Source organism: Manacus candei, unplaced genomic scaffold, assembly GCF_025592945.1.
Source record: "Manacus candei isolate 608988 ecotype Guabito, Panama unplaced genomic scaffold, ASM2559294v1 h1tg000070l, whole genome shotgun sequence".
Lineage (NCBI taxonomy): Eukaryota > Metazoa > Chordata > Aves > Passeriformes > Pipridae > Manacus > Manacus candei.
In genome coordinates, this window is record NW_026138118.1 from 2,380,175 (window position 1) to 2,519,585 (window position 139,411).

At 52.0% G+C, this 139,411-nt stretch overlaps 3 protein-coding genes and 1 long non-coding RNA gene across 50 annotated transcripts; 2 read left to right on the forward strand and 2 right to left on the reverse strand.

Moving 5' to 3' along the window:
- Nucleotides 1-2,568: 2,568 nt before the first annotated feature.
- LOC127479798 (CCN family member 2-like) lies at nucleotides 2,569-14,882 on the forward strand. Its single transcript, XM_051807216.1, has 5 exons — nucleotides 2,569-2,710; nucleotides 7,891-8,104; nucleotides 11,468-11,716; nucleotides 12,576-12,784; nucleotides 12,971-14,882. Exons 1-5 carry the CDS (start codon nucleotides 2,648-2,650, stop codon nucleotides 13,280-13,282), a joined length of 1,047 nt encoding a protein of 348 aa, XP_051663176.1. The 5' UTR covers nucleotides 2,569-2,647; the 3' UTR covers nucleotides 13,283-14,882.
- A 1,478-nt stretch (nucleotides 14,883-16,360) lies between these two features.
- EPB41 (erythrocyte membrane protein band 4.1) lies at nucleotides 16,361-111,606 on the forward strand. Of its 47 annotated transcripts, none has more exons than XM_051807086.1 (24): nucleotides 16,362-16,440; nucleotides 60,130-60,572; nucleotides 63,200-63,430; nucleotides 65,763-65,867; nucleotides 68,759-68,801; nucleotides 70,866-70,941; nucleotides 71,399-71,617; nucleotides 74,005-74,092; nucleotides 74,592-74,744; nucleotides 75,432-75,529; nucleotides 76,281-76,453; nucleotides 78,034-78,150; nucleotides 79,424-79,552; nucleotides 82,203-82,411; nucleotides 84,138-84,194; nucleotides 84,314-84,358; nucleotides 85,154-85,216; nucleotides 88,088-88,267; nucleotides 101,317-101,790; nucleotides 102,940-103,068; nucleotides 104,647-104,748; nucleotides 105,187-105,267; nucleotides 107,243-107,350; nucleotides 108,273-111,606. In XM_051807086.1, exons 3-23 carry the CDS (start codon nucleotides 63,377-63,379, stop codon nucleotides 107,339-107,341), a joined length of 2,694 nt encoding a protein of 897 aa, XP_051663046.1. In that variant the 5' UTR covers nucleotides 16,362-16,440; nucleotides 60,130-60,572; nucleotides 63,200-63,376; the 3' UTR covers nucleotides 107,342-107,350; nucleotides 108,273-111,606. The 47 variants fall into 47 exon arrangements, with proteins under 47 accessions (XP_051663074.1, XP_051663076.1, XP_051663088.1 ...); XM_051807087.1 differs by having other exon boundaries at nucleotides 84,317-84,358; XM_051807088.1 differs by having other exon boundaries at nucleotides 82,206-82,411.
- On the reverse strand, nucleotides 28,448-35,465 carry LOC127479817 (uncharacterized). Its single transcript, XR_007907673.1, has 3 exons — nucleotides 35,284-35,465; nucleotides 30,409-34,997; nucleotides 28,448-29,156 (listed from the first exon to the last, which is right to left on the reverse strand). It is a non-coding gene; the product is annotated as an uncharacterized LOC127479817 (long non-coding RNA).
- Nucleotides 111,607-117,456: 5,850 nt separating the features above from the next.
- Nucleotides 117,457-127,441, reverse strand: TMEM200B (transmembrane protein 200B). Its single transcript, XM_051807166.1, has 2 exons — nucleotides 127,211-127,441; nucleotides 117,457-119,466 (listed from the first exon to the last, which is right to left on the reverse strand). Exon 2 carries the CDS (start codon nucleotides 119,438-119,440, stop codon nucleotides 118,115-118,117), a length of 1,326 nt encoding a protein of 441 aa, XP_051663126.1. The 5' UTR covers nucleotides 119,441-119,466; nucleotides 127,211-127,441; the 3' UTR covers nucleotides 117,457-118,114.
- Between the last annotated feature and the right edge of the window lie 11,970 nt (nucleotides 127,442-139,411).

A 139,411-nucleotide genomic window follows, 5' to 3' on the forward strand; every position in this document is an offset into this window, starting at 1 on the left:
ATGATGAGTGGCTTGGAAAGGATGTTTTATAATCAAATTATTCTTTACTTCTGTTGCAGGTTGAAAACCCAATCAGCCATCAAAATGCTAGCTTAGTGCTGAATGTTCCCAACAGAACTCCTGACAGGTGGGTGAGCCTTAGGACTGTGATTGAACAGTTCATCCCAGGTCACACAGCAGGTTTGTGTTAAAGCACAGTTTGGAAGCTCATGGTTCAAAGTGCAGCTGCTGCTTCTTATGGAATCATGGAATCATGGAATTGTCTGGGTGTGAAGGGAACTTAAAGCCAATCCAGTTCCACCCCCTGCCATGGGCAGGGACACCTTCCACTAGCCCAGGTGGCTCCAAGCTCCATCCAACCTGGCCTTGGGCACTTCCAGGGATCCAGGGGCAGCCACAGCTGCTCTGGGAAACCTGTGCCAGGGCCTCTCCACCCTCCCAGGGAACAATTCCTTCCCAATATCCCATCTAACCCTGCCCTCTTTCTGCTGAAGCCATTCCCCCTTGTCCTATCACTGGAGAAAGGGGAATGTCTTATTCTTGGACAAGGAGTGATGGATTGAGCCACACATCACACAGGGTGATGATCCTTCTAGAAGACCACAAATGTGTCATCTCCAGATGCCCTGGAGGGCTCAGGATTCAGCTGGGGTTTATATTCCTGCAGTGTGAGAGGATGAGGACAGAGGTGGTGCAGCACTTCATCCCTGTCTTATTTACGAGCAGTGGGAGAATGTCCTGGGAAATGTGAGCAGCTAATTTTAGGTGACAACATAGTTCAGGGTGCCAAGCCCTCCAAGAGGGGAAGGAATGTATGCCCGGAGCTCCAAGCTGCCTGAGGGCACTGGGTGTTTGTGCCACCTCCAGAACATGAATGTGTGCAGACATAATCCTCTGCTGGGACACGGGCAGAGGTGGCTGTTATGGAAGTGATTGTGAAATCCCTCTCATGGAAGGGGAGAAGAAGGTGCATCTGGGGTGGTTTGCACTGTGCTAATGCTCTCCAGCCCTGAATACCAAGGGGCTTTCCAAGTGCTAATTAGTTAAGAGTCGGAATTGTCAGTTTGGACACACAGGGAGTGTGGAGGCTGATCTTGTTGCACAGGGACCTGACAGGACCTGGATGAAATTCAGGGCTTGATTCCCAGCTAAACTGCCCTACCCTTGGAGGCAGACAGGAAGGAGGCTGAATGTAAATGATGGCATGAATTAAAATTTAAATTGAGTTAAAGCAATTTAAATTAACGGCATGAAGCTGAGTCAGGGGAGGTTTAAGCTGGATATCAGGAAAAGGTTTTCCATCCAAAGGGTGGTTGAGCACTGGGAACAGGCTCCCCAATGGTCACAGTACCAAGCCTGTCTGAGTTCAAAAAGCATTTGGACAATGTTTTCACAGACAGGGTGGGATTGTTGGGGTGTCTGTGCAGGGCCAGGAGTGGGATTGGATGATCCTGATGGGTCCCTTCCGGCTCAGGAGACCTGTCACTCTGTGATTTTATGACCTACTACACTCCCTCATTTTCTGCCCTGCTTCCCAGCACTGAGCTGGGATGTGCTGGGCTCTGTGGGACAGTGCCTGAGCTCCAGCCCCTGCTTTCTCCTGGCCCCAAATAAGTACCAGACCTTGCACCACTTCTCCCCGGGAAAGCTCCCTGACTAAGGCACAGCTCCACCTTTCTCAGGCCACTCCATGTGCAGCACATTCTGTCCGGTACCCGAGCTGCTCTGTCCCACCCCCGGCCAGCGAGGGCTAAGAGTGCCCTCTGCTGCACTCCTCCTCCTCCTCCTCCTCCTCCTCCTCCTCCTCCCACGGCAGCGCTCCGCCTCCTCTTCGGGAATAAACAAAACGACTCTTTAATACACAAAACAACTCTCTCATATTCCAAAGGTCTGTTGTGCCGGCTGTACAGAAGCCTGGCGCTGGATTTCAGCGGCAAATAGAAAGGATACTGCCCCAAAGTAAAGATGCGTGAGATCCTGCATCAATCCCGAGGCACAAAACAAAGCACTTTAGGGAAGAGCCGTCCTTAATCAAAATTCTTCATCCTGGAGCTACTCGTTGCCTTGTAAAACACGCGGGAGTTTTACAAACGCTCCTCGCGCAGGAGTTCCAGTGATGAAACTTTAATTTCTGGGAGCTGGAAGCACAAGCGATGCAGGGACAGAGGTGACACCTGACAGCTCCAAACTTCCCATCCCTCCCTCCTGCTCCAACGCAAAGCTCCGCTTATTCACCCCTGAGCTCCTGCAGCCAAACCGGAGCGGCTGCAGGCAGGGAAAGGGGGGCTCTGGCAGCAAAGCTGTGCCAGGATTCCTACTCCGGGAGCTGGAAGGAGGTAAAAATCAAACCCTAGCAATCCTGCTTTTCCTGGGGTTTGATTCACCCGCCTGGAAGGTAACCAGGCTGCGGGCAGCAGTGGCAGCCCCATAACCGCGGGGGCCGCAGGAATCCGCTCGCGTTCCCTGGAATTCGGGCAGTTTTTGTTGCACCCCTTTGGGCTCGGTTCCAGCCCGGCGCTCAGCGCGGGGCCCGCCCCCTCCGGAGGATATTTAAGGAGAAGCTGATGTACGACTTGCTCCAAAGAGACGAGAAACTCCGAAGGAGCGGGAGTCAGTCGGCAGCCTGGATCCCTTCCCAGGGCTCGGGATGTCTGGAAACTTGGGGACAGTGACCCGGACCCTGCTCCTGCTGCTCCTCGCCCCTGGCTGGGTACGTACAGCTCCGCCTGGGCTCGGCAGCTTCTTGCTTGGATGCATGAGAGGGCTTTGGGCTGGGAAACCCTTCCCACCTGCTCCCGAGTTTCCCAGGGAAGCTGGGCTGGGAGCAGGGAGACACAAACGTGCTGTGTAATTAAACCAGGCTCGGAGCTGCCCTGTGTAATGCCGGTCATCCACGGATCTCAGAGCTCCTGGCACACGGGAATGGGGTTTGTTTCATCCCCCTCCTGGGAGTCAAAGGCCAGTCCTGGTTTACAAGGGGAAGAAGAGAACAGAGAGAGGGAAAGTCAGTCACTGAGTTTGTGTCACTGCAAGGAATAACAGTCTCATATCCCAGTTCCTTACCGTCCCCATCCTTCCCCAGCTGCCACTGAAGCCACCCATGTGCTCCCCAAACCAGTGATCCCGAGGGGAAAATTAGACTGCAGAGTTTCCAGAGCAGGATTTGTGCCTGTTTTCCTGTTAACACAAGTGCTTGACAGAGCAGCTGATTCCTCTTAGGATGTTTGTGTGCTGTTCCCGTGCCAGGACTGGCAGGAAGGTCCCTGCAGTCACTAATGGCTCTAAATTGTTGGAAGTGCCTTTTGGATACATCAGGAAATCGGGTTCACAGAAGCACTTGCAGGGTTTGTTGTGCTGAGAGAGGCAATAAACTCCTGGTTGGTGAGGTCTGTTGGATGCTCCTGGCAGCACTTGGAGTGTGCCAGCCCCTCTCCTGCCAGGAATGTGCCCTGGGATATGATCTGAGGGTAACTGCTGCCATTCAGGTTGGCATCTTGGTTCTAGCACCAGCTCAGCTTTGGCAGCCTCGTGTTTGTCATAGAAACAATAACAGTGAATCCCACTGCTGTGACCCTCAAATATCACTCTGAGATGTGTCATTTTCCCTAAACCTGCCTCAGAAATGAAAATTTTACCTCTGAGCGTTAGGTTTGACTCAATGATCATAAAGGTCTTTTCCAGTCTAAATGAATCTGTGATTTATTTACCTTTTGTGGATCAAGGCAGGAAATGAGAGCTGTTACTCCTGAATCTGCCTGTGGTGGTGTTCAGAGGTGAGAGTAGTTCCAGGATTTCTGGGAGTCATGTTTAGGCTCAGCCTGGGCAGGTCTCTGTGTCCCCACTGTCTGGGAATGGGATCACTGGTTCTTGTCTCCCCTAATAGCTTGTTGTACAAAGTGCTGCAACAGCCTTGGGAAGGTGCCTTGAGAGCCTGTGACAGAGGGAGAGCAGGGATTATCCACACCTATCTGGTGTTTGGAGGATGAATAGCTGTGTTTTGGCTGCTTTATCTACTGCCAGTCTTGGAACACAAGGAGAACCAGTTGGATGTTTATTATCTCACCTCCACCTTGCAGCATTAACCCCTGGCTCAGTTCAGAACTCTCCTTTCCCAGCCCTCTGAGTGCAGTGATGAGCCCAAATAAACTTTAGAAGTCCTCTTTGGTTTGGCTCCCTTAGCTGGTTCCCTGGGCTCCCATGAACCTTGATCAGGAATGAGAAATCCCGAGGGTGCCACAGACCTGGTGAGATCTCATGTCCCCAACTTGTGCCCTCCTGAGGTGAGGAAGAGGTTTTACGTGAATATGAAGCAGGAAGAAGGTTCTCACTCTTTCCTACCCCCAGGTAGCTGGGTTTGGTGCTGGCAGTTGGGAGGGAGCTTGTTCTGGCTTGTCAGCTGGGATGGGACCTGGGAGTAAGAGGCAGGGGAATCTTCTATCCGAGTGTTGGCACTCCCACAGTGGCTTGGCCATCCCTCAGGAGTCCTGGGAGTCCCACAGCTTCTCACACAGTGTTTGTGACAGATGCAAGAGCTGCCAGCAAAGCCAGGAGCAGGGAGAGCTGATATTCCAGGCTTTAGAACCTCCTTGACTCCACGGCCTTGATCCCTGAGACTGGTTGTGTTCTGCTGCTCTCAGAGTTCACAGAAGTGCTCTGCCAACCCCAACAGAAACAAGGGCAAGGCTGTAGTGACCCTGAAATCAGGATCCTGCTCAGTGAAAGTAAAAGTGAGTTTTGGGGCAGCCCCTTCTGCAGAGGGAAGAAAATGAAATGTTCCCTGAGTTGAATCCCTCTGGACCCAGGTCAGTGGCAGTTTATGTGGAAATGCTGGGCTTTGTGTTACATTTGGGTCTGCAGCAAAGCCCCTAATTCCAGTCCTGGCAGTTCCTGGGGACAGGATGGGAAGTTCTTTGGGGCAGTCTTGGGGCAGTTTCCACTCTGTGTTGAAACAACTCCTAGAAGCAGTCCTGGGAAAGAATGCAGGTGGAAGGTGCTCCTTGCAAATCCAGTATAATCCACTGTTCAGCCTATCTGAAGGAAAACTGAGTAACAGAGGACTCAGGAGGTTGGTTCAGGATTGACTTTGTCCCAGCTGTTCCCAGCTCCAGAGGTTCCCCTGGCCAGGCAGTTTTTCAGTGCTCAGTATCGGGGTGGGGGTGAGCCAAACCCAATTCCAGCTCATTCCCTCCTCTCCTGGACCTGGGAGAGCAGCAGGAATTATAAATAGCATGGGCTGACTTTGCTCTGTGATAAAACCAGCAAACAGGAGCTCCAACACCCTCTGGGTGATGGAGGGAGGCATGTCTGAGCTGACTGGTGGGAATTGGAGTATTGGAATATTGGAAAGTATTGGAAAGAGTATTGGAAAGAGCCCTGAAAACCAGGATGGACTGGGGGTTTGAGCTGAGGGAAATGAGGCACAGCTGAGGTGGGTGCAGGGTCACCCAGCAGGTCTCTGACATGCCAGAGATCTGAATCCAGATGCTGTGCTCTGAAAGCAGAAGGTAAAACCAGGTGAGGTGGTTTGTGTGGGTGAGTTATCAAGGAAATCACCAGAGCCAGCAAGGATTAGTGAGAGCAAGGAAGAGAACTCATAGAATCATGGAACGGTTTGGGCCAGAAGGGAACTGAAAAACCATTTTGTCCAACCCCCTGCCATGGGCAGGGACACCTTCCACCATCCCAGGTTGCTTCAAGCCCCGTCCAACCTGTCCTTGAACACTTCCAGGGATGAGTTTAATTCCACTGTGTTCTGTCATCCCGCAAGAGGTTGTTTTGGTTTGGATTTCAGCAGGAGAGCTATTTTGAGAGTGTTTTTTTCTATGGCCTGTGGCTGACACTGCACTGGAAAATGCTTGTTGCCATTATTTTTTTCTGAAGTGCATGGATTGCATCTCCACAGAGATCCCGTGTCAGGGAATGCTCTGCCCCTTGGGTGAGCTCACATACCCCCCACCCACCCACCCGGGGCTGGAGAACACATCCCTTGGCAGCTCCAGCAGTTGCCTGCACGAAAAAAAACAGTAGGGAAGATTTCTGTATTTTTAGTTCTTTTAATGCACTTCGGTGGTTGGGAATTGATCCCTGTGACGTGCCAGCTCCTGGTGAGCTGCTCCAGCACTGCCGGCTGGGAACAGCTGGGCTGCAGGGAGGAGGGGCTTGGCTCCAAAACACTCTGGGCTAGGACGGATCCAGGAGAATGAGGCTGATTCCTGCTGAGCAGGGAGATTCTGGGAGGACTCAGCCCTTGGGAGCACCCTAGGGAATGGCTAGATTTGTGCCTGAGGAGGTTTGGATTGGATTTTAGGGAAAGGTTCTTCCCCCAGAGGCTGGTTGGGCACTGCCCAGGCTCCCCAGGGCAGTGGGCACAGCCCCAAGGCTGCCAGAGCTGCAGGAGGGTTTGGACAACGCTCTGAGGGTCAGGGTGGGATTGTTGGGGTGTCTGTGCAGGGCCAGGATTTGGATTCCATAATCCCTGTGGGTCCCTTCCAGCTCAGCATATTCTATGATTCTATAGTTCCATGACTTTGAGGGAAGGTTTAGCCCGCTCCCAGTCCTGCCCTGGGCTGTGCTGGGTGTTCCAGCTGTACAAAGCAGTTGGCACCTTCCTACCCCGCATGAGATCAAGTCAGAGCAACAGTCAAAACAGCTGGAAAAGTTTTCCTGCTGTTGTGGGTGACAAACACAATATCCAAGGAGGCTGTTTCCCAAGGGAGGGCTGGGTGGGATGTGACAAGTCCAAACAGAGCTGTAAAAAAAGAAAGATTTATTCTCTGCCCTCTGTCCTGGGTGTGTGTCCCTCACCTCTTCCCAGCTTGGCTGCCCCTCTCCCGGGTTTGCCAGTGGAGCTGTGAGGGGCTTGTCCAGTTGGGTGCTTCCCTCTCCACCCAGATCACAGCAGGACAGGATCCCAGAGTGTTTTGGTGGCATCATCCCTGTGCAAAGGTCGTGTCAGCCCCGGGTGGGAGCTGAGCCGTGTCCAGCAGTGCCTGAGCAGGTTGGAGTGGTGATGGAGCAGGGCAAGGGAGGACTTGAGTGGGCAGGAACAGAAAACCAGGCTGGAGCTGGCACTGAGGAGGTTTCAGAGGATCTTTAGGTGTCACTTCAGGGTGTCGCATCTCCCAGACTCGGGCAGATCCAGAGCTGAGCTGCTGTAGCTGCTCCAGGCAGATGCAGGACAAAGGTGGCACAGACTCAGTGATTGGGGTGTTGGACACATCCTGGGTTTTCCAGAGCAGGAACCCCCCCTTCAGCCACAGTCTGGTCTCTGTTGAGTGTCTGAAGTGGCATAAATCCACGGGTGGGTTTCAAGGGGTGGCCAGTGAAATGCTGCCCATGGGGGCAGCTCTGGAGTCACAAAGTCCCAAGGAAGGTTGGTTGTGCTGTGTTCCTTGGAAAGGGGAGAGGAGAGGGCACATCTCTGGGAATAACGAAGGAAGTGTGAGATCCAGGGCACAAAATGGGAGCCTTTGGGTCAGTTTTTAGCGCTGCTCCAATCCCTCTGCCTGACTTTGGGCAAGTTCTGTACCTGTGCACGTCCTTTTCCAGCTCCAGCTGGGTCTGATTCTGCTGCTGCTGCAGAGGCTTTGATGTTTGTCCTGTGTAAGAGCTGGAATTGCTTGCTGTTAATAATTACCACTTTATTGCTTCCAGGGAGGCGGAGGGTGAGCTGTGCAGGGGACTCCGAGCTACTGCTTGTCCTGTTTGTTTTGGCTTTGCTTCCCAGAGGCATCTTTTTTCCCCTGGAGCTCCAGAGGAATGAGGGATGAGAAAAGCCCTGCGAGTCCCTGGGCTCTCCCTCCTCTCTCTGGGGTGTCTGTGCTCGTGGCAGAGCCGTGTTTTCTCTTTCCCTGCCCGGACTCATCCTCTCCGTGGGTTTTTGCCCTGCAGGGAGAAGCACAGGCCTGCACCTTCCCGTGCCAGTGTCCCTCCCAGCCTCTGCAGTGCCCTGCTGGCACCAGCCACGTGTTGGATGCCTGTGGCTGCTGCAAGGTGTGTGCCAGGCAGCTGGGAGAGCTCTGCTCCCTGCACAGGCCCTGTGACCACCACAAGGGACTCTACTGCGACTTCTCCAAAATCCACAGAGGCAGCGGGATCTGCTTAGGTGAGACCTGCATGTTCTGTTCTTGGGTGGCTTTTCCGTGGCACCTCCCAGAACACCCAGCAGAATTCCCTGGGAGCCAACAAATCCACTGACACACACACAGCTCCTTCCCTCAGCTCCAAAGGCGTGAGTGGGGCTGTGGATCTCTCCAGTGTCCTGGGACACCCTTAGGACACATCCTCTGTCCCTGTGGGTGAATATCAGCAGTCTGGGCTCTTACTGAAAGGACTTTTTCCTGGAAAATCCCACCCCAAATCCCCCTGCCTTGCACTGCATATGGGTGTTCTGCACTTGGCTGCTCCCAAAGTGTGTTTCTGGCTGGAATGTGTGGGTGGGAAGAGCTGAACAGCTCCTTCACTGCATTGTGTCTGTGCAGAACATGAGAATTCCTGAGCCAGGTAAACACAAAGGCAAGAAACTGTTTTCTCTCCTCGTGCCTTTTTTCTGCCAGAAAAGAAATTTTTTTTTTTGATTTTATGTTTTTATTTGGTGGTTCTTTTTAAAACAGGCAAAAATTACTTTGGTCAAGAGAGAAAAAAAAAAAAGGCAAGTATTTCCTCAATCTCCTGTTCTTTGCTTGAAAATGAGACTCCTCTGCCACATCTCTGCCAGGAGCTTCAGGCCCTTGTCCAAACGAATCTAACTTGTAGAAGCTGGGTTTTTTTTTATTATTTTATTTTGAAAAGTTTATATAAGTTGTTTCATTTCCCTCACTCAGTTTTTTGGGATCTTTAGGAGCCATGGGAGCTCCTGGTACTTTCTGTAGGCATTGACACCTGAGAGCTGAGGACTGAAGTTTAATAAGGTGAACTTAGGTGTGATAACACCCAGCAAAGTGTGAGCTGCAGGCTGCATCATTCCCACTGGGAATGAGGGATGGGTTTGTGGAGGAAAGGCAGTGAAATCACGGGAATGATTTCCTCTCAAGTCTCCCCACAAAGCCTGGACATCCTTCTGACAAAGGTGCTTTGTGTTCACCGTGACACATCAGGTTTGATCCGAACATTTCGGAGTAAGAGTCCCAAATTTGTGCTGGGGAGGAAATCAGACTTGCCAACACAACTATCCTTCCTGCTTTTGAGTGAGGAATTAAGCTTTCCATGGCAAAACTCCCAGTGAACCCAGACCAGGATATCTCCCTGAAATGAGCTGAGGATTTGAGCAGTAAGGTCCTTGGGTGATATTTTTGTGGTGTCCACATGGATCTGTTGGAAGAAGGGGGGGGTTGGAGGCAGGAAAGGAAGGTGGAGTGGTGAATCAGAGAAGGGGAAGGATCAATGTGACTTACATTTCTCCAAGAAAGACAGATGTTCTGGGAGCAGAAAGGAGCTGAGGTGTTCCAGTGTCACGGGAAAGGCATCTCAGCTGGGACCAGCCCGAGGGCCATATCAGCAGAGATGGGAAGGGAACCCTCAGAAGGAAAATTATTGTGTATTTGCTTAATGTTATCACATTCCACACGATGCAGAGGAATCCTTCTCTTCCTGCAGAGACCTTGGAGTATCAGAAAGGTAGAGACAACCCTGTAGTAACTCTAGAGTAGGGTTCCTACCGGTGGTAGAGTGGCCTGGGGGGGTGTTGGGACCTGGCAGAGGAGCTGGAGAGGCTCCTTGAGCCCTGACATACTCCCTGTGGAAAAGGGCAAAAGTCTCCTTGGCTGGAGTTGGTGTTTGGGGTCGGGCACTGCCAGGGAATAAAGAACCACCTCTCTCTGCGGGCGCCGTCGTTTCGGTGCCTTAATTGGATCAGGTCGTTGGGAAAGGGAGGTCAGGGAGGGTAATGAAGGGCACGACAGAACCACTGAGTTTGGAAAACATAATCAGCCCCTGGAGTGAGCTGCCATTCCTTGGGTGGGGAGGGAGGAGAGGGAACAGCACGATCCGTTCAGCGGGACGGGAGAGCGCTCGGGCTGAAAAACAGGGAGAGAGGGTTTAAAAATAAGTCTGAATGGCTGTGTGGAGGGAGGGTGGATGGATGGCTTCCACTCTGATGGAAAAAGTGAGGATTTTGAAACTTCTAAGTTGGAGCACAGGAGTATTTTTATCCCAGTGGCATTGAAAAGGGTTGCAAGTCGAGATCCAGCTCCGGTTTGGAACAGTCCGGAAGGATTTGTGTCCCCTCAAGGGATGGGGTGGAAAGAGGCTCTCACTCCTTGTTTAGTCCAACCACTTTCTGCCTGACACAGTGTCCCCTGGGTGAGCAGGACTAAGGACAAAATAGATCAGGTTTCCTGGGAAGCCTCCACGAGCAGCCAAGAATCCTTCATTTTGGTAACTTCCCAATAGAGGTTTGCATGGGTTTTTTGCAGGAAGCAGCAGCTGCTGAGAACTGCCCAAAATCAGGATTTCTGTCCCGTGAACAACTCTGAGATTTCAACATTTCATTTCAGGCTGATAGAAAAAAAAATATAAAAAATACATCTAAATATCTATATATTTAAAAAAAACCCTCAATTTTTTTCATTATTTATTTAGAATACTCGTTTGGCTGTGTCAAAACTTTCTGCTTCCATTTTATCAGAATATTTAATCTTGATCTTTTATAGTGCCTAAAATAATTACCAGAGCAAAACACTTCCCCCTATGGACACTGTCCCACAAGTATTTTGGTTGAGCACAAAGGAAATCTTTGATATCAAAATGAAATGCTTCGGTTGATTCCTATTGAAACCATTCCTGATCTCAATCAAATAAGAGATTTCTGCTGGAAAACTTCCACTGGGAAAGTTTTTGGTTAAGCCAGATATAAGAGCTGGGGAGCAGAGTGAAGGTTTTGCTGTTCTGTGTCAGACATTGTTGTGTTTCCTTTTATGCCCAAGTTTTATTAGGAGGGAGGGAAAGACTGGTAGGAGGGCTGGAGATGAGAGACACGGAGATCAGAAGAGGGAGAACTAGAAAAAATTGGAGCTGGAAGGAAGAAGAGATTTGTGCATCACAGAGGGGCCAGAAAGGTCACCAGCCCAAAGTGTCATTTCCTTTGTAGGTGCCATCAGCCATGTGGGAACCAGCTGCTCTTGGGAGAACGTTGCCTTTTGGTCTGCCAGGAGTACTGAGGAGCAAAGTCGCTGCTCATGTGCCATGTCAGGGATGTGACACCACTGACTGGGCACTGACTGGGGAAGGGGCTGTAAAGACAAGTATCACACTTGGTAGCTCACCCAAACGGAGGAGAAATTTTTCTGGAGAGCTTTGGGAGGGTTGGTGGTTCCAAAAAAATCGATGCCAGGAGCAGCCTTGAATCCAGGGAGGCAAACATTGCACAATCCAGCACCGAGGTGGCAGAGCAGGGCAGGGTGGGCTCTGTCCCTCCTCCTGAGGCAGAACTTCAGCTCTGCTCTTCCCCCTCCTCCTCCTCCCCCCACAGCTCACGAGGGTGCGACGTGTGACCTGCTGGGCAAGATCTACCTGAACGGGGAGAGCTTCCAGCCCACGTGCAAACTGCAGTGCATCTGCCTGGACGGCGCCGTCGGCTGCATCCCCCTCTGCTCCGAGGACCTGCGCCTGCCGTCCCCCGACTGCCCCCAGCCCCGCAGGGTCCGGGCCCACAACAAGTGCTGTGAGGAGTGGGTGTGTGAGGAGGGCAGCGACAACGACCTGGGCACGGCCATGGCGGGTGAGCGGGGCGGGTGGGATGGGAACGGGAGCTGTCGGCTGGGGAATGGGGATGGATCCAAACTGCCGGTGGGCTGGGGCATGGGGAATGGGGCCAGGAGCTGTTTCCTGGATCCAAACCACCTGTGGGTTGGGGTACGTGGGATCCAAGCTACCTATGGAATTGTGGTGTGTGGGGTGGGGCCAGGAACTGTTTGTTGGGGAAGAGAGAGGGATCCAAACTACTCGTGGATTGGGGCATGTGAGACAGAGCTGTTTCCTGGGGAAGAGAAGTGGATCCAAAGTACCTCTGAATTGGGGCACGTGGGATGGAGCCAGGAGCTGTTTGCTAGGGAATAAGGGTGGATCCAAACTACCTGTGGATTGGGGCTCATGGATGGGGCCAAGAGGTGTTTGCTGGGGAATAGGAGAGGATCCTATTTCCTAGGGAATAAGGATCCTGTTTGCTAGGGAATAAGGGTGGATCCAAACTACCTGTGGATTGGGGCTCATGGATGGGGCCAAGAGCTGTTTGCTGGGGAATAGGAGAGGATCCAAACTACCTGTGCGTTGGGTCATTGACTGGTTTGGAACTGGTCGTGGTTTTGTACACTGGCATGTGGGTACCAGAGCCGCTGATGGGAGAGCTCAGTGGTGTTGTGTGGACCCTGTGGTGTCACAGCAGAGCTGGCTGGAGCTGTGCTGTGGTAGGAAATGCTTCCCTGCATCCTCCCCCTGCTGAGAGGCCGAGCAGCTCACGGGATGGGCCAGACCTTTGCTGCTGTTCTCGCAGCGTTAGCCCAGGTTGGGAGCAGCCGTGGAGCTGCCATGCTTTGTCCCGAGCCCTGAGCCTCACCTTGTGTCTCTTCCCCATGGCTCAGTGTTCAGGGAGGACCCAGCCCAGAAGCCTGAGCTGAACAACCTGCAGGAGAACTGCCTGGTGCAGACCACGGCGTGGAGTGCGTGCTCCCGGAGCTGCGGGATGGGCATCTCCGCCCGCGTCACCAACGACAACCCCCAGTGCCGCCTGGAGAAGGAGACCCGGCTCTGCATGGTCCGGCCCTGCGACTTCCCCATGGAGAAAACCAAGGTGGGGGCTTGGGGAGAGGGGGACACAGCTCCCCAAATGCCAGGGGAGACCTTGGGAATGGTGCTGGCTCAGGGGCTTCGCTCTGTGGTTCCGCTGTCTCCGTGCCCCGTTGTGCAGTGACGGGGATGGAGCAGAGGCCTTGGTGCGCCTTTCCTGTCTGTGTTAATCCATCCACTCTCTCCCCAGAAAGGGAAGAAGTGCGTGAGGACCCCAAGGCCACGCCAGAGCCTCCACTTTGAGTTCTCGGGGTGCACCAGCACCCGCTCGTACCGGCCGCGGTTCTGCGGGAGCTGCTCGGACGGGCGGTGCTGCACCCCCGACCTGACCAGCACCGCCGACGTGGAGTTCCGCTGCCCCGAGGGGGACTCCTTCCACAGGAAGATGATGTTCATCAAGGTGTGCTCCTGCCACTATGACTGCCCCCGGGACAACGACATCTTCCTGGCCACCTACCACAGGCGGATGATCGGGGACCACGTCAGGAGCGAGCGGCAGTAGCCCCGCCCGGGCCGGATCCGAGGCGTCGGGAGGGATCTGAGGGGCTTTGGTGACTGTGTCGCAGGACAATGCAGCCTCTGCCCCTCTGTGAGGGGCTGTGCTCTCCAGAGCAGCACTGTTCACACCAGTGGTCCCAGTGAGCTGAGGTCTGGGGGGGAACAGCCCCAGCTGCTCCAGCCCTCTGACCCCCACCCGTGGTGCCGCAGAGGTCAGCGAAGGAACCAGACACAGGCTCGAGCTGCAAACTTGATCCCTGTTCCCACTGGCCAGAGGGGAGAGTGGATCAAAGCCACGTGGCTCCAGCCTGTCTCCAGCCCAGAGCACAGCAGGCACAGTTCCTGATTCAGACTCCAGGAGCTCCTGCAGCATGAACTGGGGTTGGGCCAGGCTGCCAGACCAAAACTGTCCCCTGTGGGTGCTGCTCTGGGCAGCTTTTAGTGCCTTGATGAGCATTTCAAAGAACCATGGAGTGGTTTGGGTTGGGAGGGACCTTAATGCTCATCTTGTTCTAACCCCCTGCCATGGGTAGGGACACCTTCCACTAGCCCAGGTTGCTCCAAGCCCCGTCCAACCTGGCCTTGGACACTTCCAGGGATCCAGGGGCAGCCACAGCTTCTCTGGGCAACCTGTGCCAGGGCCTCCCCACCCTCACAGGGACGAATTTCTTCCTGATCTCTTGAGAAATGGCTCTGGGGTGGGAGAGAGGCTGGACCCCACCAGCTCACACATCCACAGAGGGGCTGAAGCTGTGTTTTGGCTCCAGAGTCTTAGCTCTGGATGTTTGTGAGTAGGAGGAGCACTGTTCAGCTCAGGCCTCCCTGGGGAGTTTAAGGCACTGGCAAGAAAACTTCTTGTATTTGTAAATGGAGCAGATCCCCTCTGGAGTTACTCAGACAGTGACACAGAGAGCTATTGACACTGAGGTCTCCAGTAGGATTCCCACCTCGTCACAGCCCTGACAGAGTCTCTGCCATTAAAGACATCCCGCTGCCAGCCCATAGCTCCAGGAGAGGACACCAGCCCAGGAAGGTGCTGGTGGTGTGTCCAGCAGCAGCACAGCCCCTGCAGCTCCACAGCTCCATGGAACTGCTGAGCTCTTGTGTGAAAACCTCTGCTGATCTTTAGCAGAGACATCCAGGCACAGGGCCTGATCCTGTTCATCACAGCCCGTGTGCAAATCCCAATGAATTCCTGTTCCAGCAGGAGCAGCAGGCCCAAGGCTTCACCCCACTACATCTCCCCCCAGAGCAGAGCCTGATGCCAGGGGACAGTCCCAGCTGCCCCCAACTGCTGCCTCAAACTCCCCTGACATACCAGCTCAGGGCCTATGTCCCATCCCACTCCCTCTTCTTGCTCTCCCAGTCTGCAGCAGGTCCTGAGCCTTCAGCCTCCTGAATCGATTTGAACTGTAAATAATTTATCTGGTGTTGTTTATCTGTTTTTAAGGCCCTTGTACAGTTCCTGTATCCCATTGGCACAGCCCTGCTCGTGCCATTCCCTCTCTCTGAGCTTCTCTCCTGCCGTTCCCTCGGCTGCTGAGCCTCCAACCACGCTGAGGTTGCACTTTACTCAACGCTAATAAATATCTCTTTATTTTTTATATATTTTATACATTTATTTGTTTGTTTATATATTTATCTTTCATATCCCCTGTGAGGCTCCTGCCTGGTTCCCCCTCCAGCCTTTCCCCAGCGCTCCCAGCCTGCAGAGACCAGTGCTGGGACCCTCTGCAGAGCTGATGGCTGCGTGTGGAGGGGATGGGGGTCCCAGAAGGTCCCTTTCCCCCCACCCAAATAGCAGCGGGGCCGGTGTTGGTGCCTCAGAGACCCCGCAAATCACAGCTCCTGCTTGGGGGGGGGGACAAGCAGAGCCCCTGCTCTGCCTGCTGAAGGACCCAGAAGTCCTTAATACCCGATTAAAAATAACCCCGGGAGCAGATGTGAGCAGAAGTCGGTGATAGCGGGGCCAGAACGCGAGGGGCTTTGCAGCGGCTTAACAGCTTATGGATTCATCCCCCTCTCATCACATTAGCCAGGGGCTCCCTCCCCTCCCACCGGGGCGGAGGTGAGAGGCTCTTCCTCCCCCCAAATCTTCCTCCTCCCCGGGGAAGGCTCAGGGCTCCCAGGGAGGGGCAGGGGATAGGGGGACAAGCCCCCATTGAACTTGAGCTGCGGGGTGTTGAGGCTCCGAGCCCGGGGCAGGATCCATCCCGTGGCTCTCTTGGGGGGCTGGAAAGGCCTTGGTGGAGGCAGAGGGGGGGACACGCGGTGACGGACACACGGCGACAGTCCCCGCCGGTGTCCCCAGGGCGGTGGCCATTAGGTGGCACCAGGGACCGTCCCCAGGGGGACACCCTGACCTGGGGCAAGGTGCGATGGGGCGCAGGGCCTTGGCTGGCCCTGGGGGGGCTGGGGGTGACCCTGGGGCAGCACCCACCGCTCCAGCCCAGCCCCGGCATCCAGTGCCACCGCAGGGCCAGGACAGCAGAACGGGCCGGGACTGGGACCGAATTCTAGCCCGCCGCCCCCTCCACGGCTGTCCCGGTCCCGCAGGAGCCGCTGTCCCCCTTTATCTCCGCAGTCGCCGCCTGCGCGGCCCCGATAGCCCGGGCGTGGCCCCGGGGCTGGGGCTGGGTTCGGGGCACCTCAGGGACCCCGAAGCCCTTTATCAGAGCCGGCCACGCCGCAGCCGCTCGGGGTGGGCGCAGGACGGGGAACCCCCGGCTGGCCCGGCCCCCGCGGGGAAGGGGTTTCCCTAAGAAAAAGTTAAGAAAGTGGGTGAAAACGAGCAAAAAAAAAATCCCCCAAGGCATCGATCCTTTTTTTTGGGGGTGGGGGGATATTGGGGCTCTCCCGGCCCAGCCCGGGGTCCCCCCGCGGCCCGCGGGGATCCCCCGGGGGCTCCTTCTCCTTATACGGGCCGGTGACGTCACGGGGGCGTTGGGAGGGGGGATCCCTGGCCACGCCCCTTCACCTGCGGGCCCCGCCTACTGCAGCGGCGCGCGGGTGGCCACGCCCCTCTCCGGCGCGCGCTTGACGGGCGGCGACGGCAGCCAATGGGCGCGGCCGCCCGAGCGGTGGGGCGGGGCCGGCGCGGTGACGTCAGAGGGGGCGGGGCCGGCGGTGCAGGTGGAGGCAGCGCGGAGCGGAGCGGCCCCGGTGAGTGGGGAGGGGACGGGGGGACATGGGGGGATTTGGGGGTCCCTGGGGGGATCAGGACGGTTGTGGGGTGCTGGAGGGATATAGGCGGGCCTGGGGGGGCTGTAGAGGTCAAGCAAATTTTGGGGTGCGGGGGGTGCGGGGGTCTTGGGGAGCTCTGGGAGGGGGGTACAGGGGTCAGGCTGGTTACGGGGGATTTGGGGGTCCCTGGAGGAGCCCGTGGTAAGTCAGTCTGGTCCTGGGGTGCGGCGTCATAGGAGGACTTGGGGTGGTCTTGGGGCGCATAGGGGGGTGGTTGTGGGGTTGGGGGCTTGCAGCGGGACACGGGGTGCTGTGGGGTGTGGGGTCCGCAGTGGGGTCAGGCTGGGTGTGGGGTGGTGACCTGGGGCTGGGGCAGCCAGGGGCACCCGTAGAGGTCAAGCTGGGTATGAGGTGCTTTAGGGTGTTCAGAGTTTTGTGGGGGGTCAGGCTGGGTGTGGGGGACCCGCAGTGAGTGAGGTGTGGGGTGGGGGCGTTGTGGGGAAATTAGGCGTGTCCAGGGGCTGGGGGAGGCCGGGGAGGCACCTGCAGTGCTGTCAGTAAATGTGCAGGGCAGGAGGGAAGTGGAGTAGGGGGGTCCCCAGTGGGGTCAGGCTGGGTGTGGGGGGAATGGGGTGCACTGGGGCTGTCCCAGGGACTCTGAGTGGGGCTGACGGGGAGGATGTGGGGTGGCAGGGCTGGGGGGACAGCAGCGGGGCCCACAGTGGGCTCAGACTCAGGACGCAACTGGGGCCTTGTCCAATGGTGGGTGCCAACCCCAGGACCGGGGGGTTTCCCCCCGTGGTGTTGTTCCCACCAGAGCAGTGGGGGGGACAGGCGGGTGCAGACCCGGGGAGTGAGGTGCCCCCGCCCCCCCCCATGTCCCGCCCTGGGAGGTGGCCGCTCCCGCTCTGGCACCCGGGTCCGGCTCTTGGTCCTGGTTTGGTGCTGCCGGGGCTGTGCCCGGGGTGCAGCAGCTCCACCTGAGCTTCGAGAGAGCTCTGTCCCCTCTCCCCCAGACCCGTCTGTGCCCACCGAGACGGTTCCCAAAGCCGACCTGGGAGTGCCAGGGCCCTGCTCCTGCTGTCCATCCCTGTCCCGGGGGCTTCTCCTGCCGTCGGTCCCTGTCCTGGCTCACCCGGGCAGTGCTAAAATCTTCCCATCGACTCTCCTGCGGTCCAGAGGCGGGGGGGAGGTGGGGTGGGTGATGTCGCCGCGTCCCCTCCTCGACGGGGACATTTTGCGGTGATGTTACAGCCCAGAGGCTTGTGTGGCGTCCCCGGCGGTTCCTGCAATCCCTCTTTCCCTTCCCGAATTTCTCCCTCCTGGCAGCTGTGGTTGGTGGGTGGGACGAGGGGCTGGTGTAAACCTGGTTTGAACCCGATGGCAGGTCGCTGCCATGTGCTGTGCCGGTGGCGTTTGCCTTCCCCGGTGCCCGGCGGGATCCAAGCGGCCGGCGGGGTGGCAGGGGGACAGCGACAACCTTTAGGGCTATCTTTAGGGCTGTGTTGCAATGGAGGGGTGTGCCTTGGCTCGGCGCTGCCGGCAGCCGCCTCCTCGCCCGGGGATTGATTTACGCCGAGGCTCCTGCTCGGGGAAAACCAGCGTTTGCTCCGCGGTTTGTGCGAGCCGCGGTGGGAATGTGGGGCTGAGCCGAGCTCACGTCGGCGACACAAGGTTCGGGGAGCACCGTCGGCCCCGGACACTGTCGCACCTCACACGTGCTCTGTCACCGGCCCGGCAGCGGGACCGGCCGAGCCGGAGCGAACGGCCGGGACGGGGAAGGCGGACGGTGCGGGGAATCTCTGCTCCTCATGGGAGAGGAGCCGCCCCGGGGCGCGGGAGCAAGTTGGGTTCTTACGAGGTGCACCTCGGAACTTCCCCGTGTCCCTGCTCCTCCCTTCCCAAGGCTCTAAGGCGGGCACGGATGTGGCTCTGGGAGAGCCGGGGTCAGTCCCCTCCGCGTCCTCTTCGTGCCGGAGTGACCCGGTCAGTCCGCGAGAGTAACCGGCGCCTGCACCAGAGCTGAGGTGACACGGGACCCAAGTTCCGTGTTTGGCTTAATCCTTCTTAATGCCACTGCCCTGCTCATGCCCACTGTGCCCGCGGCGATGCAGCTGCACCGTGGCTGTCCCTGAGAGGAGGCAGCCGAAACTCCTGGAGCAGTTTGCATCCCCCCAGCTGCGGGGCCCGTGTAGGTGTGAATCTCCCCCAGCTCTTGGCGCTGGCAGCCCCTCAGCTTCTCTCCCGCAGTGAGGCACACGCCGCTTCTGCCTGGGGTGATGGTAACGGCGAGTCAGCGGCAGCCAAAAGTTGATCCGTGCCCCGAACCTCTTCCCACGGTGCTGCTCAGCCCGTTCTGCGGGCGCGGGGCTCCCCCGTCCCTTCACTTGTCTTTCCCTCGCTCTTAAGAGAAACTTCAGGCCTTCCCGAGAGGGTTTGGAACCTGCCGAGGAGAGAAAGTGCCTTCTCATCCGCGGCGGTGCTGCTGGAATGAGGTTCCCTGTTCCCGGCGCGCAGCCTGGCAGCTGCTGGAATTGCCTGCAGCCGCATCGCTCCGCACCGCGCGTCCCCCCGGGCGGGCACGGGCCTTTCGGAGCCCGCAGAGGGTGAGGATCGCTTGGAAGAAAGGCAAAACATCAGCTCTTCCCCGAGCGGGGCACCCTGAAGTTATGTCACGATTTAATACATAACAAGCTTTTCCCGAGCTCCCTCCCCAGATACGTCCTGGAGGGCAGGGCAGGCTGCAGGTGGTCCCTGCCCTGGAGGGGCAGGAATAGTCCTTTCTCTGCTGAGCAGTGTTTTAGCTGCAGGAAGAGGCTCAAGGTGGCTGGAAGTTTGGGGTGATAATTGGCTCTTGGCCACGCTGGATGAAGGTGTGGGAGCTGAGGTGTGATTTGGGGAGGGGAGCTCACCGTCAGCCCGGAGACCTCTGTCAGTGAGCTACCTGGGAAGGAGGAGGATGTGTCCCTTGTCCCTTTTATGCAGTGATTTGTGCGAGTCTCTGAGTTGGGATTCACGGGGAGGGGCTGTAACCGGTTCTCCCTGCTAAGCCCGGGACCAGCACCCGGTGCGGGGGGACGAGCAGTGTCACGCCCTGGACATTCCACCGGGGCTGTGGTCCTTCGGAGCCTCGGGGCTGTCCCATGCTATCCCCTTCTGAGCTGGTGGGGACAGCCAGGGTGTGGTGGGGGCAGCCGGGGTGGGTTGACTGTGGCTCTGGGGTCCGGCCGAAGCGGCCGCCCCCGCTGCCCGCCTCTCCCCACTAGAGGCTGCTGATGACCAGAGCATTTTCCCTCCCTGCTCTGAGAGAGCAGCGGGGTTTGGAATTCGCAGGGCTGAGCATCCCAGCCCGAGCTTTTCCTGCTGATTCACCCTGGAGACAGCAGTGCGCTTTCCCCGGGTTCAGGGGGCACATCTGCTCCCCCTGCCAGGCCCACAATAGATCTCCCCACTTCATTAAGTCTTAATTAGGTAAATGCAGCGGGACCATGTGCGAGGCCACTGCCAGGGGACACGGATCGTGCGTGGAGCGGGGTACCAGGGATGCCGGCTCCCATCCCGCCTGCCTCAGGGGTGCCGGCGGGGTTTTTCCAGCTGGGCGCTGAATGTGGAATGAATTCAGCCTTCCGTATTGTTTTCCCGGAGGATGTGTGCGCAGCGATAAGCGCTTCAGCCCTCCGGCATGGCCCAACTGGCAGAAAAGCCAAGGATTAGTTAAGCCACGGAAGGGATCCCTCACCGCTGGGCACAGCCGCGGTAAAACCGCCCTGTAGACACAAAGGAGACTCTTTGTCCAGGGCACCAAATGCCTGGGCAGGATGGGCTGGAAAACAAACCTGGACCCTGGGAAGATGATTAATCACGTAACAATTAGGCGTAAAACGAAAGGCAGTGGCTGCTGCAGTGGAAGGTGCCTCGGAGGGAGTTTGTGGTGTTGCACAAGCCCCGCTGCCTTTGCTGGGTACAGGCAGTGCCGGGCGGGCAGCGAGGTGCCAGCTGGCTCCGGCACCGGGCACGGCTTCCCCGACAATGGCAGAGCGGCGCTTTACATAATCTGGGACTTGCCAAACAAGCTTGAAGGTCTGGAAAATCCTCCTGCTATTGTTCGTGCTCAAAGTTTGCTAAATTTCCTGGTTTGATCTGCCGGGCTGGGTTTTGTTGTGGGACCGCAGTGCCGGGGAAAATGCACTTTGCACGGAGGGAAGAAAAGGGCGTTTGTGGCGTTTAATCCACGCCCGCTCCTTGGATGAAACTATTTTTTGTGGTTCACAAGAGGTTCTGAGCAGCTGCTGGCAGCTTTGTAGGGCTGCAGGACTCTGCGTCTATCCAATTAGTGTGGTTTGTGTCTAGTCCTCTCCTGATGCCCCCCGAGGAAATCCTGCACTACCAGACGAGGACGGGGCGCCGTGGGCAGGGCTCACACAGGCACCATCTGGGCTTCTGCACTGAGGGTCTGTGCTGGGACAGAAGTGCAGGGTCAGAACAGCTTTGTGCTGTCTGAGCCCCCTCGAGTCGGACCCTGTGGCTCTGGGAAGGCTCCAAAGCTGCTGCTCTTTGGCAGATTTTAGGAGAAGAGGCTGGAAGGGAGCTTGGGGTGCCTTGCTGTGCCGTGTCTCCCAGGCTGGAGGTCACTCCCTGCAGCCTGGTGATTTGGGGCAGCCGGGAACCCCCCAGGAGGATGCTGAGGCTGTGGGAGCCACTCCATCCCCATCCTGGCCTGTGGACGGCCATGGGCTCAACAACAGTGTATTTTCTGGCCCTTGGGAGGTGTTTTGGGGTGTAGGGCCTGCCCTTGCTCCTCCATTGGCTCACCCCAAAGCTCTTTACCAACACAAATAAAGCCGTTAATTCAGTTAAATGGACAAACCCTGTTAAAATGTTCTCTGCTCCTGTTCTTGCCTGTTCTTGTTCTCTGCTCCTACTCCTGCCATTCCTGGGAAAGCCAGGTTTGGTAGCAAGGGATGAGGTGAAGTTCTTGCTGGTCCACTTAATGTGAGGCAGGTTTTGGCACCCTGGTAAGCAGCAGAAGAGGAGGAACAACCCCAGCCTGACGGCACAAATACATCCTCTTATTGGATGGCTAAATTGGCAGCTTCAAGTGCCTTTCATGTAGGTAATTACACCTGGCCACAGTTGACCTGAGTGGGATTTAAGGAGGGGGTGTGAGGCTTGACGTGTGCTGGGAGCCTTCAGAGCTGACTGCAGTGGCACTCCAGCAGTCCTGTAAGTGTTGCAGACGAGGCAGTGGTGGGGAAGCTCTGAGCTGGTTTACAGCCTGGAGAAAACCCGGTGTGAGGAGCTGGGGTGGGCTGATGCCTCAAAGCATCACCAGGGCATTAGGGCAGCGGGTGTGTTCCAGGCTGCATCTCACTGTTCGTGACCTCTGTGAGCTGATCCCTCTGAGTGCCACGGTGGTTTAGGTGCTTGCCAGGCACCACCAGCCTTTAAGTGCTTGTATTTCTATATCCACTCCCCAAAACCCCTTGGAGATGGGGCAAGATGGGTGCTTCAGACCCGGGGGGGAGCTCTTTCTCTGCGCTGAGGGCGTGTGTCAGACAGGGCAGCACCGAGTCACCTCCCTGCCCCGGGGTGAACTCGAGCGATGAGGAGGGAGGGCAGATGTTGGCCCGGCCCAGGGCCACGTTGAGCTGTAACGTGACTTTGTGCGTGTGTTGTTGCTGTTGTGCTGGAGGTGCCGTGGCTGACGTGGAGGTGAACCTCTGCCGTATGGCCAAGCCGGGGCTGGCAGATGGGGTCAGCGCTGCTCGGGGATTTCCTCAGGTGCACAGTGCGGGCTTTTAATAGCAAACGGGGTCATCTGCATCGTGGCATGGCCTGAAACCCAGCCCTAAGGATCCCCACTGGCAGCTGAGAGGTGGCTGAGCAAGACATCCGCTCCTGTTGGAATTTTATTCCACGGTTTTGAGTAAAAGTAAAATAAGACTTAATGTTGCTGGCGGGTTTGGGGTGAAGCTCCTCCCTAGAGGCAGCCTGGAGAAGCCCTGCCTTTCTCAGGACGGTCATGTGGCCCCTTTCCTGTCCATCCAGGTGGATCCTGTGCCTCAGCCGGGTGCCAAGACTTCATCCTTCTAGGAAAGGCAGCGGGGGCTGCTGTGGGTTTTCCTCCCTCCCTGCTGGCAGCCCCCGGGTGCCTGGTGCCCTGTGAGCAGTGTCTGGGGTCTCAGGTGGCTCTCATCGGGGTGACAGCGCTGTTTGCTCCATCTCAGCTGCCTTTCAGTGGGAATACACGGGATATCCGAGTGCAGAATTGATCCCTGCTGCTGGCCAGCCTTGTTCCCGGTGCCGCTGCTTTTCCTTGTGCTGCGGCAGGAGGAGAACGTGGTCTCTGGCAGTTTGCATCCTGCTTTCCCTACAAACTGCCTTCATCCTGCTGGGCCCCCTGGCCCCTGCCCTGCTCGATCTGAGGCTGTTATGGGAGCTCAGCAAACCGTGATGATCAGATCCAAGCGCTGGACCTGGAACCACCTGGCAGTGCTGGGCTGGGTGAGGAAGCTCATTTGCACGGGGTGGTTAATTCTCTGCATGTTTTAATCTCCGTGACCATCTGTGTTCTTGCCTGGGCTGGGGAGATGGGAGCTCTTGGGATTTGTCCCGGGAGGTGAACAAGGAGAACGCTGCTTACTCTGTGTGTGCCGAAAACTGCCCCGGGTCAGAGCGGGATGACCTCATTAGCTGTGGGAAGAGTCATTCCTGCATCTGTGGGCAAGGAGGCCTCGACCACAGTGTGTCAGCTCTATCCCAGAGGCACATCCCAAGGATCTGCAGGGAGGAGATGGGGGCAAAGGCACTTGCCAAAATTGGAAACCTCTGCAAATGCTTTCTACCATCCAACCCCAAGCATGGAGGGTCTGTGACCAGCTTGGCTGGCACCCTGGAAGGCTGAGGTCCCGAGGGCAGTGTTGGTCTGGGCTAAAGCACCTCCTGGTCACCCCAAAAGCCCTGCCCAGGTTGTGGCAGCTTCTGGGGTGTGGCTCTGCCCCACCAGCAGCCACTGCTGCCTCTGCCCTGGTGAACTGCTCAATTTGACCTCCAGAAGCTGCTGCTGAGACTGGGGTGCTCACACACAGTACCGAAATTGGGGGACCAGCACCTCTGGGTGGGCTGCAGTAGCATCCCCTGTGTAGAGACGTTGCTGGCAGATGAGGTTTTCACAAGCAACACCCAAATTCTTCCTCACTTTGGGTTCTCACATTTGGAGCCTGAGGCTCTGCAGCCCCTCCAGAGCCCCAGCTGGGATCCTGCTGACCACGGGCTCTGCATGTGCCACGGGCAGAGGTGGCACTGGCTGCGGGGGCTGTCGAGGAGCGCCTGTCCCGTGGGCAGCGCGGCCCCGCCGAGGCTCCCGCTGGCATCCAAACCCAGAGGGAACCATCCCTGCCCTGTAATTAAGCTCTTCTGCTCCTGTTCACCACACTAATGAGCAGTCTCATGGATGTGCTCCTCGCAGCTGCTCTGGATCCTCTGCATGGCTCCAGAGTTAGAGGTGACTTTCCAAGAGAGCCACCTGCAAAAGGCAGGATCTCCATCCCTGTCCCATTGGGGTGAGATGTGTGGGCTGGGAACCTTTGACTGCAAAGGATTTTCCTTGACTTCACCCTGCCAAGATGTAAATTCCTCTGCCAATACGCACCCTGGCTCCTTGGTGAGGAGAACCCTTCCTGCTGTTCGTGCTGGCTGGGCTGGGTGAGGTGATGTTCTCCCAGCCTTTGGCTGAGGGACTGAGGCTGCCTCTGGAAAGGAGATCTGCCCTTTGCTTGCACCCAGGCCCTTGGCATCAGTGGATAATAACACTTGAAAAACAACTGGTGCTGCAGCTACAATCCCTGTTCAGCAGTTTGGGGGTTCAGTCTCGATGGAGGTGATGGCACTGGGACTGTTGGCATCGTGGTGCATCCCAAAGGATGGGTGTGAGCTTGTGCCCATCTCTCCACCTGGTCTAGGTTCGATTAGATATTGGGAAGAAATTCTTCCCTGTGAGGGTGGGGAGGCCCTGGCACAGGTTGCCCAGAGAAGCTGTGGTTGCCCCTGGATCCCTGGAAGTGTCCAAGGCCAGGTTGGACGGGGCTTGGAGCAACCTGGGCTAGTGGAAGGTGTCCCTGCCCATGGCAGGGGCTGGGCAAGAGATGGGCTTTAAGGTCCTTTCCAACCCAAACCATTCCATGATTCTGTGATTCTCTGCTGTGGCAGGGGGATTCTTGAGGACTCCAGCATCATGCCACATGTCAAGCAGGTCCCTGGACCCTTGGTGGGGCTGTGGCGTGGGCTGAGGATCCCGCTGGATTTCGGGTCCCGGCGTGTGCCCACCGGAGCACAGAGCCGGCCCTGCCTCGGCTGGGAGCACCGCTGCTCTCTTGAATCTCTTCATTTAGTTAATGATCCTTTTGTTGAGAGGATTAGGGTTTAGAGGCCTCTGGCAGAGTGTTAATTAAATTAAGTCTCCGGGTGTTTCGCGGAGTTTTTGAAGCCCCACTAGAGGGCTCAGGCAGCCCTTACAGCCGGGGCCGGCGGCGCTGGGCTGTGCCCATCCCTCCAGAAAGTTTGCACGAGAACTTATGTAAGGCCAGGGGACTGGACGGGCGCAGAGAAGTGCTCAGGGCCAGTGCGGAGCCCTCACGGAGCTCTCTGCTCCTCCAGCCCGGCTCTGCCCGGCCCTCGGCAGTGCCCTGTGCCCCGGCTCGGGGGGCTCTACTGCCTGGAGTCCGTACTCCCTGGAGTCCGTACTCCCCGGAGTCTGTACTCCCTGGAGTCCGTACTCACTGCAGGCTGGCAGGCTGCGTCACCACCCGCCGTGTTATCAGCGTTAGGTAATGCCGGGCTGATGTTTTTGGGGCTTTTTTTTTTTTTTTTTTCCTTCCCCACTCGGTGTTTACTTTTCTAAGAAGTGGCTGAACGTGAACGTCCGGTTCCACCTTCAGCCCTGGGGAGAGTCAGACACTGAACTTCGCTGGGTTGTTGCCGGGCTCATGTGGATCCGAGTGTGAGCACTTGACTTTGTGGCTCCTGGTGGGTGAGGGTGGGGGGGGTTTCGTGTTTGGCTGAAACTGCTTATTAACCAGTGTCTCTTCTCCCTTCTCTTCAATATCTGCTGCCCCGTGATGGATTTTGGTGCCTCGCCTGCGTGGTTGGCCCGGCTGTCTCATCTCTGGGTAAGTACCTGCTTTGTCAGATGGAAATGCCTGAATTTTAAATTTTAAGTTGCTTGGACTTAAATAATGAACTGACCTGTTTATTCTGTCTTAAACTCTGGAGCATGGGTTGTTATCAAACAGCAGGATTTATCGTGTGTGTTTGTGTGTCTGTGTGTGTGTGAAGATTTTGGATATTGAAAAGCACTTCCTTGGCCTGGAAATTGTTGTGGTTTATAATATGAAGAAGCCCCCAGTGGGAGTTTTTATTGCCAGCCTGGGCTGTGGAGCACTGACCTGGGGATAAAAGCTCACTAAGTGCCAGCAAGTGAGCAAATGGAAGTGAAAATGTTTTTAGGAGTGGAAGGCAATGGCCCCTGTTCCTCCCCAGACGCCTCCTGCCAGCTGTTGGTGGCAGGTCAGTGCTGTGGTTGTGTAAGGGGCTCTCTGAGGGCACTGAGCCACCTTCCCCTTTGCAATCCTGCAGATATTTGGGGCTTTGCAGGGCAGGGAGAGGAGCCTGAGGCCCTTCTGGCAGGAGAGGAGGGGAAATGCATGTCGAGTTTGGAGAAGTGCACCAGGCACTGATGTTTTCAGTTTGTGTTCAAGGAGATCCAGCTTTGCATGGGGGAAAAATCGCCCTGATGGGGTGGATTCTGGTGGTTTCCCTGCAGGGTTTTGGTGTCTGCTCTGAACCTGTGAGGTGCACTTTGTGTGTTAAAGCCTCTCAGGATAAGGTGTGTGTGCTCGGGGTGGAGGGAAGGAAGGGGTATCTGCTGGGTGAAGCTGTTTCTCTGGATTCACTGGTGCCTTTGCACCGAGGTTGTGACCTCTGGAAACTTCATAAGTTTCAAATTTACTTTCTTTCTTTTTCTAAAATTCAGAGGGTCCTGCTGTACATCACCTTCCCTCCCCAGTAACATCCTCTCCTCTCCTAGTAGTGGAAAGGACTGAGCATATTTAGAGCAGCTCTGCTCCATGCCTGAGCATTCCATGTGCTGCTGGTCACTGATGAAAGGCTTGAAGGGAAAGCAGAGGAAGCTGCTGGGAACAGATTGCTTTATTCTTAAACTCAACATCATTATACGATGCCTCACGGGGGGGACAGGAGAGATGAATCAAAACCAAGCACAAACCTGTTGTTCCTACCCAGAACTGAGTGCAGGACTATATTTGGAAGCTGTGCTGCTGCCTCCTGATCTGAATGAGCTGCTCTTTGCTGCCACATCTCTAAAAGCAGGATTGTTAATTAACTAGAGGACCTGCCTTGATCAGAGGTGCTGAGCCCCAACCCCATCAAACACCCAGCAGTCATTTGAAAGCAGAATAAAACTCCTCTGCATGGAAAGTCCTGCGAGCTCTGATGTGGAGCAAAGCACTTGTGTGAGAGTCAGGGTGGGTCAGTGAGAGGCAAACCTGTACCAGCACAGTGGCTGTAGCTGTGCCAGCATGGTCTGGAGCAGGTTTTCATCCTCGATGCCTGAGCAGACCCCCAGGACAGTGGCCCATCTGGTTATGGCTGTGTGACAAGTCTCTGCTCACGGGTGAATTTCTTCCTTGGGGAATGCTTATAACCTGGACAATCCCTGGTTTGCTCTCCCCAGAGCAGTCTCACTGTGACTTTTGTTGTCTTCCACATGCCACACAGAGGGCAGAGAGCTGCATTTTGATGCTCCTCCTTGTTACAGGCTTTGGGGGTTTTGACCCTGCTACGAGATGAGATTTGCTGCTTGCTGAAGGCCTGGTGTGAATCTTGGTCAGAGGACCAGAAAGCCAAGTGGTACCTTGTTAGTGGTGACAAAGATCAAGGTGGTGTGGTACAGTTTCACTGGCTCAGGGACAGTCCTGACCTTCACCCAGCAGCAAAAACAGCAGGCTCAGATTGCTTCTCCATCTTTAAGCCTGGCTCATCTCATAGGTAAACATAAAATGCACAGGAGCTGTAGTAACAGAATCTCTCCTCCTGACCTGATAAGTGTTGGGCATCAGTCCTGAGAGTACCACACCAGCAGCTTCCCCCAAGGGAAGCTGTGAGTAGCTGCAGGGCAGCAACCGTGAAGGAAAATGCTGAAGATGCAGGAAGAGCCTCTGTTGGGGGTTTTGCTCTTGACCTTCAAGCTGAGGTTCACATATGTTGCCATTATTTAAAGCCTGTCAAGAAATCCAAGCCTGTCTGTGGTGGTGAGTGCAGTGTGTGCATTCATGGGCTGTGGCTGGGATATGTCTTTCCATACGTTGGCACTGGTGACTGGGAGACACGTGTTATGATCTTAAAGTTCACCTGTACACGAAGTTGTTTCTTTCTATCCTGTAACTCCTGTGTCACCTGGAGAATGGCATTGCTTCATGGAGCCCTTGAGCAGCTTGTTGTTGTGTTGTGAACTTGGGTCTCCCCTTAATTCTTGTTTACACGTGACTCAGGGAGGAAGAACAAATGAGATCTCCTGCTTTTGCGCCTCTCAGTGAGATTTTCTGCTTCGACCTCTCCCGATGGTCAGCAGCAGCTGAACATGAGCCCAGGTGGCCAAGGAGGCCAAGGGCACCTGGCTTGTACCAGCCATGGTGTGGCCACAGGACCAGAGCAGTGACTGTCCCCCTGTGCTGGGCACTGCTGAGGCCAAACCCTGAAACCTGGGGTCAGTTCTGGGCCCCTCATGAGAAGGAAGACACTGAGGGGCTGGAGGTGTCCAGGGAAGGGAATGGAGCTGGGGAAGGGGCTGGAGCAGCAGGAGCAGCTGGGGGGGCTCAGCCTGGAGGAAAGGAGGCTCAGGCGGGACCTTCTGGCTCTGCAACCCCCTGACAGGAGGGGGGAGCTGGGGGGGGGTCGGGCTCTGCTCCCAGGGAACAAGGGATGGGACAAGTGGAAACGGCCTCAAGTTGTGCCAGGGGAGGTTCAAGTTGGATACTGGGAAAATTTTTCATGGAAAGGGATGTCCAGCCCTGGCACAGCTGCCCAGGGCAATGGTGGAGTCCCCACCCCTGGAGGGATTTAAAAGCCATGTGGATGTGGCACTTGGGGACATGGGTTCGTGGTGGCCTTGGCAGTGCTGGGGGAATGGTTGGACTCCATGATCTTGGAGGGCTTTTCCAACCTAAATGAGTCTATAGAAATGCGGCAGCAGGGTGTCCCTTTCACTTGTCCCACCCCCTCAGAAGAGACCATCAGACTCCCAATGCGGTGTCAAGTTCTAGGGCCGGCTTAGCTCAGTGTTTTCACTTTGTTGCTTTGTAAGGCAGCGAAACAGTTCTCATTGTGGGGTTCAGAATAGCGGTGCTGCCCTCGGAATTACCATCTAATTAAATGAAAGCAAAAACCCCAAAGCAAGTGAGCTTTCTATTGCATAAGAAAGGCTGTTTTAGTTGACCTAAAAACCGACATTGAAAACCAGCCCAAACAGAGATGCTTTCCCTCCCAGCTCCGTGGGCACTGCGGAGCAGTTGCTACTGTTCTTGGAGAGCCATTCATGCCGTGGCAGCTGCGAGCCCGCTTCAAAACAGTTACTCCTTTGAGACTTGCTTCCCTTTTGCTTGATGGTTGAAGAAACCCTGCTGTGGAGACAAATAATTAGAAATAAAAGATGGCAGCTTAATGATTATTAGCTTTGTTTCTGACGCAGTCTGCGCCGAGTGCAGGGTAAGATCAGCATCTCCAAGCTGCTGCTGCATCTCCTGCTCCAAGGATTTACTGTTGTGCAGCCTCAGTGGACCTGCAGAACCCCCTAAACTAGCAGAGTTATTATTTATTTCGGTAACAGACCTTTTTTCAGAGTCTTGGAAATTAGCTGTGACAATGGCAGCAGGACTCCTGCCCTTGCCTTCCCATTGCTCCATCCATACCCACAGCTCTCCTTGGCAACTTCTCATTCCCCTTGCCCTCCTCCAGTACTTGGATTCTGTCTATAAATATATTCTTTATAGAATAGGATAGAAAGATAAAGAAATAAATAAAGCTAAAAATGCCTTATTTTTGGCTCCAGAAAAACCAGCAGCAATGGGATGCTATCCTCTGGGATTTTGTCCTATTGATATTAATCTTTTTGAAGCTGGTATCCATGACTGCCAGTTTCAAAGGTTAATATGCTGCATTTCAAGCAAGCTGAGGTCTTTTTCTTCTTTTTTTTTTTTTTTTTTTTTTTTTGTAATTTGTGATATGGAAATGTGCACCAGTTAATCACTGTGCACCTGCAGAAATGCCTCTGGGCAGACTGGCACAGACTCTGGGCTGTGCCTATAAGGTTTTGGGATCATCCCTAGGCAGGGACACCTTGGGGTGACAAGTCTGATCCAGTTGAGTAGCTCAAGACAAACCCTGCAAGGTCCAAAGAGGGGTCAGGCAGGGGAGGCAGAGCTGAAGAAGGTGGTTCAGAGCTTCAGCTCATATTTGTGGAAGAAATAAGGGAGCTCTGCTTAAAAGTTGTATTTGGGTCAAGTTTTAATTAAATAAGTGTTAGGTCTTGCCAGGTGTCCCTTGCTGATGTGCAGGTCTAGCCCTCAATGACAAACTGCTGTCTGTTGACTAATGCTGGGTCCATGGCTTGGGTGAATTTGGATTACATGGGATGTGTTAGTGCAAACCCAAGGGCTCTCTGCCAAGTATCCACTTCTGACTTACTGCTAGGTACACACTGGTCCTAAATAAACCCTGATCTAGAAAATGCCCTTCCCTAAACCAAAGAGCTCTGAGTATTTTGAAGCCAAGGGATGCACTGTGCCCACACAACAGCACAACAATATGGAGTCAAATCTCCTTCACTGAACTGGTGCCTTTCTGGGGAGAAGCTGCTGTTCAAAACTCACCCACCTGGGGTTATGTCAGTGGTCCAGAGCCTCTCCTGGCTGCAGTTTGACTCCTCGTCCATGCAAGGAGGAAATCAGCCTCGACACGGTCTGTCTGTGTGGCTCAGCTGCCTCCCTGCCGAGCGCTGGTCCCTAGGTGGCACTCACTGTCATTTTTGGGTTCATTTCAACAAAGGCTGCATAGCCGAGCTTGTCCCCCGCCGAAGGGACAGCTGCCTCTCTGGCCAGCCTGCCTGGTCCTGCTTGGTTTAGGAAGCTGGTGCAAGGGCTTCAACTTCCTCCCGCTGCCCAAACACAGGGAATTCCCACAGCATCTCCTGGAATTCCTTAGTGAGGGGGAGGCAGTCAAACCCTCTCCTCTGGTTTTAGTTGTGTCATCTTTCCACTGAGACAGCAGGGGATGAAATCCTAGTAAGCTAATGGAAGCAGGGTGAGCTCTCAAGGTGGTGGAGGTCGGTGTGCTGTGGGACAGGCTGTGGCTTCTGCAGTGGCTCTTTCCATGGTTCAGTCCATTCCTGGGGTTGTTTCTGGAGCTCAGGCTTGTGCCACACTGATTCTGCCTTTCCCTGAGCCTGCACTACCTGCATTCACAGCATCACCTGTCATTTACTCTCCAGGATTTTTTAAGCCCTTTCTCGATCCGTTAGGTGCAGCCACTTGCACGTTTGACACTTCCTACCCATGCTTGAGAGGAAAAGTATTTCTCTGCCAGTGTAGAAATATTCTCCATGTGAACAATGGCTCCTGCAGGCTGCAGCTGACCTCCCCCTCTAATCTACAGTGGTGCATCTTGGCAGAAATGTGCTTTACACACTGACTCTAAGCCCTGGAACAAAGCTGACTTTCCAGGGAGCTGTTCTTCCCTGCACTGGCACACAGCCTGCAGAGAGCTGAAGCTCCTCTTCATCTGCTTTATTCCTCTTTCTTCTTGGAGCTCGTCTGCTGTGCTGCAAGACACTGATTCAGGTGAACATCAACTCCATGCAAACTGGTGAAACCCACGGTGGGAGCTTTTTGCATCAATTTACCAGATTTTGGGTGGGATGGGAATTCCTGGGTGGGCAGACTTAGTTCCCTGCCATACCCTCTGCTTTCCCCATCTTCCCAAAAGGGATCCCCGTGAGCCAGCCCAGTACCAAAAAGACCTAATGGCCCAAAAAATGGATTCTTCTGCCCGCAGGGGAGGATGCAGAGTTTTAGTTTAGCATCAGTGGCCTTCAAAGGACACGAATTACAGCCAACAAAGGAAAACTCTCCAGTAGAAAACCACACTGAAAAGGATGGAAAAGGCAGCTTGGATTTAGCAAAACTTGAGGCAGACTGCCCTGATGCCAAGTGTGATTCCAATGCCCAAATCACTCATTCTCTTTAACTACAGAGGGTGCTGCTTGGCTCTTTAATAACTCCTCAACAATGAATCGATTCTTGGTTTTGGAGAGTGTTGTATCAGGCTGGACTAGATTTAATCTTTGATTAAGAGTTGATACAGAGCCAGGTGAGTGTGGATGTTCCAGGTTGGCTTCACTGTGCAAGCACATGTTGTAGCAAAGCAGTGCAGAGCGTTCTAGTCCTTTGTGAAAACTCCACGAGTTTGCAGTTCAGAGGTGTTTTCAGGAGTGAATTCTGTGCTGGAGAGAGGGGTGGACACAGGAGAAATGCAGCATTAGCTGAGGCATCCCTTCCTTCTAGGTGAATCATTTACCTGGAATATCTTAGTTCTAGATCACTGTGTCAAAGGGACACAAAGCCTGAGAAGTCCAAGGGCAGTTTCCTTTCCTCCTCATCCTGGCCTTCTGCTCCCGGCCAGATCAGCACTGCTGACGGTGACAGCAAAACTGGGAAGAGGAGCCAGGGGCAGAGGGCCAGGAGCTGGCAAAACTGAGCCACCTGCTCTCCTCCCACCTTGTTTGCTCTTGTGAAATGGCTGCTGCTGCGCTGGGGACTGTCACTTGTGTGCAAAGTGCGTGAACGTGGCACAGGAACGGAGTGTGCCTGTTGTGTGTTCACACACGTGTGCATCACACAGCCCCAGCCAGCTCATGGGGAGCAGGAGTGGATAAAGGATTTGCCTGACCAGCTTAATTCCTTTGTTTTCCTAGAATTTGGCATAATCCCGAGTATTCCTCTTCACTTTAAATCCTGCTTGCTCTGGGGGAGGGAGCACCGTGATGCACAGTTGCTTTGTTTAGACTGGGGATTCCTCGCTGGAGAAGCGAGGAGAGCTCTGTGCCTTTGATTGTTGTGCCAGTAATGCCCCTGGCACGGCGTTCCCTGGCACTGGGGTAAACTGGGAGCCCTGCTTTACAACAAATCCTACCAGTAGGGCATCCTGCGGCACCTGCAGAGCGCTGGATCACCTCTCAGAGGATTTGTTCTCTGAAGAACTTACTTGGGCTGGATTTAATCTACTGTCTGGATGCTCTTAGGATGCTCCAGTGTGTCCTGCTGAGCTGCTTGTGAGTGCCTGCACGTGAACCAGGCAGAGGGCAGGGTTTGGCATCGTCCTCCCTGACCCAGTTGACTTGCACTGACCGAATCCCTCAGGATCTGAGCGCTCCCAGTGGCCTCTCAGCTTGCAAGGACCAACCTCTGCCTCAGCGACCCCAAACACGTGCCTAAAATGGATGTAATTCCTCTCCTTATTCCTATATCCAGCAGCAGAATACCACGAAATCCTGATTTACTAAAATAATTCCCAGTCTCTAAATGACTCCTGTAAAGCAACTTAAACCAGCTGTAACTGGGAGAGTTCTTTAAATATTTGCAATCCAGGCTTGGCATGGGGCAAACTGTTCTTATAGGGAAGAATTTAAGACATTTCCATTACTTCCTATGGGATTTCAGAGGTCAGTTTGGGGCTGTGTAGGAGGGAAAAGGTTAGAAGCTAAGTCAGTGGCTTACAGAAGTGTGGTGGTGATGGGTGTATTTCCCTGTGCACAATAATGGTGGTTTTGGGTTTTTTTTTCCCTCCTTTTTATCCTTATTGTCTGCTTCCTACAAAAGGAGCTTTGGCTTAAATCCCCCTGCCCCAACAGAGCATTTTCCAGGTGCTCTCAAGGCACAGACCAAGTTCCTCTTTTCATACCTGATAGCCCAACTTTTTAGTTTCTCTTTCTTTAGCTTTGAAGCTCCTCCTTCCACTCGAGCTCTCAGCCATTTGTTTGGGGCCTGGAGAGGTGTCAGCAGCATCCTTTGCCCTCGTGCACAGCGTGTCTGTAGCTTGCACTAGTGTGCTCCCTGTGGATAAATGCTTCACCTGGGAAATAATGGCTCAGAATGCTGCTGCTCTCTGGTCTCAGCTGCTGGCAGATGGAGTTGGGGATCATCTGGTGATCCCAGTGCAGTGGATGATGCGCTGTGTGGTGTTAAATCACTGCTTTGATGCGAAGTTTTTGTTGCCCTGGTCTCTCCTCCACTTAATCTGCAACCAGCTGATGATGAAGTGATGTGGGTTTGTTTGCTTGTTTTTTTCTTAATTGCAAGAAGTTGCTGCCATCCAAAAATTGTGTTTTCTTGGCTGGGTGGTTTTCTCCTCCAAGCCCTTTGGGCTCGTGTTTCTCATCTGTTTTCAGCCCACCCCTGGGTGAGCAGCAGCAGTTGTGGTGGGTCAGCACCAAACATCAGAGGCTCCTCCTGTGCACAGCCCAGGCTATTAAAACGTGTTAATTTATTGCTGTGGGGAGTGAAGTCAGCTTCAGGGCACGTTTCAAGGGAACTGCCTCTCCCCAGTGTAGGAGCAGCAACTTGCAGCCGCCAGACCTTTCCCAGCTTGTGTCTTTTAATCAGATGTGCTCAGCTGGGTCCAAGGAAACCACCAGATAGTCCAGATTTGAGGCGAAAACACCTGTCTTCCCTCTCATTTAAGGAGCTTTTTTCCAAGCAGTCTCAACACTGAGGCAAAGGGGAGCTGCCCCATTCTTTTTGAGTTGAGTGTCCTAGACATATAAAGGAGAAGGGGTAAACAGCTGCAAGGAGCATGTCAATTTTTCAGAAAATTGAGGGGTTTTAGCTCCCATTTAGCACAAGTGCCCTCAGTGTGAGTGGTCCTTGCTAGGTCAGTACCAGTGAGGGCTCAGCATGAGGATGGAGCTGTCCCAGCCAGGGTGTGCATCAGCCCGGGGTATTATCTGCTGATGAAGAGGCAGGGCGGTTGCTCTTAATCCAAGCAGAATAATGTGCCTGAGAGCTTAATTCTCTTCGGGAAACAAACAGAGATGCCTCGGTGCCAAGCGTCCTTTGGGACTGTGCAAATGTTTGAGGGGGGTTTGGCCCCCCGAGCTGGGCAGGATGGCAGCAGCCCACGGGAGTGCTGATGGTGCTGGGCAGCGTTTTGCTCTGATGTACGTAGCAGGGAGAGCTGGACAGCTCTGGTTGAGAAAAATAACCGATTACAATTTGGCTGTGGGTGGGGAAAAGCCAGTCCTTGCCATAGGTGCGGGATTGCAGAGCAGGGGCAGGTCTGGCTCCTCGGCGGGGCTGTGCCGGGCTCCTGGGGGGGGATTTCTTGTTGACCAAGTGCTCCCCATTTCAATTATCGCTATTTTTTTTTGGCTCGCCATCCACGGACTGAGGCAGTACCTGAATGGCCTTATGCTTAAAAAAAAAAAAAAGAAAGGATTAAAGAATATAGTAATAGCCTAAAGAACACCCCAACGCCCCCGCTCATTTCTTCATCCCGCCCCCCCCCTTCGTTCGTCTCCCCCGGGTCTCCCTGCAGAGCTGGGCTACAACTTTCTCTGGGAGACAGCGAACTGTATTTAAAATCTAGGTCAGGCAGGGAGGGGGAGTGGTACCGGCGGGCAGGGCCCCTCCTTGCCCCGTTCCTACCGGTGCCGTGCGGCGCCAAACCATCGCCCCCCCCCCTCCACCATCGGTTTACCGGGGGGGGGGTGTCGTCGGCATCATTTCAGCCTCCCCTCGCAGGGGTGCGTTTGTGGCGGGGCTGAGCGAGGCGGGACCGGGCGGTCCCTCAGGGCCGCCCGCGGGAGGGAAACGTGAAGGGAAGGAGGGGGGAACCATGAGGGGGCGCGCGCCCGCTCCCCCCGTCCGCCCCGCCGGCCGCGGGTTCCCCTCGGCCAATGGCGAGGCGGCGCCGGCGCCCCGCCCACCGCCCCGGACCAATGAGAACTTACTACAGTGTTGTGGGGGGGGAGAGGCGGGGCCGCGCGGGGCTGGGGGGGCAGAGCCGCGGGCGGGCGGCGGCGGGCGCAGAGCGGCGGAGCCGGACGGGGAGCGCGGCGAGAGGAGAAGAGAAGCGGCGGGGCTGGGCTGGGCACGGCACGGCACGGCACGGCACGGCACGGCCCCCGGGGTGAGGGGCCCGGCACCGCAGCGCGGGGCTCTGCGGGGCCCGGCGTGAGAGAGGGGCGGCGGGCGCCGCGCGCGCCCGCGCGGGGGCGGCCGGGTAAGTGCTGCGCGGGAGCGCGCGCGGCCTTGGCGCGGCGGGTCCGTGTGTCTGTCGGCGTGTCCGCCTGTCCGCCGGCGGCGGGGCGGTGCGGGGCGGCCCCCTGCGCGGGTGGGCACGTGTGCGTGCGCGTGTGCGGTTGTGCGCGGGGTGCGAGTGCGAGAGGTGCGTCTGTGTCCGCACCGGGTGCGTGTGTCTGTGCGCGTGTCTGTGCGTGTGTGTGTGTGTCTGTGTGTCTGTGTGTGTGTGTGTGTGTGTCTGTGTGTCTGTGTGTGTGTGTGTGTGTCTGTGTGTCTGTGTGTCTGTGTGTCTGTGTTCGCACTGTCTGAGCTCCGAGCCCCTGTGCGGGTAAAGGATGCGGTGCGTGGGGTGCTGGAGGATGCACGCGTGGTCTGCACGGGCACCGCGCGTGTGTGTGTTGGGCACGGGGGGTGTGCGGCGCGGCTGCTGCGGGCTCTGTGTGTGTGTGTGTGTGTGTGCCTGGTGTGTTTGCACCAGGTGGGTGTTCGCACGGTGTATCTGTGTTTGCATGGCATGTTTGCACTACACGCGTGTGTACTGTGTGTGTGTGTGCACACCGGGTGTTTGCGCGGTGTATGTGTGTCTTTGCGTGGTGTATCTGTGTTTGCACGGCGGGTTTGCGCTCTGTGTGTGTGCACGGTGTGTCTGTGCGTGGTGTATGTTTGCACTGTGTGTGTGCACCGCGTATCCGTGTTTGCACTCTGTGTGTGTGTGCACGGCTCATGTGTGAGCGCTTCCCTCCGTGTGTCATGGAGAACTGGAAGCCGAAAGGCTGAGGCTCAGCCCGAGGCAGATCCCGCAGGAGCCAAGAGACAGGGATAGCAGGATGGGGACAGCGCAGGGGAGCCGGCACCCACTCACTGGGGCAGGGGGTGCCTGGGGGCTGCCGTGGCCGAGCCGGAGTCCCCAGCTCTGCCCGGAGTCCATTGTCCAGGAGGAGGAGGAGGAGGAGGAAGGAGACATGGCGGGGAAGGGCTGGCGGGGAATTGCTCTGGGCTCTGTGAACCCTGCTCACGCACCCGTGGGACAAATGTGGGTGCCGTGGTCTGGCACCACCAGCCAGGTGAAGGCTCTTTCCCGGCCGTGCATCCCACTTCCCTCTGAATTCCAGCTCAGGAAAACACCTCAGCCGGCTGGGAAGCGACACTCTCCAGCTAACGGGATTTTCCGCCAAGGCATATTTTTATTTTCCCATCTCCAGAGGGGCACCGTTCGCAATGAAAACAGCTCCAAAGGGTCTGGAATGAGTTAAAATTCACCTCGACCACCTCTGTGAGTGCCGTGGCTGCAAGTGTCCCAGGCCCTCTCTTCTGTGTTTCTTGGGGAAGCGGAACTTGCTCCCCCTTTGTGTGCCCAGAGGGCTGTGTGTGGTTTGGAGGGGGTGGTTTTGGGCAGGGGCCGACGGCCCTCCCTGCTGGGGGTGTGTAAATGGTTATTCAAGAATTGCATGCTTGGCAGCAAAGAGAAAATGTCTTAGAGATGGTCCAAATCCTGGGGCAGGTGTTGTGCTGGTTCGGTTATATTTCTGTGTGTTATAATTTAATTAAGGTAGTGGAGAAGCAAAGCAAAATAGGTCCCTTCCAACGCAAACTATTCCATGAAAATCTTATTTCTGAGAAGCACCACAAGCTCAATTTTTGCCTTACCTCGCTCTTTCTATTTAGTATCTTAAGCCTTCAAAACACGCTGGGTTTCATTTGCCTTGGTTTGGTAGATCTGGAGGGATGGTCTTTGAATTAGTGATTGTTCTTACTCGCAGTAGAGTTGCTGAATGTAAAAATAATCTCTGTAAGGTCTCAGGGGGTGGAGGACACTCCTGGTCTGGATGGGGGATGCAGGGGGGATGCCCTGGTGCCGCGGAGTGCAGTCCCTTTCACAATAAGCTGACTTGTGTGTTGCTGCTCCCTTTGCTGCTTTAAGGAGGTCCAAAGTAGGGATTTTTTCCTTTTTTAATGGCTGGTCCAACCGTATTTTTAATGACTTGAAGCTTTTCCTGCAGCGTTGTGGTGGTTGTTGAGGGCTGTCCTGCTCGCGGTGTGTGTCTCGTGTCAGTGGTGCTGACACACTTGGTGTTTATATTTTACACCGTGCCAGCCCCTGGCATCCTCAGCTATGTTTCTGGGATGATTTGGAGCATTGGGTGTGATTCAAAAGGCAGTGGGGTCCTTTGCATATCTCTGCTGCCATGGCCTTAATAAAGAAGGTGAGGATTTTCTAGGATTCCCATGGACAAACGTAATCTGCTGTGGAAGGTAAATATCGGGATAAACATAGCGCTCCTTACCGTGAAAACTCAATTAGAGCCTTATGAAACAGAGAGAAGGATGATTATTTTTCCCCTAACATAAACACATTTGTTATTTCCTCTATCAGTTTAGATTAGGAGAATGGAAATTACCTGTGTTTTCGTCTGATCACCCAATTGCAATTTAAAACAAGTAAGATTATCAGACACAAAGCGTTCGCAGGGAAAGCAACACTCCCGAGGAGGGAGGACCATTCTCGACCTGTTTCCAAACACTGTATGTTCCCAAAGCCTAAAAAAAAATGCTTCAGACAGTGATACTCCAAACCCACAGCTCCTGGCTCTGGCATCTCCCTGCCAACTGCCCGCGCTCCGCATGAGCGGCCACGGGATTTTTCACTTGACAGCGTTTGATTTTCAAAAAGTGGTAAAACATGTCTCTCCCGACGCCCCATTTACTGCTTGTCGAGCAGATATTAGAATGGATGGGAGGTGGGGACCTGGCTTCTCCAGTGAGCAGCCAACCACCCCTACAAATTCATTCATTAGCCATCAAAGTGTTGCTGTGCCGGGGTGGCTTGCAGGGATGTCGGGATGCTCCGTGTGCTTTGATATGTTGATGGCAGGATGATGATGATGTGAATGTGGTGTGTAATGTGCTGGAATAAAGTTGTGTGTACAGAGGGTTGCTGATTGAAAGTAGTGGCTCTGTGCTGTGTTTTCACCAGGGGTTATTTAGCATCTCAAAGGAATCTTGGATTTTTGGGGTCAGCAAGAGAACCTCCTGCTGTTCATCCTCGGGGCAGTTCAGTGGAGGTGTTGACTGTGTGTCCACAGCATTTGGCCAGGAGTTTCTCCTCAAACACCTTTCCTTGTGTTCTCCAGTGAGGAGTGTGTGCTGAGAGGCTCTTCATTTGTCAGTACCAGTTCCACTGCAGAGCGGGTTTTTTTCAGCCCCTTACTGCCATAGTGCACCTATTTCTTGGAAGAAGCCTGAGAAGTCAGTGATCCTCAGAGATCTTGTGCCCATGGTGGGTGGGAAAGCTCTGACTCTCCCCAGGTGCCTGAGTGAGGGATCCCTGCTCCCAGTGGGAGCTTCCCATTCCTGCTGTGGATGGAGGCATGTGTGGGGCTGCTGTGGGGAGCTGAAGCTTGGCTTGTGTTGATGTGCCTCACTGGGTCAGTGCCTGGACTTGCTGGAGCTGCTTTTACATCCCTGGGAATAAGCTGTGATGAATCAGAGGTGTTGCTTTAATAGGGGAGTCTGAGGGCCCTGCAGCAGCCCCATGGATGCAAATCATTTCCTACCATCAACCTGACTTTGTGCTTTTGAACTCCTGGCTTCTCCCTGCCCGTGGCTCTCCCTGTGCAACTTTCCTGGAGCGTTAAGAAATGGCAGCTGCTCAGGTTGCTCAGGCTCCAAGCTGTGTTTTGTTGCTGTCCTGCATCTCTCTGGGGAAGCTCCAGAGAGCTTTGCATCGGGAGTGGAAATTGCACCCTGGGCCCGGGGATCTTTTGCAATGGTTGTTCTGCTTTCTTGGTGCTTGGCTTTTGCTGTAATCCTGTGTAGATTAAGCAGAGGGCTGTACGTAAAGATTTCTCTTTATATGTCTCATCTACTACTGTTTTGATCAGTATTGTGGTTCCTTAAGTTGCAAAGAGCTGTAGGATGCTGCATAGCAGGGATTTATCTCTGCCCATCAGATGGATTAGGTAGGAATGTTCATGGCTTGTACTTAATCCAGATTAATATTATTAGTTTCTTTACCTTCAGTCGGTTGTTTACGCTTGTTTTTCTGTTTATGTGAATTTTTGCTTTTGTAATTCCCCTCACATTGTGTATTAAAAGCAAATGCTTTTAATTTCTCCATGTAGATGAACTAAATCTCTCTTTTTTTTTTTTTTTTTTAAAAGCAGTTCCACAGAGAGGAAAATTGTGTGGGTTTGGGGGGTGTGTTCAGGCAATTGTGCTCTTCCAGGGCACGCTCCTGCAGACCCTGCTGCGTTTCTGATCTGGGCTTTTTAAACAAATTCCCATGCCAGCCTGCTTTAGCTGCTGTGCTCAGAGCAAACATCGACAGCAGTGGGTTGTGATTTATAATTTATAAAGCCTCACAGCACTTGAACTCTGGTGCTTTTGGAGGGGACTGAGGATGTTGTACCTCCCTGGTCTCAGTGGAGAGCCTGAAAGCTGTGGGAAGAAGAGCAGCTCCGGGAGCTGTTTCTCCTTGGGGTGATGGGAGAGCTCCGTCCTTGGGTGCTTCCCTCCCACACACACATTTTTGGGGAGCAGCCCAGTCCATCTGCTGGTGAGTGTGAGTGCCATGGGATGTCAGCCTGGCTTTCCAACAGGGTCACACCGTGGAATGACCCTCCTGAGGAAACCTTGGAGCCCAGACCTGGGGAGGAGCTTCGCTCTGCCCAAACCGAGTCCTACTCACACGGGATCAGCTCAGCCCGAGTTGTAACTGCAGCAAACACACCGTGGCTGGAGCTTGGGAATGGGGACACTGTTTGGAAGCAGCAGGAGAAGAACTGGGCTAGTTAGCTGTTTCTGTGAAAACCACAATTCCTTTGAACCCACGGGTCACCGGTTGTAGGCTGATTATTCCCCCCCTTCCCCGCCCCACGTAACGCGCGCGTGTGAGAGAGAGATAATTAAAAGCTTTTAGTTAAATAAATAACTAAGCTGCTCACGTGGCTTTATAGTAGAATTGCAGAGCCAAACCCTTGGAGGTGGAAGATGGCGCGTGCTGCTGCTGGTCCCGCAGCACCTCCCGCCTTCCCGTGCTGGAGCAGGCTCAGGGCGTGATTCCATATGGACTTTTCCCCCCCCGGGGCTTGTGTATCACTGAACATAAGAGCGAGCTGGATGTAAGGGGGGACAGTCCCATCCCATTGTGTCCAGGGCCTCGGGCTGTATTTTATTCCCCGCTATTCAAACTCTGCTCCGAAGACGGGATTAATAATTCCCGCCCGGCTTCATCCGTGGTGCCTGTGTGCAAATGGATCAAAAAAAGCGTGAGCTGCTCTTTGCAATTCTCTGGTGAGATGGGGCTGGATGCTCTGGGACAGCTCGAAGGGTGGTTTGGTTTTATCCCTTTGAAACGTTTCATGTTCCAGCCCCGGTTTCTGCCTCCGTGAGCTGCCCGCGGTGCCTCGAGCCAGGCACTCAGAAAATGAGAAACATGCAGCTGGTGACCATTCCTGGGGAGTTTTAGGAGTCATTTGTCACTGGGCAGGGGCTGGTTCATGGAAGGGTAATGATCTTTCAGGTCCGGTTTAGCTGCCCTAGCCAGGAAATATTTCTCCTGCAGCCCTGCCTTGCTGCTGCCTTCCAGTTCTGAAACAATGGGTAAGGGAGTTCTACAACCAATGTAATAGAATATAAGAGATGCAGAGGCAGCTCAGGGTGGCATTTTGCAGTCTGACAAAAAACCCCCCTTGAATCCCCGAACAAAAACTGGTCTGTCCTTTAAATTCTGTGTTCTGTGTGCACATGGTGTTCTAGTCCTGCTTGTAAGGACACATATCCAGGCAGTGTCACCTTGACCTGCACATCAGACACGAGCTGGTGGGATCCTCCAGGGATGCAGCCCCTTGGAAAAGAGCAGTGATGAGCTACCACCCTCTCTGGACAAGGGAGCTCTTTCCTGTTCTTCATGTAAATGAAAACTCAGCTGCTTATTTTTGTCTGAAAAGTCTTGAAATCCAGCATTAGGCCAAATTTTTCTGTCCCAAGTACCTGTTTTGCAACTGTTGGCTGGCGGTGATTGACAGGCAAGATGGAAATTGTGGGTTAAAGTTGTGGGGGGGTTGTTGGTATGAAGTTAAAAAAAAAAAGTCACCTAACCAGCATCTCTCTTTCTCCAGTGTGAGTGTGTGTAAGTGTGCAGAGGTAATAGAAAGTCCATTTATCTTGTAAACATGCCCTGACACAGGCAGAGGATGTGTTCCCAAGCTGCTTGCAGGAGGAAGGGGGCACGTTCCATGCAAGAAAACAGAGCTTTTAGGATTCAGTGGCCAGTATTAAAATTTGAGCAGTGAGAAACCAGGTGGGGTGAATACCAGGCACTTCCCTGGTGTTCCTCCATCCCAGGGAACAGCAGCACTGCATCCACGTCCCTCCATCCCTCCTGGGGTCGGTGCCGGTGGCCGATGCCGATATCGCTGCTCTTTTATCTCCCACTGCCAACTTGAGAGTGAGTGTGTGTGGTGAGCAGCTCCTGAGAGTCTTGGTGAATAAGCACATCCAGTAGCAACGTGGTAAACCTGGTGTGGGCTGCCTGGTCCAGCTGCTGGGATAACTTTCACCTGGGACAAGCTGGAAGTGTTTAGGGTCTGGGGAGGAGTCCAGCTGCAAATGCCCATTTTCAGTGTTTGTACATAGCTCTAGTCACAAAGGTTTAAGGATCCCTACAGTTTCTTGGAGAGGGGGAACAACTAGGAAGAGGAAGTATTTTGGGAGGGAAAAATTGCGGGGTAGATATACGTTGCTTTTCTGTGGATTTTCGTGTGCAGCCAGGCCCCTCCTGGGTGTTTAAACATGATGGAAAAGAGCTCTTGCAGACACATGGGTTTGCTGACTTAATCACACAGATGAGCTGGCTTCATTCTCCAGGGGGTTCTGAATAATAATTTAATATTGTAGGGGACAGGCACAGGATAGACCCTGGAAAAGGGGGTTTATCTGCAGTGAGAGCAACTCCATCAACATGGGAAGGGTAGCAGGGAAATGGTCACGTGCTGAATTCTTCTGATACCTCTTCCAGCGTGTGTTGTTGGAAGAAATAGTTTCTTCAGACTTCTCCTGGAGCTTTTTGTTGTTGTTGTTGTTGTTGTAACTGCTGCTTCTGTTATTTCCATCCTGTTCCACCTCGATGCCGCCTTCAGAAAACACTTCCTTTGTTTATGGGCGGCTGTATCAGTTTGTTTGCTCCCGCCTGTCTCTGCACTTCCCTTCCCTCCCCCGGGAAATGGTGGAATAAAGCTGGGGTTGCCTGATGAGGTCAGAGCAGCTGGTGTGCCCATCCTTGTGCAGGACATCTCTCTCTGCAGTGAGGTTTGGGGTCCTCACTGAGGTTTGAATATCCCCTTGATAACAAGACCTGAAGGGACTTGCAGTGCCTGAGTGTGTTCATGTCAAAAATCACCTTTTTTCCCCTCGCTCTTGCGCACTGGAGCAAGTTTTTTTTCTGTTTTATTTTGTTCTGAAGCGAGGTGCTTCGAGTAGCTGGTGTCTCCCATCCCCTCAGTTTTGGGACACCGGTGTGGAAATATTCCTCTTCCTGGTTCAGGTGCTCTTGCTCCCACCTGCAAACCCCCATCAGATGCCAGTGGGAAAACCAGCAGTGGCAGGGACAGCGTTAGTGGTTCGTGTTTTGCAGCCGCTGCTCTTGGCTTATTTAAAAATGATGGTTGACTCTCTTCGCGTGCCCCGGTGATGACAAACGGTGATATTCCTTTTGCAGACGTGTGGTTTATTAAAAAAGGAGTTCCCCTGGCACGATGAATCGAGAGGGAGAGCTGGGGGGAGCTGGATCCGCCAGGGAGGAATGGAAGTAGATAATGGACGTGAGGGATGAGTTGGGCAAAGAAAGGAGACTTGCAGTTACAGGGAAATTTGGTATTTCACTGTGACGCTTTTCTTGCAGGTTTATTTTTTTTTTTATAGTTGAACTGGACTCTCCAGCACGAGCCTGGTTGTGGCACAGGTGGGGTTTGATCCACGCAGTGCTGATCCCAACACAGGCCAGCGATCTAGGGGTGCACATACCTTGCATTATATACAACATATGCAAATAGGGTGGAATTAAACTTTTTTTTTTGTACTTTTTTGAAGCATCTGAGCTACATGTGTGCCAGTGATAAGGTTCCCTGCAAACACAAGTGAGGGAGCAGGTGCCAGCACCCTGCAGGTTGCAAGGTGTGCACGGAGCTCATCGGTGTCTCGTTGAGGTACCAACCCTGATTACAGGGTTGGCTCTGTTTGCTGGGGGGAGTGGTTGTACATTAACCATTTCTTGTGATCTCTCAGCACAAGCAGCTGTAAATCACTCCTGTGGTAGGAGCAGATGCGAAAAGCCCTCAGTTCCTGTGCAGCTCCTTGCCTGGGCCTTTGAAAATACAATTGTAAGGAAACAAAAGAACTCTGCCCTTTTGATGTATTAACTGTAAAATAAACTGGAAAATTGTAGCTAGATTGTGCTTGTTTTGGAAACAGTGTAACCTTCTGAAGCTTCTGACTGTGGCAGAAAACCCAGGAGTGGTGAGTTATACCGAAACTAAGCTTTGATTAATTGTAACTTTTGCAGCGCTTGAGCTTTGCCGCTAGAAAAACGTCTTGGTTTAGGTGAAGAACACTTGTTTTTTCATTAAAAACACCTGTTCTAATAAATTTTCGAGCTGGTTGTGGGGAGGAGACATCAAGTGGAGCTGCAGCTGTGCACCTCTTGAAGCAGGAGGTTTGTGGGTGGGTTGTTCCTGTGTCACCTCAAGGGGTCTGCTCCTGTTTTTCCCCCTGAATTCCCGTCAGCAGAAACACTCCCTGAGAAAATATTTTGAGACATTTACAGAAAACAAGTGGAGAGGGGAAAATCACAAGCCTCTCTGTTGGAAAACATCATCAGAGCTTTGCTAATGGAGCAACAGCATTTGGGATTTTGGCTGCACCCCACGACGCCGAGCGTCAGCCAAACCCAGCAGTCGCTCAGTTCCACATCTCCAGAGGAAACACCAACTGGGGAACGTGCAGTTTTTGTCTGTTTTTCCCAAGTTAATCTCCTTGCCTTGCTTTCCCACCCATGGACTGTGGTTTTGCCTAGTCACAAGGTGTTTCATGGGTGCAGCAGTTCAGGTGCTGCGAGTCAGAGATGTCTGGAGATGAGTCATTAGAGCTCAGGATGGGGCAAGTTTGTTGAAAACAACCTGGGAGAACCCCAGGCTTTGCACAAGCTTAAAATTAAAGGTTGATTTCCAGACACAAAAAGATCCAGACCTCTTGGTATCGGCAGCAATGAGCTCTTTGATGGTGCTTTGGGAAATATGCTTGAAATTTGTTGCCGTGTTTTAAAGAAAAATATATCTTTGCTGCTCCAAGCAGTGAATTATAATTTTTTTTTTTTAAATGCAAATTGGAAAAAAATGCAAATTGGAAAAAAATTCAGCTTGGAGCTGTGCAGATATTTGATTTTCAAGTTGATAATTTGTCACACAAGTAATGAGCCAGTGTGGTACCCGGCACGGTCCCTTATGGCTTTTGCAGTGATCATATGTGTGATCTGCACTTACTGTGGGGAAAAATGGATGTGGCACTTGCATTTTAGTAGGAGGACTGTCTTTTTGGGTTGAATCACTGTAAATGGAGATGTGTGTGTTTCGTCTGAAATCCGAGATCCACCCATCTGGCATTAATGCAGTGTTTGGGATCAGCCACCTGCAGCAGGAGCCATTCCCGATTTCCCAATGGCACCAGCACGTTTGTGCTTGTGCAGCATCTTCCTGTTTCCAGCCATGCTGGAAGTTGGGTTTGCTGCCTAAAATGAACTCCTTCTGTAACATAGCAGCTCGCTGGGTGACCACTAATTGAGTTAATTGCTGCCCTTAATATGAAATATATTGTGGGTTAGAGAGGCACGTTCTGCTGCCCCACAGGACTCGACTGATGCAGTTCCAGGCATGGGACATCTCTCTGTGTCCCTGTGCAGGCACATTCCTTATGGGAGCAGTTCATGCCACTGCAGCATTCCCTCTTGATGCTGCAGTGGGATCTCCAAGCCCTACTGGAGTTATTCCCCTTTTTATTTTTCCTCTTGTATGTAGAAGTCTCTTCCCTGCTGTTGTCAAGACTGAGTTCTGCATTGCTGTTGGTGAAAGTGCACCACACCACACAAGTTAAAACGCACACTTTGAGCAAAAAAAAATCTAACATTTGATAAAAAATGAGTAGCTAATCGTGGTGAAGTGCTATTTCCTTCTGGCACGTCGCTGTTTCACACAGTGGCACTGCGTTGTGCAATAGGGATCTATTTGTAGAAAGGAAAAGAAGAGGCCAGAGTTTACGGGATCTTTCTCAAAGTCCTACAGGAGGATGTCTTTCACCAGGGGGATTATTAAATCTGAGCAATGTGAGTTGCAAAATAACTTCTTGCACTGCTGCCTGCAGATGCCAGTGTGTCTGGGAAGGCTCTGCCAGCTGCAGAGGGTCGTTCCGTGCCGTTCCCGAAGGCTCATGCTGTGCTCCCGTGTCCCAGGGCTCTGCCACAGGGAGTTGTTTTGGGTCTTAGCCTTCCAGGTCCGGTGTCAATGCCTGAAAAGCTCAAGTCGTGGTATAAAGTGACCTGTGCTTGGAGGGCAATGTTTTTTCAGGTGTTTTTTCTGTATTTTGGGGAGTTTGGGGTCTCCATCCTCCTGTTTTTGGCTGGTTTTCCAAAGGCACTTAGAACTCACTTGCATTTATACAGCACTGGCTGCTGTTACTGATGTGTGCCCCACATCCCCTGAGTTAACAACCCCAGTCCTGAACTGCTGCTGTGTTTTGTTGAATCCCAAAGGAGAAAACAGATATTTAGTGCTATGGATACCGGGGGGATCCCGGAGGCTGCTGAGATCTGGGCGGTGAGGCTGCAGTGACCTTCTGCTGTTTCACCAAACCTCCTCTTCATGCTCAGGGCTATTATTCCACCACTGAGACCAGGAATCTGTGTTTCTTCCCCCAGAGGAGAGGCTGGTCCTGGATGCCAGCAGGTTTGAAGCCCCGTGCAGCGCAGCCGGCAGCAGCCTCGTGCGCAGGGTGCTCTGTAATTAACGTCGGCTCTTGAGCGCCGAGTAATTGGGAGCAGTAATTGGATGGTAGCTTAAGAGCAGGAGCATGGTTAAATAAACCAAACAGGCTTGCAGTTGTAGTGTCAGCAGGTAGAACTCCTGGGAAACAGCAAATCCACATGGCAGTGAGGGGTGGCACGAGCGAGGTCTGCGCTCCACGCAGGCGCTCCAGAGCAAAGGCAGCGATCCGGAGCGTGCGGAGCAGAGCAGGGCAGGTCCTCTCCTCCTTCCCCGGGTGCTGAAGAGGGGGCACAACCCGGTAAGGCAGATATTTTTTAAGCAAGAGAATGAAATGTTCTTGTTTTGGAGTTGTAGGTCACTTCAAAAGAGTTTTTGCGGCTTGTTTAGTTGGGGAGCTGGAGCAAGCTCAGGCTGTGCGGTGGTGTCCTGAACGGAGACCAGCTCGTTGCATTTGTTTCTGTCTTGTTTTTGCTTTTTGTTCTTAAACCACACATCTTGCCACTGCGAGGGCTGCAAAAACCAACCTGCTTTCTGCAGCTGGTGTGGCATTTTCTCTGCTCTCGTTTTCCTCATGCCCTGGTCACGGCTTGCACCGTCGAGGAGGTGCCTCGGAGCGAGCTGAGCCCCCTCAGACCTTGTGTGCACGTTCATTGTTTTCATCTTACAGAGGAACAGGCCACCATTTACCTTCAGCTCAGGTATATAGAAGGAGAACCTGAAGGAAGGTGCAGAGGAGGTGGTTTAAGGATGTATTTATTGGAGGAGCAAAGAGCTGGTTTGGCAGGAGCCGCCTGGCCGGGGCGCCTGGGTGAGCTCACTGATGCTTTTTGCTCTCTCCACTCTTTCCCCCTGGCCTCGTTTGAAGGGTCTCCTCATGGCAGTTTTAACCCGAACAATGATATCACCAGAGCTTGCAGAAAAGAGGATTTGTGTGGCATTTTATTCCCTTGTGCTGCATGAATGTGGGTTTCAGCAATATTGTTGTGTGGCTCCTGCTGTCAGCAGCACGGTGAAAAGAGCGGCTCACTTGTCTGGAATGGTGACTGTGGGACTCGCAGCCCTTCAGCAGCACAGTTTTAGCTGGGGCTCTCCATTTAGTCTTCAGTCCTGGGTGCTGGGCAAGACCAGTAGTTTTCGAGTCCGAAACACTGAGGGTGACATGGTTTATTCTTAATTTTCTGTTGGTTTTGGTACTTCATAAATACCCGGGACCCTGTGAGTCTGCAGAGCTTCCAGCTGGATGAAGCACTGTTGGGCTCAATGAGGCTTCAGCTGTGCGTGAGGCAATTGCACAACTGGGTTTTAAATATAAAAAAGGGAAAAATAAGCAAAGCTTCTCCAAAAAAACATGTGGTTGTTCTTCCCACCGTTATATTGTCGGGGGGAGGGTGTGCACACACACAGGCACACACTTTCAATAGAGTAAGGATTATTTTGAGACCTAACTCACAAAATAAGTATCAATGGGATGCTAAATTGTGTACACAAGGCCAGTAGCTTATCCAGAAAGCACCACTATCCTCAGCTATGATTTATTTTAACAGGGAGAGATTTAAACCAGCTGATGTTTTCTGCATATGCTTTATCCCTACTAAAGGAAATGCTTGGTCTTTAATGGCTTTTCACTTATATTCAAATATTGCAGTGTTTAAACAGTTGGGAGGTGTTTGCTGTTGTCTTCTCAGCTGGTTGGTGGCCAGCAGTGTCCTGGCTGTGCCATGGCAGGTGTGTGCCGACACTGGTGAGAGTGGGGAAAGCTGATTTACAACTTCCAAGTGCTGCCCCAGTTTCTCATGTCCACCTGTCTCCATGCCCAGGCTCCCTTTAGTGCCCTTGGGGATGTTAAGCTTCTCCCAGTGTGATGTTTAATGCAGGATGAAAGGGAGAAGATTCGAGGGAAAGTGGGTGAGGATCGTGGGCAGCCCCTGGAAGTGGGGAGAGAAGGTAGGAGGGGATCGAGGGGTGGTGGAAGGCAGAGAGATGAAGTGCAGCTGGACAGGAGGGTGGGAGACATGCCTTTAGTGCATGTTGTCCATGGAGCTCCTGGGTGGAGCTGTTTGGATCAGCAGGATTAGGTGTGGCTGGAGGGGAAGGTGCTGCAGTGTTTTGTTCACAAACACGAGGACCATCCAGGAGCACCAGGCTGAGACTCAGCACTAGCACTGGCCTGGTGTGCTGGGTGGCAAAGGTGGGCGTTGAAGAAGTAAAAAATACCTCTTGAGAGCTGGTGAAACGTGGCATTGCTGCTGTTTGTTCAGTGAAATCACAACCCACAACACCCTCCCACACCAACCCATCCAGCGCAGAAAGGAGGGCGGCAACCGAAAATATGAGCAAACAGCCCCTGGATGTGGGTGCAAAATGTGTTTCTGACCCCTCCCTGCAGTGCTGAGCGTGAACACAACTTCCTTTTCCTTTCTGTAGTCTGAAGAAAGCGATGTTTGTGCACATTTCCTCCATGCAAATGATGGCAGCGACCCTGGGCTGATGGCGGGAGCTGAGCTGTGAGCACCAACGTGGATCCTTACTTGGGTCTCCAGCACTGAAACCTCACAACACCATCTTACCTTCCATCCCATTTTTTAAATCAGTGCTCACCCTTCCCCCCAAGATGGTGTTTAATATCCTGCTCACTATTTCCTACTGCTGATAGGCCAGGCTGGAGCTCAGCTGCTGTGTCCTGGTGAGCCATTAGTGCATCCGGATGGGATTGGGGCACTAATTCAAGGCAGGAGTGAGCCCAGGCTCCCTGGGGGATAACTCTGTCGTGGCTCTGTGGGCAGGCTGGAGGTGTCAGCGTCATTAGTTTGGTTCTGCAGCAGAAGTGGGGCTGATAAGATGCTCGCTGGGTGTTTGCTCTCCCAGAGGATCCAAGGGATTCCTGGCAGCTGAGCAGCTGAAATTAAGCACCCCGTTAACAGAGCTTTGGAATGGTGATGGACCAAAATCACCGGGTTAGGCACTGAAATATCACTCCTTGATCCCACGGGACAACAGTGAGAGGATTGCCTGAAATGCATGGGACAATAGTGAGAGGATTGCCTGAAAGGGATGGTCGCTTTTTTGCTGTAAACTTCCAATAGCTGCGCTCCCACTCTGCTGCCTCAGACTGCCGGGGGTTTCTCCTGAACCCTGCCAAAGAAACAGGTGATTATTTAATGAAAATGGCATTCCCAAGCTGTGTGTCTTGTTAAAGCATCCAGAACGTCGTGTTGTGTCTTCTCCCCGCTGGTGACACAGCGCAGCCAGTGTGGGAATGACGGCAATTTTGATTCAAAGCCATCTCCAGTGAAAATGGTTGTTTGTAAATGTGTTGCATCAGATGTGTCAATGGATGTAATTAAGGAATGAAGGCTGCTGCACACCCCTAATTAAGGGGATTAAAAACTAAAGCTGCCTGATTTCACTGCTGGGTGGAAAAAAACAAACAGACAGAAGTGGTGGAAACTGCTGGAGGGCGAGTTTTGAGTGGGGGGTTCTGCTGCTGAAAAGAGCAGCTCTGGGAGGTGACAGGTCTGACCTGTTCTGCCTTGTGTCTGCAGTTGACTGCTGAGCACAGAACATATCTGATTGCTGCTCCACACTTCCCTCCAGTTTGGTTCCTGTTGGGGATGGGAGAGTTTTTATCCCCTGGGGTGCAGCCTCTGGGAGGTGACAGTCGTGTCACCCAGTGGTGGTTTGGTGTCTCCCCACTCAGTGCCATCACTGGCTCTTGGCTGTTTTGGGATGATGCTGTGGGATCTTGTGTAGAAGCAGAGAAGAGATGTGTGTGAGGGGCTGAAAGCAGGGCAGAACCTTCAGGCATCCCTGAGGTGCTTTTGTGTGTGTGAAACGGGCCAAATTGCACCAAATCTGGGACAGTGAACGTTGTGTAATGGAAATATTAGGGAGCTGTGCTCACTGAGGGCTTCTCCCTGGCTGTGCCAAGAGAATGAGTTTGTCCTGGGATGGGGACTGCTGAGGATGTCTCTCTAATCCTGACACTGATCTCCCATTGCTCATTTGACTCCGGGAGGGTGTCACTGCAGTTCAGGATCCCTGAAGGGCTCTGGGGAACATCCTCTGTGTGGGAGGCATTGCAAAACCCGCTGGGATTTTCCAGGAACCATCTTCTCCTTTGCTCCCCAGCTTGCAAAGCCACCCCAAGGGGAAGGGTGACTTTGGGGTCACTGAGCATCACGAGCAGGAAAAGTGGGCAGAAAACCATCCCTGTGGAGGTGGTGTGAGGTGTCCAAGTGCCTGCCTGGGACACGCAGTGCCCTTTTGTGGTACGTGGCCCTACATTCACTGGGGCAACGTCCCTCTGGGGCCCTGGTGGCACTGGAGTTTGTCCCAGTCAAAGAGTCAGCACCTCAAGGCTTTACAAACAGCTTCTGACTCCTGTGTTTGGGAAAACAGCTGAGTGACTGGTTTGCTGCCTGTGGACCATCTCTGTTGGGAACGTGGAACCAGGATTAAATGGATGTTGGCATGCTCTCCTTGGGCACAGGCAGAAGCACCATGGAATGATTTTCTGGGAATGACACAGAGTTTGGAATTAACTCATCACCTGCACTATTTAAAAGGGGGAAAAAAAGAAAGAGGGGAACTTTCTGGAGGAGCTGTCTCCCTCCCTCCCTCCTGTACACGGTGCCCAGAGAAGATGCTTTGCTGTTCCCAGTCTGAGGCAAGGTCAGCAGCATCCCAGTTTGCATTTCCCATTGCTGCAGCCAGCTGGGAAAGGCCTGGTGGGCCCTGTGCTTCCACAGGCTCTGCTGGTTTTGCTGGGGACTTCAGTTAGCTCTAAATGGGCTCTAAAGCCAAGCTGCCTGGTCTTGTGAGTTTTCAAATGGTTGAAGGTTGGGTTCTGTCTGTGATACTGGGAATTTACAGCTCGAGGTTTGTGTTGGGGATGGATTTCTCCTTCTCTGTGTGTTGCACATGATACTGAGCCCTGAAAGAAGAGGAGACTTCAGAAAAGGGTGGCCCTTCCTGAAACAAAGCCTTCCCCCAGCTCGGGAGCAGCACAGGCTGCTGAGTGCTGATACCTGCCGTGGTTTGTACCCACCCAGTGAAACTCAGCCTCACAAAACCCTCCCTGCTTGCTGACTCATTATTCCTGGGCTCTTTGGAGCTTTTGCTGCCCCAGCTGTGTCTCCAGAGGCTGCAGCTGTGCTGGATCTGGGTTGTTCCAGGCTGGTGGTTGCTGAGGAGGTCTCTGGCTTTTCCATCCCCATGTTGATCTGGAGGCATAAGCACCTGGGGCTTGTCCAGAAAACCAAGAATTGAGGGATTTTGTGGATAATCTGCAGCTGGCCAGTGCCTTCCTGCACTCCTAGGTGGGAGTCATTAAACTTTAAAGTGCAATGTTCAGGCTGATAATTACTGTAAAGGTAATTTTAGTCCCCTTGTCTCCACTGTTTGATGGTTGCAGTGAGCATAGAAGAGCAAACCACGTAAATTAGCTCAGCCTGGCATCTGGTGCAACTCCTTAAAACTCATTAAAACAGCAACAAAACCACATTGCTATGCCCCTTGGCAGACCCTGGCAGCACAGGGTTAGGCAGCATGTCCTGGGGGTTTCCCTCCCTGCAGGCTCTTGCTGGGGAGAATTTGCATTGAATATTTTGGAGTGTTGGTGTTCAGAGGAGGAGGATCAGTGGCTGATTTACAGGAGAAAAGGTCTGGAAATCAGCTTAGGGTAGTGTAGTGCTAACTTGTTTAAGTGTCCCTGACAGACTGGGAGAGTTGGGGGGGTTCACCTGGAGGAGAGAAGGCTCCAGGGAGACCTGAGAGCCATTTCCAGTGCCTAAAGGGGTTCCAGGGGAGCTGGAGAGGGACTTGGGACAAGGGATGGAGGGACAGGACAAAGGGAATGGCTTCCCACTGGCATAGGACAGGGTTAGATGGGATACTGGGGAGAAATTGTTCCCTGGGAGGGTGGGGAGGCCCTGGCCCAGGTTGCCCAGAGAAGCTGAGGCTACCCCTGGATCCCTGGAAGTGTCCAAGGCCAGGTTGGAGCAACCTGGGCTAGTGGAAGGTGTCCCTGCCCATGGCAGGGACATGGAACTGGATAACCCAAACTGTTCTATGATTCTATGATATTCAGTGGCAATTTTGAAGCAGTAAGCCCAGCCTAAAGCTGGGGTGGGGGATGCTTTCAGCCAGCTTTCACCTAGGCTGGGTGGAGGATGAGCCTAATGTGGCTCTGGCCATGCCAGTCCTTCTTGTAAGTGGTTCCCTTAGATGGTTTAAACACTGCATTTCTCAGCTCATCACATCCAAATAACTGTGTGATTATGGTTATTTTTAATGAATTTGGGGTGTCGTGCCGGGGTGCGGCGGATGCGTTTGAGGCACTGGGGTGAATGCAAATTGCTTTGCAGCCATGCAGCAACAGATGAAGTGGTTAAACACGATGTCCCCGGCCCACAGGGGAGGAACAGCCCTTGTGTGTGAGCTGGAGCAGTCGGTGGTGAAACCTGTTAAGAGCTTTTAGCATCAAACATCCCTCTGGCTCTCAGTGCAGCAGCGGAACGTCCTGGCAGGTGCCTGTGTGTGTGTGTGTGTGTGTGTGTGTGCAGGGGTGGTATTTATCTAGCAGGCAGCTCTTTATCAAAGGAGTGTGCAAGTCCCTCTTGGCTTCTAATTATAGCTTTGGTTTGGAAACAACCAAAGGGAGAACGACAAAAGCAAAAAAAAAAAAAAAGAAACGCTTTACCCCTGTGCTTGGAAAACTGTAAGGGAAGAAAATGAGCCCTGTTATGTTAAACCTTGAGTGTAAATGAGGCACAGTGTAAGTAAACACATCTGTGTTCAGGCAGGGGGAAAAAAAAAAACAACTCCCTATGAATAATTCATGGAAAAAATCCTCCTGTTCAGCTGATGGAGATCTATTGCTTATTTTGTGTTGAACTGTTGCTTTAGCAAGGGGTGTGCTGCTGTGGGAGAGCCTTGGTGGCATTGTCATCTCTGCTTTGGTGTCATCCCCACTGTGGGTATTCCTTGCACATGGAGTTTGGAGTGGCTGTGATGGAGTGACCTGCTGGGATGGAGCCCATCCTTGGATTTGCTTCCTTGTGATGGAGTGACCTGCTGAGGCAGAGCCCATCCTTGGATTTGCTTCCTTGTGATGGAGTGACCTGCTGAGGCAGAGCCCATCCTTGGATTTGCTTCCTTGTGATGGAGTGACCTGCTGAGGCAGAGCCCATCCTTGGATGTACCCCCTGTGATGCAGCACTGCTCTCTCCTGGTGCTCTGAGCACCATTCCCGCTGCTTTTCCCTGCACAGATTTTTGGCCCCTGCCGTGTTTCTGTGCTCCCTGCCCCTGTGGGAGGCTGGTGGAGGGACCAACCCCTGGGATATTATCTGTACCACGCAGGTGCTGAGCTGCCTGTGGGGTGGGGATGGGTCTGGATGGATCCCTCCCTCCCTGCAGATACCTCTCCTCTGCCTAAGGAGGGTTTTTGGAGCGGCCGCTGCCTGCCAGGCTGAGCCCCCTGTGTCCTCCTGGGGGGTTTGGTGTGGTCAAGGCATTTGCAGACTTGGTTTTGCAGAGGAAGGTCCATCAGGCACTGTGTGTTTGAGACCAAACCTTGTTTCTGCTCTGACCTCTGCTGAAGAGGGGAAGGGAACCCCAAGAGTAGCTGCTCTCTATGGAATAGGGAGCAACACTCGTATTAAACTGGTGGTTTTCTTAGTCTTTCTAGCAAACTCCTGTGTTGGAATATGATGGGATAGTCCATGAGCTTTATTTTCCTGGCAGCCTGGCCCACGTGCCTTCCCCATGGCTCTGTTCTGAGTCCAACTGCTCCCAGATCAAGTGAGTTTTCCTAGCAGGTCCCACACGGGGCAGCCTTTCCAAACCCATCGCAGCAGACAAGGCTCCAGTGACAAGTACATGTTTTCATTTAAATTTCAGCACTTTACCAATGAGCAAAGCCCATGAATTTCCATATTCTGTAGCATCCAGGAGGATTTTTGAGGATACAGGGGGAGGAGCTCTCAGCTCCCTTCGGTTGTAATGCACTTACTGCTCCATTTAGTCAGGTCATTTTATAAGCCCAGTCTTCAATTTGACATAAATGATTTGCTTTCAGCAGATGGTGAGCTACTATTTTTGCCCTCATTTAAATAGGAAAGCTGTATGAGAGCAGGAGATGGGAGAGGGGCACGGGGCTGCCGACGTGCAGTAGATTACCAGGGCTGCTCTGGTGAGAATTAAATCCGGGCAGTTGTAATGTGCCATCTGTGTTGTGTTGGGTGGTTTATTTTTCCCCTGTTCAGTGAGGCTCCTGGAGTCTCCTATTACCCTCCAGGTCAGGCTGAGTGGCAGCATCTCTTTTGTTCAGGACCCAAAGTACCAGCACAGGAAGATCGTGCACGTTAATTCTGACAGGGGTTATAAATGTCAGCGCTAATTATTCCTCTAATAAAATATATTAAATAAATTCCAAACGGTTCTGGTGCTTTAGAGTATTTTAAGGTTGTTTGAATTCCTTATCGAGAGGGGCTTATTTTATTGCATTTGAATTTCTTGTTTTATTTAAACTCCCCTAACAAACAGCTTTCTGCTGTGGTCGTAGAATCCCAGAATGGTTTGGATTGGAAGGGACCTTCAATCCCACCTCATCCCACCCCCCTGCCGTTGGCAGGGACACCTTCCACTAGTCCAGGTTGCTCCAAGCCCCTTCCAGCCTGGCCTTGGAATGTTTTTTTAACTGTAGTAAAAATCCTGTGTAGGACACGTAACTCACACACGTGGGGTGAGTCCTGCTGGGGGCGGCTGCAGTTTCCTCCCCTCCCACCCTCAGGTTTGTCTCACGTGCACCAGGTCTTGACTAAACTGAATTTTCAGGCTGTGCTGTCTATTTTGAGCAATGTTCTGCGTAGTTCCTCTGGTGAGTTGTGTGCTTTTCACACACATTATGAAATGGGAAGGAACGCATTTTAAAAAAAAACCAAAACCCGCCACGCTGTTGCTGAAACTATTTGATTTTTGCCTATTTTTAGCAGAAATTTTTCTCTTATCATTGTCTCCAGCTCTTGCTTGGAGCAGCAGCGTTCTGAGAAGCCACACGTTTTTGGGTAGGAAGGTCAAGACAATTTGTCCCAGCACTGTGATCACCCTTATCTGGTGTTGGGCATCGCTGTGAGACAGTTTGGGTTTCCAAGAACTGAACCTTCCCCGTGGACAGTCCTTTTTCTTCTCTCTCTGAAAGACTAAACCACTGGGAATTAAGTAAGCTATGGCATGAGCCATAAATCATTTTTCCAGGCTTGGAAGCAGGGATAAGTTAGATTTTCTATCACAGAATCACAGACTGGTTTGGGTTGGAAGGGACCTTAAAGACCCTCTCCTTCCATCAGGACACCTCCCACTATCCCAGGTTGCTCCAAGCCCTGTCCAACCTGGCCTTAGACACTTCCAGGGATCCAGGGGCAACCACAGCTTCTCTGGGCAACCTGTACCAGGGCCTCCCCACCCTCACAGGTAACTATTTATTCCTAATTTCTAATTAACTTTGCCCTTCTTCAGGTATGGTCACTACACTTGTTTGTGTGCCTAAATAAGAGACACTGGAGGAGCTGACAGGTAGGAGAGGGTGACAGACAAGTATCTCAACATTCCTGTTTCTTTTGAGAGGAGGTGTTTTGCTAAAGCCTCTTCCAGCATTCCCAGGAGGTCCAGATCCTCCTCTGGCAGGTGAAGGGGATGTGGTTGGTGGAAGGTCAACCTGTGGTTGCAAGTGTCCCCAGTGGGGCAAAGCCTTTTTGCTTCTCTGGGAGTATTTAACTCCCTTTTCTTCAGGTTGCTTCCTGTTGCCAAAGCCTTCTTGTCTGGAGGATGTTCTTAAACTTAAAAATGCTTAAATATAAATACATATTTTCTGGTGAGGTTTTCACTCTGAAATCTCTCTCTGGGATGATATCTGAGTTTTGTTGTGGTTTCCTTATTTCTGTAGCGTCAAACACCTTCTCTACACCAGACTTGTGAAGAGCCTGCTTTTTACAGGCTGTCTGGCATCAAACCTTCAGCCTGTACCAAAGAAAACCCCCAAATGCAGTATTTACAAGTGTGGCGGCTCAGAGCAGGAGGTGAGCAGCATCACTTGAGTGCTCCTACAAGAGCAGAGCATCCTCCTCCAGCATCCAGGGAGCTCCCGAGGCACCTGCAGGCTCAGCAGAATTGCCTTGTGGGACAGTGAAGGAAGAAAAATTGAATTTAGATAGAAACCTGCTTGTGTTTTGGCTGTGGGTTGTGCTTTCTCCAAAGGATGGGTTGAGGAGCAGTGGAGTGGGAACTTTGCTCTTCGTGTCAGCTCTGCTGTGGGCTGGGATGGAAACAAAACAAGTGCAGCCAAGGTGCTTTTTGTCTTGGAAAATCACAGAATCACAGCCTGGTTTGGCTTGGAAGGCACCTTAAAGACCATCTCCTTTCCCCTCTTTGCCCTGGGCAGCCTCTCAGTTATGTTATTTGCTTACTGATCTCTTTGCTTTTGACGAGGAGCGTAGGGAAAACCATTTCTGAGCGTAAAACTCGCTGGGGAGGGATCCAGCCGTGAGCCTGGGTCGGAGCAGCTCGCTCAAGTCTTGCAGCAGGATGTTTGCTGCACCCAGTGAGTTATTGGTGCTGGCAGCTATGAAATGTTTATTGGGAAGGGCAGGGCTCCTACGTGCCCATCTCCGCATCCCCAGCCCTGCCGAGGGGATCTGGCTGAGCTGCAGCCTGGAATCCCAAGAGATGGAGGAAAGACAAAGAGATGTTTAAGACAAGGAGATGTTTTTCTCATTGCCAGCAAGACCCACCTTCCTACATCGAGAAAGGTCCGGGACTGCGGCTTTGAAATGTAAACAAGTAAACAATCCTTGTTCCAGAATTTTAAGGAGAGAAACGTACATCCAGAGGAAATGTTCCTTTGTGGACCGTCCCTCTGGTTTCCTGTGGCTGATAAGAGCTGCTCCTCAGCTGTGCCCTCCCCACTGTCCTCATCTCCAAAGCCCTGGTTCTGCCTTTCTAGTCTGAGGAGCGACGCGTGCCCGACGTCGTGTGTTTTGATAACGATTCCTACAAATGTGTTTATTCAAAACAAACACAGTGGGAAGCAACTACAAAGCAGGCTGCTCTGGCAGCTGGTGCCAGAGGGAGCTCGCTGTCGTCGTGTGATCCTGGTGGGACAGGCTTGCAGAGCATCCATCCCCATCCCTGTGTGCCAGGACACTGGGAGCTCTGCCCTGAGAGTTGACCGTGGCGAGTCTGTCTTGTGTCGTGGGCTTGGAGTGATGGGTTTTTGATAGTCCTTGCCCCTTCCACTGCCTTGTGGCATCTCCGGGAGTTTTTGGAGAGCTGTTGAGAGCAGGAATTGGCTGCATGGTGGCTGGAGGGACTCTGCAGAGTGTTGCTAACAGGGCCAGCAGCATTCCTGGCAGTGGATTGTGGGAGAAGTGAAGAGGTTTCATAGCATAGTAGAGTGTTCTGAGTTGGAAGGGATGTCCAAGGATCATCCATCCAACCCCTGGCCCTGCCCAGAACACCCCAGCAATCCCACCCTGTCCCTCAGAGCGTTGTTCAAACCCTCCTGGAGCTCTGGCAGCCTTGGGGCTGTGCCCACTGCACTGGGGAGCCTGGTCAGTGCCCAACCACCCTCTGGGGGAAAAATCCTTTCCTGAGATCCAACCTGACCCTCCCCTGACACAGTTTCAAAGGATCCAGAGAGCCTGTTCTAAATCTGGCACTTCTCCAATGGAAGCACAGACCCAGTGGGTTCCATCCCCGCTTTTCCAAAAGCCCTCCCTGAAAAGAAATAAAATCACCAAAACCTCAAACCAAACCTTGTAACCTCAGGAAATTTGCGTTGCTGGAGGAACAAACTCAGGGAAGGTCTCTGGTGCTGCCCTGGTTTAACCACAGCGTTAGGAATAATATCAAGTGTTTGCATTAAATGCAAGGGAAGAGTCCTTTGGAGAGCTGGGGGGGCTTTTCTTCTTCCAGCACTCTGGTTCTTTTAGCAATCAGCATGAGTTAAATTAGAACTGATGAATGCAATAATATGTAGGAGGGTGACATCTTGAAACGTTTCCTAATTTTGGGTCTGTATTTGGAGCAAATGTTTGTGTGCTGAGGCTCGGGCTGGGGATTGGGGCATATTGGATTATATGCTATTTGCTCAGTGTAAGCAGTGGCAATTTATTGCTGCAGATACATGTGATGCAACGCACAAAGATTAGTTCTATCCCCTCTAAAGCATGATTATTTTGGGTCCTCTTTATACCTTAAATAGATATTCTTCTCATGTGATTTCCATCTTTTTGTGTCAACAGCCCAGGCTAAAGTTGAAATAAACATTGCATCAGTTTAATAGCACAGGCTCTGAGGAAATCTGCTCTGCATTTTATGGGTGTTGTTTGGAAACCTTCTCGTTCTACGTTTTTGCTGTGTGCAATCCAAAGATTCCATGAATCCCAAAGCCTGCTCTGCTCCACTGGACTGGTCTTGTGCAGATCAACATAGTTGATCAACACCAGTGAGTCCTGTCCCCATCAGTGGGGTATGATGTGGTGTGTTTAGATCACAGAATCTCACACTGGTTTGGGTTGGAAGGGACCTTAAAGCCCATCTTGTTCCACCCCCCTGCCAAGGGCAGGGACACCTTCCACTATCCCAGGTTGCTCCAAGGCCCATCCAACCTGGCCTTGGACACTTCCAGGGATCCAGGGACAGCCACAGCTTCTCTGGGCAACCTGTGCCAGGGCCTCCCCACCTTCTCAGGGAGGAATTATATCCCATCCAGCCTTGCCTTGTGTCAGTGGGAAGCCATTCCCCCTTGTCCTGTCCCTCCAGCCCTTGTCCCTAGTCCCTCTCCAGCACTCTTGGAGCCTCTTTAGGCACTGGAAGGGGCTCCAAGGTCTCTCCAGAGCCTTTTCTTCTCCAGGCTGAACAGCCCCAACTCTCAGCATTGTCCAAAGGGCGGGGGGCAAACATCAGTAGAGATGTTTCTATCAAAGCAAACCATAGCAAAAGGAGTGGTTTTGCTCTTAGTGACTCTGTAGGCTGGAGTTGGCAGGGATTCAGTCCTTGTACAGGTCATTCACTGAAGGGTTGGACTCGATCCTTGTGGGTCCCTTCCAGCTCAGAACGTTCTGTGATTCTGTGGCAGGCTGGTGTGACTGGTGAGCGTGGCGTGTCTGTGCTCGTGGCTTGGCTTGAGCAGCTCAACCAGGCTTGAATGTTGGAAACCACCTCTGGATTGAGCCCTCCTGCTCCTCTCTTACAGCACCACCATGACAACAGAGAAGAGCCCAGCGGCGGACGCCGACAGCTCGGACCAGCAGCAAGCCAAGGAGGAGGAAGGAGCTGCTGAAGCACAGAAGCAGGAGGCTTCTCTGGAGGAAGGGGCTCAGCCTACGTCAGAGGGGCAGGGGCAGAAGCAGAAGGCCTCCAACGGAGACACCCCCACGAACGAGGAGCAGAGCAAGAAGGAACGTCGCACCTCCGAGGGCCGGGGCCTGTCCCGCCTCTTCTCCTCCTTCCTCAGGAGGCCCAAGTCTCAGGTGTCTGAAGAGGAAAAAGACACTGATGCTCCTAAAGAGGCAGGAGGTGACCAGAGAGGCGCAGGATTAGGAGCCAGCCCCGATGAAGACATCCTGGTGAAAGCGCCGATCGCAGCTCCTGAGCCCGAGCTCAAAACCGACCCGTCACTGGATCTCCATTCCTTGAGCAGTGCAGAAACACAGGTAAAAAAACACCCCATCCTGTGGGATGGGCTCCCTGCTGTCCTAAAAATGTGTCTTTGTAGCCGAAAACTTCATATCCCAGGCTGGTGAGCTTGACCAGAAAAGCTGGTGAGGTGTCAGCTCCCTGTGTTGCATCGTGTACTTCCCACTCTCCTCCCTGCATCACTGTGTCCTGCCAAGTACCTGCTCTGGGAATTGTGCTCAGTGCTTCCCAGCATAACTTAAAATGCCCTGTGAGGAGTCCTTGCTCTGCTGAGGCTGGGATGTCACCTCAGAACGAGGGTTCACATTCAGAGGGTCCAAAACCAGTTGGGATCTCCTTGGTGTGAGCAGGATAAGGGCAGGTCAGTGGCCTGAGGTGGAGGACTTGGATTTAGGGAAGGGTTTCTTCAGCTTCAAGGAGCGCAAGCGCAGCATTTCAGGACTTGGTCATCTGCTCAGTCTGGGCTGGTGCTGAGCCTGCCAAATACAAACATTTTCTGCTTATGCATCATGTAGACAGGGATTTCTGCAGGCTCGTGGGCTGAGCCCAGCTCCTGGTAGCTGTCTGGTGTCTGCTCTTCCCAGCCAGGGTCATTTTTTGTGCAAAATATGTGAAGTTTTAAAATTTAAAGTAGAAATTGAGGCAGACACAGGGCACATTCACAGAGCTGCAGCTGGTTGTTGGTTTGGGGGTATTGGGTGCCCTCTCTTACTCCTTGGGTGATGGCAACTCTGCTGTTACTTGTGCCTGGACTTGGAGAAGGGTGTCCTTTTTCCTCAGCTGGGAATTTCTTGCAGCCCAGTGAACCTGGATGTGCTGCTGGAGTCACAGAACGTGCAGGGTGAAATTTGGATTTCTTACCCACTGCCTTTGTTCTGAGTGGCTCCAGAGCACTGTCAGGTACCCACAAACACTGGAATTCAGAGCAATACAAGTTCCAACATTGCCAGTAGGCAATAACTGTAAATCCACCTCCTTTAAATTACAAAGCTGTAGAGAAGGTAGGTAACACATTTTTCTTTCTTTTCCCAAATTTCTGAGCCTGTGAAAACCAGAGGATGGTCTCTGCTCATGTTCTGTACCTCTGAGGGTTGGGAATAGCAGGATGGGAAGGAGCTGGAAATTTTCAACCCAGAAGTTGTATTTTCAAGAGCGAATCATCGCTGGAAGTGTTTAAAGTCAGACTGGACAGAGCTTGGAGCAACCTGGTCTAGTGGAAGGCGTCCCTGCCTATGGCAGGGGGTAGAACTGGATGATCTTTAAGGTTCCTCCCAACCCAACCCATTCTGGGATTGTAAATACATGATTTCCTCCTCAGTTTAACTTTGATTTAGTGCTTCTGAGCACACCTGAGTGTTCACCCCAGCCTTCCTTCACGGGCCGTTCGCTTCAGACGGAGCGTTTGTGCCTTTTTTTTTTTTTTTTTTTTTCCCCCAGTTCTTATTTTAGATCCCAGTCAGTGGCTTTCTGAACTGTGACACTCTGCAGATATTTCTGCTGTGACAGCAGTTGTGAGGTGCTGCAGTTTGATAAATGCTGACCGACGGGCATTAGGAGCTTTGACTGATTCCCTGCTCCCGATTGTCCCAGTTCTGCTGGAACAGAAGTCAGCAGCTTGTGGACATTATTTAGTTTTTAAATACCTCCGTGCACTTGTGCCTGGGTGTGATTTCATGAGATGTGATGGCTTGAACAGACAAGGTTTTGCTCTTCCCCTGCTGCAGCTGTGCTCCTGCTGCATCCAGCCCTTCCAGTGCTCGTCAGAGCCTCCCGTGAACTCGGTTAACCTGCTGAAATGGCAGAGGGAAAAAAAAAAAAAAGGCTTCCTTCCTCCTCCTGCCCCCAAACTGCATCTCTTTCTGCTATTTCAGTGGATTAAACTGGCTCACAAAGTGCTTCTGTAGGCAAAGGGACAGTGGTGTGAGGGCTGCCTTCCCTTTTTGGTGGCAGAGAGCTGCTTGGTCAGCTCAGATGGCTGTGAAATCCTAGCCCTGACCAGCCCTTTTAGTGCCACTGCTGCCATAGAGTCATGGAGTGGTTTGGGTTGGAATGGGCAGGGACACCTTCCACTAGCCCAGGTTGCTCCAAGCCCTGTCCATCCTGGCCTTGAACAATTCCAGGGATGGGGCCACAGCTTCTCTGGGCAACCTGGGCCAGGGGCTCCCCACCCTCACAGAGAAGGATTTCTCCCCAGTATCCCATCTAAATCTCTCCTCTTTCAGTTTAAAACCATTCCCCTTGCCATGTAGAGGGTGGGTGCACTGGAGCAGAGCCCATGGCCCAGGTTGGTACTGGGAGCACTGAGTGTCTTTCCTGGGAGGCAAAAACCTTCCCAGTCCAAAAGGTGCTGTCATTAACACCACGAAGATTTGCAGGATATAATCTGCCTTGATTTTTCTAATCAACCCTTATTTCTTTTTTATTACATCCTTTATTAAATGAAGACTTGAAAATGACTTGGAAGGGCTTTAAAAATTAATATCATTCCCTTGATCACCCCAGCTGCTGCTCCAGGTCCTCGGTTGCAGGTTGAAGTCAGATAATGAATTTTGGGTGAGGCCCCAGCCCTGCAGTGCTTATTTAGTGTGATGCTCCTTGTTTGCTTGTTTGCCACCTCTAAATTGGGGTGTTGGGGGGGTTTCAGCCTGCACAGGAGGAGAGGAGGGACGAGCAGGAGCCAGAGGGCAAAGACCCTGAGGACAAGGAAGAAGGAGAAGCCAAGGAAGAGCGTGCCAAGCCAGAGCCTAAACCAGAGACTCCGGAGACCAAAGCAGACAAGGATTTGAAAGCTGCCCAGAAAGCAGTGAAAAGACACAGAAACATGTACTGCAAAGTGGTCTTGCTGGATGACACCATTTTTGAGTGTGCTGTGGATGTAAGTACTTGTGGGGTTTGGTTCTGCTTCTCCTCTCTCCCGTCTCCCTTCTGCTCCTCTCAAAAAATCACCACAAACACGATTTAATAGGGGCCTAATGTGCTGCCAGGGAATTACATGACAGGCTTTACTGCAGAACAAGCCTTGCTGTAAGCTATAACAACTTATTTAGTGTGTTGTAAAAGCCTCTGGGTACTAGGAATCTTTATTTTTTATTGTTCTACAATTCCAGGGTGTCGTGCTTTATAAAGGTAGGAAGGATTTAAAAAAAAAAAAAAAAACAAACCCAAACTTTATCTCACTTGCTGTTCATCATCTTTGTCATTTGTATCCCAGATCAGAGTTTAGGTTTTTGGGATAAGTTGGGACAGTCTAAATATCTTTTGCCCCCTTTCCTTTGAGAAAAATGGGCTGCCAAATTGATTTGTGCTTTTCTAGTTCCCCAAGGTCCCTTCACCTCCCAGGCTGCTGGTGCTTGGATATAAAGAAAAACACGCTGTGTTTAGCCTGCAGTTGAATATATTTGCAGTAAACAATTTAGAAATTATTATGTTGACTTAGAGCACTGCAAACCCCTTCATCTGAGAGCTTTTCTTCTGCTTTCTTCTGTGCATTCTCTCACAGGGATGTGGTGCTGTCAGGGCAATAAAAAGCGAGCAGAAATCCCTATTTTAGTATTGAAGTACTTGTCTGGAATATTAATAATCTGGTACTTACCACTGGAGCATAGTTCCACCAGCTTGTTTTCCTTCAGTCCTGCTGGTAAATGGGCCAGGAGAGGGTATCTGGGCACAGGATTCCTTGTGGGAACAGTCACCTTGGGTGATCCTGGGCAAGTAGGTCAGTGTTTGTGTAACGGTGGTGCTGGCATTGCCTGGGATCAGCTCAGAGCATCCTGCCCCAAACTCCTTCCCCTGGGCCAGGGATGTTGTGTGCAGCCCCCCAAAAGGGAACTGTTCCCCCTAAATCCTGGTGACAGCTTGCCATGGTGTATCCATGATGCCTTTGGATACTGGCACAGGCATTGCTGGTGGGGGGGGAGCCCTGACTTGAGCAGGACGTGAGAAATCTCTCTGTAGGTCCAGGGGATCGTGGAGGGCACTGCAGAGGGGATTAGGAGGGGCCACTGTGTCAGTGAGACCCTCTTAACTTGGCAGGCACCCTGGGCTTTAACACCCCTGTAATCCTACTCTGGTGTTTTGAGAGTTTATTAAGATTTAATTGGGAAGGAATTGCAAAGGTGTAGGCAAAGAGCAGCACAAATGCCTTTATCCAAGGAGAATTAGTGCTTTCAGGCATCCTTTCCAACTGACAGCCCTGGAAGGTTTTTCATTCCTAGATCACTGCCAATTCCTTGAGGGATACCCAGGCTAACACATACATTATGTTACCTATAGAGTCACAACGTGTGCACAAAGGACCTGACAGCTGAAAGGCTGGAATAAAGCCAAGGAATAAAACCAGGCAGGGGTCTTGGAGCAGTTGCCATGCAGAGATGAGTGACAGGAGAGCTGTGGGCACCAGCAAGGCATTAGTGAAGCTGATTTTGCGTCACTGGAACGGCACTTTCTTCTAACAAAGCCTCCAATGGAATGAGCTGCTCCTGGTTGCCATAGTTTTATGCCTCAGGGATGTTTTCCTTCATGCTTTTGGACTAAAAGGGTATCTTGTTCCTAGGGCCAGTTCACTTCTGCAGGATTTGGGGGGGGGGGAAGAGAGGAAATAGGAATGCTCAGAGTGTGTTTCTGGAGGCAAGAAGTGCTGCAAGAGCAGCTCTGGGTGCAGGAGGCAAACAGGAGAAGGTGGTTTTTTTCATCAGCAGATTGGGGTGATGGAAAGGCCACAAGAAATTATAGGCTGTGGGTCCGAGCTGCTGGTTTTTTTCTGAACCTAAAAAAAGTCAGATTGTCCCCAAAATGAACAGCTGTAGCAGTGGGTCATAGCAGCAGGTTCATCTTTTGATCCACACCTGGTTGTCTGACAGCCTGGATCCAGGAGATACTGGGGCTCTGAATGTCCCTTGGCAGGGAAAAGCTGTACAGATCCTTGGTGTTTACTGAGCTCCTGATGGGAAGTTCAGCTTTGGGGGGCTTCAGACAGGGAGCTGCTCAGAAGAGAGAGACCCACTGCATTCCTGTTGCCTCTCCATTGAATTCTTATGCCTGATGCTCTTTCCTATAAGGAGTCCTTGCTCTGAAACAGCCAGGAATTGTGATTTGGAGCTACTCAGGGCTTACAGTGTGGTTTGGTGCCATTCCCTTCCTCTCCTCTGCTGTGAGTGAGAACAGGCAAAACCCAGCCTGTCCAACGGGATTTCTTCTTCTATTTGCAGAAACATGCCAAGGGACAGGAGCTCCTTAAAAAAGTCTGTGACCACCTCAATCTGCTGGAAGAAGACTACTTTGGTTTGGCCATATGGGACACACCAACCTCCAGGGTAAGCAGCTGCTGTTCTGGGGTGGTCTGGCCCCGGGGGGATTCAGCTCTTCCATAGGATCATCTTCCCAGGGCAGGAGGGAAAAGCCTCCTCTTAAAACTGCTTTTGATGTCCTCCCTAAAGATGGGTTGGGGGTCATCACAGAGGCAGAAATGGTGAAAAAGTGAGTACAGGAGTGTGGGTTTTAGTAGAAGGGCTGCATGAATCATAGAATGATGGAATCCTTGTGAACTTGGGTCTTCACCTGGAGAAAATTTGTTATATTAGTTTGCTGCAAATTAAGTTGTTCACTGCCATTAAGTTGTAGAACTCCAGCTGAAGAAGTCAGGCTGCCCTGGCACTGGTGTCAGCATTGGGAAGGTTTGGTTAGAGCCTCCCAGAGCAGTTTGGAGTTGAGGCTTTGCCCTGCAGAACACCAATGACTCCATACCAAAACTCCTACTCATGGTTTCAGTTTAAGGCCTTTGTTTGGTTTGACTCGGGCGGTGTCTTATCTTTTAAACCCCTTGGTTACCCTTTGACTCAACAATTACTCAAGGTTTGTTTCACAAAGCCAAAAGCTAAATTGAAATGAAGGGCCCAGTTCTGTGTCCTTTAGCCCAGTTCTGTTGGTCCATATTCTGAATATTCCACTGCTTCACCTGCACCATTCACCCTTGGCAGGTTGTGGGGCTGACAGACATTTGCCGTTAAATACTTTATGATGTTTAATCCACAGGCAAAATAACAACACCCTGTCACTGTTTGAGGCAGGCAGAGCTCCCACTTGGGTTTGTTTTACTGTCTCTGATGTCTTGCTATCTTCCTGTCTGTGAAATCTGTTTCTGTGTATAAAGCCTGGATACTTTTTACCCTGGGAGTTTGTTCTTGCAGAGGGAAGGGTAGGTGTACTTTTATATCCAATTAAGAGCAAAAAGAGTCCTTGAAAGTGTTCAAGAAGCATGTAGATGTGCTTAGGGATGTGGGTTAGTGGTGGACCTGGCAGTACTGGGTTAATGGTTGGGCTTGATCTTAAAGGGCTTTTCCAAACTTAATTATTCCACGATCTCCCAGAGCCCTGGGTTTGCTCCTCACCTGTCCAGGCTTTCAGCATCGACTCTTCCAGAAGCAGAAGCACCTCCTTCCTCCAGCTAACAAGGGCTGAGAGGTTGTGGAGCTTTTTAACTGTAGGGGCTGAAAACAGATTGTTTTGTCACATCTGTGTCCCAGAGCCAAGAGCTGAGGAAGGTGAAGCCTCTGTCCACGGGTTGTTCAGCTCCAGTGTGGAGCAACCTGGTATGGTTTGTTCTGATGGGGAAAAACACCATTTTTGGAGGGTTTTTTGGGAATCTTTCTGGTTGTGTTTCATTGAACTCTGAAGTCTGAAGCTCCATCTCTCTCCTGCCCTAACTTCAAACAAGACCCCACATGGAGTTACTGATTCACAGGAAGAAATGATGTTAACAGGAATCCAGGGGTGAGCTCCTGCACCTCACCTGCAGCTGTGTGGGGCAGGCAGAGCTACACACGGGTATTCCTGGCCAGGGAAGGCTTGCATGTGGCATTTTCCACCTTGATATATAGGGAATAAACCTTCTGGGGAGGGATATTTACCCCCCTGGGCGTGGCCGAGGGTGACAGCGGGATTAGGAGGTTGTGACAGCGGCTGGAGCAGCAAGGAGCTCATTGCTCTGAAAGGGAGGATTGTTTCCCTCTGATTCATGACCCAATGGGATAAAAGTGGTGTTAATTGCTGTTCCCATCATTGTCTGCTGGCTCAGGCGGGGTGGGATGCATGACTGCACCCTGGGCTGCCCAACCCAGGAACGAGCAGCCGTGGCACCAGCCCGGGCCATGGAGATGCTCAGCTTAATTAAAGCTGTGGCCCTAAAAAGGGCAGCAAGTGGCCCATCTGCCTTCCCCAAAATGGATTTTTTTACCCCCATTTTATAGGTTAGAGGGACAGGCCCATAAAAAGAGGAGATTAAATGTAAGCATGGCTGTCTCCCTACCACGAAGTTACGTGTCCTTCTGGTCGGGAGAGATTAGCTCGGGGGATTCAATGAGTTAATTCCTTCACCTCGGGAGACCTGGACCTCTAAATCCTTCTCAGGGCTGGTGAAAATGAAGAAGGTGGTTAAATGTGGCCTCTCCAGGAGGGTCATTAACCCTGTGCCATCCCCCCGCAGTGGGGCAGACCCTGACCTCTCCAAAGGGAAAGGCTCAGACCATGGAAAAAGCAGGAGTTTGTTTTTTGTGGCTTATGTTGCACCATCATCCCACAAACCCCCAAATTACAGAGGGGAGAGGAAAAAAGGATACATTTCTAAATTTGTAGCAGAGATAATTAGAAGAAACTTGAGTCATAGTTAAAAGAAATGAAGTTTATGTCACACTCCTGTGAAAGATTCCAGCCTTCTGTGGTAATTGGGTGTTTTCACTCATATTTTCAGTGATTAGGTCGTTAAAACCCAGAGCTAATAATAGAAAGTCTTGGTGATCTTTGATCTGAGTAGGCTAAGTGAGGAGACAGGGTGCTTAAAATGAATGTAAACATCCTAGTTGCCTATATTTAAGGGTTGTGGAGGAAAAAAAAGGTGTTGTAGAAGTGCCCCTGGTAGCTGGATGTGGCTGTGACCTGGCTGTACCTGCAGCCCCAATATCCTGCCTTTTTTTCCCCCCTCCTGTTCCTCCTGCCTCCCCTGTGAGTACCTGGTAGATGAATGATTGGAAATACACCCCCGAGACCACAGCCTGGAGTAAAAGTAGTGAAAAATGCACTGTCTCTGCAGTTTCCATGGCTGCCTGAGTGTCAAATATTGTCTTTTTTCGCCATATTTTTAGCAATTTGCAGCTTTCTGTGGCGTTTCTGGAATGTCTGTTAAACTGTGAATGTTTTTATCCTCTTACAGACGTGGCTGGATCCTGCCAAAGAAATAAAAAAGCAGGTTCATGGTAAGTAGATTGAATTTATCATCTGGAGGGGGGAGTGGTTTCTCCCTTCTTCCCTAAATAACATGGCCTTGGAGGGGGCCCAGGGATGGGGAGAGGTCAAGTGAGGGTGGCTGGCAGGGATCAGCACAAGTTCAGGCAGTCTCTACATCCTTTCTCTCCTTCTTAAGGACTTAGGGATGCTCTGGATTTAGGGAAAAATGTCATTTCCTTGGCAAAACATGGCTTGGGGCGTGTTTGCCTGGAGCAAAGCAACACTGGCTCTGCAGGGCTGGAATGGGAGATGGCTCCTTGCTGGAGGATGGGAAAATGGGTGTCAGTGGGAACCACTGAACTGAAGGAGACTGGGAGAACCTGAGCAGAATTGTGTGCTGGAGCAGGGTTTGATGGACTCTGAGGCTGTTTGGGGTCCAAATAGGGGTATTGGAATGATAAATGGCTCAAGTAGTATCCCCAGATGCTCTCCAGAGTGGCATTTTAAGGTCTGCTACCACTGAATTACTTCAAGATGAGGGCAGTGTTAAAATTAGATAAACATCTTGGAGGCTTTTGTTTTCTCTTGGGGGCAAGTCTGGCTGCTTTGGAAGTAAAATGCTGGGTTTGGGAAGTGAACTACTGGATTTTGGATATAAAGCACTGGTGTTTTGGAAGTAAAATGCTGGGTTTGGGAAGTATAGTGCTGTTTTATGAGAGTAAAATACTGTTTCAGGGATGCTTCTGGTGGGAGGCAAAGGGCAAAGTGTGTCACTAAGTCCAGGTTAGGGGGGAAATACCACAGGGCTGTGGAGCAGGGAAAGCTCCTGGTCTTACCAGCTCCTCTTGGGATCAATAGCAAAATGTGTTTGAAGGGCAGGAGCTGCTCCATCCATAAAATTCATCTAGTAAATGTGATGAGCAGCAACCTCTTATGGGATCTGATCCCCTGAGATGGGTTAAATGGCAGATTATTAGATTTTGCTTGAAAATAGGTTGAATGCGGGTAGGAATATGTGTACCCTGATGTGTGTTGCTTTAGGTAACCTCTGCTCCCTAAAATGACCTCCTGGAATCGCTTGGTTTGAACTGTGTGTGATGAAAACAACATGCCTTGGGTTTAATCCCAGTTATGGTGTTGCATAAGAAGTAAATCCAGGGATGCTCCGTCCCCCCTCTTCCCTGTGTGAGATGGGGATAAACCTCTGGGTGAAGTGCAGGGGCAGATCTTCTCTTTCTGAAAGAAATCTTATTTTGAGCTGGTGTTAAAGGGCCACAGCAGGGGGGAGATGTAACTATGAAAAATCACCCGGTCAGGACTATTTTCTGCTGGGAAATGTGATTATTTTCAAGGAAAAGAGAGAGTAACCCCTTCAGCTGTGGCACCTAGGCTGGCCAGACCACTTATAATGCCAGTTCTAGTGTGATTATATGGATTCCCACTCCACTTAATGCCTGTAATGGTGCTGCACGAGGTTTGCAGCAAACATTATTTTAACCATTAAGTGTTATTTTAGACATTAAGTATTAAACATTTAGGTCTGGACTTGTAAAGCTCTTCCTACCCTGGTGCTTGCTGGCTTCATCCTAAGATTGATGCTTGTGTTGGGCTGAGTTTAACCTGTGTCTGACCACCTGACCCCAGTGCATTAGGCTGAGAAGTGACTTAGCACATCCCCTCCTGAAATTTGAAAATTGGCTTGAGTGATAAACCAATCCTAATTCGTTAACTTACAGCCCACCCCTGCCCTCTCTTCATGAATCCCTTTTCAAGCAATGAAAGAACATGGGAGTCTTTGAGCTTCTTAGCAGTGAATTTAATATTTACCACGAGTAGTGGTTTATTTATGTGTATTTCCCTGTCCTACTTCTTTTTCTCCTGCTTGTATCCTACCTCCTGTAAATAAAACCATACCTTATACAGATGTTAAGCTGCATCCAGCTGTGAGAGTGAGCAGTATAAAATCAGTGTTACATCTGCTGGGTGAATGTTGAAGATCAGGTTGGATATTCCCAGCTTTTTTAATAACAACTGACTGTCACAAAGCTGTCCTGGTGTGTTGGCTTTTCTCAACCTCTCCTTTGTCATTGCAGGAGGCCCCTGGGATTTTACCTTCAATGTCAAGTTTTATCCTCCAGATCCTGCCCAGCTGACAGAGGATATAACCAGGTGAGTTCCCTGGGAATCTGCTGCCAGCCAGGAGCTCGCTGAGCAGAGCAGTGAATATGGAATAGAAATGTTTAATATTTAACTCCTTCAGTGAGGAGATCAAATGTCTTCCCCATTTGGAGGGGGTTTGGTTTGTTCTCAGTGGGTGTGTGGATGCTCCTGCTCTCCACTGGAGTCCACTTGGGTAAAGCAATGTCATGTACAACCCTGGCATGGGTGTGTTTGTAGAGGAAAGTACGTTTTTATCTAAACCCAAGATTTTCTGGTCCCTTTGCAGAGTGGAGGTGACCTTAAATCCCCCAGACCTTCACACTGTTTACCTTGGGAATGAGTAAAAACACAGGTAGAAATTGGGAACGAGCGCCCTGCTCGTTCATCAGGGGCATAAAAAAAAAAGAGACTGATCCTCAAGTTAATAAATTTCTCCCTTGATTAATATTTTCCCTTTTGCCCCCAGGTATTACCTGTGTCTTCAGCTCAGACAGGACATCCTCACGGGGCGGCTGCCCTGCTCCTTTGCAACCCTGGCCCTGCTGGGCTCCTACACGGTCCAGTCGGAGCTGGGGGACTATGATCCCGAGCTGCACGGCCCAGATTACATCACTGAGTTCAAACTGGCCCCAAACCAGACAAAAGAGCTCGAAGAGAAGGTTGTGGAGCTTCATAAAACATACAGGTAAGGTGTGGTGGCTGCGGGGGCTTGTTTGTGCACAGCAGCCTGAAATAAGGGGCAATAATGGGGCTTTTGGGTGTTTCCCCCACCTTTGTGGTGTGTTTTTGGTTTCCTGCTGCACCAATTTTATGTTGGCAACAGAAGCTTTAGCAGTAAGGTGTGAACTGGCAGCTCCTGAGAACGTTGCAGGTGCTGAGCTACAGAGGAACCTGTGGCTGCTCCATCCCTGGAAGTGTCCAAGGCCAGATTGGATCAACCTGGGCTAGTGGAAGGTGTCCCTGCCCATGGCAGGGGGTTGGAACTGGTTGATCTTTGAGTTCTCTTCATATGCAAACCATTCTGTGACTCTGTGATGATTCTGTGAACATCAGCTTTTAAAAAAATTTCTAATACTTTTGAAAAAAATCTTTCTAGAAGCTGGAATTCTTTTTTTCAGGCATGGAAGAAAGCAGATACAAAGTCTTGAAATTATTTATAAACAAGTGCTTTTTTTTCCAACAGAATAGGGGTTTGGTTCATGCAAAAATGCAAAATTTACTTGTTTTAACCTTGCCCTTCGTTTGGGATTCATGTAATTTTGGGTTGTAGTTGGCTTCTGCCTCTCTGTGTATACACAGTACACTACAGCATCTTTAGGGTTTTCTGCTGCCACGTTTCACTTCCTAACGTGGAAGGATTCCAAGTGATCCAAGAGTTACAAACCTGCAGTTAAAGTGTTCCCCATGACCTGGGCAGGTGTGTAGTGTTCAGGGAGGGTTGAACAACTGGGAGTCCCCCTGATACCACACTGACAGTAACCAAACCTGTTATTCATCTTATTTTTGAGCTCGTTTTCCTGGATGCTCTCGAGGGTTTGGCTGCAGGAGCTGTGGGGAGGGGCAGCAGCTTCTGTGTCCTCACAGGGGTACATTGGGATTTTAGAGGGGAAAACCCCCCAAATCCTTAACACCACTTGGTGGTACTTTCAACCAGCAGCCCCTTGCCCTGTGAAAAGCTGCTGGTTGATGCCCTGACGAGAACAGAGCAAAGACAAGACCTTCTCAGAGGCAGAGGGGAACTAATAACTGGAGTGCAGTGGGAAGGGTGGACATGGGCTCCTGGCTGTGGCCAGAGCTACAATTAACACCTCACTCAACCCTCCAAATCAATACTTTAAATTGATTCCCCTCCATTTGCACTGAGAGGAGAGGAAATGAGGGAAAATAAGTACCAGGCCACTGACAAGCTTCATGACTGGGAGTCAAAGGCCGTTGCTGTGCTGGAAGTGGCAGATCAGGGTGATGAATTATTCATGGCTTCATTAGAAGGAGACTTCAAGGTATAAGATGTAGTTATATTTCATCTGTCTGCGTGTGCAGGAGGAAGCAAAACGTCCCAGTTTAATTTCTGGTCTGTGTTCTGTGAACATTAAACTGTCAGAGGGTTTTCAGTGGGAATCAGAGTCATGGAATCATTAAGGCTGCAAAAGACCTCGAAGACCATCGAGTCCAACCATTCCCCCAGCACAGCCAAGCCTGGAACTAAACCACTTCCCAGGTGCCACACCCACATGTTTTTTGAACACTTCCAGGGAAATCTCTGCTAAACCACTCTCCAGCTCTTGCTACTGTATTTGCAAAGCACGAGGCACATGTTGACACAGCGACAGCTCCTGGGTCTTTCTTACAGGATTGTCCTTACACTTGTCTTTGTCTGCCCTGTCTCCCACCACCACAACCTCTATTTACATCACACACAAGATGTATGGGAGGGCTCAGTGAGGAAGACATCAAAGGAGGGAAGAAAATGAAATGTATGCAGCTGAATTCTCTCCCAACAGAGCTGTTAATGTACCTCACACACCAGAAACTTATTAACAAGGGCACTTCAATACCGTTGATAATGGCCTCCATTATCAGGATGTCTCTGTTAAGTTGTGCCCCTCCTGCAGACAGGGCACCATCTGTTCCCAGAAAACCCTTCATTCATCTGGTCCCCCGGTTGGAATCTCTGCTGAGTGGTCTCAGCTGTCCATGTGTTTGGCTTGGAGAACAATAGCTGGGTTTGGGGAGGTCTGGAGGCAGCAGATCTGGGGGGACAGGACCTGTCACCCTTTGCCTGCGGCTCAGTTGGGGTTTCTTCTGCTGAATCAAGTTTTGCCCCCTCACTGCTGTTCCTTGCTTTCTTCTCTAGTACCCGTGCAGCTCCACAGGAATAAAGTGCATCTGTGTTCTGGGAATGTCTGAGAGCACAAATGTGGGCATTCGGAGCGATTTAATAATTCATCACCTGAGCACAAATCTGGTTGTACTGAAAGCAAACCAAAATCTAATGAGTTTCATGAAGTCTGATTTGTCCTCTCTTAAAAGCAACAGTTTGAGGAATACCAAGCCCTTTCTCTCTTTCCCCAGGTCCATGACTCCAGCCCAAGCAGACCTGGAATTTCTTGAGAATGCAAAAAAGCTGTCTATGTATGGAGTCGACCTTCACCAAGCCAAGGTGAGAACCAGCACCTGCCTGTGGGTTTTGTCATTTGGTTATCCTTCCCTTGCAGGAACAAGTTTACCTGTTTCAGGAAGCTCCTTTTGAAAGGTAGAGGAAGTATGGAAATACAGACACAGAACAGGAATGACTCAAGCATTCCTGCAGGAGAAGTAATTCTTCTTGGTTGCTTATTATTTATATATCCCAGGAAGCTTTCCAAAGCTCCTGGTGTAGACAAGTCCTTGCTCTGAGGAACTCTGAATTTATGGCTCTGACCTGCCACGTGGGGAGATGCAGGAAGGACTCTGGATAAGCCCTTTGGGCAACCAGCAATGCAGGAAAGAGGAGGTTGTGAGGAGAAAAGTGAAGGAAAAGCTGGCCTGGCCCTGGAGCTGGGAGCTGGAGTCTGGGGGGTGGGGAGATGAATTTGGGTGAAGACCAAAGGGGTGATTTGGAAGGCAGATGTTGACCTGAAACTTGTAACCCTGACGCTGCTTAAATCCTGGTTTCCCAGGACTTGGAAGGAGTGGACATCACTCTGGGAGTCTGTTCCAGTGGCCTTCTTGTTTACAAAGACAAACTGAGAATCAACCGCTTCCCGTGGCCCAAAGTCCTGAAGATTTCCTACAAACGCAGCAGCTTCTTCATAAAGATTCGGCCGGGGGAGGTGTGTCCTGGCTCCTGAGTGTCACCTTTCACTGCCTCGTGATTGTCACCGTGTGTGTGTGTCACTGAAAGAGAGCGGGGAGGGAACAGCCTTTTCCCTGGATGAGCATTTCCTGTCGGGGTGTCTGATCCCGGCTTGGGGTTGAGCCGGAGCTACAGCCTGGCTGGTGAGGGTTTAACAGCGTGTCATCCAGCACCACCTCCTGGCACTGCAGGGTATTCCCAGCATCCAGGGAAACGGGTGGGAAGTTGTCAGCTGAAAACTGGGAGAGGACTAAATCCTTTTTTTTTTTGGAGATCCCTGGAGCAGCCTGGCCACATCAGGGAGAGAGGCTACAATGGGGATCTGCCTCCTCCCTTCTCTTCCTCCTCCTCCTGCTTCCACTGCCTTGACCCAGCCTTGCTGGGAGATCAATGTTTGACCCCATCCTGCAGCTGGGCAGTATGATGGGGGTGTAAATGAAGCTGACTGGCTGCAAAATCCACAGCATGTTCCTCTGTAAATCCCAGTGCATCCTGAGAGATGCCCAGGCTTGTGGCCAAACCCTACCTTTGATCTGAGCTCCTCCTGCACATCCTGGAGCGAGTTCAGCAGTTTGTGCCGCAGCAGGACAGAGCAATGGGCTGGGGACTGAGCTCCTGCCTCGTGTATTCCTTGCTATACCTAAATAAGTTATATTTTCCACAGCAAGAACAGTATGAAAGTACAATTGGGTTCAAGCTTCCAAGCTACCGGGCAGCGAAGAAGCTGTGGAAGGTCTGTGTCGAACATCACACCTTCTTCAGGTGGGTTTCCTGAACTTTGAGTAACTAATGCTTTAGTGTAACTGCTGAAAGTGAGCAGTGTTCCTTAGGACACTAAGTGTTTGTTTTGCAGTAAATTTTTAAGCAGGTTCTGCTTCATAAGATGCATAAGACAGAGAACTTTCACTGATGTAGATGTGAGGCTTATTGGCAAGAGACTTCTTTAATTTCTATTTAATTTCTCTTTACCTCCTCCCCTACACTCTCCCTTCCTAATACATCCATAGAAAATGAAACTCCTTAGAAAATAAAGTCTGGTGAGTGGCACTTAAACCAGAACAGCTCAGGTTTAGCGGGATTTGAGCTCAGCCCAACTCAAAGTGATCTCTTGGATTCTTCAGAAGGTGTTTCTGCTCTGAAGCACACTGAGCTCTCTGGATCCGGGGAGCTTTCCCGATGGAAATGCCACAGCCATGAAGGAGCACTCATTTCAAAGCGTTTGGTGTTAGAAACTGAGGAGATCTGTTGGGAAACACCAAGTTGGGATTTCCCAATTTGTTGGGAAACTCCAGTGCAGCACAGCCCACAGAAACCATACGTATTTTTTTCCAAGATGATATGCAAAAAGAATGAGAATCCTTCATGTGGGGGGAAAATCAGCCCAACATCACGAAGTCGTTTGAGGTCGATGACGCGGATTCTCAGATTTGTTCTTTTACTCTCCTTGACCGCGCCGAGATTTGCCGGGTTTGCCGCTCGCTCGCGGTTTTTAAATCGTGGCTGTGTTTTTCAGGCTGACTTCCACCGAGGCCATCCCGAAGAGCAGGTTCCTGGCGCTGGGCTCCAAGTTCCGCTACAGCGGGCGGACGCAGGCGCAGACGCGGCAGGCGAGCGCCCTGATCGACCGGCCCGCGCCCCAGTTCGAGCGCACGGCCAGCAAACGAGCCTCCAGGAGCCTGGATGGAGGTGAGTCCACACCCCCCCCTCCCCACCCAGGATGCTGAAATAACAGCTCAATCCCCTGCTGTACAAAAAACCCCCTCGCCTCCATGAGTTTTGTGTTCAAGGGTTATCGTGTGTTCAGGGGTTATCGTTCGAACCTGCCCTCGTCACACGACCTTTGCTCACATCAAAAAAAAAACCATCAACCAACTGACACAAAAATTCCCCCTGCAAAGATCAAAATAACGTCATCACAACACAGGTAATTTACACAAAATCCACCCTTTGTCCCTTCACCACAGTCACGACAGGAATTTCTCCTGTGATCATTCCGCTCTCCGACATTGTACAGGACTTATTTGTCTGTTACCTCTCCCAGGCAGTATCCTTATCTTAAAATCACAGCACTGTGAGGGCTGCTGTGGGAAAATGAGCTCCAACTCAGCCAGGCCCAAAACAAAAATACAAACTGAGAGTAGTCGCAGCAGAACTCACTGACAAAAAGGTGTAGGTGGGTGCTGAAGGCTCATGGCTGTAGAGATATTTCCTAATTCAGTGTCAAAGCATTTTCCTTTAGAAAATCAGGAATTAAGCTATTTGTTTTGTTTAACATAACTTCTTAAATTCCTTAGTTCTCCTTGAGGGGGAGATTTTTTTGCCACAGCTGAAACTTTTTCAGTGCTCCTTAAGCGATGCTTAGGTTGGGATGTCAGTCAGGTGGGCTTATCTCAGGTTTTTAAAGGAGATGGGTAACTCCAGGCTAGAGGAGGTGAGACATGGAGAGGAGAGTGCTTAAGTTTACTCCACTTGATCTGGATCACTGGATACTAAGATTCTGAGAAAGGGGAGCATCGCTTTGCACCACGAGTAACAGGGAAAGGGGAACATCTCTTTGCACCATGAGGATCCAGGGAAAGGGGAGCATCCCTGTGCTCTGAGAGGATCCAGGGAAAGGGGAGCATCCCTGTGCAGCAAGAGGATTTAGGAAAGGGGGAGCATCTCTGTGCGCTGAGAGAGTCTAGGGAAAGTGGAGCATCCTTGTGAACTATGAGCATCCAGGGAGAGGGAGCATCCCTGTGCACCATGAAGATTCAGGGAAAGAGGAGCATCCCTGTGCTCTGAGAGGATCCAGGGAAAGGGGGGAGCATCCCTGATGGAGCAGGGACTGCATTGCTTTGAGCCCCGAGGTTGTGCTGCAGCCCGGGAGGCACCAGGGTTGTCCCAGCACCCCGTGACCAGCAGCAGCCAGGCTGTCCCTGCTCCTGTGCTCAGTGACACTCCAAGCCTGGGCTTTGTACCTCGAATCCAGAGGGGAAAGGCTGCTTGGTCTGAGCTCTGTTCAGCAGCAAAACCAAATTCCAGCTTGCCAGCAATCCGGGCATGCAAGATTCCCCAGGCACGACGCACGGGGGGTGGCAAGGAGACCAGGGCTGTTGGATGCCACTTGGCCCTGCCATTATGACCCCAGATGGGTAGAGAAATCCCAGCTGCAGTCCCACAGCTGGATGTGAGAGCGTGGAGAGGAGCAGGCCGGGGATGTGAGGCCCCTGTGGCGGTTGCAGCGCCGCCTGTGCGGGTCCTTAACGTGTGCCCCGTTTCCTCAGCTAAACGTGCGACTCAGAGAGTTGAGTTCAGGACCGTAGAGGAAGAGAAGCAGAAGGAGGTGGTGGTGGTTGAGGTTCCTGAACCAAAACCTGCGGATCAGATCCGAGAGAAGCCAGGTATAGCTGTGGTGGTGGCTACAACTCTCTGCAGTGCCTTTCCTGTCCTCTCCGTGCTTGTTCCTGACAATTCCAAGTTTCACCAAATCTGACGGCTTTCTTTTTTCATTCCTTTGCAAGAAGAATTCTGCAGTGAGAGGAGACACAGCCCAGCTCTGGGAGACTCCTTAAATTTCCACCTTGCACCTTGTAATTCTTGTGGGGGGGTGGGGGGAAAGTTTAGGATGTGATGGTACTTAAGAACTCTCATTAGATTTGGGTAGTTTTGTGTATGTGAATTAGCAAACTTTAAAATTTGATCTTGAAACTTCTTGTGAAGCTTCTGAAATTCTTCATCGTGGGATCTTCTTGCCATTTTTTAAGAGTTCTGGGACCTTTTTTGTTTTTAAAGTCTATTCTGGGATCTTTTTTCAGCATCTGAGAAATGCCACCCCATTTAGTCTGTGGAGCTTATATTTCTCTTAAGAGAGGTACTATTAATAAATATTAATAAATATTAATGTCCTTAAGAGGGGGTGTAGGTACAACAGCACATTTGAATACTAATAAGTGTTTCACAGCACAGTGTTGTCAAATATTTGCAGCCTTTATCACTTGGATGGCGACCGCCTGTGGTGTGTTAGGGCTGGAAATAATTCGTATGCAAATGCTGTGGGTGCTGCTCTGCTTCCCTCCTTCCACCTGGAATTTTTTTACAGTGTGCTTTTGACTGCATCACTATTTTTGTAGCATCTAGGTCCAGCTTTCACGAAGTGTGTCAGCCTTCCCCCCACCGTGGTCATGCCTTGATCTTCCCTAGTCAGCATTGCCTGGTGGGGAAAGCCCGATGCTGTAAAAACAGGGTGAGGAATTTCAGGCACCAAGTGAATCATTCAAGTACATTTAATTAAAGCTGCTAGTTTTTATATAGGTTTTTATCTGGATGTGTTTTGCCTGGATTTTGCCAGCCAGCACCCCTGTCCCTCCAGACTCTGCAGGCAGAGCCCATCCTAGTTCCACACGTGTCCCCACGTCTCCCTGCCTGGGCAAGGAGCCTGCAAAGCTTATTTCTGTTGTTCTTTTCCCCTCTTATCCAATGCACTGTTGGGTATGGCAGCACTAGAAAGGCTGGTGCACAATTCCATGGTGGAAAATGACTGTTGAGCTGCCTGGTTTGCAAACCTCTTTGCTGTTCCCAGCTGCTGAGAGGGATCTCCTCGCTCTTTGCTGCGGTGACCGTTGTGTGTCCGTGCGGGTCCCCAACCCCCGTTAACACCTGCAAACCTCTTTCTAGCCAAACACACTCTTGAAACTTTTGAAATGAAACCCATTGCAGAGGAGGAAGAGGAGGAGGAGAAGGTAGAGGTGGTTAAGGTTCCTGTTGCCAAGCCAAAGTTCCCGGAGCCGGTGCCGCCGCGGTCAGGTACAGCCACAGCGGCGTTTGGTGGCTGCTGTGCTGTCACTGTGGGGGTGAAGTGGTGCAGTGCTGTAGGACACAGGTTGCACTGCTTGTGGTGGTGTTTGTTGCCACTAAAATCCCCCCTGGCTTTGCCGTGTGCTGCTTTCCAGGAGTGCCCTGGGTGAGGTGAGCGGGTGCCGTGGCTTGGCTGTGTGTGGAAGTGAGTGTGCAGTGGCCTCTTAACCCTCCTCCCTTGCTGTTCCTTCCTGGAAGGTTTGCTCCCCAGAGCTGTGGGAATGTGCAGTGCCTGAAAATCAGGTTATGAGATCCAGGACTGCTGGAGGTCACCTACATTCCACTTTATTTCTTCACTAGGGAGTGCTGCTTCCCTAGTTGGAAAAGGGTGTCAGAGCAACGTCGCTGCTGCAGTCAGATCCACGCTAATCATGATTAAAATAGGGTTGATTAGTTGTTGCAGAAAGAGGAGACTGAAGCTGTGGAGGGAGGTAACTGAGAACTTCATGTTTTCTTGGAGGATATTCCATGGGATGGGTGGCAGCAGAGTGGACATCAGCCAGTGTCAGACCTGAGCACAGCCTGGGCTCTGCTGGTGCAGCTGCCCCTTTTTATCTTCTTATCCATCTCCTGCACTTTTCCTCCTCCTGACTCTCCAGTTCCCAGCAGGGACTGTTAGTGGGTTGATGGTGGTCGATCATAGGATCATGGAATGGTTTGTGTTGGAAGGGACCTTAAAGATCATCCAGTTCCAACCTACATTTTATATCTTTTATTTTGGGGCAGTGCTTTTTTACTGTGTTTAAATCATGTGTCAAAATACCCTGAAGTAGTTAATCAGGAAAATTAACTAAAATACAGTTCTGGGCAGCCCAGAACTCACTGTTGGATGGCAAAGGGAAAGCTTGGTGTCTGTTATCATTTTTCCTGCATGTCTTCATGCCCTGGGAGAGGAGCAGGAGAGGTGGCTGTGTGGATTTACTGGTGGCAGTATTTCCTTTGCTGCTTCATCTTTGAGGTGGCATTTTAACACATCCATAACTTTTTTAGCCAAACGTGATCTTGGCAGTATTGAGATAAGCCCAATTGAAGAGGAGGAGGAGGAGGAGGAGGAGGAGGAAGAAAAAATGATGGTGGTGAGAGAACTAGAGCCAGTCCCGAAGGAGCCAGGTACCACCGCGATGACGGCTTTGCTCTCCCAGCATCCTCCTCATCCTGACTGTCCCTGCCATCCCACCTCTGTACAACCTTCCCAGCGGCTGTCACCGCTTCCATGGCAGAAATACACCAGGACAGGGCACTGGTTGTCCTCCTGAAAGCATAACACAGTGTCTGGGTCACAGAAGTGAGCTGCTGTGCTGAGGAGCGGGGAGAGGATGGAGCCTGTGGTGGTGGTGTGGGGTTTGGGGTGGGTCCAGGTGTTTGTCTTGAAGGTGTAGTTGAAGTCTCTGGAAAATCAGGTTCTTTTTTGCCCCCCCCCCCCCCATCTCATACATTTTTTGGTCATGTGGATGCTTTATTCTCTCATGTTTTATTTACACACAGATGAGATGCAGTGACCTTTTCAGTGAAACGGGAATTCTTACTGAGGAGTTGCTTGAAATCACAATTTCTTTTTTAACAGCAAATTTTCTAGTGTCTTTGGCTGGACACCAGTGTTGGATGGGATGGGTTGCACAGTGTGATCCTGCTGCAAACTGTGACTTTGGGAATGTGGGACCATGTCAAAGATACTATTTTGGGTGTATTTCTAGTGGAACATCCATAAAAACAACATCAGGAGAACCAAATAGCTTATTGTATCTATAGGTACACACAGGGAATTAATTGGGGCTGGCTTTGTCACACAGTATTGACTTGAATATTTCGTTGGAGTCGGGCCTTTCAGAGATCAGGAACTGTCTGGGAAATCAGGAATTGAAGGAAAGGAATAGGCAGTTGATTTTATGTGGGGCTAGTGCTTGTGTTTAAGACTGTCATCCTCTGGAAAGGTGATTTTTTGGCAGCATGCTGTTCATTCCTGCACTGTCACTGACCTGGAGGTGCTGGGTATCTTCCCACTGTGCTGCCTTGGAGATACCCCACGGGACACACAGCCCAGCCTGCTTTGAATCCCACCTGGAAGTTGCTGTGAAGTTTTCTAGAGCGATGCTTGTTGATTATTTTTTCATTTGAGTTGCCTACAAGACTGGGGAGGGGGGGAAAAACCTGTGTTTCCCTTCCAGAAACCATCTGTTTCTGGTTGAGGAGGTGCCCACAAGCCCAGAACTCCCCACTCTGTGTCTGTTTTGTGGTGGCACTGGAGTGGAGTCCGTGTCAGTTGTGTGTGAAGGACCCAGAAATCTGTGGCACGATGTCAAATTCCAGATTTGCCTTTCTGGTGTGGCTTCTCTGCAGAGTGCAAGCTTGCTTTTTGTAAACCATCTGGTGTGGGGCTTTATTTGATTTTATTTAAACCATAAGGAAAATAATCCCAACTCTCCCGTACTAAATGCACAAGCTGCTTCGCTCAACATCTTTATTTCGTTTCCCTTTTTTTTACCTCCTCCTCCTCCCTTTCTTTTTAAATGACAGCACTGTAATTTGGAAAGACTTTGCCTAGAGCTTTGGAACATTACCTGCTCTGAACCTTGTCCCTGTGTGTCCCCCCCCTCCTCAGCAGTGGCTGTGATAACCCCGGAGCGGAGTCCCCGGCCCACCTCGGCCCCGGCCATCGCTCAGAGCCACCCTGCAGAGCCAGCCCCAGCTAAGCCTGACGTGAAGGACGTGGCCACATCTAAAATGGGGAAGGAAACAGCAAAAGCTGATGTGAGACGTGAGGAATTCCCACCTGAGAAAGCCAAGGCAGAGCCAGCTGATGCATCCAAGGTAGGTCAGACCGGAGTCTCTTTGGAAGAGCTGGAGTGTCACTCCAGAAGCCACCCCAAAGCAGCAGCTCTGTCCACCTTCCCCTCCTGGGAGATGAGGGGTTTATCCCTCTCCCAGGCATCAGGTGGGGGTCTGGCTGCCAGGGAAATCCCAGCCCTGACATTCCTCGTGGAAGAGGAGGAGTCACTCCAAGTTCTGGTGGCTGCAGTCAAACTGAGCGCAACCTTAAGATGGTTAAAAACCCTGCCAGGAGCTGCACGTGCTCGTGGGGTTGGAGTTTAGGGCTCACCCATGGCCAGGCTGTGCCCCTTGATTCCTGGTACGACAGCAGGAGGCAATTCCAGTGAAATCAGTGATATGGATCTGGCTGCAGCCCAGCGCCGGAATGTTTTTCACATTGATAGGCTTTGGCTGGGAGAGCTGGTAACACTGGTGGTAACACAGTGCTGCAAACTGGACTAAAACTTTAGTTGACGATGGCACTGGTGAGACCTTGGGGGGTTTATTGTTTAAATGCCATTTTTTTAAGCATTATTTGATCTTTCTACAAATGTCTGAGGCCTTTGCCGGGGTTGATATGTGTGTGTTGTTCTAATAAGTCAGGATAATGTGCAAAATTAATGTTGATATTACAGTGTCCTTAATATTCTGCAGATCTTGTTGAACTGAAGCCTTGCAGTGGTGCAGCAGAAATGTTTGCCTTGAGACACAATTTTCACATTACCCCAAAATTTAGCTGATCTCAACATTGCTGGAGCCACATTTCCTATAACATATCACACAGTGGGTCTTATGTGACATCTCCAGGGGAAATCCCTCTTAATTAAGGTTGGGAGATGGAGGGACAGTTGCTTCAAAAAATTCCACAGCCTCTGTGAGTGGTAATTTTTAAATGAAAGTGCTGAAGGGATCCTCAGGCTGGCACTGTGGAGTTGGAACTGGAGCACAGAGTTCCTGCCTGGCTGCTCCTCCTCCCTTGTGTTACACTGAGAACAAGGAAATTTTACTCATCCCATCTCACTTATTGCAGGTTTTTTCTTAAGTGCTTAAACACTGGATTTTTTTTCCCCCCCTTTAAATATAGATGTGGGAGGAAATTGTGGATTTGAACGTGCCAAATTTACCCTGTTTCTCCAATGCAGCTGCATCACTTCTTTTAACACCCACTGATGCTTTTGCCTTCAGAGTACTTGGCAACCCAGTTTCCCTAAAATACTTCCTTGAGAGTGTTAAGACAATCTTGGCTCTCTACTTATGGACAGGAAAGAGCTTAATTAGTGATGTTAGGCTTGGTTTTGTAGCTAAGCCTGCTCTTACTGCCTCTGCCGACATAATACCTGTGCATATAACCAATAATTTCTGTTTTTTGAGAAGGTCTGTGTTAATTGGAGCATGTTGCTTTGTTGGGATTTCTCTGGGAGATCCAGCTGCAAATGACATTTGAAAACATTGCCTGGCCGAGCTAATGCAAGTGGGAAGCCCTTCTTCAGGAGCACTGGAGAGCACTGGTTTCAAATATAAATAATTCTCAAGCTGAAGGAATTATTTCACCTGCTGTTGACTAACAGAGCTGCCGTGCCATTAACCCAGGGCTGCATGTTGGTTTTTGCATGTTCCCCCAGCACCTCAAAACCAACTTTATGCAGCCGTGTTTGGAAACTGAACAGTTTCTTGAAACAGATCTACTAACAAGAAATGTTTTTACCGGTTTATTTCTTAAATGTAGGTGAGGAAAACACACATTGAGGTCACAGTCCCCACCACGAATGGTGCCCAGCCCCAGGTTTGTGCTAATAATTCAGTTTAGGTTGCTCACAGTTGTTTTGTTCTTTTTTTTTTTTTTAAGGTTCAACATAGTTAAATGAACCAACTCTTTTTTTTTTTTTTATCACTGCCCAACAGCAGCAGCCTGCAGAAAAAGAGGAAGAGCTGATAAGAATGAGGAAGGTTAGCCATTTTACCCTTTCACCAGCCAAATTTGCCATATCATTCATGCATCTGTAACATGTTTAAAAAGACAGTGCTCCAGTTTCTTCCTGTGGTTTGGGTTGGGATGTTGGTTTTCTTTTGACTACCAAATACTTGATTGGAAAATGAGTAGTTTCTTTTGTCCCATAGACACAGCCTGATTGCTAAAATTATGCTTGTTGAATGTTCAAAAGAAACACAGTTGGCTTGACTTAAGAAATTTATCTTCTCTGTAACAAATTTACTTAGAAACCAGAGAAAACTGTGCAGTTTGCATTGCAGGAAATGCAAAAAAAAAATAAAATGAAGAGGATGGTTGTTTTTTTTTTGGTATTGATTAAGTAACAGGGACACATCCAAGATGGGAAAGGTGGTTAAGGCATAGTTACTGTGCACACTGGGACCTTGTAAAGGTTACTCCAGGTAGTACAGCCTCACACTGGGGTGGGCCTGCATCCCTCAGGGGTGTCACGTGGTGACCTGTGCAAGGCTTCCATGGAAAACCAGTAACTGTCTCTTTGTGGCCGGAGCTGAGGCCCCCGGGAGCTGTCTCTTTAAAGGACTCATCACATCTCCCATTCTCCATGAGCCAGACCCCCCATTCCTGGTGGGAATTCCCACCCCACGCTGCCTCAGCGCTGCACTCCCCACCTTGAGTTAACTTTTTTAATTTGCCAGTTTCTCGATCCCGCAAGACCAACGTTTTAATTTTTTGTGCTTTTTTTTTTTGTTGTTTGTTTTGTTTTGTTTCCCCCTTTCCTTTCATTTTCACAGAAGAGATCAAAGAGGCTAGATGGTGAAAACATTTATATCAGGCATAGCAATTTAATGTTGGAGGTTTGTATGAACTTGAAGCTTTTTTTGAGTTGCATTTGCCTAAACCTTCTGCATCTGCGCTGAACTTCTTCCTCTTCTGCTGCTGCCTTTATTTTGCATGCTCTTGCATGAGAGACCTTTTGATTTGATTTGATTTTTTAATTATGCTTTTGCATGGTGACAGTAAACATGATGATGTGCAGCCATTCTTCCTTCTACCTCTTCTGACTTTCATTCTCTCATACCTACCCAAAATACATGATTGGCAGAGCTCAGATCTGCTCTGGGACCCACTGGGTGCTCACAGGGGCATGGATTGTAGTGGGGACTAGTTTTTCATTGCCTGAAACAAATTACTTTCCTGGGGGAAAAGCCAGTCTATGAAAATACAAAATTCAGGATAAGCTGCAGGGGAAATTGGAACAGGTTGCCCAGAGAAGCTGTGGCTGCCCCATCCCTGGAATTGTCCAAGGCCACGTTGGATGGGGCTTGGAGCAACCTGGACTAGTGGGAGGTGTCCCTGCCCTTGGCAGGGGGTGGAACTGGATGAGTTTTAAGGTCCTTCCCAACCCCAACCATTCTGGGATTCAATGAAATTGTCACCCCTGGGCGTTCAGGCCACCACAATGTCCATGTCGCTTCAGGCAGGAGGGATCCCTTTGGATGCTGCAGGGATGTTTCCATCCTCCTTCAGCCCTTCCTTGCCTTGCAGCACCTCAGCACCCCCCAGGTCCCATCCTGCTCGGTGCCAGCTCCCCACAGATCTGACATGGGGGCTCAGTGCTCATGGGTGGCTCATCCCTCCAGGTTCCAGCTCTTCCCTTTGAATTTGGGAGCCCTTTCCGTTTGCTTTCACCCAAGCACGGTCTCAGAACAGACCACGCCAATCATATATTTTAATTCTTTAATACACTGTGTTATGGGAGATGTTTTGTGGCTTCTGATACTCTGTGTTACGTGTTTCTACTCAGACTTGCAGCCCCAGCAGCTCGTAGGGTTTCCCTGTTGCCATCTCTTGAAAAAAGTGGAGTGAACCAACTGCCTTCTCCTAATCGGAATTTTCAAAGTTTTGCAGCTTTTGGGTGGTTTTTGTTTTGGTTTGGTTTGGTTTTATATTTTTATTTTTTTTTTAAAAACCTGCTACAACGTAGAGCTTTGAGCCACGAGTGAAGGGTGTGAACACATCGGGCCGCTGCTGGAGCTCTGAAGACTCTGCCTGTCTCCTTCTTCCACCCAACTCAAAACAGCTCCATCTCCCCAACCCCAAACAGAGCTTTGTCTTCCCTTCCAAACCCCTTTTTCCTGTTACTGCAACACCTGCCTCTGCCACCCAGCCCTTTCCCTCCCTGGTTCTGTTGCAGGTGCTCCAGCCCTCCCCTAGAACAGGGCTCACCCAGCAGCTCACCCCCTTCATTCCCTTTGTGTTTTTTAGCCCATGCATTTGGCAGATCAGATATTTTCCCAGCAGACCTCACCCTCCTGAAGCTGCCTGTTGATTTTGCTGAAAGCCTTTTAACTCTCCACCTACACCAGGTTCTTACAGAAAGGGAAAAACAGGAGGAAAAGGAGGTGACGCTGAGTGAGCTGGTTCCTCAAGGTGCTTTCCAGACCTGGCTCCACGTTAGCTCCTCGTGGCTTTAGCTCCTCTCCAGCCCTCCCAGGCCCTGCTCCTGCACAGTGCTGGAAAAGCCAAGGTGGTCCTTCTCTCTTCTCTAAGCCAGGAGCAGCTGTAGGGTTCCTGGACCCAGGCAGGGATTTACCCCGGAGTCTTCAGCAGACTTATTTCTGCTTTTTTTCCCTACCCAGCAGGCACTTGACTTATACTTTCATCCAGAATCGATGCCAAAACTTGCGTTTTTTCCCCCTAGAACTGTGCCAAAAAGAGTAAATGTTGTTAAGGAGGCATTTGGGGTTTAGCTGTGTCCTGAGTGAGCTGTAGGGATGTAGATTTTTGGGAGGGCCCCTCCTTTAGGGATGTGTTTGCTCTTCCATCTTCTAAAATTAATGGGCTGAGTAACAACTGAAAGCACAAAAATAGTTAAATTTCCCAGTGATGCTTTTACTGACCTTGATTTCTCCCTTTCTTGCTGCTTTTTGGCCTTGTCCAGAAAAGTTGTTGTTTGGCTTACACCTATTTTATGCAGAAGCTTTGTTTTCTACAAACTCTGGTTTGCTTGCAAAGAAAAAACTATTTTTAACAAGTTGACTTGCCTTGAAGTCTGTGTGTTTATGCTGTAAACTGGCATCACAGAGTAGAAATCTGTCTTTTTCCAGATGGGAAAAAAAAAAAAATCATCAGGAGTTTTTTGACTGATCCGGCATAAAGGAAATTCTCAGTTTGATTAAAAAAAAAAAATCATCTCATCTTCATTTCAGAAGTCTAAAACCTCCTATGTTAGCTCCTGGAGGGATGAGATGAGAAGGAGGGGAAATGATGGTAATGGGAATATTCTGGGAGCAGAGACAATTCCTGTTAGGATTAAAGAGAAATAGGTATGAAGAGAGCAAAAAAAAAATTGAGGAAAACATGTTATTGAACATTAATTGTGTTGATACCTGGGAATATTCAGGCTTGCAGAGGGAAAAGAAAGCAAACCTACCCGATTTAAAAAATAACCCAAACAAGCACAGTCTGGCAACTCTAAAAAAAAATATCCCATATGGGGAAAATCCATGAGATTCCAGGTGACCTGGTGGAGATTCTCCTGGAGGAGACCATGATTAATCCCAGAGGAGAGAGGAGAGAGGACGCTCCCTTGGTGTGTTTGCAGTGTGAGCAGCACTCGGGAGGTTCGGCCGCGGCCCCGCTGAGCGCAGCTTTGCTAAGCCCAGCCTAGGCAGTCCCAGCTCCTCCCCACGCCCCTTCACTCATCCTGTCCCTTTTGCTGGTAGGATCTAGATAAGCCCCAGGAGGAAATCAAGAAGCACCATGCCAACATCAGCGAGCTGAAGAAGAACTTCATGGAGTCCGTCCCGGAGCCGCGGCCGAGCGAGTGGGACAAACGTCTGTCCACCCACTCCCCTTTCCGGACCCTCAACGTCAACGGGCAGATCCCCACGGGAGCAGATGGAGTGAGTACCTTGGGGCCATGGTGGTGTTCCAAGGGGTGGCCTTTTAGCATGTGGGATGGTCCCTGAGAGAGCTGAAGTTGGCGGCGTCATAAAAATGCAGGTTTTGTTTCGGTAGGGGAGGATGTAGGGATTCCTCACCTGCTTTGGGGGCTGCTTTTCCTGGTGTTGCTGTCACTGTGATGTTAGAGAGCACTTCCCATCTCCCCAAAATGTTGGACAAAACCCACCTAAACTCTTAAATTAAGAGAATTATTACTTCAGTGATGATATTGCAACCCAGTGCAGAAGCACTAGGATGGGATAATTTTTCCGAAATCACTTTATTCTCCAGTTTCTTCTTGGGGTTTAGACTTGCATTAGGAACTCCAGGTGCTGATCTGCTGTGGAGGCTTCAGGAAGACTCCTCAGCAGGGCTGTTCATACATGATGGGAACCTTCCTCCTTCCAGGAACAGGGCCTGTGTGTTAGTAGCCACATACACCCAGTTTCTCTGCTAATTTCCTTAAAAAAGGTAATTTTTCAAAGAAACCCAGTTGGAACAGCAGAGATCTGTCACCAACTGGTTTCTTTTTGGCTCAGAGACACCTTCTCTGTGTCATATTGATGGTGCCTAACTCAGGTTTGGAGCTTGTGAGTAAAACTGTAGTTAGCACCCATGGTAATCAGTCTCTGATTACTCTCTCACTCAGTAGTAAATGCAATTTTTTATTACAACAGAAAAATTGCATCCTGGCTGCAGTGGTGGCAGTTGGAGACTCTCTCCTGGTTTAAGCCCAGCTTCTCTCCTTCCTGCCCACAGCCCTGCAGATAAACTTGTATTTAATCTTCAAAGCAGTGCAAGGGAAACACTTATTAGTCAGTAAATAGCCTTGCAGTGGATGGAGCACTGTAAGACCTACAAGAGGTTTAACACCAAGTTTACTGCAAGCTCCTCAAAGTGTAGAGAAAACCCAGGACAGCTTAGGAAAAACGAAATCCCCAAATTGAACTTAGTTGGGGTTGGTTGCTGTAGAATCACAAAATGGTTTGGGTTGGAAGGGACCTTAAAGCCCATCTCGTTCCACGCCCTGCTGTGGGACACCTTCCACCAGCCCAGGTTGCTCCAAGCCCCATCCAACCTGGCCTTGGACACTTCCAGGGATGAGGCAGCCACAGCTTCTCTGGGCAAACTGTCCTTGGGATTACCCTGTTTAGCACATGGATAGACTTTGCTCAGTTTAAATCCGCAGGAATTTGGGCAGCAGAGCTCTGCCCACGGTGCCACGTGGTTTTTGGGGTGTGGGTGGGACAGAGCAGGGGCTCTCAAGCCCCACAACTGCAGTTCAAGAATTATATTCTTGGTTATTATGGAGAATTTCTTACCAGGTGACCATATTGTGAGGTGCTGGATGGTGTGAGCTTGTCCCATCTAAAGCCACAGTGGGTCTTTAGTGTCCCTGGATTTGCATTTCTGGAAGGTCCCTCTTAGTCTGACCCTCTCCAGAATGATCTTGCTCTGAGGTGGAGGTGGACATGTTCTGGGAACTTCCAGAAATGCATCTTCACTGACCAGGGAGGGTGTTTTCCTTCACCTGCACCTGCTGAAGGATGGCAAATCATGATGGTAATTTAAGGTTGACAAATCACAATGGTAATTTAAGGGTGATAATTCACCGTGCAAAGTGGTGCCTTCACCCTGCCCTAGTGGCCAAAGGGTTTTTTGCCAGGGGCTGCTTTTCTGCTGTTCCTGAATGTTTTATTACGAGACAACTGAACCTTAACACGCTTTGTGTGTCCAGGTCAAGAAAGTCACTGTCCTATCTTCTGAGAGACAGGTTGGTGGGCTTGAGGTAAAGCTGCTGCTCTGATCTGTGCTTCTGAACCAGACTTGCTATTGCAATGGCACCGAGCAAAAACTCGACAGCAACTGCTGGATAACGTTTTTTCTTTTGGCTACATGAAGTAGTTTCATAACTCACACCCAGAGGTCTTTGGCTCTTTGCTGCAGCTTTTGCAGCTTTCAGTTTTTGCTTATTTTGGTGCATGGCTGGTTCGAAAAAGCTGCATGAACGATATAACCGTGTACTCGGCGAGAAAAGCAATTCTGAAAGTTTTAACTGTTCCCTGTTCTTTTTATGTTGTCTTTCTTTCCGTTTCTTTGTTGTTTTAACAATCATGTTACTCTGGCATTTTATATTTTCTTTTGCTGCCCAGTCTCCCAGCTACTTTCTCCCCAATTCTCACCACTTAGGGGTGTGCAAAGAACCAGTCCCAAAATACCGCACTGACCAGAGGAGGTTGGCTCATCTGAGGGAGCTTAGAGCCAAGTTTTTCCTCTCCTAAGTACACTTGGATTTGCCCAGGGCTGCCAAACTAAGGGGATGGAGAGTTACTGCACAGCAACATTCCCACAATCTTTTCTTTCCTCAGCAGAAGTGCTGGAGGCTTTGCATGGTCCTGTGTGCTGATTTACTCATTCCGGGTTTTTGACGTTCCTCAGACTCCAGAAACAAAAGTGCTAAAACACGGAGCAAAAATTCCAGGAGCTTGCAGTGCTCCCACTGCCATCCTGCCCGTTCCACACGTGGCATTTCTGAGAATAGCAATTTTACACTTGTTCCAGTAGAATTTTCAGACCAATCAGTGTTTTGATACTCTGGTCAGAACTTTGGAAAAAGCCTTTTGTATCTGCTCTGCAGTCTGGCTGTTCCATGGGATTTGCCAAACGCTGGTTTTAAGGGTAGATTAGGAAGCTGTCAGAGACCACCTTTTGTACTGCACCATTCCTGTTTCTAATGCCTCCAACTTTTTTCTCGACCATTCCAATTCCAAAACACTCCAGGAGGTTCTGAGCACCTGCTTTCCTGGCAGGGCAGGCACAAACCACCACAACCCTGATCCAGATGTTGATCAGCTCTGCAGGGAGGACATGGTTCTGTAGCTCCGAGGCTCGTGTGGCCCAGGCCACCAGCTGCTCTGCTCCCCAGGGCAGTTTATTTTACGTTGAGAAGAGCTGTCCTAATGCTTTGCACACCTCCAAGTGTCACTTTTGGGCACTTTCCATCTGTCATTTTTGTTCATCTCTCTCTGTCTTTCTTGATCTTCTACCACGAAAGCAGAAACGGGAACGTCCTCTGTTAGTACAGGATGAAGACAAATTAAAAAAGCAGCAGATACCTACTGAGACAGCCTTTCCCCGGCCAGCAAGTGAAGAAACTCTTCCAAAGGTTTCAATTGCAATTCCTGAAGAGCAGAAAGCACTCAAAAAGTGTCAGCTGTACTCTAGCATTTTTCCTTCTCCACGCATTCCCTTTATGATGTCCTTTCTCCTCGTTGTAGCACTGACTGTTTGGTGGCTGCTCTTTCTCTGAGTGGCAACAGGGTCGTGTTGAAACCTCAAGACCAAAGCTCCTGAATTTCTTGGCCGTAGCCTCTGCTGCATCTTCCTTGTCCTGGTCTTTGATCTCTCTAGTTCGCTGTCCTGGGGAGGGACATCCCACGACCGTCCTGTTAAATCCCTCTGTGTGTCCTTGTGTGGCTGGGATGGGACCTGGCAGGAGTGGTCTGGGATTGCCAGGTCCCTTCTGAAGTCCTCCTACTGTGCAAAAGCAAATTCTTTGAACCCTGTTCCTGATTGCTGTGAGAGAGCAGACGGGGAGAGGAAGTGATGGGAGGAGTCGCTGGCTTCCTGTGAGCCCCTGTAGACTTCACATAGGAATTGCTGGAAAATTGCTTTAAAACTTGTTGTTTTTAATGTAAGATGTTCAAAAACTGGAGAACCTTTGATACTGGTCCAAAAGAGGCTTGACAGTAATCTGCTGAATTATGGAATCCTGGAATGGTTTGGGTTGGAAGGGACCTTAAAGCCCATCTCATTCCAACCCCCTGCCAGGAGCAGGGACACCTTCCTCTAGCCCAGGTTGCTCCAAGCCCTGTCCAACCTGGCCTTGGACACTTCCAGGGATGGGGAGTCCACAACCTCTCTGGGCAACAAGAGGTTGAATCTCTGGGAAGAATATCAGAATCTAATCCATAACCACCCCTTTCCTAGGAAACTCAGATTGGCATTTCAATACAAAGTACTGGTTCTCACTGCTGTTGGTGATGACTCAGGGACAGGGACAGGCAGCTTTTCTTTTCCCAGTGGGTGAAGCCTTTGGCAAAGCATCCCGGCTTCCCTCTCCACCCCTCTTCACGTGTCCAAGAAAATACACAGTGTTGCAGGAGAAAACCCCTTGCAAGGAGATATTAATTGTCAACCTAGATTAATCATGTCTTGGAATCTGATGGTCTCGGTGCGCTCGGGATGTGTTTTGTTTCATTTGTGTGGAACTAACGGACTCGTGTTTGCTGAGGTCACAGGGCTGGAGTCACCTGCTGTTTTAACATCCCCTCTGTTGCCATGTTGGCTTGGCCACATCAGGACACACTTCTAAATGTTAAAGCCCTCGATTGTTTTTGACTTCTTTACCCAAACCCTTGCATGCTGCTTGTTGTTTACTGCCTACAGTGTAAATGTCTGGATGATACTCCCGTTTATCCCAGTTCTCCTGGCTGAGCTGTGCAGAGCTGGGCTGAGCAGAGCTGCTTTGTGAGCTGGAGGGAAGGTGGGACTTTGTGTCTGAGGGGTTTCTTTTCTGTAAATAGTAAAGATAGGGCTGAGCTGAGCCCCCCGTGTCTCCTTTCAGCACTAATCCGTGTTTTCCTGCAGCTGCTGGAGGATTGGGCTGGACACAGTTACTCTGGGAACAGCCCCCAGTGCCACCAGGGGTGGCAGCTGCTCCAGCAGCACGGGAGAGAAAGGAGCAGACCTCTATTACAGGGACTAAAATGTGTGAATATATATAAATACATGTATTTATAACCCTTTCTAGATCTGTATCCATGTGAACAGTGTTATTTAGGAAGCAGATAAGCTTGCAGGAATAAGGCAAACATGGCATGTGCTGTCTGGTCAGAGGGTCTGTGGTGTGTCACGGACCACTCGAGCCACCTCTTGCTTTCAGTGTACAGGTTGAGGCTCTAAATGCTGTCTCAGAAATTTAGATTGGTAGTGAAACTCTTTGTTTTAGTCCCACAGGAATCTTTCTAGTTCCTCTTGTACCCTGCTCTGATTAGTTCACCGGTTTGTGCCTTTTAGGACTTTGTTTTGTGAGGATGCTGATTTTTCATTGGAAAAGATTCTTCCCTTTTTAATACACTGCCTTTAATACACAGTCTTCCTCCTTCAGTGCTTGGAAGTGTAGGAGTCAGAGGGTTGTTGTCCAGGTGTCCAGGTGAAGGAAAGTGTCAGCAGGCTGTGTCCCTGCATCCTTGGAGCATCCCTTGGAATGCACTTGAACTCCAGCGAGTTCGGGGTGGAGTTCAGGAAGACAAAAGTGGGCCCTGGAGAGGAGAGGTGGAATGAGATGTTGAGGTGCCACGTGCAGAAGATGCAGGATGGAAGAAGCCAGGGGGATGCTTCTGGCTGGGATTCCCTGCCTGCATCTCCTTCCCAAAATTGGAACAGACGTGATGAAAAACAGGGACTGTTTGCTCTCCCCAGCCTGGCTGGGGAGGGAAGGGATGGGAGTTGTGTGGGTGTCTCTTTGTTCATTTTCTGTCCATATTTCCTGGAGAAGAGCAGCTTAAACACAACAGGTGCTCCCTTCCCAAAGCCATTGCTCGGGATCCCTCTTGGAATGCACAGCTGAGGTTCCTGTGTGTGTCTTTTTGGTTCCTTGACAAGGACTTGGAAGCCACATGGGTGGCTTTGGCAAAGCCATGGTTTCTGTAGCTCTGTCACCCAATTCCAAAGGACCTGAAGTTTAAAACTCTTTGCCCAGAGCAATATCTGACCAGAGTGCTCAGGGTGTCTCATCCCCCAGAGGGATGAGAGGTGGGCTCTGCCACTTCAGCTCAATTCTGTAATTCTTTAATTCAAACGGTCTCTTTCTCTCTCTTTTTTAATCTTGAGATAAGGCTGGTTGTCTTCAGCAAAAAACCTTGGAAACTTTACACTCTGAGAACACTCAGGAACATTTTTGGGATTTGTATACCAGTTATCACTGCAGAGTATAAAGAAATGGAACAAATGCTTTCTGTTTCTCTGGCAGTTTAGAGGCCAGTTATATTCCTCCAGGTGGGTATGATCCCTCCTGACAGAGAATTCCTGTAGCTTATCAGGAACAGAAACCTCATCCATCTGATGCCACAGGGATGTGCCCTCTGGGCTCCAGCCCCTTTTCCAGTCCCTCCTCTGCTTTTTTTCCTGTTTGCTTGCAAGGCAAAGGGAGTGACAGTCCATGGCATTCCGTGTAAGGTCTCCTTCCTGCACGTTCTCTCTCCCATTTGTGCACATTCCTGTCCCTTACACCTTGGTGCTGTGGTTTCACCCTTTTCCCTTGGTGTCCGTGCAGGATTCAGCCCTCAGAGGAGGGATTTTGGGATGCCTGCTGTCATCCTTTGAGCACAGGGAGAGCTCATTGACTTTAGTGCTGTTTAAGAGCAGAGGTCTCAGGGGTTTTGTAAAGGAACCAACTCTGTACCACTCCCTGTTTTCCTCAGGAACAAACTTGCTGGGAACACTGGCAATCCCTGGCCGCCTGCCCTGACACTGGCACCCATTGACAGGGATTCACACAGCCATGCCAGGCTGTGAGGGATGGAGAACTGAGTTATCCCTTCCTGGATCCTTCCAGGATCCTGGAATTGTCTGCAGCGCGTAACCTCCTCCCAACTGGCATGAGAAATCCTGATTTTTCAATGTGGCCTGCTGCAGAAAATGACATTTTGGTGACTCTGGCACACCAGGATAAGTCTGACAGCAGTTTTGATGTTAATTAGGCTTTCCCAGTGCTTTGTGGTGTGGTCACTCGGCTCTTTGGTGCTCCTGTGTGGGATCCCCTTAGGAGCTGTCGGGGCTCCATCATGATTGGTGTGGTTGGCTCCACACTCACTTTCTGAATCTTCTTACCCTGGTTCCATCTCTTCTCAACACCACCTAAAACATACATGAATCTCTTGTGCTTTCCTGCTTTAGGAAAAGGTGGACATCAGTAATTTTAAGCAGCAAAATGCTGCTGGTGGCTTGGAACTCAGATTCAGCTCCCAGGCCGTGCTGGGTGTCGGGCTCTGCATGTGCTGATACTCGAGGTGTTCACTGCTGCAAAACAACATCCCTTTTTTCTTTCCCACTGTTAAAAGTGAGCAGATAAATGAAGGTGTTGGCTGCTTCTCCTGCCACGTGCTGCCTCTCTTGGGGGGTCAGTAGAAGATGAGCTGAGGACTCTCCATGGGCAGGTCAGGGCATGGAGTTCAGCCAAGACCAGCTCCCCTCCCTTGCAGTTTGTGCAGTGGTAACCCCAAAGAGTAGGTATTCCCTGTTTCCCTCCTGAAGTAACAAGGAGAAGTGGATTTCCTCAACGTGGCACCAAGGGAGTAGTTTGTGTTTGGAGGAAAGAGGCTGGGCTGGCCTTGCTGTGTCTGTACCACGGGGCTCCTGGGAAGGTTGTCATAAAATCATGGAATATCCTGAGTTGGAAGGGACCCATAAGGAACACAGAGTCCAACTCCTGATGGTTGTGGGCAAAGTGTCTTTCACTTCACATCAGTGTCAGTAATTTGTCACTCTGAGAATTATTCCACTTTGTTGGGTTTTCTTTTTTCTGGTCATGAGTTGCTGGCACCTGTTCTGACCTACAGAATGAGGAAGGAAGCTTTCTGGGTAAATTCAGCCCCAAAAAAGGACTATGGATTCATGCAGGAACTCTCTGGTCTGTACTTGGTAGTGGGTGACACTGGAGAGAACCTGTCAGTGGTGGTTCCTCTCGTGTCCCTGTTTGTGTCCATCATGGTTTGTGAGGCTGGAGGGAAGGACTGGCCTTACTTTGGGCCCCTTTGGGATCTTCTATCAGTGGTACACAGTGGTGTTGGGTCAGTTTGTGGGGACTAAAAACACTTTCTTTTTTACCTAAAATGCTCTCTTTCAGAACACTTTTTCGGTTTTGTATTTTTTCTCAGATTTTCCTTTGTAAATATGTACATTTATCATTAATAAATGTTGCAAATCACATCCTCCTTTCCACTGCTTATTAACAAAAAAAGCTGTGTTAACAACCTGTGTTAATTAATTGCTTGGACTAACCCTCTGTATTCCTTTCTGAAACCAGAAGCCATCAGACCTTGGGTCACTGCTGGTGGCTTTCAGAGTGTTGGGTCAACTGGACACTCTTGGGTATGGGTTTAGTGCTCTTGGGGAGAGAGGACACACAGCTCTGAGCTTTTAAACTGACTGGAATAACTTGACTGAGGATTAAATCCAGCTTGGTTTAAGACAGGCTTTGTTTGCAGGGAGGTCAGAATGTTCAGCCCTCTACCAGATGCTTGATGTCACACTAACACCTTCTCCCTCTTCGCTTCAGAGACTGAATGGTAGGAAAAAGCAATTGCAGAAAGTTGTTCTGAGGGCAGAGGTGATGCAGATCCTGCACAACTCAGCTGCGAGAGCCTCTGTCTGAGGACAAAAATGCTCCTTTTGGGTTTTGTAAGTGAAGAAACCACGTTCTTAATGAACCACCATTTGTCTGCTCCATGACAGGACACAAGCCTCTGGTTGGGTTTTGGCTGGTTGGAGCTCAGGTTGTGTTCAGAGACTGTATCAAGAGTAATTTTTGATTCTAACTGCCAGCTTTTCTTTGGTGAGATTATTTATTCTGGATAAACCATTTGGCTCATCCTGTGCTGTCACAAGGGATCCCAGGAAGGCAGATCTGGCTGCTCGTGCTGCTGCTCCCTGGGACGAGTCTGGCACCAGAGCAGAGCTTTAACTTCATTTATAAAATGAGGGAAGCAAAAGCAGCAGAACAAAATTGATATCAGTTATAAACTCTGATGTGCTATCCCTTCTTTGCCAGAGGCAGCTCTTGCAGTGCCACTGGTTTGTTCTCTGCAGAGGGAATTTGGAATAAGAAGCTGCTCATCCCCCACAAAAGGGATGGGAAGAGGACCTGGGATGGGTGGACAGAGGAATCATATTGCCCAACAAGGAATTGTATTGCCCAACCACCTTATTTTGATAATTTAAGTGTTGATCTTGATGTGGTTTCATGTTGCCAAGTCCTCAATGCAGTGGTTGGAGGTGGTTGCTGTATGTTGTGTAATATCCTAAATTCTTGCTCAGGACTTGAATTTTGAAGCTTCTAGCACGTTGTGTCTTTTCTAGCATTACTTTTAATTTTGGTCAAAATCTCTTTTATCCTTCTGTTGTCTGACTAGGCTGGTCAGGATGTGATCAGATCAATGGCAATTAAAAAGATCCATCCAAGCCCACAAATCCATAGGTAATGTCTGTCCTTTTCAATGCCAGGGTGTGTTGAACAGCTTCTAAACCTTTTTTAACTTCTATCTTTAAGGCAAAGCAGTTCTGTAAGGCAATGGCAGGTACTGTAAAATAAGGCTCTCTTGTTTTCTGCTTTATAATACTTTTTACCCAAGTGCTTTGCCAGCTGTGAGATTGAGCATCAGTTGATCTGGGAGCGTTCTCTGGTGAGTGTGGTTTGCTGCCAAAGCAGCATCATCTCCTTGTGCATCCCTAGATGGTCACTCTGAGCCTGTGAGCTTCTGTGGATCCGTGTTTGGGGATAACCTAATAACAGCCTTCACAATTCCATTGCCACCCTGGAAAAGAACAGGATTGGGAAGTACTGACCAGCTGGGATTTCTAGTGTGTCATGTGGTGGTTGTAAGGAGTTAGTGAGCACTGTAACTTCATGGGCTTATTAATTTTTATGAAATGTCTTTAGTAACTGGCAGTTGGCACCACTTTAGCACTCCTTAAGTCTCCTGCAGGATGGGGTTTGGGATGAGAATAATGGTTTGGGATGAGAATAATGGAATATTCTACAGAGAGAGGCAGCAGCATGAAAACAACACCCACTCCAACAGCTCAGGGCAGTTGGTTCATACAAATAATCCTGATGCAAAACAGTAGGTTCTTGAAAAAATACAGGCAAATTTATACAAAAACACTTTAAAAAAAAACCCAAATCCTTTTGGCCACTGATATCAACCATGTAATTAAGCCTGTTATTAATTTATCCCCAGTCTGAATTATTGTGTGGCACTTTACACTGCAACGCTTCAGCTGAGTCCTCAGGTGCACAAAGGTCTGTATTTAGGGGGTGGTGCTTTAGTTGCATTCGTGTCTGGGGCAGTTTGTTTCTTCTGGGGCATTTCATCCTGTCCTTTATTTAATTTACACTGTGTTTGGCTGCTTTGTGCTTGATTTAGGCCTTGCTGGTTTGGGGTTGTGTCCGTGGAAATGAGTAGTTGGCAGCCCAGGCACCTCTCAGGTTTCCTGGGTCTCAAGGAGAGCTTGAAACTCTGCAAATCTGAGCCCTAAACGTAGGGATGCTTTTGCATTTGCAATTGGAAATAAATCTTGATAAGATCAGAATTTGTAGCAGATGCTGAAATTCCCAAGGGGGGGAGTTTTATAGAGATAGTTTTATCTGGAAACAAATACCTTTCCATTGCTCTCTCTTCTTACCAGTGGAATAGGAAGGCAAGGCAAAAAGTGCTTCTGATCAGTTGATCTTATCAGGATTTCATTCTGTCTTTCCAGCCTGCATGTTTGCTGCTGCACTTGGCTCTACTGGTACCAGGATATGCTTGGCACAGGCTCCATTCCAGCTTTCCCTTCCTTTGTGCCTCTGTCATGCAAGATACTTCCAAAATGCAAATTATTTTCTCTGTCTGTGAAAGGGATTTGGGAAGATGTTTTGACTGCATACAGGGTTTTGTCTCTTAAATAGCTCAATGTTTGTGTAGCTGGTTAATCTGCTTTGTTTTATCTGTTATTCTTGCTCTTGGTTGAGTGGTGCCCCAGCTGTTTTGTAAGGAAATCTCACTCCTAAGGCATGTTCCATTAAACCTCAGAAGATGTGCTGTATCTTCTCAAGATCCCATGAGTAATTTACAAGGTTTAGCATATATAATTAAGGGAAAATCATAATATTGGCAGTGTATAAATTCAGGTTTTAAAACAAGATTAAGGCACGGGTGTTCAATGCTGATAACCCCATTTCTGTTCTGTTTTGTGGAATATTGCAGTGGAGTATCTTGTGTTGGGCAAATGAGGGTGGATATAGAATCATGGAATATCCTGAGCTGGAAGGGACCCCCAAGGATCATCCATCCAGCTCCAGGCCCTGCACAGACACCTCAACAATCCCACCCTGTCCATCAGAGCGTTGTCCAAACCTCCTGGAGCTCTGGCAGCCTTGGGGCTGTGCCCACTGCCCTGGGGAGCCTGGGCAGTGCCCAACCAGCCTCTGGGGGAAGAACCTTTTCCTAAAATCCAACCTAACCCTGCCCTGACACAGCTCCAGCCGTTCCCTGGGTGCTGTCCCTGCTCCCCCAGAGCAGAGATCGGAGCTGCCCCTCAGGAGGAAGCTGCAACCCCTGCCATGAGGTCTCCCCTCAAATATTCCTTTGGAAGAGGACTTGTGGAACTGGATTTTGATCAGAAATAACACTCCACTGTGAGCACAGTCTGACCTGACCATCTCAGTGCTGCTCCTTGTCCCTTCACTCCTGTTAAGTGCATTTTGCTCAGCAATATCCCAAGAACTTAAGAGAAGCCCGAGAGACTGGAAATCCTAATGGATAGAAATCCCTACAGCTAATCCATCTGCAACATAAAGGAGCAGAGAACTGAAAAATACCCATGGGGAGTTAGGGAAGAGTCATTTCTCGAAATGACTCTAAAAAAAGCATCTATTTGTTCCTGCATAAAGCAGCCCCTGGTCTTACCCTCCCATCGAGTTGTGCCATTACACGAGGTCAATCAGGGTGAGAACCTCTGGTGTGTAAAAAATGCATTGTACCAGATGTCCCATGGGCTTCAGACCTCACAATTTAAGCACAGATTACAGTTTTTTGGTTGCCCAGGGAATCTTCCTATTAGAAAGTGAGGCAACAGTTTCAGTTTGTTTTAACACCACCACCAAAATTGGAATTACAGTTGGCAAAATGGACTTGCCGTGTTTTTGTGAGAATTTAATCCCTGTTTTTCGATTAATAGATATGTGGCTGTTTCTGTGCAAAGTGACCAGAAATCAACCATGAGGTTAATTACTGAAAAGGGATAGTCCCTTGGGGTTTTCCCTCTTGTTCCCTGACTCTGGATGATGTGACAGCTTGAATACCTGTAAATTGTGGGGCCTGTAACTGCTAATTCTGCCTTTCCTTGGAGGCAGATTTCCATGTCAATAAGGAGAGAAACTCAATTTCCAGCACATTGTCTTGTTCCTGTTTTAACTCTTGCTTTCTGTCACTGGTGTTCCCCCCTGGCTCGAGGGCTCCCAGAGGTGCCAGAAGACCTGGGTGAGACCTTGCTAAGGAGCTGAACAGGAGCAGGAATCTGATTCTCTCAGCCATTCCTAACTTGTGGATATTTGTACAACAGTTTTCCCAGTACCACAAGGACATTGTGTCAGTTATCCTGGAATTACAACAGCCAGGAGGGTGCTCAGAGGGGGGGGTGAGCATTCCCAGGATGGGGAAAGAGCAAAGCACAAGGTTCTGTGGATTGTCAGGCACAAAAATTCTGGGCTTGTTCTTTTCTCTCCGTGTGCAACTTCAAACACTGTATAAAGTATTTCGGTGAGTTAAAAACAGAATTGGGGGATAAGTTTTGGGATAGTGGGTGGGTTTTGTTGCACATGGGAATTTTGGATGTGCACAAGTCCCCACCTGCTACACTGAAATTGTTCCTGTTTCCAAACCGGGCGAAAAGCGCTTAGTGGTGGCTCTTCCTTTAGGTGCAGGGAGTTGTTTTTATATTAATTCCTTAAAATTTAGAAGGGTGGATTATTAATGTACCGGGAAGGCTGTGTCAGTAAATGCACTGGGTACCTCACATGGCTTTTCAGTGTCCAGCCCCACTGTTGCATGTGTTACTGGATGATACCTGATAACAAAGCGATGTTTTGCCTTGATGCCTCCTGCCCTCCTGCTCTCCCTAACGCTTCTCTTTCTCTCTCTCTCTCTCTCTCTCTGGCCTTTTTTGTGTATCCGTTTCTTTTTAGAAAATGAGTGACTTTTCCTCCCAAGAGGATGTGGCTGCAGTGCCAGAGAGGAGCAGTGTTAACTCTGGCTTTGCATGGGAGGGCTCAAAGCAGTCGGTAGCTTTTAGTGAGACCCCAGTGCCACCTGCCTCAGAGCCTTCTCCCAGCCAGCACTTTGGTACTTCCTCCCTAAGCAGCGAGGAGGAGGAGGAGAAGGAGGAGGAGGAGGAGGCAGCTCCCAGCCTCCCTGCCAGCAAGGAGGACCTGACATGTGGAAAGGGGGTTTGTGTGGATGTGGAGAAGGACTCGGAGCTCTCTGAGCTGGAGCCCCCCACCAGCCCTGCACCTCCCCGGCAGCCCTGGGGAGAGGAGGAGGAGGAGGAGGAGGAGGTGGCAGAGGATGGTGAAGACAGCTTTGCCTTTAGAAAGCCCCATGGAGAGTGTCACAACTCAGATGCTCCCAACGGGCTGCCCGTGGTCATTCGCTGCTTCCAGGTAGTGAGCCCAGCTCCTGCACCCCCAAACCCGGCTGCCTCTGGAGTGGGAACCCAAACACTGCAGCAAGCAGATGCCATGGACCTGGAGAGGAGCTGGCTTTGCTTGGCTTGGACTCGTGCTTGGAGTTAATGACCCGGTTAAATCTCCCAACAATCAGTGTGCACGAGCCCCTCTCGATTTATCTCCGCATTAAATACAAGCCCCTCTCAATTTATCTTTCTGCCTTGAACACAGTCACTGCAGTGCAGTGCCCTTTGCTTTTCTGGGATCAAAGCATCCTGTGGCACCCCCCCAGAAAGGCTCCAAACCCTTGTGATTTTAGTTCCTCCCGGATTTTGCCAGCTCCTGCTGGAGCCTCAGCGCAGCAGAGCAAATTGGAAGCGCTGTCCAAGGTGTTTCCTCGTGCCCTTGGTGCTCCCCACCGGGGAGGTATTTTTGCCTGCTTCAGTGTTGATGTTGCTTTTGGCTCAGTAGGTGCCCATTCCCCTGCTAACGATCACGGTGGCATCTGGCAGGTTTGGGGATGGTGAGCAGAAATTGAGCCCTCTGGGAAAGCACTGGGTCTAAACTAACTCTGTCTTCTTCTGGATGATCATCAGGTGGTGGAACAACTGATTTCTCTTTCCCCCTCCCCCCTTCATTGTCTTTCTGTTTTATCTGACATTGATTTAATAAAAGTTTAAGATCTGACAAGGACTTTCAATAATACAGTTGCACTTGGAGTCAGGATAAAGCTGCTCAGTTGTGATCAAGTCTTTGTGTGCCCAGGGTTGGTGTTAATCCTGACATTGGCATCAGCAGATGAGGGTCCTCTTCCCCTGGCAGCTGGCAGTGAACTTTTGGTAATTAGGAAGTTAAGAATCAGTGGAGACAGTGTCTTTGTGGTGTTGTGACACACCAGTTAACCCCCTGATTCCTGGTTTGGGCTCACCAGGGTGGGGAAGGGCTGGAGGATTTTGCTGCCTGTCTAATCCTCACTCCCTGTCTCTGCCCTCTGAGCAGTTCCAGAGCCTCAAACCCAAAGATTCCCAGGCTGCCCTTGGTTTGCTTTTATCAGATCAGTGTCAGAACCCTTGCCAGCAGCACGGTCAGGATGTGGAGGTGGGAACTGGCTGTTCACAAGGTGTTTCTAACCCTGTCTCACAGCCCCCCCTGGTGAAGACACAGACTGTCACCATCTCTGACGTGTCCAGCGCCATCAAAAGCGAAATTCCCACAAAAGAAGTCCCCATTGTCCATACGGAGACAAAGACCATCACCTATGAAGCTGCACAGGTAAGGTGTGTTCTGATTAATTTCCCAGGGGCTTAATTAAACTCAGGGAAGTGTTTTCTTTCCCAACCCTCAGGATGAGACAGCAGCACCTGCCATTCTCCACACATCCAAGTCACAGCACAGACATTAACTGATGCTGTGGACACTGTTTCCAGGTGCATCTGGTATTTTTAGAGAAACAGTAGTTTTGCTATCCCTGAAGAGTAATTATTTTTTCAAGATGTGCATTCTAACAGAATTTATCTTCAGCCACTGGTGGCTTTGGGATGCAGACTGGACCATATGGAGTTGACCTGAGCTGGCCTTTCTTTCTGCAGGAGATGTCTTGTCTTGTTTTCCTTTGCTGTTTATGCCTCTTCAGAACTTGGTTTATAAATTATTTGCTAATCCTTTAGGTTTCAACCTGAAAAGGTTGTTGAACACCGAAAGTTTTGTATAAAATACAACCAGACTGGGGATGTGGTGATTGGAAACTGGAAAAGTTAATGGAGTGATACCAGTGTACAAAGGTCATATTGATTGCTAAGGTTAAAATTAATCCTCAGTCTAAACCAGGTTTTATCGAATGATTTGGGCTGGAAGGGACTTTAAATGCCATCCAGTTCCATTCCCTGCCTTTAGCATGGACACCTTCCACATCCCATGGACTGTGCTTGTCTAATTTGGGATTCTTGAGGAATCCCATGACTGTTCAGCATCTGTCCCAGTTGCAGAAGTAGAGGAGTCGTTCACACAAAGGTGGTGAGCATTGCCCTGATCTTCAGTAGATGAATAGAGGAGTTTTGCTCCCACTGGGAAATGAAAAGGAAAAGTGCATCTCCCAGGCTGGGAGCAGTGGATGTGAGATGTGCCACGGGATCTCTTCGGTCTGTGGAAAATGGTCCCACCTTGTGGTAACTCCAGATATTGTCCCACTGCCGAGCTGGGAATGCTGCCCAGTGGGGACAGGGACAGGATGAGCTGGCCAGGATGACTTAGTTTAGGATTTTTGGGCGACCTTGAGCGGTCGAGTTGGGCAGGAGGGGATCCAAGAACCAGCTCTAAAAGTTATTCCTGATTCATCAGATGTGTGGTTGTTCCTTGCTTCTGCAGAGATCAAGGAAGGGATATACAAGGTGTTGTCAGGAGGGAGGAAAGGTGACAGGTACCTCCTGAGCCAGGTTGTTCTCTTGGCTTTGTGGATCTCCATGGATGGAGGCAGGTGGAATTTGGGATTGGTTTCTGTGTTGATCTCCCTTTGTGGTCCAAGCATGGAGGGGCATGACCAGCACTGCAGGGCCAGCAGTGTGCCCAGATTTGGGAACAGCCCAGCCTTCCTGGTCTGAGGGGTGCCACAGGTCCTCCCTGAGGAGGGATTCTGTGGATCTGTGCTTTTCCAGTCTTAAAAGTCCAGGGACTTCCAGCCTCCAGAGCCCTGCCCAGCCCTCGTGCACCTGAGCACAGGTTGACTTGCTGCATCCCAAGATCCATGATGGAGAGGAGCTTCTGTCCTGGGATTGCTTCCTGCTCTGGTGACATGGAGCCCCTGCTCCTGTCCACACTGCTCAGGGACTGATGGCCTGTCCTTGTGCCCCACAGACAGACGGTGGCAATGGGGATTTAGACCCTGGAATCCTGCTGACTGCCCAGACCATCACTTCGGAAACCACCAGCAGCACCACCACCACCCAGATCACCAAGGTAACACCAGTAAGACAACAGCTCAAACAACAGCCTGATGGAGCAGATGGGCAGAGCTGAATAATAGGGGAAAAAAAACCTCTTGGAAACTCCTTTCAAAAAATATGATTAATACCTGAAACGAAGCACAAGGGGCCCCCAGGTTGCCCACGTTAAGGCTGAATTATGCATTAATTGCAGCACAGTTGGTGGGCTCTGCCTGTCCTGTGGGGCAGCAGGAAGAGCTGTACTGTGAGGAAAAGCTCTTCCCTGGCTCAGCTATAAAAAAATGACTGTTTGACAGTTTTTCTTTGAGCAGCAGCAGTTTCCCCCGTGACTCTGATGCCGTGGCACGACTGTTTGGTGACGCTATTTTTGGATACTTTTAGACAGGCAGCCCCAGTGAGCTCCAATTCCTCTGCACTTCCACACTAACAGCAGCTTTTCCTTCTGTTCCAGACTGTAAAAGGTGGCATTTCAGAGACACGGATTGAGAAGAGGATTGTCATCACAGGAGATGCAGATGTAGACCATGACCAGGTGGGAGTGTGGGCGTGATCCAAAGGAGTTTCCCAGAGTTGCCACAAAGGAGACATTCATGCCTGTCCAAAGAAAATGTCACTAAAAAACTGACCCAGGGAAATTGGACTGGGGTAAAAATAAAACTTCCAAACTGATATTTTGTTTTAGCTTGTGGCTGCTCCCATCCCTGGAAGTGTCCAAGGCCAGGTTGGACAGGGCTGGGAGCAACTTGGGCTAGTGGAAGGTGTCCCTGGCCATGACAAGGGGTGGAACTGGATGGGCTTTAAGGTACCTTCCAACCCAGGCCATTCTGTGATTCTGTGATTCTATATCAGTAATAAATCCTTTTTTGACATTATGCAGCTGGGCCAGCAAAGCTGAATTCTGTTCTGAAACTGGTGTTGGCAGCAAAGTTTTGGTGCCAGAATTTTTTTGGACAATGGCACTTTAAAAAAAAAAAAATCCATAAAAATGTGAAATAAAAGTTTTCCTTGACATCTGGCTGATCTGAATTAATTTTCCCATAACTTTGAAACACTGTTGCTGCTGTATAGTGCCAGAAGTAATTTCAGAGCACTCAGCACCTGCATTAAATCTCATTGGCTTTATGTAAAACCTTTGTGATGAGTCAGCCCCACTGGCCTCTTGCGTGTGTTGGAAGTGATGATTTTGTCATCAGAGAATTATACTGTGAATTTAAATTTAGTTGCAAGTATTGTGGGGGTGGAGAATATTCTTATGACAAGAACTGGTTTATTAATTCCAACAGAAAATGTCTGAGGTGTCTGAAATGTGCTCATCACACTGGCTGGAAGAATAAACAGGCTTTGCTTGATTGCTCTCATCCATCTGCTACCAGTGGAGAGATGGGAATACTCTTAAAAAACAGCTTTTCTTTTTAGAAATGATGTGATGGCACCACAAGTCACCAAAGTGTGTGGCTGAAGTCCTGGGGGCAGTTTTGGGCACCACAAAGATCTCAAGCTAAGACAGTGAAGGGTCTGGAGGGGCCACACAAGTAGCAGCTGAGAGCCCTTGGCTTGTTCAGCTGGACAGGAGACTGAGGGCAGAGCTCAGTGGGGCTGGAGCTGTGTCAGGGCAGGCTCAGGCTGGATCTCAGGCAAAGGTTCTTCCCCCAGAGGCTGGTTGGGCACTGCCCAGGCTCCCCAGGGCAGTGGGCACAGCCCCAAGGCTGCCAGAGCTGCAGGAGGGTTTGGACAATGCTCTGATGGACAGGGTGGGATTGTTGGGGTGGAGTTGAATGGATGATCATTGTGGGTTTCTCCCAGCTCAGGATATTCTGTCACTCTATGAAGTGGCTGTTCAGCCTGGAGAGGAGAGGGTTGTGTGGAGACCTCAGCAGCCTTCCAGGCCCCAGAAGGGGCCTCCTGGGAAGCTGGAGGGGGACTCTGTCAGGAACAGTAGGGATGGGACAATGAGCAGCGGGTACAAATTGAAAGAGGGGAAATTTAGGTTAGATATTAAGAAGAAATTTTTCACTCTGAGGGTGGTGAGGCCCTGGCACAGGTTGCCCAGTATTCAAAACCAGGCTGGATAAGGCCTCGAGCAACCTGGTCTAGTGGGAGTTCTCCCTGCCCACGGCAGGGGGGTTGGAACTGGATGATGATCTTTAAGGTCCCTTCCAAACCCTTAACATTCTCTAGTTCTGTAAAATTCTTTTTCACTCTCCAGAGTTAGAAGAAGGCTCTCGTGCCCCTGGGGAGAGTGGGTGCCGGGCTCTGAGCCATGCTCTGCCCCACTCTGCCGTGTTCTGACCCGTCCTGCCCCACTCTGCCATGCCCTGAGACACTCTGCTGTGTTCTGACCCGTCCTGCCCCACTCTGCCATGCCCTGAGACACTCTGCTGTGTTCTGACCCGTCCTGCCCCACTCTGCCATGCCCTGAGACACTCTGCCCTGTGCTGTGATGCTGTGACACGCTCTGATCTGGGCTCTGACACGCTCTGCCCCCTTCTCTCCTGGCTGTCCCACAGGTCCTGGCGCAGGCGATCAAGGCGGCGAAGGAGCAGCACCCGGACATGTCGGTGACCAAAGTGGTCGTGCACCAGGAGACTGAGATTGCAGAGGAGTAGCCAGGCTGTGTGAGTACAGACAGCACCCACGAGGGAGGGATGGGGGCTGCTCCCCTCCCAGGGCACGGGGGTGGATCTCTGGGCACACAGGGTTTGGCTAAATGTGGTCACAGTGGCAATAAAATGGTTATTGTTCGCTGCTGAGGCTGGTCCTGGTGGATCAGGTGAGGCTGATGAAGGAGGCCCAAATACACACTAATCCTGCTGGGGAGATGAGCCAGAATTGGTTAAAAGCTGCACAGCTCCTGCCATGAGGCTGCTCTGCCTTCCCAAACACCTCTGAGGCACCAGCAGCACATGGAGCCATTGGGGACAGGAGGACTCTGCCTGTCAGTGCCAGGGAACCCCTGAGCTGGACCCCAGTTTGCCTGGAAAGATCCCTTTTTGATGAGTTTGGGAAAGAGCTGCTTGAGGAATCCTGGAGCTCTGCCTGTGCCTCAGTGCTGTAAAGTCCATCCTACCCCACACTGGTGATCAAAGAATCCTGGAATGGTTTGGGTTGGAAAGCACTTTAAAGCTCATCCAGTCCCAACCCCCTGCCATGGGCAGGGACACCTCCCACTAGCCCAGGTTGCTCCAAGCCCTGTCCAACCTGGCCTTGGACACTTCCAGGGATTCCAGGAGCAGCCACAGCTTCTCTGGGCAACCTGTGCCAGGGCCTCCCCACTCTCCCAGGGAACAATTCCTTCCCAATATCCCATCTAACCCTGTCCTGTGGCAGAGGGAAGCCATTCCCCTTGTCCTGTCCTGTCCCTCCATCCCTTGTCCCAGATCCCTCTCCAGCTGTCCTGGAGCCCCTTTAGGCACTTCCCACCTGCCATGGATGGTAACTCACCTGTTCTCCATCTGCTTTTGGGAAGGAGGTTCCTCTGTCTCCCAGGAAGCTGCTGTTGGCTGCTGTTCCTCTTACCCTGTTCCTATCTCTCCCTAGGAAATGTTCCTGCCAGCCACAACACCAGGAAAAAGAAACCCAGCAAAACCACCAAGAAACTACCTGGAGCACAAAGACCTCGGATTTCAGACTTGACACTCAGAGACATTCATATCATTTATTAGGAGTTGCGCTTTGACATTTTATTGGGATTTTTCCAGGCTCCACTGGATCCTATTGGATATAGGGTTTTGTTTTGTTGTTGGGTTTTTTTTTTGTTGTTTCTGTTTTTTTTTTTTATATATATCTATTGTGACAGAAATCTGCCATATTTCTAACTGTACTGAATATTTTTTACAGGTTTTCAATTTTGCATTCCCTCTCATGCAAAGCCTCTTCAGACACAGCCCCAACCCCAAAACCTCGCAGGGCTCCCTGTTTTATCTCCTATTCCCTCCACCTCCACTGGGATGAGGGAGCCAAAGCCACCTCTGTGCATATTCCCAGCACAGGATCCAGACTTGCCTTCCCAAAGCCATGGGTCCTCCTGCCAGGAGAGTCAGTTTAAAGAGTCAAGACTTCAGTTTTGTGCAGCATTTCCCATTGCCTCTGGATTATTCCTGTAGCTCTTGGGAGCTGCCCCCTTCCCCTGAGCTCCCTCCCCGTTGGGATCCAGCCCCCAGTGTGTGATCACAATAGGGTTTTGTGGTGTAGCCTATGCACACATCTGAATAGCTGACTAGATTTAAGGAATACTGGAAAAGTTGCTTCAAGTATCTTTATACTGTGAATTTTAGAGCTTTAAAGAGGACTGTGGTAGCATCTCACCCTCCTCCCGTGTGTCTCTGCCGAGTGCTCCCCGCCCTGTTTGTGTTTTCTAGATGCCATTAAATTAAAAAAAAAGCCCTTAGAAGTGTGTGTTTAAGGTGTGTGGACTCGGGATGCTATTAAGGTAGGCTTGTGCAGCATTCACAGGAACTGAGTTTTTTTCAGTGTCATAGTTTTACACTTGTTTGTGTTCATGATTTTTAAATTAGGGAGGTTTTTTGTTTTGTTTTTTTTTGGTTTTTTTTTTTTTGTAAGTCATGGGTTGGGTTTTTTTTTCCTCCCCTAGCAGTGCTATTTAAAGCTGAACACGTTGCCCATCTCCCAGGGCGTGTATCCTACTATCATTTAATTTAAACTCCTTTAGACAATCCTTCCTAGGCCTGTAAGCTGTATTTGGAGAGGCTGAACAAGGAATTTTAGGAGGTGTCAGGTGTTGCTGGTCATGATAGAGCCAAACCACATGGGAAGTGCTGACATTCCCTCTTCCACGATGTCCTGGGGGGTCTGGATTTGGCTTCATGACCCCCTTGCTGGAATGAAATCCCAGGGTGGGTGTCTGCAGCTTTAGGCTGGGCTTAGAGACCCCCAGGATGATCTGCAGTGTGGAAGGGGTGACCCAAAAACGTGATTCCAGGGGCTGGATGTGCTTCCCTGCCCTGCACCAGGGGCTGAGCTCCCACTGCTGCTCTCTGAGCTTTGTGGAAATATTCTAATCATGCCTGGGTTTGTCCTTCCAGCATTTAAATTCAAAAAGCAGAAAAAAACCCAACCAACCAAGCTTTGTAAAGAGTCTGCACAGACACTTGTGAACACTTTGGTCCACTTTGAGGTTGTGATTTTTTTTTTTAAAATGTATAAATATATATATATATATATATAGTTGTGTGGCACATTGGTAGCTGAGGGCAGGGAGTGCTCTGCTGCTCCTCAGGCAAGGATGGGAAGAAAATGGCAATAAAGAAAAAGCTCTCTCCAGTTTCAAATTTGAATGATGTGTTTCAGAAGTCACTGGATTTAGCTCAGGCTGCAACGACTCGCTGTCGAGCTGCAAACAGCCTTGGAACTGCACCAGGGCTGCTGCAGCTTCTCAGATTCAGGTGCAATTTTAATTAAGTTGTCAGTATTGATTGGAGACTCTGCTGGAGCTGCTGGATTTTGGCTTTCCTAGAGCCTTGCTGGCCCCTGCTCAGCCTCCAGCCTTCCCATGCCAACAACTGCTCCTGGGCTGCTCCGGGTGCAGGATCCCCTCCTGGGGTGCTCTGCCTTCCACAGGGCATCCTGCTCTGGGGATTTAGGGACTCCTGGGCTCCACAGCTGCAGTGTAGAGATTAAGTCTTCCTCTACCTGTCTGAACAGCCCCTTCCTTCCTTATTCTACCGTGCAGACCTTGGAGCAGGTCTGTGTCCCTGCTGTCCTCAACTTAGTTGGGTAACGCTTGCCTTAAACACCCCTCATGCTGAGCACCCTCTGGCACTGTCCCTTTTCTGGGAATTTAGCTTTTTTCCCCACTCAGTCCTTCCTTCTCACCTGCAGCAGCCACCTGAGGAGGGAACGGGCACATGGAGCAGTGGCTGAGAGGGTTTCTGGGTTTTACCAGGCAGAGCCAGTGTGATAAATTAAGTTTGTCCATAGCACTTAAAGGTACTTGGCTGCCACAAGAATTGAGGGGAACCTGGTCCCTGGGTGTTCCCTTGGCGTGTCCTGTGCCCTGAGCACAATGAGTGGGACAAAACACCCTGAGCAGGGGATTTCTGGGGGTGAGAAACCTGCTGGCAGGAGAGGTGGTTCCTCCCCAAAGGGACGTGCCTGCCGTGGCTGCGGATGTCCCTTTTTAAGGGCTCGTATTTTACTTTTCCCCTGGATTTTGGGTGGCTGTCCACTCTCACACTTCCCCCCCTTCTCCTTGAGTATTTTAAACAAGTCATGGCCTCGTCTGCCCTTTGCCATCACCTGCTGTTTCCCCCTGCCCCTCTCCTGCCGACACGTGCAGCGCCCGAGCCCGGGAGCTGGATGGGAGCAGCAGCAGCCTGGGAAGAAGAGAAAAGTTAAGAGCAGAAGAAGCTTCTTCCCCCCTCATCCAGGGCCGTGGTGGGGCTGCCCACACCCCTTCCACCTCCAGTGGGATTTAAGGTCCTTGGCTCTGAGCAGTGCTGTGTCAGCTCGAGGGACAAACCAGCTAAGTAAGGTCTATTTATATGAATGTTCCCAGCTCTTCCCACTCCACAAATTCACCCAGAGACTGTCTTGATTGTATAATATACATTATATGGAAGCTATTTATATATGAATGAATGTTTTTATAGAAAGGAAGGCAAGGAGCTCCTGTTCTCCTCCATTAAACTGGAAGGGTGGCTCCAGTTGCCTGATAGCAATCCCTGACCAACAGAGATGTGTTAGCAAAGGACTGACTGATTTCTGGTTTTAAATAAACTGTGGTTTGCTGATTTTCCTAATTGTACAATTACCTTAAGAGGTGGTAGTGTCCCAGCCTTAGAGGTGCAACTTGTTAAAAAAAAAAAGAAAAAAATCATAAAAATAAATAAAATAATTTAGTTGAGAAGATGAAGGAGCTTTGTAAAATTTTTTTAAGGCAATTGTGAATTGTCTAGGGTAGGCATTTACACTCTTCTTTATAAAAATAGTAACTTTTAAAGTTGGCAAATCTTTCTAGATCAACTAGTGATGGGAGCTGTTATTTTGGATTTTCATAGTGAATCAAAGGGAAAGTTGCTGTAGCGTTTAGACAGACCTAAGTGTTCAGTATTGCTTCTTGTATTGAATTTTTCAATAAATTTTCAAACAAAACACTCTCCCTGGCCCTGGAGCCTTTCTTCCTTCTTCTCACCCTCCTCCACATTTTTCTCCCCAACCTGGCTTCACGGTAATTTGGTTTTTCCAGCCTAAACCAGACCCATTGCCCCTCCAAACACAACCATGGCTCTCCCAGCCCTGTGCCAGCCTCCACCACCAGCATTCTCCTGGGCTCTTGGTGCCTTCAGACCCTTCCAAACAGCTCCCAGTGGGGCCGCATGCAAGACCAAAGCCCCCCCCAGAAGGGATTCCCAGAGTTTTCCCTAAAGCAGCATCACTTGATATAAAACCTCCCTTTGAAGCTATGGAATTCACCCAGGTGAGGTAAAAGGGATTCCCAGAGTCCAAGTTTTTCCTAGAGCAGCATCACTTGATAAAAAACCCTCCTTTTTGAGATCCAGAATTCACCCAGGTGAGGTTGGTGCTCAGCAGCTGCTGCCCAGCCCGAGGGAACATGACTGAACTGGAGCAGGGAGGAAATGTCACATCCATCTATTTTTTTGGTCCCATCTCATTTTTTTTCTGGCTGCAGCAGCTTTAGGAGGGACAGAAACACGGAGCAGAAAGCTGACAGGGCATCTTGGCCACCAGCCTGACAGAGAACAAAAGCCAGCTGGCCCAGTTAGGGCTGCTGGAGATTGGGAACTGGCTGGGAAGAGCAGCCCTGGGGGCAAGGGCAGCCCTGGGGCTGCTGTGGTACCACCCCCCGTGGCAGAGGGCAGAGGGAAGGGGGACGTGGCCCCTGTCAGATACTGAAAGCCCCACGAATTCCCATCGCTCCAGACACAGCCATCGCCTCTCCCACCCTGCCCCAGGCCTGTTTGCTTGCAAGCCTCTCCAAGTATTAAATCTGTACATGCTGTGAAGCCAAACTTACAAAGGAGCCCCCAGAAACCGACCCTGGAGAGCTGGGAATCTGCCACCACTGGAGCTGCTTTCCCGTAACGTGTCAGGGTCGGGATTTACTCCCATAATTTACTCCCAGCTCTGCAGCAGAGCTGAGTGTGTCACATTATCTCCCTGGGCCAGCACAGGCTGTGGCTCCTGCCCTGTCCAACCCTGTCAGGGTCATGCCAAAACCAGCCCTGTCTCGGGGAGCTGGGGCTTGTGGAGCTCCAGACAATGCACTGGTGTGATGTGACAGCCCAGCACAGACCACAGCCCCCAGACCAGCGTGTCTGGGGTAAACAACCAAGAAATGGCTTCATCCCTCTGCTCAGCTGTGCTTTGGGGTGTCAGTCTCCTGCTCAGCAGCCAAGGCATCAGCTGTGTCCCTACTTCACCATTGCCCAGGGAGCAGCTCCAAGCTGATCCCAGTCCATCCCAGGGCTCCCAGCTCCCATGGTAATAGGGGGGTGTGTCCTGAAAGAACATCATCAGCCCTGGGATCCTCGTGGTGAGGGGACACTGGGCTAACAATGGTCCCCAAGGGGCTCCCAGCCCGTCCCTGTCACAGACACCCTGCTGGGACATCGGTGGGACCTGATCCCACACGGCCCATCCACCCAAGACACAACAGTTTGCTGGGCAGGAGCGTTGCCATCACCAGTGAAGGGACACCCCCAGCACAGGGCACACTGCAGCCCCCCCCAAAATTCCCAGGGGAACTGTGTCCCCAGCTCATTTTCCCGGGGGACAAGCACAGGGACAGCAAACACCCACCACAACCCTTCACCGAGCCCTGGGGCTGTCAGCCAGGAGACCACCACACCTAGAAAGGCTTTTCCTTAAAGCTCCCCCATTCCAGCCCCTCAGGGTGGGTGTCCCAAGCCCAGGGTTACCCCCCTGACAGCCAGAGCAGGGTGTGTGTGTGTGTGGTAACTTTGCTGTGGCATTTTGCCTGGCTACAACATTAGACAAACAAACACCATGGCAATGCAGATGCAAACAAATAAAACCCCAACCCCCTGTCCCAGCCCCGCAGGAGGCAGCAGCAGCTCCCCACAGCTCCCGGGGGCCCAGTCCCAGCTCCTGGGTGGCCCCGTGCCAGCTCCAGCCCCCAGATCCCACACCAAAGGCAATGCCTCCCTCTTGGAGGTCCCATCATTTGGGAAGGAGCCACAAAAGCTCATCACCCATCCCTGGTCCTTCCTTATGTCTCCATCCCAGAGGAACAGCTGTCACACTGGGAGGAGAAAGTTCCCATTCAAACTCCAGTTTGTTCCAGCCCTCGGCTATTTTTGGGTTGTTCCTCCCGTTTCAGGGGCTCAGCAGCCACTTGTGTTCTCAGGGGGTCAGTGCAGTGCCCTCAGGGCTCCAGGGGGAATTGCAGCAGTGGGGTGACTCCCTCACTTCCAACCGGGAGAGCCCAGGGGGATTCAGGGTCTGGAATAAATAGGGTTGAAATGGAGGAGTTACATTTGCAATGGGCCAGGTTGGACACACTGAGCCCAACCCTGAGCTCCTTCACTGGGGAAACTGAGGGAAAAGTCAAAGCCAGAGGCAGGGAGTGACCTCTCATCCCACAGCACTGTGTTCATTCCTGCTCCATCCCCAAGCCCCCAAGAAAGCACCACTGCAGGACACCTGCAAGTCTGGGGGCATCCCTTCCTTTGCCTTTCCCTTTCCTTTCCTTCCCCCTTTTTGCCCCTAGTGGTTCCGTACGGACTCCAAACCAAAGCCCTGGAGATTTGGGCTCCAGCTCCAGCCACTCAATGGCTGATAGCACTGGGGGGACTCTGGCTTTGGAGCTCAGCTCACCCCATCCCACCTGGACCAGCCCCAGGGGGATCATCCCACATTGCTCAGCCTGTTTCTGCAGCAGGAGAAATGTGCAGCTCCTGGGGTGCTGATGAACCTGTGGAGGACACCCTACACCCACAGAAAATAAAGAAAAAACAAAATTAAGCAACTACCCCCAAACCCACCCCAGCTCCAGCCTCATCCCGGCTCCCTCAGATCCTGGGAAGTGCCAGGATGGGTGCCCTCGGCTCAGTGCTGGCTCATCAAAGCAGAGAGGCTTTTTATATCACGTTATTGCCTTGTTTTTTTAAAACAAAGCAACAAAAAGCAGCACCCTGCGTACTCTGCCGAAAGGTCATAGAGGTTTTCAGCTCCCCACACCCACCAGGGTCATCTTTGAGCAGGAGGGGCTGCACCGTCACCTCGCACAGGTCACACTGTCCCCGACACTTCATCTTCCCGGCACCTCGGCAGGTTCGCGGCCGGCATCGCTCACCCCAAATAAGCCGCAGCCTCGGCGTTCCCGGCGGTACCGCAGGCACAGAGCCGGGAGCAGAGCCCCCGCCTTCCCACCGACCCGAAACCGTAAGGAAGGACCCCTCGACCGAGCAGCCCCGTGACTGCGACCCCGGGAAGAGGAGGAGGGAGGGCAGGAAAGGCTGCGAACCAGCCCGAGGGCTGAGCAGCATCAGGTGCGGGGTGGGAGCTGATCGTCCCCGGCTGTGGCTGATTCCGTGTGCCCGTGGCTCTTGTGCTCCAGGGTTTGGGGCTGGATCCTTTGCTGTTTGGAGCTGACGTTTTTTTGGCACGGTCCTTCTCTCTCCATCCCCCACTTTTTGCCCCTTTGCAGGGTGTTTCTCTGGCTGGCACCGAACCTGCCCCATTGGAGCTGCACAGTCCTTGGCCCCAGCTCCTTGTGGAGCTGTTTGAGAGACTTGGGGGAGTGTTAATAACCCCCCCTGCAACCTGCAGCCCCTCCCTGGGGGATGGAGGTGTGCCAGCAGCAAAGCTGGAGCCCCAGCAGCACTACTGGGGTGTCCCTGGGCATGGGAGACCCTCCTACAGCCCTCAGTGGGGTCTGCACCCTCCCAGGGCACCTGTCCCACACACAGCCTATGGCAGTGGTTTCCCCCAAACCCATTTGCCACATTTTTACCCCATAGCCATGCACCAGCCCTTTTAGGTGGGGGGTAACTGCAATTAGTGGGGTCTCTGGCTGCTCCAGTGTCCATCCTCTGGCCCAAAGGACCCCGGGGTCAGTCCTGGCCAGGCTGGAAGTGTTGGTATTTGGGATAACCCCCTGATTTTCTTTGCTGGTGTTTCTGGTAAAATCCCTCTTCTGTTGGCAGGAATCTCCTCCCGCAGTGGGCACCTCCTGGGATGGGATATTCCAGTGGGTGAGAACAGCTGGATATTTAATCCATAGTGTATCCAGCCCGTTCCTGGGCAGGACAGACCACCCAGCACTGCCCTTCACAGGCTGCACAGTGAGACATCTTCCAGGCTTCCAGGATGGTTTCACTTCCCACCTCTGCAGCCAAGCAGGGTCAGCCAAGGGATCCATCCAGGGAGGATATTTCTATTTTCTCTTTTAATTTCTTTTCTAACCCAGCCCCATCCCTACCCAGTTTATTGCCAGCACACTGTGGGGACAGCATCCATGGCATCCATCCTCTGAACCCAGCACTGTTAAAATCCCACAGATTCTCTGGAAACGGTGTCCACAGCTGGAGCTGAAAGTGAGGGATGCACAGATGATGCTCTCCCTGGAGAAGGCACGGGTCATCTCACCCTGCCAGATTAATTAATCAAGCAGCTTTGAAACAATCCCAGCGTGGCTCAGAAGTGCCTCCCTGGAGGACGCTGCTGAGCTGGGCAGGAGGAGGATGGGGCAGGAGGAGGATGCTGGAGTGGGCACGTGGTCCAGGCAGGTTCCCCTGTGATCCAGCCACTTCCCACAGTCAAGCTGAGCCCCAGCCAAAAAACGAAGGGAAAAAAATGAAAACAAACCCCCCCCAGTAGCTCCTGGTGCAGCTCCTTGTGGTGCTTCGGGCTCCAATTTCTTGCTGCTGGTTCCTGAATCGTGGCCCAGGGCCCGGCCTGAGCTCTGGCTGCAGCTGGTTGAGCCCAAATAAAAAGTTATTTTCGGACAAAAACAACCTCCTGGCCCTTCCCCTGGGGATGCTGCTCCAGGGCAGACCCTGCCGGTGACTTTTTCTTGTTGCTGTTTGTTGCACTGAACCAGTGCCTAAATAATGTTGAGATTAAGCAGCCAAATAAATAGCTGAGCTGTGGGCTGGTGTCGCTGCCAGCAAATCCTTCGGGATGCAACCGGCCCCAAACCGCAGCCGTCGGCCCCGTCTCTGTCCCCTGCTCAGGGGGAGGCTGGTTCTGACCTCCCTGTGAGGGAAACAGAGACAGCTCTTCCTTGTAAAGCAGGAAAAAACCCCCACTGTGGGGGGTTGCTTTTTGAGAAAAGAGGGGGTTTTGCCAGAAAAGGCAATTCCCCAGCCATTCTGCTGGGATGTTTTGGTCTGGAGAAGGATGTTGACTCCGAAGTTTGCAAGGTCTGATGGTCTGCGCTCACTTCAGGCCAGAGAGAGGCAGAAGCAGAGACAGGAATAAAAAAATCCCAGATATTTCATGCAGATAAAACGTATTTCAGCCATTCAGAGCTGGAGGGAGCAGAACAGGATGGGATGAACCCCCAGCTCCCACCTCTCCGGCCTCATCCTGTGCAGCTCCTGTTCTGCATCCAAAGGGCACCAAACAACATGACACTCACCCACCTCACTGCCCCTTCACATCCCTCCTCCTGCCCCCTTCATCCCACCAAAAACCAGCACAAATAAACCTGGATCCACAGACAGGCTCTGGGAATTGCCACGCTCTGGGTGGGCAGCAGCACCTTGCTCGCCACCTGCAGCTCCCTGGGCATCCCTTTAGCATCCCTCCTCTCCAAAAACAACCCCAAAAAACCAAACCTTGAGCTTATCACCTCATCCTGCAAATATTCAGCAGCTGGTTAGGGAGCATCCCTTCTCCAGCACAGCCTGGGTGGGGGCACAAGGTCTTGGAGACCCTCTGGACCGGCTGCTGCTGGCACTGCTCACCCTGAGGATCCCTTGGGAACAGGAGGAGGCGAGGCAGGACCACGTGGCATCCAGGTAATATTTAATAGCCCTGTCGGGCTTACGTGCTCTGGGCAAGCAAATTTTCTGGTGGGCTGAGACTGGACAAGTGGCCACCACCCCCCAGATCATCCCCCCACCCCAACCCCACTGAAATAAAGTGCTGCAGGGGCTGGTGAGGCTTCACTCACCCCCACATCCCCGTCCCACAGTTTGTTGGGTCTTAAAGTGGGGGCTCCTCCAGAAAAGCCACCAGGAGAAGGGCTTGTAAGGCCAAGGGCACCCACCAGGAAGGACATCCCACCCCAGGCGAGTCCTCCCCTGGGAGCAGCGCATCAGGATCTTCCTCTTGGCACCTGCTCACAAACAAACCCCTCCTGGAGAGGGGCTTTCGGGGCCGCTGGTGGGTTCTGGGGGCCAGGACGAGGGACTGTGATGTCCCCAGGGACGTCACACCTGCGTGCCCTGCTCTGTGCCCACCACCCAGGAGCTGGGCCGGGGCTCTGCCCGGCTCGGGGGCTCGCTGGGCTCCAGCAGCCGGTCCGAGGACTCGCCGGTGCTTTCCAGTTTGGCGTAGCCCACCAGGCTGACGTGGTCCAGCCGGGGCCAGCTCCGGTTCTTACGGTCCTTCATGGGGGCCACCAGCAGCACCCCCGGCCGGCCGAGGTCCAGGGATTTGGAGTGTCCCGGGGTGTGGAGCTGCGCATCGGGGCTGAGATCTGCTGCCACCAGCTCTGCACCATCCATGTCAATGACGGTGTGACCACCACCACCACCACCAGCACCACCACCAGCACCACCACCAGCACCACCACCAGCACCACCACAGTCCTGGCCACGCGCTGTGACGCTGTCGCTGACGGAGAGCGGGGCCCGGGAGGGCCGTGGTGTTTCGGGGGGATGCTCAGCAGGGCCCACCCTCCCACCGGCCCCTCGCGCCGCCGCGTCCAGCAGGCAGTTGTTGAGCTTGATGACGGGCAGTGCCAGGGCGCCCACGGCCGAGCAGAGCAGGGACTCGGCCCCGGCGCGGCGCGGGAGGCCAAGGTTGGCCTCGGCGGAGGCGCCGGAGCGGAGGCTGTGCAGGGAGGCCGCGGGGGATCCCGCCGGGTGCTGCAGGAACTCTGCCATGGCCTGGAGCCGACTGGGGCCATAGCAGTCGGACCACTTGCTGCCAGGGCCGGGGCAGGGCTGGCAGGACAGGTCCACCTGGTAACAGCCTTCCACGCACTCGGCGTTGGCCTTGGGGCCATCCCCGTGCTGGCAGTGCCCGTCCTCGGGGCCGGCGTCCTCGGGGAGCCCCCCGGCCATGCCATAGAGCCCCTTCTGCATCAGCTGGCGCGTCTCCATGTCCCTGTTCTCGTAGAGCATCGTGTTGGCGCAGATGAAGATGAAGAGCCCGATGCCCATGATGACGGGGCCGATCAGCTTCAGCTTCTCACTGTGGGGTCCGTGGCGCGCAGCTGCCACCTCCCTCCTCGTGTCCCCGGCCACGCTGGCGTTGCCTCCGCCGGCCCCGCTGCCGCCGTGCCCCCGGTGGGGCCAGTAGCCCACCACGGCGATGGTCATGCCCACCAGGACCACCGAGATGCCCACCATGACGAAGGCTCCGGCCGGCGAGCGCATGCGGAGCTGCCCCTTCACCGGGCTCTCCGGGGGGGATTTGCGCCGCAGGCGGCGGCCCCGGCGCCGCGAGGGCACGGGGGGCACCGGAGCCTTGGGACCCCCCAGCTCCGGCTCCCGCAGGGGCCCGTTGGTCTCCGTGCTCTCCACGGTCATCGCCTCGTCCGGCTCAGCCGCTCTTCCTGCGGGGTGGGAGGAGGAGAAGGTGAGAAGGTGTCGCTGAGAGTCCGTGTGCCTGGAATGCTGGGAGCACGGGGATGGCAGCAGCACGGGGAACACGGGGACACTGGGAATGTGAGGGGGCTGGGAGCACGGGGACACAAGGAGCATGGGAACCACAGGGACACCGGGAGTGTAAAGGTACTGGGAGCACAGAGGGGCACGGGGGCATGGGGAGCACAGGGATGCTGGGAACATGGGGAACACAGGGATGCTGGGAACATGGGGAACACAGGGATGCTGGGAACATGGGGAACACAGGGATGCTGGGAACATGGGGAACACAGGGATGCTGGGAACATGGGGAACACAGGGATGCTGGGAACATGGGGAGCACAAGGATGCTGGGAACATGGGGAACACAGGGATGCTGGGAACATGGGGAACACAGGGATGCTGGGAACATGGGGAATACAGGGATGCTGGGAACATGGGGAACACGGGGTCACCGGTAGTGTGGGGGTACTGGGGACATGGAATGGCACAGGGACATCAGGAGCATGGGGATGCTTGGAACATGGGAGCATGGGAACACCAGGGGCACACGGATGCCGGAAACATGGGAAGAACGGGGATGCCGGGAATATGGGGACCACAGAGAGAGTGGGAGCATAGGGATGGCAGGAACATGGTGGACACAGGGATACCAGGAGCAGGAGATGCCAGGAGCACAAAGGACACCGAGCCCACAGGTTACACCATGTCAGGGAGCAGCAGCTTTGCTCTCCCCCCTTGCTCCCTGTTTTCCTCGAGTCAGTTCTCTCTCCGCTCAGGAGCTGTGAAGGGCTGAGGAGTCCCCTCCAATGGTGCTCCTAAAGCCCCCAGACTCATCCCTCTAAACCCCTGGGCCGTGCAGAGAGTGAGGACAGCAGGGACCCCTCTGTCAGCAGAGACCCCACTGTGCCACATCTGGCACAGAAACATCGCTGGCATCGGAGTCCAAGTGACCTGTCCTGGGTCACCCAGTCCTGCAATACTTGCAGAAGGTGCCAGCACCCAGTTTCCCTGAACAGGAGTGAGGGAAGGGGCTGTTTGTTCATCCCCTGGGGACACTGAGGCCCGTGGAAACCCAAAGGTCTGACACAGACACACCCGGAGCCCTCCGAGCGCTGCCACTCCCTGGTCATGCCCCACCTGTGATCCAAGCATGACCTAAAATCCTAAACCAACATCCCATCGGCCCCAAGCCACTCATCAGATCACAGGACCCACCAACCCAGCACACACAGGGAATTTAAGCCAAAAGAGATGTTTTTCTAAACTTACAGCTGTCTCCTATTTCCCCTGAACCGCTCAGTGCATCCCCAGGGTCCTGCCCTTGCACACACCAACATAAAGCTCCACATCCAGGGATTTACAGGGATTTACAGTGTTCCATTTTGTCCAGCACTTTCTTTCCTAGAGGAGCAAAAAGGTGTGGAAGCTGCTGCCCAAAGCAGCTGGTGCCCAGCCCGGTAGGAAGTGTCAGCTGGGCACGGGATAAGTGGTGCCCCACGACACTGGGAAGCCAAAAACATACCTTGAACATGTCCCAGACCAAAAACATCTTTAAAAAAATATAAATAACCTCATGGTGACAGGAATCTGTGTCACTCCTGCTGCGAGCACTGGCACTGGGGCTGGAGCAGGACAGAGCGTCCAAGCCCAATCCCGTGTCTCCTGGCACTGCCAGCACGGGAATGCTGCCCTTGGGAACATCCCAAAGAGAGCTGCAGGGTGGCTCCCAGCCAAGGGATGCTGTGGCAGGGGGCTTGTCACACCACTGCATCTCCAATGGACAAGAAAAATGTTTGGACAACGCCCAGCCATGGATATTCAGCAATTAAAATCCAGACACCAAACCTAAGGAGAACCCCTGGGAGGAAGGGGGTGACCACTCCAATTCTACTTCCTGAGATGAATGAAGTGCTGAGAGTCAGTGATCAGCATCCAAATAGCAAAACATAAGATATTACATTTCCCCCCCCTCCTAGTCTTAATCATCTTAAGGTGTTATCAGCATCAGAGGGAAGGAATTAAAGATATGAGTTTCAGGATGACAGCGTGTTCCTGGCACAAGGCTGTCAAGCTGTGACAACTTGAATAAGGGAGATTTAAAGGGGAGAAAAAAAAAAGAAAACAAAGTCCCAAACAAACCAGTCCAAACCCCAGGCCACTGCTGAGGGGCGTGTTAAGCCTTTCTGGGAAACAAGCTGATAATCCCACATGGCAAAAGGGGAAACACAATAAACCTAAAGCAACGTTCACCCTGAATGGAAAAATGAGGTTTTAAATATTTCGATATTAAAGGGAACCAACTGGACACTTGAACACATCCCAAAGGCTGTGGGGTTTTTGCCTCCAAATGCCCTGATTTAGGTTATGTCCCAGCTTTCTCTAATTGCCACCTTGGCTTTAACCTCTCTTAATTTTACAGCAAGTCCTTTATATGCCTTGCTGGCTACTTAGGGATTAAAAAGAGAAAGAGCCCCTAAATCACAAGAGCAGAACAAAGGCTCCTTGGCACTGACTGGGGGGAGAACATGAAACCCCCCAGGGCTCATGACCCCAAAGTCACACTGAACACACAACAGCCACCTCCTGTTTTGGGCCTGAGCCTCAGATGTGCCTCTTTAACCCCAAATCTGCTGTTACCTCCTCTAACACTTCCCCCCAAGCCCCTGTGGAGCCAAGGCCAGTGTCCACAGGGACCATGAGCATCCCCTGGGGACCACGAGCACCCTTCAGGTCCTGTCTGTGGGGGACCACGAGCATCCCTCAAATCCCACCCGTGAGGGCCAGGAGCATCCCCCTGGTCCCATCCTGGGCAACACTTTGGGGTGCAGGTGATGTTCACCTGGGCTGCTCTTCCCACACTCTTGCCCTGGATGCAGCCTGGGGTTCAGTTGAGGGATCTGGGATGTTTAAAAACGGGTGCAGGAGGATGAGAGGTGCTCACCCACCCCACACCCACGGGGTCCAGACCCACACTGGGGCTGAAACAACCCCCTTCCCACCTCCTCTCTTTTTCCCTGGGCACCGGGAGGTGTAGGACAGGAGGCACAGGCAAATCCTGATGATCTGCCTTCAGGCAGGGAATCCCTTCTCCCCCTCCTCAGCCCCTGGCCACTATTCCTGCCAGGAATGCCTGTCCCTTATCTCCCTTCTGCTGCATTCTGAACTTGGAGCATTTCCTTGCTCATTGCTGGGGCTGGTTGTTCCCAGAGTTCAAAACCATTATTTTTATTAATAGAATCCCCAAGGTTATATAAGCCCTTTCCAAAAAAAAAAAAAAAAAAGAAATAATTAAAAAAAAAAAAGAAATACAAACCCCAGCGCTGCCATCCCCTCCTGCACCCCGCAGCTGCGGCATTCCCGGGAATGGATTCATCCAACATCGGAGCAGCAGCATCAGACACAGCCTGGAGTGCAGGAATGAGGGTCCTGGGGGTGTTGCCAGGACAGGCAGGTATTCCCAGCCACCTCCCAGGTATTCCCAGCCACCTCCCTCCAGCCCACAGGCAGTGGTTCACCGGGACCAGCTGTGAGGTTCTGGTTGCCGGTGGAGAGGAAGGCCAGCATGGAATGACAGTGTGGAGCTGGAAATGCCATCCAGAGCGGGATGAAGCGCTGCTCTGCTGCCAGGTTAAGCTCCCAATCCCCGCAATAAGCCTGGCATTAAAATAAACCCAAATATTTCTGCAATCCCCTCCCATCACGAAGGCACTTCCACCCTCCCACCTCAATCCTCTCCCGCCGCCTTCGCAGGCTGATGCTCCTAAAATTTGACACTAAATCCCAACACGTCCAACAGCAGCAGAGCTGGATGGAGGTAAAGTGGAAGTTGGGAAGGGTCCCTCCTGCAGGTGCCCTGGGGATGCTCTGCCCCTGCCCCAACCAGCTTGAATTTGCATCATGCCAAGCTACCAAAAATCACATTTTACCTCAAAATCTCCCTCTGGACAGCCTGGTGCTGTGCCACAGGAGGTGCCACCCAGCTCAGTGATGGGCTGGAGAGCTGCCTCGTGGAAAAGGGCCAAGGGCAGCTCTGAGGGCCTTCCCCTTGCAGGTTTATCCCCCTCACCAGTTATCCTTCCAGGAGCTTTATATTTTCCTTGGCTCACACCTGGGAAGGGCTTTGGTGTGGGACAGCCTCCACCACACAGCAGGGATTTAACACCCAGCATCTCCCCAGGGAGAATATTCCCACTGCTGTCCTGTCCTGCTCCAGGCTATGATCCCATCCTGCACCCAGGATCCCATCCTGTGGGTCCTCTGCAGGGTATTGCCCTGGGGACCTGCCCTGGATGTAAGAAACACCCAAGAAATGCCCAACAAACAGAAAGCGTCTCCTTTTTCTCTTCTTTTCCTAAAATATTGTGACTTTAAAGCCTCTCTCCTGATTTTGGGAATAGATGGATTTTGAAATCACACAGCAAAGCCCTCAGAGTGTCCAAAGGCCACCCCCAAAGCACCGAGCACAGCACAGCCCCCTCCACCTCATCCAAGCCCCAGGCAGCCCGTGATGGCCAAGCTCGTGGGGTCTGAGATCCCCCAAATTCCCCCTTGGCAGGGAAAAGGGATCCAGGCAGCCAAGACCTTCTGGGTCCAAGGCTGTGCTGAGCTGCTGGAGCCCCCCCTGCTCCCCCACCCACTGGGAAGGTAGGGAGAATGGGAATGACAGTCTGAGCCGAGATGTGGAGCTTAAAAATAACTCCCTTTCAGCCCAACCTCCAACGCCGCCCCCGCCACGGGGCAGGAGGGACCACGGGAGCAGCACCCAGGCACCAGCTCCCTCCCCATCCCACCTCCCATCCCGGCTGGAGGAGAGGGAAAGCAGGAAAGCAGCAGCAGTCCCAGTGTGTGGTGCATCCCTCATCCTTCTGATCCCACGTTCCCACCTGTGTGGTGCCTCCTCCTTTCCTATTTCCTCACTTCAAATTCCCCCCCCTTGGCTACACATAAAGACCTCCAGAGGGAAGGGACAGGAGGACAAGCTGCTGGCATCTTCCTGGGGGTCTCACCACCCCAGCACCCACCAGCAGCTCCCAGCCCAGAGCTCATTCCCCAGGGATAAAACCTCCCTGCGCGACCCCGGCACCAGCGTGTTCCCAACGCGGTGACAAAATCTGGCTCTGCAGCTCCAGCTTTAGCTGGGGACACCCATTAGTCAATCATAATTAAGTTCCCTCATAGAAGCTTCCACATAAACCCAGTAATGCTAATTATCACGGCGTGGGAAGGATTATCCCCTTTCCCAGCAGGAATCACCTTCTGGTCCCGGGCGGGGGAGAATCTCACGCCTGGTTTTCACTGGGGTGATGATAGATTTTCACCTCTGCTGCAGCACAGAAGAGCCCAGGTGTGATGACCCAAGGGTCTGAAACATCCCCTGTTCCTCTCTCCACAGCAGTTTTCCTCTTGGTTTTCCCAGGTGAAGGAGGGGATAGAGGAAGTGTTAACACACAACCCCCTCCACCAAGCACCTGCTGACGGAGGCATCACCTGGCCAGGCTGTGGAGAAGCAGAGTGCCAGCTTCCCATCTTCAGGTCACACATCCCAGACAGAGCCAGGAGCCACCAGGGCCACCACCATCATTTGGAATACGATCCTGGACAGCAGCTACAGGAAAAGGGGGTGCTGGGGTGGTTTGGTGGCACACGGGCCTGTCCCTTTGCTTTCCACCCCTGGGCTCCCCCAGGAGAGAAGGTCCTGATGGGCAAGTGGGATGTGAGGAGTGAGAGCCACCAGTGCCACCAGCAGCTCCACCTCCATTCACCTTGACTTCTCCAAAGTCCTCCCTGCTCCCAAAAAACGGGGTCACGCTCTAAACTCCTCTCTACCCCTCAGGCACAGAAAGTGCGTGGAAACATCCCACTGATTACTAATTACCAGAGCCTGCCTTACCCAGATTTGCTCTGCTAATTAGACTAATCTCTCCGGCTGGGAAATGAGCCGCAGTCACCCATGGAGAGGAGCTCACGCAACTTGGATGATGCTTAACTTGTGTCAGACCCCTGCGACGGGATGGGGATCGTAATTCCCGGCTGCTTCTGACGGGCCATTGTTTAGGGAGACAATGGAAACGCCGCGGATTTGGTGTTTCTCCCCCAAGCCGATGCCGAAATCAGGACATCTGCATTGCTCAACTTTTTTTTTTTTTGATAGGAACCAGATGCAAATAATTAATAAATCCAAATTCAAGATAATGCAGGCATCTAAATTTAAACGGAGAGCGGATTTCTAACGGCAGCTCTTCGCTGGCTTGGAGGAGGGGGAGGAGTGGGGGGCTCAGGGGGATCTCCTGGGGGAATTCCTGCCTCTGGGAAGCAGTGCCGGATGGCTGGGCACCCGGCACCTTGCAAATCCTCATGGCCAAGAGAAAAGAAAGGAGAGGGGAAAAAAAAATCTGTAGGCTGGGATTTCCAGGGAATTAGGACCAAACTCTTCCTGAATTTGGCACCTTCCCTGCTGCTCCTTTGAAAAATCCCTGCCAGTGTGAAGGGAGGGAGGGATGGAGTCCGGGGGGCTGCCAAGTCCTCCCTGCTCCCAGGCATGGCCCAAGTTACCCAGATTCCACCTCCTCCTGTCCCACGGACCCACATCCCACTCGGCCTGCAAGCAATGGAATTCCCAGCTGTATTCCCAGCTGGCATCACTCCTGCCTCCAGTTTTTTAAATGCCCCATCTCCCCCACTCTCTGCCTTGCAAAAGTCACATCTCCCCGACTTCATGGACAAGAATCCAAACCCTCCTGGAGGTGAGAGGGAGCCGTGGGTTCTGCTGTGGTTGTTCCTCCCTCCATGTCACAAAGCTGAGCCCCTTGTGCCCACAGGCCCTCCCAGTCCCAAATTCCAGGAGCTACCAGGATAATTTCCACCCACTTCTCCTCTCTCCAATGTCTACATCAAGCCCTACATGGGGATGAGCTGTGAGGCTGCTCCTTGCCCCAACCCTCTGCCAGGAGCCTCGGGAACTCCTGGCACAAAGTGCTGGGATCTGGGGAGTTGTACCCAGCTCCCGTGTTTTGGCTGTGTGAGGATGTGTGTGGGCTTGCACACGAGTGTGTGTGTGCACATCTGTGCGGGTGTGTGCCCGGGTGTCCCTGCGTGTGTGGGGTTGTGTCTGTGTGTGCACCGTGCCCGTGGCTGCATGGTGTCTGTCCATGGGTGTCCGTGGGTGCCCGATGCCCCTGGATGCCCAGTGTCCATCTGTGGGTGGCCAGTGTCTGTTCGTGGGTGCCTGGTACTCCCGGACTCCTGGTGCCCACGGGTCCTCGGTGTCTGTCTGTGGGTGCCCGGTGCCAGCAGGTGCTGGGTGCCCGAGGGTGCCCACGAACGCTCAGACCCCGTGGGTGCTGGGTGCCCGTGCGTGCCCACGAATACTCGGATCCCGTGGGTGCTGGGTGCCCGTGGGTGCCCAGTGCCTGTCTGTGGGTGCCTGGTGCCCGCGGGGTGCTGTGTGCCCGCGGGGTGCTCCCTGTCCGTGGGTGCTGGCTGTCCCCATGTGCCCGGCGCCCGCGAATGCCCACATGAATTCCCGGTGCCCGCAGATGCTCCGGGGGTGCTCCGTGTCCGCGGGTGCCCGGCGTGCATCCCGCCCGGGCTCTGTGTGCCCGGGGTGATGTGGCTGTGCGCGGCCGGTGCCGTGTGTCCACATCCCTATCCCTGTCCGTGTCCGCTCCCCCCTTCGCCGCCCCGCCCGTCCCCCCCTGTCCCCGCACTCACCGGCGGCCGCCGCTCCGAGCCGGGCCCGGGGCCGGTGGTGCCCCGGGGGTGGCGGGCACTGGGCTCCGCCGCCGCGGCCGGGGCCGGGGCCATGGAGCGGCGGGAGGCGGTGGGATCCCGACTCCCGGTTCCCCGCTCGCCGCCGCCGGGACGTCTGTGCTCGGGGCGGGGGGGGCGGCGGGTTCCGCCCGGCCCCGGGTCCCGCCCCGGCCCCGCGGGGGGCGGAGCGCGGCGGCTCCGGGCGGGGGGGACACGGACGGGACGGGACCCCCCCCGCGCTCCGCCCGGTGCGGGCTCCGGAGGGGCTCGGGAGCCGCTTCCCGGCCGTGGGAAAGTTGCGATCGCCGGGCGGGATCGGTGGGGTTTTGGGATTTTCCCGGCTCCGAGCGGGGCCGGGAGCGGCGGGGGATGGAGGGAGCCGGGCTGGGATCCTCCCTCCGCCCCTCTCGCGGGTCCCCTCGCCCAGCGGGGACCCCCAGACCCCCCCGCAGGATGGGCCCCGCCGCGCCGGGGATGCTTCGGCGAAAGGTGTCCCTGCCCACGGCGGGGGGTTTGGAACTGGGTGGTCTTTAAGGTCCTTTCCCACCCAAACCATTCCATGATTCCGTGATCCTGTGAAACACTTAGAGCCCAGAGACCCTTCTCCACCCCCTGGGCACAGTCCCCCAGTCCCCCAGCCTGCAGTGCACCAGCAGATCCTGGTTCCAGCCAGGCCAGCCTGCCCTAGGACTGGGGCTGCAGTGGTTTCCCTCTTCCAGCACAGGGAGTTCAGCAGTTGGGATAAAGCATTATCCCACGTTAATCCTGGCAGTGGAGGCGTTTGCTGCAGCCCCCCCCCCCCGACAGCGCTAACGCAGGTTCCAGAGGCACTTTCTCCTCCAGGCGCTTTGTTTCTCCTCCTCTGAACTCGCCAAAAACACAACAGATCTCTCTGTCAGCCCCAGGGACCATGGCACAGCATTCCCATCCTCTCATCCCCACATCCTCATCCCTTCATCCCCATCCCCTCATTTCCATCCCCACCTCTCTATCCCCTCATCTCTATGCCCTCATCCCTATCCCCACATCCCCATCCCCTCATTCCCACACCCATATCCCCATCCTCATCCCCACATCCCCATCCCCATATCCTGCATCTCCATCTCTGCATTCCCACTCCTGCATCCTCATCCCCTCATTCCCATGCCCACATCCCCATCCCTGCCTCCCTGTGCCCACATCCTCATTCCCACATCCCAATTCCCGCAGGGGATGCAGCATCCCATGGCTATAACCACTGGTGGCACCTCCCTACACACTTTTCCCATCACATTCCCATCCCAACACTCCAGTAATTGCTGTGGAGATTCCACCTTGTCCCTCCCCAGGCCTGGGATGTTCTGCAGGCAGAGGCTCTTTCTCAGCCTTTAATTAAAAACGTTTCCCCTTCCCCATGGTTGTGGAAAATCTCGGATCATCAAACCAGACCCCTGCTCTCCCCAGGGAGCCACAAAACAACTCTGCAATTCCTGTGGGACTTTGCCACTGATACCCCACAATTCATAGGCAGACCCAGGATCCAGCTGGATGTCTCTATGGCAGGGAGCACTGCCCAGGAAAGGTTTTTAGGGATAAAGCTCAGAAGTGAGGGGCAGGACACTGGGTTCCTCACCTGTCTCTGGCAGAGGAGCATCGTCCAGTGGGTTGATGACAAGGGAAATAAAATCCCAAATTCTGGAGGAATGCTGCATGGGATTGGCTTTCCCTCCCCCCTGCCAGGTTCAATGAAAAGAGCTTTTGGGAATCTTTGGAGCTTCTTGAGTGAAGGGAAAGAAGAGGGATCATGGCTGTGGGTCCAAGGGGCCAACTGCACCGCTGGAACAGAGCGAGGCCTCCCTCACCCAGGCCTTGCAGGCAACAAACCCAACTGCCCAGGGGGAAACGGGGTTTCACTTTGGCTTCTCGCGCTGTTCGAGCGAACACGTTCAAGGTCTCCCTTCCCTACCACTGGAACCCATCTGGGCACTCCATGATCCAGAAGAAATTAATGCTTTTGAGCAAAATCTGATTTGCATTCAGAGGCTGTACCTGTGCCAGGCAGAGCTGGCCAAAGAGCCGGAGGGGGAAGTGGTGGGAACTCGACGCCGGCGGCTTTGGGAGCAGGGGTCGGCGGCGCAGCAGTGTGGGCAGGGCAGGGAGTTGGCAGCACAGGGCTGGCAGAGCCCACCACGCTCCAGCACTGCCCATCCCTGCCCAGGACACTGCTCCACAGCAGTTTTGCAGTCACAGGTCAGCAGTGATGCTCCCAGTGGGCTGGTCTCCCTGGGGGTCCGTGAGGAGAGATGCTGGAGGCAGGATTAGGGGAGAGGGCAACTCCAGGGGTTAAAGCTGGACCCTGCAGGGGACAGGCTCACAGAGAAGAGGAAGCATGGATCTTCCACTCTTCCTGAGGTGGAAGCTGCTGGGATAGGGATGTGGGGATCGGGGTGCAGGGAAGGTTCCTTCTGTCTCCTTGCAGACAGTGGGATCACCTCCCTTTGTAGGAGCAAAGGGATGATGAGGAGAAAAGAACCCACTGGAGACAAAAGTGATGGTGGAAAGAGAGGAAGGGGCTCAGGGAGGAGGATCTGGAGCAGAGCCCATGGCAGGGCAGGACCAAAGACTCAGAGCACCTTCCCAAAGCTCTGGGAGAGGGTGATGTGGTGGTGGCTCTTCCAGACACATCTGGGATGGGGAAGAACAGCAAAAAACAGTCTGAAAGAGAGTCGAAGTCACTGTCTCTCTCCAGAGAGAGAAAAGGTGGATCTCCTGGTTGCTGGGCACCTCCTCTTAATATTGGGGGAGGGAGGGGATCTGCATCCGCGGTGATCCCGGCAAAGCCTCCTCTGCTGCCTCGGCTGGGACCGAGCCTGGGCAGGAGGGACCATGTGGATGGAGGAGGGAGAACTAGACAGGGAGTGCTCACAGCCAGGATCTGAGATCAGAGAGAAGGAATGTTGTTATGGAGAGGCTGAAAGCTCGGGGTGGGGATGACTCATGCTAGAGAACATACAGCTGTTGGAGCGGGATTTGGCACCGGCTCGCGAGGCTGCGGAGCCTTCCCCGTTAGCAGAGAGGGGAAAGAGGAGCCTCCGGGGTGGCTCCGACCTGGCAGAGGCGGCTCCCGACCTGTGCCGGAGGGGATGGGCAGGGAATGCCCCCTGCCAGAGCGGGGGCACGGCCCGGAGAGGTGTTTTGGGCAGCAGGAAGGGCTGAGCAGCGAGGTCCCCTGCGGCCGAGGGATGCGCCCGAGTGCCGGGGCTCGTCTGCTCTCGGCGACACTGCCCGACCCCTTGTGCTGGGAGAGGTGGATTGTGGCTGGAAGTGATCCCTGCCTGAGGAGTCACACCACAGTCTCTTCCCAGGCTGCTGGCAGCTGATGCTTATGGGGCACTGGGGCTTCTATCCAGCTTCCATCCAATTTCCATCCAGCGGGAAGGTTCCTCCTGTGCCCTTGCAGACAGCGGGATCACCTCCCTCCAGGGGAGCAGGGGGATGAAGAGGAGAAAAGAACCCACTGGGCACAAAAGTGACAGCAGGGAGAGAGAGGAGGGGGCTCAGGGAGGAGGTTGTGGGCAGAGCTTCCCCAAAAATTCACAAGGCTGCTGCAGGGGTAAAGGGGAAAAACCATCCCCCCATCCACCAAAGCCAAGGCAGGCAGGGAAGGGGATTTGGACGAGGCATCAGGAGGAGGGGGGTGAGCCAGCATCTTCCCAAAGTGGCTTTCAGAGAGATTTTTTTGGTATGATGCCTGGAAATAACCACAGCACCAGATTCCCAGTGCCATGGGATAAAAGCTCCATGGGCTGCTTCGGAGGTGGCCCCGTTGCAGGGGTAAGAGAAGAAACTGTAAATACAAACAGACTTGTTATTAATCATGTTCTGTAAATGTGGAGTCATTATCTTTATGTCCCTGCAAAAGTAATTATCTCCGGCTTTTCAATAAGAACTTGGAAAAGCCCCGAGACTTGAGTTCTGGAAATGTCATCTGTCTCCATGTAGAAGAAAAGCTGCAATTTTCACAGATTAATACGAGTTAAGCAAATTTACAAAACGAGTGAGTTTTAATTCATCTCCAGAGCTGTAAGTTAAATGCCTCCTCTCTTCCCGGTGATTTATGTCACTGTTTTGCAAACTTTTCCGGTGTTGGACACATCCTGTCATGCTGTGTTTTATTGTCCAAGCCAGTGGTACTCAGACAGGAGATAAGGTGGGATCTGATTTAGGGATCTCTCCTCCACTGCCATGTAAAGCAATCCCTCCTCACCCGACCGGGCTGGCGGGTGCAGAGCTCTGTGTAACCAATTCCTCTTTCCTAGAAACCACCAAATCTGAGCATTTTCCACTTGAAGGGAACGTCAAGGCGATAACTCCAGGCCAAAGCACAGCTCTGTGCAGTTTGATGTGACTGAAAGCCCACAGAAACACCGAAAATATTTGGGAAGTTGACATTGCCTGCTGCATCTGCATTCCTGATGCTCCAGCAGCCACTTGGGGAGAGGAGGAGGAGTGAGGGGAGAGAGAGAGAGAGGCTGGAGACCCAGGGCCAGAACTTGCCAGGAGCCACTTGGCTGTTCCATTTCCAGCTCTGACAGCACAGGGGAGGAGATCTGAGGTGGGTTGAATTTCACCCTGTGTCTCTTTAAAGCAGAACACAATCGTTAACTGGATGGTGCTTGATCCCACCACCTCGGTGGGTGGCTCAGACTGGGCTCAGTGCAGCCAGAATTCACTTTAAGCAGCCAGAAGTGTTCAGGAGAGGGGTTTTTACTCTGGAGTAGCTGCATCTGGTCATCACTTGCTTTGCTTGGTCACACAAGGGATCAAGATCCAATTCCTGATGGGAAGAGTGAACCGCCTATGAAGGATTATCCCAAAATGCACCAAAAGTCTCATCCTTCTAGCTCTTCCCCAGATTTCACAGTTTTCTGCATCAAAGTGTTTTCTTTTGGTTTGTCATTTCAGTTATATCCTAAATTACTAGGCATTAGTGCTTGCTAATGTTGAAGTAACAGAAATAAAAGCTGAAGTGCTTCAGCTAAAGCTGGGATGGGATGTTTCATGGAAATGCAATATTCTGAGATTGCCTTTTCATTTCAAAATGAGCCATAATGTTTCCAGCTCCACATGGCTCTTGGAGAGGGGGGAGGTAATTTGGATTTCCAAGCCTCTCTTGCTTTGCTGGAGTGGGCAGAGAAGGATTTGGGGCAAGCTGGGCTATTGCTGATGGCACACGGGTGGTTCGGGGCAGAGGTGAGGGGTCTTCATGTTGCCTCATCCTACAGGAGAAATCCCAGGGGAATCCCAGGGATCCACCAGGGCCAAACTCGAACACACACCGAGGGAAATGCATTTCAGGCCCTGTTTGATTGAATTGCTGAGCTCATCACTGCAGGAACGAGCTCAAAAGGGGGAGAGAGTGGAGGGAGAGGAGCTTCACGGACGTGGTCGATGGGGTGACGTCTGCAGCTGCAGGAGCCCTCCAGGCATCCGTGCTCCCAAGGGATGGAGCACTCTGGGAAAGCATCATCGTCCTCCACACGTCCCCAGCCCCGGCTGGGATCCATCCCCCTGGCCCCTCTGCACCAGCCTTGTTCCTTGTTTGTCCCCTCCCTCATTAAATCACGCCCTCGTGAGCACCAGCCCTTCATTAGCAGCTTGCAGGGGGAGACCCTGCAAGGGAGGGACCCTCCCAGCACAGGTGACACCGTGGGGTCTGGCAATGTCCCCCGTCCTTGTTCCCCCAGTGGGATGTGGAGCTGTCCTGTACCAAAGGCTCCTTCCCAAAATACTTTGAGATCCATTCTGGTGATGCAAAAGCCGAACGTTCCCACTCCACTGCACAAGGAAAACTGCAGGACTCAGGTGTTTGGGAGAGGAAAACATCCTCTCACCTGCCCTGATCCACAGGCTGAGGACACATCTTGGATCAGTACGTTAAATAGGTCCTGTTGGCAATTCAGACACCTGAGCCCAGCATTCCCCAAATACAGCAAATATCCCCAAACCTCTGAAGAATTAGCAATTCAATAATAATAATATTTAAAAAGTCACCCAGTGCAACATCCACGGGATTTTCTCATGCTTTAAAGCTGGTTCCCGAGGTCAGGTGGGAGCAGGAGGAGCCTGGGCAGTGCCTCAGCACTAACACAGTTATCTGCTCCTCGGCCCATCAGCTGCATCTCATTATCTCTGGAGCATTATTGCATTTATCCACGTCCCTGCCTCAAATAACATCTCAGGGTGCAGGCAGGGAGGGAGCTGAGACCTCAGGAGGGGAATGGACTTGGGAGGGATCCCTTGGAAAAGGAGACGAGCCCAACCTCAGCCACAAAGCTTTCTTGATTTGGAATATTCTGCTTCATCCCTGGATACAAACTCATCCTTTGCAGCCCTTTCCTTGACAGATTCAGATCCCCCCATCCACATCACCTCACACACATGGAACCACTGCACACAAAGAGCATCTCCCACTTTCCAGGGGCTGGGAGGATGCAGAATGCTCCCACACACCTCACAGCAGGGCAGCCCCCGAGGGTCCCAGCAGGGATCTCAGCCCTACAGCACCAGAACCCAGCACAGCCCCCCAAATCCTTCCTCTCCCACTCCCCAGGGACACCAGTCAGGCAGCAGGGCCAGAGCTGCACCCTGGTCATGTTTGAGGTGAAGGTGATAAAATAGACTGGATGTGGGGTGGAGGTGTGGGGCTGGAGCACAGGGATGGCTTTGGAGCAAGGGCAGGAAGGGCAGGAGCACCCAGGCATTTAACAGCAACTTCCAGGGAACTCATTTCCCTCAAACCAGCGTGGGTTTGTCTCAGACACCTCATTTTCCCTCCCCTGGGAAGGTCCTGGAAACCCTTGGCTGCTCAGTGAGCTGAGGCTGGTGACTTCACCCAAGGCCAGGGGGTTTACACAGGGCAGGGAGTCACCCAGGGGCCACATTTCCTCCCAAAGGGTGATTTTCCCCCCAAAGCGAGCAGGAGCAGAGCCTGTCAGCCATATGGTGTGGGCTGGGAGCAGCTGGGAGGAAAGCTGTGGAGAGCTTCCACAATCCCATCTCTGCAATTTCTTCTTTAAAAGCGAGAAGAACAAGAGGAAGAAGAAACAGAGAGGGGACATTTGTGGGCATCCTTCTCCTTCCCCGCTGGAAAGGTCGGATGCTGAGGGTGGAAACCCAGCACACCAGTTATTTCCAGGAAATTATTTGGGTTGGAGCATCTCAGTGTGCTTGACCTTCCCAGGGAAGGCCAGGCAGGGACTGGAGTGGGTTCCATAGACAGGGGAGAGCGAGGAGAGCTCTTAACACTAATGTGTGGGAAGTGGCCATGAATAAATCAGCAGCATCTTTCCAGCCATCAGAGCCTGAAACTCTCCCCAATGGATTGAGGAGCAGATGGAATGGCAGGATGATGTATGGCTGGTTTGTGACAGGGGTTATTCAATGCTGTTACCTCCAAACCCAACAGACTTGGCCCCACAGGCTCCCAACCCTCTTCCATGGGGGGAGTTTTGGCCCTCACCCCCCAGCCCTGCACAGAAATCCCCTCCCAAAGCTGCTCCAGTGAGCGATGCCTTTCCCTTTGGTACGACTCCAGGCTGGATCTGGGCATGGGTTTCACACTTGCCCTGCCCTTTTGATGCCACAGATGAGAGAGGAGATGTGGGGAGGCACCACCAGCCCAAACCTCCCTGTAACCAGACACATCCTTCTACCTCCAGCCGCCCAGCCTGGCCCCGGTAATCCCAAATCCCAGGCATTAGGCATTTAATCTTACATTTTATCATGTCTCCTCTCGCCAGGGGGGGTCTGAAATTAAAAGGGAAGGAGGGAAGGGCTGAGCTCCTGTGGGTTTAAGTGGTTCTGGCTGGTGGACAAGAAGGAAGGAGGAAAACGCAGCGGTTTCTTCCGCCGGCTTTCCTCGTTTCCTGAGCAGCTGAACTCCTGAAGAGGGGAAGTGATGCAGCATCAGGGGAGGGAGGGGAAAAATGCCCCCTCCCAGGCCAGAGGAGGAACTTGTGTTGGTGTCTCAGGCGCCGCGGGCAGGAGGGACCGAGCGGCTCGTGGAGCTGAGCCAGCCCTCGGCTGCAGCCCCATCATTTTCCATGATGCAAACGGGGAGAGGGGGGAGAGCGGCCGGGGCAGGACACGGCCAAGGCAGAGCTCGGTGCCTTTGATGTCCTCTCCTGCCGTGCAGGAAAGCTGGAGGCATCTCCCCCACCCTGGACTGGGGCTGGTTCGGGTCCCACTCGGGCTTTGAGGTGGGATGAACTGGGGGCAGAGCCAGAGGGGATGTGGGGCAATGAGCTGGGAGCCAGGGATGTTCCTTTTGGAGCACTGGGAGCCAACAGCAGCGTGGATTTGGCTGTGGCTCCTGGACAGGACTCAGAGCAGGTCCCAGCTCTGCTTTGCTGATGCCCTGTGGGTTCTGGGATATAAAAATCCCAGTTTCCATTCCCTCCCCCCAGTCTGCAGCACAGCCCTGGAACACCTCAGGTTTTTGTCCCAGAACAGAAGTCCCAGTGCAGGATGTTGCCCAATTAATGCAGGATCCCATCACTTGCCATCTTGCTCGTCATCTCTGGGTCCTACTGATGCTAATCAGAAATGGAGCTGCCCTGGTTAATAAAAGCACTTGTTTAATTATTATTGGCAAAATAGAGAACTTTTAATTGCATTTCCCAGCCCCCAGATGAAATGAGGGACTGTACTTTGACCTCAGCTGAAATAACTATTAGCAACAGGTACATGTTACGTATATCAATATGTTTTATGTAGATATATATATATCAATACATTATTTTCTAGATGAAAATAAACAGAACCACAGCTGATAGCATACAAGGAAATGGTGAAGCTGTAACCCCACTTTTCCATATTAAACAGGAAAAAACTATATAGGAATTTCAGCATCCCACAGCAGTGACTGGAGAAGGTCACTGGGAACCACAGGCTGGAATGCTGCACAGTTTCACCACTGCCAGCCTGAGGGCACTGCTGGGAGAACATGAATTTTGGAAGAGCCTCACTCACTTAAAGAATAATGTAACCTGCCAGGCACTTAACACAGCCAGAGAAATGGAACTGCCAGCTGGAGCTCAGCCGGGTGGAACCGCCCGAGCCAGAGGGCTCCAGGGACAGGGAATGAGCCTGGGGATAAAGGCAGGAGCTGCCACTGGGGGTATTGCCCTGTGTGGGTGTGCTCAGGAAACAGGGTGAGATGGGGAGGGGGGGAATCTCCCACTTCCAGTGCCTAAAGGGGCTCCAGGAGAGCTGGAGAGGGACTTGGGACAAGGGATGGAGGGACAGGACACAGGGAATGGCTTCCCACTGCCAGAGGGCAGGGTTAGATGGGATATTGGGAAGGAATTGTTCTCTGTGAGGGTGGGGAGGCCCTGGCACAGGTTGCCCAGAGAAGCTGTGGCTGCCCCTGGATCCCTGGAAGTGTCCAAGGCCAGGTTGGACAGGGCTTGGAGCTACCTGGGCTATGGAAGGTGTCTCTGCCCATGGCAGGGGGTGCAATGAGATGGGCTTGAAGGTCCCTTTCCACCCAACCCATTCTGTGATCCGGGAATGTGGCTTAAATCATGGAATCACAGAATCGTTCAGGTTGTAAAGCCCTCTAAGATCACTGAGTCCAACCATTCCCCCAGCTCTGCCAAGGCCACCCAGGTCCCCAAGTGCCACACCTACACATCTCTTAAATGCCTCCAGGGATGGGATGGGGACTCCACCACTGCCAGGGGCAGCTGTGCCAGGGCTGCTGGTAAAGAAATTCCATGAAGAAATGCTTCCTAATATCCAGCCTGAACCTCCTCTGGCGCAACTTGAGGCCGTTCCCTCTCCTCCTGTCCCTTGTTCCCTGGGAGCAGAGCCCGACCCCCCCCAGCTCCCCCCTCCTGTCAGGGAGTTGCAGAGAGAGAGAGAGAGAGAGAGGAGGTCCCCCCTGAGCCTCCTTTTCTCCAGGCTGAGCCCCCCCAGCTCCCTCAGCCTCTCCTCATCAGACCTGTGCTCTGAACACACCACGAGAGACATCCTGGTGTTCCCGACCCCGCTCCAGGCACTGGGAGACGTGGCACAAAACCAGCGGCAGCAGGATGGTTTCATCCCTCACCACCATCACCACACCCACTGTGTGGACACCCCCGAACACTCTGCCTGTGCCTGGGGCTGGCAGAGGGGAAAAGGTGCCCACAGAGAACATGGTGCAGCTCGAAGCGAGGGCGAGAGCCGGGCTGTGCCCGCTGCCAGCCGAGCACCCTCCGCTCTGCTCCGCCTGCCAACTCCTAACCCCGGCAGCAACCCCTGGGAATGGTTTGCACCGAGATCACACACACACACAGAGGCTCTCCCTGCCGGCCCCCTGCCTTTCCTTCTGCTTAATCAACCCCACATGTTAACGAGCAGCCGAGCAAAGCCAACCTGCCCCCCCTGCTCGCCCGGCACGAGGAAGGGCAGCTCAGCCTGTCCCTGCTCCATCCTGTGCTTTGGTTCTTGGGGAGGAACATCCCAAAGCTGCTCCTCCAGGTGCCGGGAGCAGTCTCTGGGACAGGTTTGGATCCAGGGGTGCTGCAGCCGGGCTGGGAGCGCAGGCATTTGGGAGCAGAGCCAGCAGTGCTGTTTGCAATTAAAGCAAAGGCCCAGCCCTTCCCAGCACAGGGCTTTGCTTCTCACCCCTGGACCTCAGCAAGATTCCAAACCCTCGGCTGGAATTCTTAGGCACTGGGTGAGTTTTCTCCCCTCCTCTCCAAGAGGGTCACTGGGAAGGACCTGCTGCCTGGGCACGGAGCAGAGCTGAGGAGGTGGATGCATGGCTGGAAATTCAGGAGGTGAAATCACCCCAAACACCCTGTGCTGAGAAGTTTTACCCAGAAAACACCAAGCTTCATACAAGCCATCCCAATCCACACTACATATTCATAATCCCAGTGAGTTGCTGCAGCCTGGGATGGTCACAGCCACCCGGCCACCAGTGCAAAGGCAACAACAACCATGAGAAATGCACTTTATGATCCCTCTGGAGGGGATTAAGCCGTGCTGAATGCAGAAATGAAGACATTTTATGGCCACCAAAGGGCTGAGCAAGGGAGGAGACACCAGCAAAAGAACCCAGAAGGGAATGAGTGGGAATAACCAGAAACTGGAGGGTTTTGGGGAGTAAAAGGGATAGCCTTCATTTAGGGAACCTGACACTGTTTCTCCCAGCAAGTTTTCAATTACACAGTGGGTAATGGAAAATCTTGTCATAATTATGTCCATGTTGTAATGTTATGGAAAATACTGTAATGAGATTAGGGCTGTGCTGGGCTCCTCTGCCTGCCCCATGTGCCCACTGCCTGCCCCATGTGCCCACTGCCTGCCCCATGTGCCCACTGCCTTCTGGCCTCTCCTGCTCCCCACAAAGATTCCAGGGCTTGGGAACCCTCCTGATGCCCCAAAACCCCACCATGTGGTGGGGAAGGGCCGTGGGTATCTCCTACCATAAGCACGAGCTGGAGGGAGTCAGTGAAGGTCTCAAGCCTTCCCAACCCTCTGATCCTCTTCAGCTTCACCATCTTCATCAGTGAGATTTCTCCTGGAGATATTTATGGCTCTCTCTGTGTTGCTTTCCATGTCCCACTGAATATTGCATGTGCTATCGTTCCCCAAGGACCGATAGTCTGAGGAAAGCTGGTTCTTCACAGGCTTTTCTAGAGCTGCTAAATGGCACCTCTGCCCTTCCCCGGCCTGATTAGATCCGTGCTTTTACCACTGCTTACGTTTGCAGGCACTTTGGGGTGTGAGCAGCAGCTGAAACCTGTCAAGGAGTCAAGCTCAGGCGTTACAGCCTCGCTGGGGCTGCAGAGGGAACAAAAGCAGCATCTTTGCTCTCCACGAGGGCACGTGGTGGAGCTGGGTGGTGGCAGAGCCACCCACGGAGGGATCTGAGCCACCCACGAGGGTCTGAGTCACCCATGAGGGTCCAAGTCACCCATGAGATGCCTGAGCCACCCACAAGGGTCTGAGTCACCTAAGCCCTTTATTCCCATCCCTTGCCATGGGGTATTTGGAGCCACCCAACCCCTTTATTCCCATCCCTTGCCATGGGGTATTTGGAGCCACCCAACCCCTTTAATCCCATCCCTTGCCATGGGGTATTTGGAGCCACCCAACCCCTTTAATCCCATCCCTTGCCATGGGATA

Bases quoted from the DNA above. Each gene is read 5' to 3' on its own strand.
- EPB41 (XM_051807092.1), top strand. From the start codon at position 60,120: ATGACAACAGAGAAGAGCCCAGCGGCGGACGCCGACAGCTCGGACCAG. The intron at 65,868-68,758 runs GTAAGCAGCTGC...ATCCTCTTACAG, and splicing joins GGGACACACCAACCTCCAGG to ACGTGGCTGGATCCTGCCAA. The intron at 84,359-85,153 runs GTTAGCCATTTT...TCATTTTCACAG, and splicing joins AGCTGATAAGAATGAGGAAG to AAGAGATCAAAGAGGCTAGA.
- LOC127479798 (XM_051807216.1), top strand. From the start codon at position 2,648: ATGTCTGGAAACTTGGGGACAGTGACCCGGACCCTGCTCCTGCTGCTC. The intron at 2,711-7,890 runs GTACGTACAGCT...TTTGCCCTGCAG, and splicing joins TGCTCCTCGCCCCTGGCTGG to GGAGAAGCACAGGCCTGCAC. The intron at 11,717-12,575 runs GTGAGCGGGGCG...CCCATGGCTCAG, and splicing joins CCTGGGCACGGCCATGGCGG to TGTTCAGGGAGGACCCAGCC.
- TMEM200B (XM_051807166.1), bottom strand. From the start codon at position 119,440: ATGACCGTGGAGAGCACGGAGACCAACGGGCCCCTGCGGGAGCCGGAG.